The 132,483-nt window shown below is 41.3% G+C and overlaps 2 protein-coding genes across 6 annotated transcripts in view; one reads left to right on the top strand and one right to left on the bottom strand.

Annotated features, from left to right (window-relative positions):
* The window catches only part of LOC128685213 (NFX1-type zinc finger-containing protein 1-like), a 429,985-nt gene extending 423,994 nt beyond the window's left edge, over positions 1-5,991 (top strand). For both annotated transcript variants that reach the window (XM_070080633.1, XM_070080696.1), the window contains exon 13: positions 1-5,991. This exon is cut by the window's left edge and continues 2,531 nt beyond it. The gene's annotated coding sequence lies outside the window, so the exon portion shown is untranslated.
* Positions 5,992-53,088: 47,097 nt separating this feature from the next.
* LOC128687825 (zinc finger protein 271-like) lies at positions 53,089-117,940 on the bottom strand. 4 transcript variants are annotated; one of them, XM_070080930.1, is made up of 3 exons: positions 117,832-117,867; positions 84,497-84,773; positions 53,089-54,311 (listed from the first exon to the last, which is right to left on the bottom strand). In XM_070080930.1, the coding sequence occupies exon 3, from the start codon at positions 54,299-54,301 to the stop codon at positions 53,249-53,251; it is 1,053 nt and encodes a 350-aa protein (XP_069937031.1). In that variant the 5' UTR covers positions 54,302-54,311; positions 84,497-84,773; positions 117,832-117,867; the 3' UTR covers positions 53,089-53,248. The 4 variants fall into 4 exon arrangements, with proteins under 4 accessions (XP_069937031.1, XP_069936978.1, XP_069936876.1 ...); XM_070080877.1 differs by lacking the exons at positions 84,497-84,773; positions 117,832-117,867 and adding an exon at positions 117,869-117,940; XM_070080775.1 differs by lacking the exon at positions 84,497-84,773 and having other exon boundaries at positions 117,832-117,935.
* Positions 117,941-132,483: the final 14,543 nt, after the last annotated feature.

A 132,483-nucleotide genomic window follows, 5' to 3' on the forward strand; every position in this document is an offset into this window, starting at 1 on the left:
GAAGGTATCTAGTCTACTTTTTCCTGTCAATTTTTTTTTTTTTTTTTTCAACAAGTCGGCAGTCTCCCACCGAGGCAGGGTGACCCAAAAAAGAAAGAAAATTCCCAAAAAGAAAATGCTTTCATCATCATTCAACACTTTCACCACACTCACACATTATCACTGTTTTTGCGGAGGTGCTCAGAATACAACAGTTTAGAAGCATATACGTATAAAGATACACAACATATCCCTCCAAACTGCCAATATCCCAAACATGAAAGAGTGATAATAAAAGTTGTCGTGAAAGATGTGCACTACACCTCATTTTTCCATGTTTGTATTGATGATTAGACTTTTATTGTTATTTAAAATTAGTTAACAGCAAATTTAAAATCTGGGGCATGTGGTTGCAAGAAAATTTTATCCTTAGGGAAGGTTTTATTAAACAGAACTTGTGCATTGTCTGGTAAGAGGCAGCAACAGACTCACTGGCAGTGTTATTACTTTGCTTGCAGTATACATTGTCTACTGCACACACTTTATATGCCTTAAGTAAGTTTTCTTGAGTGATACAAGCAGATTAAGAAATAAATAAAATAGTAAACTTGTAGTATAGTATTGTAACAAGGTCTGTATTAAGTTCCCCAGCAAGTTACTTTGTCAGTGCTCTTTATCTTGGGAGCAAAGTATTTGCTTGATCTTCTTCTTGGGGGGAGCATCAGTGGAGAGAATATTAGCTGCTGCCAGCCAACTTAATCATATATTTATAGAACATTTTGGCTGCCACTGCCTGTCCAGTTCCTCAGCTATTTGGTGTCTTAGATTCATACTCTTACACTTAATTTAGCTATCTGCATTTTTGTATGATGTAGCATTCTTCTCCACTGTATGTCTACCCATGCATTAGGTCAGCAACTTGTTTAGGTCTTGCAAGGAATTGAAGCAATTTCATAGGACATTCAGAGCCTGTCAGTCTGCAGGCTGTTATCTGTTGTCTTCAATGATCTCACAAACTGCAGCCACTAATCATTTGTCAGACTGAGGGTTGAGAGTTTAGGACAGCATATCTGTGACACCCTAGTTCCTGAAAAAAATGCCATACTTCAGTGTTAGTGATGTTGCTGCTTCATTTTGTGGAAATCAGGCTTCTGCACTTGGTAAACTAGCCCCTTTGAGAGGAAAATGACAGATGATGTGCCATTAAGTAGGTATAATACCAGCCTATCAGCATAGTCCATACATACCTGGCCATTGAGCTGAAATTTCTCTGTCACCATCTGTTGGAATGAATAATTTGGAGTGGCAAGTAATAACTCCTGCTGAGAGTAGAATATTAAATATTAAACATTCATATTGCAGGCTGGCCTCCAGCCAAAGTCACATCTCCTCATGCTAGACTTACTGTAATATGGACTCTACCCTGTGTTGTAGTGTCAAGAGTATCAGCTGCACACAACCTTGTTGAAACATGTATACTGCCAGGGTGTCTGATTGTTAACCCCTCTCATGTTTCAGAGGGAATGGGATTAGGGTAATTCTTGAACCAATCTAGGTTGCTCTAGTTGTCGTCTGGCTTGCTCTTCAATTCATGTTCTTGATCTGGTGATCTTGATCAGGTGATAATCCTCAGCTGCTGCACCTGCTACCATATCCTAAAACCACTGTCCTCTACTTCTAAGAGTTTTGATTATAATCACCATCATGGTCACTAGTAACTCTTCATCTTTCATAAAGACCTTGCTGTTCCCTTTCCTGAGAAGATATTTGACATGAAAGTGGAATTGCAGCGTCTCCACTTTAACCCTTTGACTGTCGCAAGCCCCTTTCTGAAACTGTCATTCTATGTCGCAGAATTTTTGGAAAAAAAAAAAAAAATTCTTATGAAATGATAGAGAATCTTTTCCCGATGGTAATGACAGCAAAAGTATGAAATTGGGTCGAAAACTCGCAGAATTACGCTCCTGCAAAGTTAGTGGTCTCGGCGACATATACGCATCGGCACTTTTCCTGACTTTGAGCCCTATTTTTGGCTAATTATGTTGTTCCAGTTGACCAAACTCATGGCTATTTCTTTAGAACTCCATTTTTTCTATCAGTTGAGTACAAGAAACTGCCCATTTACCAATTTGAACTACCCAATAAAGTGGTCAAAAAATTGGCAATTTGGACAATTTCACGCAAATTAAAAAAATGCCAATTTCAAAATAGGGTCCAGAATAAACAATGTAGACATTCTTGGCACTAAAATAACATATCCTCTGTTCATTAGTCACATCTCTAGGCCCCTCTTGTATTACTATTGCTTTCTATTTTGATTTTTTATTAATACAAAAAAATAAAAAATTTACTGTTATGCAGACTACTGCATTATTGTAAAAATGGTGTAAATAATATCAGTGCACTAGTGAAAGAATATTAGACTCCCCAGTTGACGTGTATTGGATGTGTGGTGTGATTTGCTTACTCCTGAACATTGGTAAAAATCGAACATTTCCGCTACTTTGAGCTCAATTTCAAGGTTGTTTTCATCATGAAGCTAATCAAAATCATCTCTATTTCTGTAATATGTTTTCCATTTTATCACACAAGACCATGGCAATGAGAATACAACGATAAATACTATACGAAAATACACCTCAAAGTCGGCGTTTTAATCCAAAAAAATGGTCAGTTTTTATTTTCTCTCTCATTATGCACTGCGTGCTGCAGGATTTTTTTTATGTGGTGTACACTGACCACACAGACCCATTCTCTCACATGTGGGCCTACCAGCTTTCTCCTGCTTGATTTGAAGCCGCTAGAATTATTGAGTATATATACGTCCAAAGCACTGGCTCGTAAGACGTATATATACGACCAAAACAATCAAAGGGTTAAAATTAAAACAACCTGATGTTTATGGTGGTGATCCTTAGATCAGTTCCTGAGAAGTTCATAGTCAGCACGGCACCCTAGTAGGAACGTGTGGCTCTTCCTCAGAGTGGGACTCCATGGCCAAATTCCTCAGTCATTTTTGCTGTTTGATTTGGCACTGCTGATGTTGGGTGGCAGCTGCCACATAAGGCTAGCTGCCACATAGGGCCAGCTGCTACATAGGGTCAGGTGCCATATAGGGTCAACTCTCTGGGATGCATGATGTTGCAGTGAGCAGTGCTGGAGCAGCATTACTGCACCACTATAAATACAAACAAATGGGATTTTAGAGCATTAAAGACTGATACAGTTGCTGATCCCACTATATAATTTCTCTAAAGCAATGCATAACAGTTGCTTTGGCTATGAATGGGCACAAGCTGGTTGACTAATTGCTACAGTCAAGTTGGTATGAAGAAGCTCTTGATGACAGCCGGCTTGTTTCAACCTTTGGAGTGGTAAAACTCCCACCTCACATGAGCTCCCCAGACTTGTACTTCTCGCTGCCAAGTCTTCAGTCCCTCAGACCACCTCAAGTTCTACCTTCCCTTTTCAATTATTGTCAATATCAGTAGTGGATAATTGGCCTAGGATGTTGCATTAACTATTCTGACTATTTTACTTACACTGTAATTTTTGAGCTTGATTCTTTTTTGAGTTTTTGCATGAAAATGTTATAGATTTTTAAAAGGAGAATTAATATGTGAAGTCTTGAACTAGCTGACAGACAAGCACAATTTTTATTAGACATGTTATCACAATGCTTAAATTGCTACTAATGATAATGTCATTCTTTATATTGTTGATAGGCATCTTAGTCATTATAACTGAGTGAGTGGATTTAAGATGCTGTTGGAGCATGAAGAAGCTAACATTTTTGAAGATCCATAGTTCAAGGAAATCAGTTTTAGTTCTGGAGATGGTTATATATGGTGCATCACTCTGAATGGATGGACAGGTGATGTTGCAGAGTGGTGGGTTAACTTGAATTCGGATGTCTGTGCATTTATTGAAAGACAACTAGAGAATGAGTGCAGATCTCTTTTAAGAGGGCCACTCTGTTCTGATAAGAAGCAATTTATGTATTGAAAAATTTATTTTTTCTTTTCGTAAATATCTGTCCACACTTCAAGCCATTCTAAAACAACAGTTGAGATTAGAGTGTTATTTCCAAACAAAATAAACAAATCATAACATACCAGAGTGCCAGTAAACAGAGTACCACACAAAGGTGATAAAAATGTAAGCACCACCATCGTAAAATGGGGACCCACTCAGCACATGTTTAAATAGACCCTTAATCACATTTCCATGCCAGTATTAGTCAGACATCACACTAAACCACAATAATATATTGACCTTGATTATGTAGTTGTGCTGCTGCACACCTTCAATACTTCTCAACCTACTTTTTGTTCTTTCTACATTCCTTGTTAATGTTGTTTTTCATCCATAGACTTGTACCAGCACTTCAACAAATCTAGAAATTCTTTCAGTTTCTAACAACAAGTTTAAATATCTGCAAGATTGTCTTTACTATCAGTCTTGCTGTAGTGAGCAAAACCTCGAACATATTGATAAATTATTATTTGCAGAAGATATTTTTGGAGTTCACATTTTTTCCTCTTATAAGTGAGGTATCATGAAAAAAATGCTAGGATAAGCAAATGTCATATGTAGCATTCTTATATATATGAAATAGAATAATATTTTTTATTACTTCACACTACAGTGGAATTATTCTTGATTTTTTAGCAGATGATCACTAACTTTGCTGTACATTTGTGACTTGCTCTAAAAATTTGGCAATAATTCCTTTTCATTTGATAAAAGCAAAAACTTAACAGTAATTTTGTTATTCATAATTTTTGTAGTAAATTTTAATTTGCCATTGTTGGAACCATTAATTCACAAGTGCCAGCTAACTTCTTGATGGTAATCTTTGTCCAGGTTATTCAGCTGCACTAACCTCTCTTATAAAGCTATTTAATATAGTTTGGTTTTTGCATATGCATTTGAAAAGTATATTCAGAATTCAATAACACAGTATGAAGGCCTTTTCACTTACAATTTAATTTTTAATATATTTTGCAATTGTCTTTACAAGTATTGCACTATGTAGAGGAGCTTTATAAGAGAGCTTACTGCATATAAAACTTATAATTTGTTATATTTTCATAATTATCTAACATGTAAGCAACTCTTAAGTTGTGATTTCATTGATAAAAAATCCAAGAAAAAGTTATATTTGCGAGAGAAAAAAGTAAACTCTGGACATTGTTTTCTACATCCACATAATGATGATTGTAAAAGCTGTAGCAATCCCAGTAATTATTATCTGGCTAGGAATCGTCTCATATTTGTGGCAGTGAGGCTTATAGTAGGGACACTTGCACACTGTAGTGATATGGGGACAACTGGGAGTGTGCTCTGCTCTCTGCTCACATCTCTTGCAAAGGGAGTTCTTTTTTCAATGATGACAGTATTAATGAGTGGAAATAATATCTTCGGAATACTTTTCACAGAGTATTGTAATTAGAATTATCTGAATCCTACTTACATGGATTTAAGAAAATCTTGTGTTAATACCATATCATTTAAATTAACAGATTTCATCTTATGGGCAGACATTGATACTGCAAAATTTTTTTTTTACTTCATTTTTATGTAAACTTTTATTATTTAGCTCACAAATTTTTATGCATAGTAGTAATTGGCAGTGTAGGCATTAAGATTTTTGTATCATCTAATTTTAGACACATTGTGTCAGCACCATATTTAATGGCTCATATGTGGACAGTGTAGTACTAGTTAAGCTGCGCTGCCTAAGGGACTAGTTTATGCACTAAGACCCACTCTGTAAGGCCATTATCAAATATTTTATTTTATTACAATGTGTAGTACTTTAATTAACAACATGTATGTATGCAGTTTTTGTGAAGATAGGCTGAGAATGATGTTTACATTATGTTGTTAAGCCCAGTAGCTTTATATTATTGATTTATAAGTATTAACATCATGAAAGAGTAGTTCGTGGAAACACAAAGCTGCTCGTTGTATTTGCACCATGTCAAAATATATATCATGTAATCCAAAGTTTGTTTTAATGGTACCTGGATCAATAAAGAAAATATGTTGAGTGTCTAGATATCAAAATATGTAGTGATAAATTTAGAGCTCTTAATTGAGTATTTACTGAGACTGATAAACTTTGATTTTTATATAATAGAGAGCTTAAGTACAGTATATATGATTATAGTGTGTGTACAATATGCTAAATAACTGTTAAAGGGCCTTTTTTGTTTTTCAGCACAAAAGAATTTCTTTGATATTTGGCTGTTAAATTTGATGTAAAAATTGATGTGAATGCAAGTACTGTACATTTCATGATAATGAAGATAAACAGTTAAGTGGGAGTTTCTGTTTCAAGCTTTTTAGGTTCCTGAGATTATTGTCAAGACTCAATGAGAATCACAAGTACTTTTTGTTATTTATTTTAGGGCAAAATTGACCAAAATTTTTTCATATTTCCAAAGTGATTAAAAATCTGGAAGACAGTATGCACTTAAGCATAGTACTCAGATTCTCATGTGTGAGTTTTGGGGAATTATTATTACAGAACAACATTTTCATATTATTGTTATTATTATTATAATCAAGGGGAAGCGCTAAACCCGGAGGATTATACAGCGCCTGGGGGGGGGGGATGTGGAAGGCATTCAGGCTTAATTTGGGGAACTGGAGCACAGATCCAATTTCCTAAATCAAGAGCCCCTCACCAACATCAAGGAACCTTCCTTGAGGGGAACATTTTCATAGGGAAGTGCTAGACTCAAGGAAGTAACAGCGACTGACCTTAAAGGAAACAGTTTGTTTCTGTACTTCCTCATCTTGAAAATGACCAAGAATTAATGAATTGTGAAAAATCCAGTTGAATGTTAATTTGTTACCGTTAAGAAAGGTTGTACTGAATTTGCTATTAATATTCATGGGGTAGCATTAAGCCTTTAAAGGTCATTCAGTGCCTGGGGAATAAGAGGCATACAGGTTTGATCTGAGGAAGGGGAAAGCTGCTCCAATTCATTAGATCAAAATCTCTTGAACATTAAAGTACCCTATTTGAAGGGAAGGGCTTTTATAAATATTTAAGAGATGGTGCAAAAGCATGATCTGTTTTGAGTATCATTTCTTTTCTGACATTCTGTACCATATTATAAATGCCTTATTCAGCATGACCCATGTTGGTTCAGCATTTTTCTGTAAGTACCTGTTTAATAATAAAATGTGCATTATTGAATGTTAGGATATAAATAACCAAAAATAATAATAACTGGAATGGATGAGGATGTTACTCAGTATATCAACTGCTGAGTGAACACGGAGCAGCTTCATGACAGTTTATTCATAAGCTCAATCTTCATTGGTAAATGAGGAGTTAGTATAATATCTATGTTTTGCACCCCATACCTATCTTGTGGTTGGTGGTTGTTGCAACCCCTGAATGGGTTACAATATATATAATGTATATTACCTTTTCATACCCATCTCCAGGACTCAAGTCCAGCCTGCCGGTTTCCCTGAACCCCTTCATAAATGTTACTTTGCTCACACTCCAACAGCACGTCAAGTATTAAAAACCATTTGTCTCCATTCACTCCTATCAAACACGCTCACGCATGCCTGCTGGAAGTCCAAGCCCCTCGCACACAAAACCTCCTTTACCCCCTCTCTCTGTTCACAAAGTTCTTTGCCTCCACAGACTCCTAAGTGCACCACTCACTCTTTTTCCCTCATCAATTCTATGATTCACCTCATCTTTCATAGACCCATCCGCTGACACGTCCACTCCCAAATATCTGAATACGTTCACCTCCTCCATACTCTCTCCCTCCAATCTGATATTCAATCTTTCATCACCTAATCTTTTTGTTATCCTCATAACCTTACTCTTTCCTGTATTCACCTTTTTCTTCTTTTGCACACCCTACCAAATTCATCCACCAATCTCTGCAGCTTCTCTTCAGAATCTCCCAAGAGCACAGTGTCATCAGCAAAGAGCAGCTGTGACAACTCCCACTTTGTGTGTGATTCTTTATCTTTTAACTCCACGCCTCTTGCCAAGACCCTTGCATTTACTTCTCTTACAACCCCATCTATAAATATATTAAACAACCACGGTGACATCACACATCCTTGTCTAAGGCCTACTTTTACTGGGAAAAAATTTCCCTCTTTCCTACATACTCTAACTTGAGCCTCACTATCCTCGTAAAAACTCTTCACTGCTTTCAGTAACCTACCTCCTACACCATACACTTGCAACATCTGCCACATTACCCCCCTATCCACCCTGTCATACGCCTTTTCCAAATCCATAAATGCCACAAAGACCTCTTTAGCCTTATCTAAATACTGTTCACTTATATGTTTCACTGTAAACACCTGGTCCACACACCCCCTACCTTTCCTAAAGCCTCCTTGTTCATCTGCTATCCTATTCTCCGTCTTACTCTTAATTCTTTCAATTATAACTCTACCATACACTTTACCAGGTACACTCAACAGACTTATCCCCCTATAATTTTTGCACTCTCTTTTATCCCCTTTGCCTTTATACAAAGGAACTATGCATGCTCTCTGCCAATCCCTAGGTACCTTACCCTCTTCCATACATTTATTAAATAATTGCACCAACCACTCCAAAACTATATCCCCACCTGCTTTTAACATTTCTATCTTTATCCCATCAATCCCGGCTGCCTTACCCCCTTTCATTTTACCTACTGCCTCACGAACTTCCCCCACACTCACAACTGGCTCTTCCTCACTCCTACAAGATGTTATTCCTCCTTGCCCTATACACGAAATCACAGCTTCCCTATCTTCATCAACATTTAACAATTCCTCAAAATATTCCCTCCATCTTCCCAATACCTCTAACTCTCCATTTAATAACTCTCCTCTCCTATTTTTAACTGACAAATCCATTTGTTCTCTAGGCTTTCTTAACTTGTTAATCTCACTCCAAAACTTTTTCTTATTTTCAACAAAATTTGTTGATAACATCTCACCCACTCTCTCATTTGCTCTCTTTTTACATTGCTTCACCACTCTCTTAACCTCTCTCTTTTTCTCCATATACTCTTCCCTCCTTGCATCACTTCTACTTTGTAAAAACTTCTCATATGCTAACTTTTTCTCCCTTACTACTCCCTAGTACTAGGGGCATAACTTAGTGATAAAGACACAAAAAAATTATAGAAGTGCTTGGCACAAGAGTGACTCTAGATTTTTATATTAAATTGTTATTAAAGTGACACGAGTAATCAGTAATAATGTGAAAGACATTAACGCAACTCCAAGTGCGACCGCTTGTCGTGTTGTTGGGTGCTGCAACCCCTGAATGGGTTACAATATATATAATGTATATTACCTTTTCATATAATTTTATATTGCTTATATTTGCAATAATAGCTAAATCGTAAATATATTGCTTTATATTATTTGACTTATTTACTTTTGTTAGGTAGGATGCAACACATATATTATGATTGTCTAACTACTGTAATTATCGCTCTTTGCTCGTTACTCTACCGGCTTCTGTTGCTAGGCAGCAACTGTCCACAGAGCTATCACGTGATAGGGGGGGGGGGGGTGATCACACCTCGCCTAAAGTATTTAGTCTGGTCTAGACTCGCTTGGTGGTTGGACTTATTCTTGACAAGACGAGCTTAAATCTCCCTTATTGGCTCTTGTTGGAAGATCGTCTCTTGTCTCATTCTTGTTGGTTCTGTAGAACTCTGTTCACAGAACACTGTATAGACTTAGTGATTTTCGACGTTGTACTGAGGTTGTGTGTCGCATAGACACACAGGTGTTCAGTGGTAAGTCGTCACGTGAGGTCACAGACCCTGAGCTGCTTTGGGGATTAGCGTGGACGGTTACAAAGCATGGCTTGCTTCTGCAGTGTTTTAAAAATTGAGGTTGGAGAGTTGAAGGAGGAGGTCTTGCTTCTCCAGGAGGAGATTAGGAGGCTGAAGGTCCACCTCAATGGGTCTGGGAGAGTGTGAGGTGGCTGGAGTTGTGGGGAATGAGGCTTCTAGCAGTGAGGTGCAGTCTGTCTCTCGCTGTGAGGAGGCTGTAGGTGGGGAGGTAGCAACGGCTACCAGCAGTGAGGTGCAGTCCAGCACCTGCTACAAGTGGCGAGTGGTAACCAGTAATGGGAGGAGAATCAGAATAAGGAAAGTTAAGAGTGAAGATCTGAAGGTAGGAAATCGCTTCTCTGTTCTTCAGGATGAATGTACTTCAGTGGCCAGTGAAGGTAAGGGTACTACTGCCCCTGCTAACAGAGGTAAGCGCATTCTTGTGGTTGGTGACTCTCAGGTAAGATATATTGACCGTGCTTTTTGTAATAGGAATAAGATGAGAGATAGAGTGTGCTTCCCTGGAGCTGGTGTTGGGGACATAATTAACAGGCTGGATAATATCATGTCAGGTAATGGGAACAAGCCCATTATTTGTCTCAGTGCTGGTGGAAATGATATTGGGAAGGGTAGGAGAGAAGAGCTGCTAGATAAGTACAGGTCAGCTATAGATTTCATCAAGTCTAAGGGAGGGGTCCCAATCATATGTAGCATCTTGCCTAGAAGGGGAGTAGGAAATGAATGGTTGTCTAGGGCAATTGGTGTAAATTGCTGGCTAGACAGATATTGCAAGGAACTTGCAATCCCATTCATTGACAACTGGAACAACTTTTATGGCAAACATGATATGTATGCAAGGGATGGGGTACATCTCTCTGGGGCTGGGGTGGTAGCACTTGCAAACTCAATTGAGAAGGCCATTGGTGAAATGCCTATGATTTTAAACTGATAGAAGATAGAGGTATGGGTGTGTGTGGGAAACAAGCAGGTTGCAACACTAGGGTTGGAATCAGTAAATGTATAAAAGGCATTCAGCATGAAGTTATAAATAAAGACAATAGATCAGGTCAGCAAACAAAGGGGGACAGCAGAGGACAGCAAGGGACTAGCTCCCTTAAGGTTTACTATACTAATAGCAGGAGTGTAAGAAATAAGATAGATGAGCTAAGATTAATTGCAAGTGCAGGAAACATAGATATTATTGCTATAACAGAGACCTGGCTCAATCTGAAAGATAGAGAGATGCCCTCTGAATGTCACATAAAAGGCTATAAATTATTCCACACTGACAGGGTCAACAGGAAGGGTGGCGGAGTAGCGATGTATGTCAGAGACAATTTAAATTGTTGTGTTAGACAAGATATAGAAGCAGAAGCGTCAGCCACTGAATCTGTTTGGTTACAGCTTCTCGAGGGTCGAGAAAAACTAATTTTGGGTGTGATTTACAGGGCCCCAAATCTTGAAAGGGAGTGCAGTAAACTTCTATGGGACGAAATTCGTAAGGCATCTACATACGAAAATGTTGTGCTAATGGGAGATTTCAACTATAGACAGATTGACTGGAGCAATTTGACAGGAAATTTAGAGTCAGGTGACTTTCTTGATACGATCCAGGATTGTTTTTTAAAACAGTTTGTGACAGAGCCAACTAGAGGAAATAACCTCCTTGACTTGGTTCTTGCCAGTAGGGAAACACTAATTAATAATCTTGAGGTTAATGATGAGCTTGGGGAAAGTGATCACAAATCACTCAGTTTTAATATATCATGGAATTCCTCTAATAATGGCAATCAAGTCTCCGTCCCTGACTTTCGCTTGGCTGATTTCATAGGACTAAAAAATTACTTAGGTGGGCTGAACTGGAATGACCTGACTAAGGGTCAGGTAGGTGGTGATGGTTGCTGATATGATGCTTTCCAGGGCATAGTTCTAGCTGCTCAGTCAAATTATGTTCCAAATACGGAAATCAGATCAAACAAAAATGATCCTAAATGGATGAACAATAGATTAAAATATCTGATTGGTCAAAAGAGAGGCATATATAGGCAAACCAAAAGAGGAGAGGGGCAATTAAGAAATCGATATATTCAGTTAAAGAGAGAAATAAAAAAGGGAATTAGAAAAGCAAAAAGAGATTATGAGGTTAAAGTTGCAAGAGAATCGAAGACTAACCCAAAAGGATTTTTTCAGGTATACAGAAGTAAGATCAGGGACAAGATAGGCCCACTCAAAAGTTCCTCGGGTCAGCTCACTGACAGTGATAAGGAAATGTGTAGAATTTTTAACACATACTTCCTCTCAGTTTTTACACATGAGGATACCAGCGATATTCCAGTAATGATAAATTATGTAGAACAGGACGATAATAAACTGTGCACGATCAGGGTCACAAGTGACATGGTCCTTAGGCAAATAGATAATTAAAACCTAACAAATCCCCAGGCCCTGATGAACTGTATGCAAGGGTTCTAAAGGAATGTAAAGAGGAGCTTAGCACACCTTTGGCTAATCTTTTCAACATATCACTACAAACTGGCATGGTGCCAGATAAGTGGAAAAAGGCAAATGTGATACCTATTTTCAAAACAGGTGACAGGTCCTTAGCTTCGAACTATAGACCAATAAGCCTAACCTCCATAGTGGGAAAATTTATGGAATCAATAATTGCCGAGGCAGTTCGTAGCCACCTTGCAAAGCATAAATTAATCAACGAATCTCAGCATGGTTTTACAAAGGGGCGTTCCTGCCTTACGAATTTATTAACTTTTTTCACTAAGGTATTTGAGGAGGTAGATCATGGTAATGAATATGATATTGTGTATATGGACTTCAGTAAGGCTTTTGACAGGGTCCCACATCAGAGACTATTGAACATAAGAACATAAGAACGAAGGAACACTGCAGAAGGCCTACTGGCCCATGCGAGGCAGGTCCAAGTCCCTACCGGCTTAAGCCAATGCACCCAACCTAGTCAGGTCAGGTCACATTGACTTAAGGGAGGAACACGGCAACCGACCTGTTAGCACAAGCTATCAGGTCCAACTCACACCCACCCACATCTACTCATGTATTTATCCAACCTATTTTTAAAGCTACACAACGTTCTGGCCTCTATAACGGTACTTGGGAGTTTGTTCCACTCATCCACAACTCTATTACCAAACCAGTACTTTCCTATATCCCTCCTGAATCTGAATTTTTCCAACTTAAAACCATTGCTGCGAGTCCTGTCTAGGCTAGATATTTTCAGCACACTATTTACATCCCCTTTATTTATTCCTGTCTTCCACTTATAAACCTCAATCATATCCCCCCTAATTCTACGTCTTTCTAGAGAGTGCAGTTTCAGGGCCCTTAGTCTATCCTCATAGGGAAGGTTTCTGATACATGGGATCATCTTTGTCATCCTCCTTTGTACATTTTCCAGAGAATTTATATCCATTCTGTAATACGGTGACCAAAACTGTGCAGCATAATCTAAATGAGGCCTAACCAAGGATGTATAGAGTTGAAGAACAACCTGAGGACTCCTATTATTTATGCTTCTTGATATGAAGCCAAGGATTCTATTAGCTTTATTGCGAACACTTATGCACTGTTGTCTTGGTTTCAGATTACTGCTAACCAGAACTCCTAAATCTTTTTCGCAATCCGTAATATTAAGATCTACATTATTTAGTTTATATGTGGCATGGTTATTGTCCTGTCCAACATTTAGAACTTTGCATTTGTCTATATTAAACTGCATCTGCCACTTCTCCGACCACTGCATCAGTCTATTCAAATCTTCCTGGAGTGCTCGAATGTCCTCGTCAGAATGAATTCGACGGCCTATTTTGGTGTCATCGGCAAACTTGCCGATGTCGCTCTTTATGCCCTCATCTATGTCGTTTATGTAGATTGTGAACAGCAGGGGGCCCAACACTGACCCCTGTGGAACACCGCTCGTGACGCTTCCCCACTCTGATTTCTCCCCATTTATGCAAACTCTCTGCTGCCTATTTGTCAACCATGCCTCTATCCAGGAAAAAATTTCTCCTCCTATTCCATGTGCTTTAATTTTCCTCAATAGTCTCTGATGTGGGACCCTGTCAAAAGCCTTACTGAAGTCCATATACACAATATCATATTCATTACCATGATCTACCTCCTCAAATACCTTAGTGAAAAAAGTTAATAAATTCGTAAGGCAGGAACGCCCCTTTGTAAAACCATGCTGAGATTCGTTGATTAATTTATGCTTTTCAAGGTGGCTACGAACTGCCTCGGCAATTATTGATTCCATAAATTTTCCCACTATGGAGGTTAGGCTTATTGGTCTATAGTTCGAAGCTAAGGACCTGTCACCTGTTTTGAAAATAGGTATCACATTTGCCATTTTCCACTTATCTGGCACCATGCCAGTTTGTAGTGATATGTTGAAAAGATTAGCCAAAGGTGTGCTAAGCTCCTCTTTACATTCCTTTAGAACCCTTGCATACAGTTCATCAGGGCCTGGGGATTTGTTAGGTTTTAATTTATCTATTTGCCTAAGGACCATGTCACTTGTGACCCTAATAGTGCACAGTTTATTATCGTCCTGTTCTACATAATTTATCATTACTGGAATATCGCTGGTATCCTCCTGTGTAAAAACTGAGAGGAAGTATGTGTTAAAAATTCTACACATTTCCTTATCACTGTCAGTGAGCTGACCCGAGGAACTTTTGAGTGGGCCTATCTTGTCCCTGATCTTACTTCTGTATACCTGAAAGAATCCTTTTGGGTTAGTCTTCGATTCTCTTGCAACTTTAACCTCATAATCTCTATTTGCTTTTCTAATTCCCTTTTTTATTTCTCTCTTTAACTGAGAGGAAAATTAAGGCTCATGGAATAGGAGGAGAAATTTTTTCCTGGATAGAGGCATGGTTGACAAATAGGCAGCAGAGAGTTTGCATAAATGGGGAGAAATCAGAGTGGGGAAGCGTCACGAGCGGTGTTCCACAGGGGTCAGTGTTGGGCCCCCTGCTGTTCACAATCTACATAAACGACATAGATGAGGGCATAAAGAGCGACATCGGCAAGTTTGCCGATGACACCAAAATAGGCCGTCGAATTCATTCTGACGAGGACATTCGAGGACTCCAGGAAGATTTGAATAGACTGATGCAGTGGTCAGAGAAGTGGCAGATGCAGTTTAATATAGACAAATGCAAAGTTCTAAATGTTGGACAGGACAATAACCATGCCACTTATAAACTAAATAATGTAGATCTTAATATTACGGATTGCGAAAAAGATTTAGGAGTTCTGGTTAGCAGTAATCTGAAACCAAGACAACAGTGCATAAGTGTTCGCAATAAAGCTAATAGAATCCTTGGCTTCATATCAAGAAGCATAAATAATAGGAGTCCTCAGGTTGTTCTTCAACTCTATACATCCTTGGTTAGGCCTCATTTAGATTATGCTGCACAGTTTTGGTCACCGTATTACAGAATGGATATAAATTCTCTGGAAAATGTACAAAGGAGGATGACAAAGTTGATCCCATGTATCAGAAACCTTCCCTATGAGGATAGACTAAGGGCCCTGAATCTGCACTCTTTAGAAAGACGTAGAATTAGGGGGGATATGACTGAGGTGTATAAATGGAAGACAGGAATAAATAAAGGGGATGTAAATAGTGTGCTGAAAATATCTAGCCTAGACAGGACTCGCAGCAATGGTTTTAAGTTGGAAAAATTCAGATTCAGGAAGGATATAGGAAAGTACTGGTTTGGTAATAGAGTTGTGGATGAGTGGAACAAACTCCCCAGTACAGTTATAGAGGCCAGAACGTTGTGTAGCTTTAAAAATAGGTTGGATAAATACATGAGTGGATGTGGGTGGGTGTGAGTTGGACCTGATAGCTTGTGCTACCAGGTTGGTTGCCGTGTTCCTCCCTTAAGTCAATGTGACCTGACCTGACTAGGTTGGGTGCATTGGCTTAAGCCGGTAGGAGACTTGGACCTGCCTCGCATGGGCCAGAAGGCCTTCTGCAGTGTTCCTTCGTTCTTATGTTCTTATAGACACTCTGAGCAACTCAGGTCCTGAGCTGTAGCTTCTGACCTAATTTGTACTGGTATCTGTGTATTGTCACAGTCGGGGATTTTCTTATGCTGAACTTAGATTCAGTAGTATGGGAGTTTGGTGGCTTTTGTGGAGGATCTGCTGATGGTCCCTACTTAGTGTCGTTATATTATCTCCTTGTTCCTGATTCTGTGTCGCAGTCGCTTGTTATATTTCTATTGGGCTTAGCATTCTTTTTATTGTTCAAGCAGACTGTTCTGACTGCCAGTTGGTCAAGAAGTTAGTTTATGTGAGGACTTTGTCAGTCTCTTGTTTAAGTCTAGTTGAGTCGTGAGACATGGCGAACTACTTAGAGCACTTACACACAAACACACACTTATTTGTGTATTGTATTATTAAATGTTAATGTACCAGACGATACTTTAAGAATTATAAATGTGATATGTGCTTTCAGCACAATAATACTGTACACGAGAGAAGTGATTAATATTATTTTGATTATTGTGATTAATTTAATAAATTTATTAAATTTTAATTTCTCTAGTTAGTAGCCTACCACTTGTAATCCTGAAGCACTATTGAATCATACTGAATTCTAATGGATAATTGGACAAGGATACTGACTAATTGTTACGAAAACCCAGTAACAGGCTGGATTTTAGAAGGGCAGTCCTTTCTAGTATTCACTGGAGATCTCTAAACTTTTAGAATCGCGTTTTTTGTAACAGTGGTCAAAAGATTACAGAGGAACATAATGGATCCAGGGACCGGACATGAGTGTTTTGAAAGCTAAGCAAGTTAAAGTGGTAATAAACTATTTATGTGTTTATTCAGTAACTGGTTACATTAATCACGATCTATTTATGCAGACATGAATTATGCCATGAAAACATCAGTGTAGTTTATACGTATGTGGTTTTGAATTATTTGTATATTGCCTTATATTTTAACAAGGCAAACTGAATTTAAAATAGTTTGTGTTATTTACAATGGGCAGTCAAGATATTTTTCCAGAATGGTTTGTAATGTACTACTGTAGATAAAATACTTTGACATTTTTTGAACATTTCTGAATGAATTGTCTCTGAATTCATTAATTTTATCGCAGGGTGTGATAATTATCTATCTGGCAAAGTTTACATTTAGTTTGGTCTACATCTGGTGGTTGTGATTTAACCTGCCAAGATACTTGTAACCCAGTTGGAGCCAGGTGGTAGTGACATCCAAGTGTCTGCTTATTTTGTTGAAAGAACCATAGACATGTGGCTTCTTCTGCATGATAGAATGATGATAGATGGACTGACTGGTGTCAGTCTCCCCTCGGTCTTAAATCACTGAAGCTGGCTGGAGTTCTTGCCAAACATCTTTCCTGCCTTCTAGGGACCATCAGCCCCACTCATCTTAAGCATTCAGGCGACCTTCTCGATGGCATCAGAACCCTCTCCATCCGAAACAAGAAACTAAGTAGTTTGGATGTGACTTCCCTCTTCACTAAAGTGCCCACTACACAAGCCATTGACATTCTACGACGCAAAGTCAATCATGACCTTAATCTTCCTCTACCTCCTGGAGATTTTGTTGACCTGATTGAACTCTGCATTAATTTCAACTGTTTTTCTTTCAATAGCAGGCTCTACAAACAAACCTATGGCATGGGAATGGGGCCCCCCATCCGTGTCATCTTAGCCAACTTGTACATGGAACGTCTAGAGGCTGAACACTTCGCCAATATCATCCCCTCAAGCATCACTTGGTTATGTTATGTGGACCACGTCCTCATAATAACTCCCAAACGTTTTGATGTATGGAATCTTCACGCAAAGCTCAACGAAGTTGAACCGGCGATCCAGTTTACACTAGAAGAAGAGTCCAATGACAAGCTACCTTTTCTAGACATCCTCATTCACAAAGTACATACAGTGGTACCTTGAGTTACGAGCAGCTCCCAACTCGAACAGTTATATATATAAGTGTATTTTTGTAAGTGTATTTTTGGGGATCTGAAACAGACTAATTTACATTTTTCCTTGTGAGAACAAATTCGTTCAATATCAGCACTCAAACAGCCTTCTGGAGCAAATTAAGTTCGTAACTCGAGGTACCACTGTAGATAACAACCTAAGATTTCAAGTTTACCGGAAACCTACAAATAAAAATGATCTCCCACACTTCTATACTAAGACCAAAAGAAGCTCATCATCGGATTTTTCCTAGGAGCATACCTGAGTTTCTTGACGAGGAATGTACATACATTCACCAAACCTTCACTGATTTACATTTTCCTTCTTTTTAATCAACGACTGCAAGAAAAGAACTCTTCAGATCATTAATTCTCCAAGCACCAACACCACTCCTAACAAAGGTATAATTCTTCCAAACAGCCAGGTTGCATTGAACATTTCTAAAGTACTAGCGCAAGCTAGTACATATTAGTCGCCATCGCTTTCAGCACTTCAATAAAGGATCTAACCAGGACAGAATCCAAGTACATACCATGACCGTCAATGCAGGGGTTTACACTATAGCCTGTGACAGGATTTATGTAGGTGAAACAGCAAGAAACCTCAAAACATGCCTCAATGCATGTAGGAACGATAACTTGAACAACGCCTGCGTACAACACTGAAATTCCACCAATCATCTCATGAAATTCAGGGATGCCTGACTTATGATCAAAGAACTTAATTTCTGCAGACACAAGTGCCTTGAATCAGCATTAATTGCTGTTTCTAACACAATTAAACAAATCAAAGGCAGATTCATCATCTCTGAAGTCTTAGCTAGAATCCTCCTGAAAACAGCAAACCCTGCCATCACATAGTCTCTGCTGCTAATACTACAAAAGCACATTACAGAGGAGGAACACTGAAATAGACCTTCTCAAATCCAACCACCAACAGAAATATTTGTCTAACCAATTTTTATGTTACCCAAGTAATAGCTTTTATAACCTTTTACTCATGTGCAATTTGATTGTTCTACCATATTGTATTACCACTTGTATTACACCTCACTCTAAGCCTATACATACCCACTCTGTCCGTGTATTGTTTGTAATGGCTTGATAAAGCTCCTCGAGAGCGAAACATTGCCACAATAAAATGTCACATCAGTTGCATTTGTGTCCTTTTACCTCACATATTGTTGGCATTTCTACCAATATTAATACAGGGCCGGTGGCCTGGTGGCTAAAGCTCCCGCTTCACACACAGAGGGCCCGGGTTCAATTCCCGGCGGGTTGAAACATTTCGACACGTTTCCTTACAGCTGTTGTCTGTTCACCTAGCAGCAAATAGGTACCTGGGTGTTAGTCAACTGGTGTGGGTCGCATCCTGGGGGACAAGAGTGAGGACCCCAATGGAAATAAGTTAGACAGTCGTCGATGACGCACTGACTTTTTGGGTTATCCTGGGTGGCTAACCCTCCGGGGTTAAAAATCCAAACGAAATCTTATCTTGTCTTATCTTCACTTACTATCCAGTTTCATGTATCCACAGTAGGCCTTGGAATGTGTCATCCATAGATATGGAGGGACTACTGTATCTTTCTTACCTGTGTTCCAAGGAATGCCGGTCCAGGGACTTCAACCACTTACAGTAATTGAGGTTCTTTATTGTACTTATACATGCAGTGAAAGTTCTCTGTACAGCTTCTCCTCACTTACTGATGGACTTCCATTCCTTAGACCACATTGCTAATTGAGGAATCACCCCTTACTGATAATTCAAAAATGTCACAACCGAAAATTAAAACATTGTTTTATGTTTGCCATGAAAATCCTTTCTATCCGTTCATTATTAATGGTAATACTACATGAAATAGGTCAAAAACCTACTTCTGAGATATTCTAGGAAATGTGAGCATAGCTGATTACTTGGGAAATTTGTTTTTTTTTGAGAAAATTGCACTTTTTTCAGTCTTTGCATAGGATAAGAGTGATCTATAGTTACCCTTCAGGTACATAGCATGTAATGTGTTTACCTTTACTTAATTTAGTCCCTTATATATATTCTCCCTTATTTTAGCTTTAAATAACTACCTCAGTTCATATATTCACAATTGTTAAAATAATCAAAGTGCCATTCTCGGGCTAAAGTGTAATAAGTTCACCATTTTGCCATTAAAATACTCCAGGTGCTATAGACTACCTCAGGTGCTACTGATTTTGCTTTTAATACATTCTTTTATTATTATATCCATTAGCTCCTTTATTTTAACTGTAAATATCTACTGTAGTTCATAAACTCACTTGTTAAAATAATTAAGGTGCTATTAGATACTTAAGTGTATAACTGAATTATCAATTCTGTAATAATCCCTTTTTCTTTAAAATTTTTACAAGTTTTAGATTAATCACAGTGTCTTAGTCATAAGTCTAGTTGTAGATTCAATATAAATCTTATATCATTTTACTCAGAAAATCTAGTTTGTAAAATTACTCTCATCCTATGATTACAGGCATAGATCCTGATGTAAACTTTCTACAAAATGAATTACACGAATCAACCAGTAACTGTAATTACTACACAGCAGACCAAGCAAAGACATTACTCAGTGCAAACAATAACATAACCATCTTTAGCTACAATGTCTGATCCTTGAGCAAACATTATGATGACCTCACAGCATTACTCAGTTCCCTTCATTCCAATATATCAATCATCACACTCACAGAAACCTGGCTTAAGCCTGATATTACAGATTTCTATACCATTCCTGGCTATATGGCCATACACAACTGTAGAACAGACCAGCAAGGGGGAGGAACAGCTATATACTATTCAAGTCAACTGGAATGCATCAATAAATCTTGCACAAGGGATGAACATGGAGAATATATCATAGCCAAATTTAAATCAAAAGACCTGCAAAAACCCCTCACAGTTATAAACATCTACAGAGTGCCACAGTCAAACATTTATAACTTTAGTGAAAAACTAGGAAACATGATTACAGATGCACACATGAATAAAGACCACCTACTACTAACAGGTGATTTCAACATAACCATACTACACGACCAGGACCCACAAGTAACCGAATTCACAAACACAATGAGTAACTGCCTGTTGCTACCAGCAATATCTAAACCTACAAGAATCTCCGAGACAAGCATCTCCTTAATAGACCACATCTGGACAAACACCATATCCCCTTTAAAATCAGGCATAATCACAGACAACACTACAGACCACTACCCAACCTTTCTCATAACTAATCTGGGCAAACTACCACAAGACATTACTAAAGTAACCTTCAGACTACATAACGAGACAGCAGTTAACAACTTTATAGCAGCTATGAATAACATCGATTGGCAAAATGAGCTTGAAACATACACAGATATGAATGAATGTATAAATAATTTTCTAAAAAAAGCCCAATGCCTCTATAACAGACATTGCCCCAGAAAAACTAAACAGATCACAGCAAAGAGACTGAATAATCCCTGGCTGACACCAAGCATCCCCAAATCCATTAACACAAAGCACAAATATGAAAAACAGTATAGAATGGGTCAAATAACTAGAGAACAGTCAAAAAATTACTTGTCAGCACTTACTAGCCTGATAAGAAGGTCAAAAAAATTGTATTATGAAAATAGATTACATAACATCAAAGGTGATATGAAAAAAACCTGGAAAACTCTATCTGAAATTCTTGGAACTAAAAAGTTATCCAAAAACAAAGCAATCAAACTAACAAAATCAGATGAACCCTTACTCACTCCAACCGAAACAGCAAACAGACTTAATGTTTTCTTCTCCACCATAGGAAAAAATCCAGCAAACAAAATACCAAGCACAAACGTCCGTCCATCAGACTACCTCATGGGAACCTACCCAAATACGCTATTCCTAGCTCCAACCAACCCCACTGAAGTTATGCTCATCATAAACACCCTTAAAAACAAGGCAGGAGACATAAACAACTTGCCTGCTTTTATGTACAAAAAAGCTTCTCAAGTATTGTCACCAATTATTGCAACGCTCTTTAACAAATCCATTGAATCATCTACCTTCCCAACAATCCTCAAAATAGCGAGGGTCACTCTGATCCATAAAGGAGGTGACCAAGCTGACCTGAATAACTATAGACCAATATCTAACTTACCACTGCTCTCTAAAATCTTTGAAAAATTAATTCATAGACGGATCTATTCCTACCTCGTTTCACACAACATATTAAACCCTTGTCAGTTTGGATTCAGGAATAATAAAAGCACAAATGACGCTATCATACACATGCTAGAACTAATATACATACCGCACTTGAAAAGAAAGAAGTCCCGCTGGGCATTTTCATTGATTTACGTAAAGCTTTCGATACAGTCGACCATGAACTACTGTACTCCAAATTAATGCACTATGGTATCAGAGGCCACTCCCTCAACTACCTAAAGTCATACCTTAGTAACAGAACTCAATATGTGTGTATGCAAATGATGCAAACTCCTCCACCCAACCAATCACAGTAGGAGTCCCACAAGGAAGCGTCCTTGGACCACTCCTCTTTCTCATCTACATCAATGATCTACCGAATGCATCACAGCTACTCAAACCCATATTATTTGCAGATGACACTACATATGTATTTTCCCACCCAAACTCAGTCATACTAGCAAACACAGTCAATGCTGAATTACAGAAAATAGGTGATAAAACCTATTTCATTCAGTTTGGAAACAAAGCTGCAAATGATCCAATTAACATTACGCTAAATGGATCATCGGCCACAAGACTCACAGAGGGAAAATGCCTAGGTATCCATCTTGACAGTAGCCTTAAGTTCCGGACACACATACAACAAATCACCAAGAAAATCTCCAAGACTGTTCCACAATCAGCTCTCCTGGCACTGTACCATTCACTCATATACCCTTATCTTACATATGGAATTTGTGCATGGGGATTAACAACATCCAATCACCTAAAACTCCTAATAACCCAGCAAAAGGCAGCAGTAAGAATGTTAACAAATTCCCACTCCCGCCAGCATACTCCGCCAATTTTCAAAAGTCTGAATCTGCTTACCATTAAGAACATCCATACTTATTCATGTGCCTACTACATACACAGAACAATACACACAAATATAAACCCTCCACTCAAACTTTTCTTCACCAACCTAAACAGGACACATGACCACAACACAAGACACAGATCTCTTTTTGATATACCTCGTGTCCATATCACACTGTGTAAAAACTCTATGCACATAAAGGGCCCCAAAATATGGAATTCATTACCAGAAGATATTAAAGTAACCCAGTCTGAAAATCAATTTAAGACTCTTCTCAAAAGCCACTTAATCACCCTAGACTAAATGCTAAATACTCAGTACACATTTACTCACCTATGTACTCCCACATCATAACTGAAACAATCACATTGAACCTTTTATCCATTGTTGACAGGAATATAATTGAATCATTGTTTTTCACAAAAGCATTTTAGAATATAAATATATCTTTGTATTATACAAATTTTGATTCATTTATAATTAATAATCTACTGTACAACTATGAAATAATTACTATCCTATTGTACAACTATGATATATTACTAAGTGTTAAGTAGACTGTAAGCCAATAATGTTAAGTTGGCCCATAATGCCCAGGCATAATAGAGGCTCTCTTTGTATTGCAACCCACTATTGTATATACACAATCTCAATGTGCTGTTTGCAAAGACATTAAATAAATAAATAAATAAAAAATATCCCTCTCCACCACCCACCTTTCAATACCTTTTCATATGTCAGTTTTTATTAATTTGGGCATCTTTATCATGCTTCTACATTATTTACGTTATCCTAATGTTATTCTGGAATAAATATGATAGGTAGATAACCATTACTGATAGTAACAATATAATTATACAATACTATTTTATAGTGTCGAGAGGCACACCCTTCCATGCGTCATGGGAAATCATGAGTTACTGAGACACTGCTCGCTTCTCCCTCTGCTATAGCTCCACCCACTTTGTATCTGGAGTTTACCTGGAGAGAGTTTCGGGGGTCAACGCCCCCGCGGCCCGGTCTGTGACCAGGCCTCCTGGTGGATCAGCGCCTGATCAACCAGGCTGTTGCTGCTGGCTGCACGCAAACCAACGTACGAGCCACAGCCCGGCTGATCAGGAACTGTCTTTAGGTGCTTGTCCAGTGCCAGCTTGAAGACTGCCAGGGGTCTGTTGGTAATCCCCCTTATGTGTGCTGGGAGGCAGTTGAACAGTCTCGGGCCCCTGACACTTATTGTATGGTCTCTTAACGTGCTAGTGACACCCCTGCTTTTCATTGGGGGGATGGTGCATCGTCTGCCAAGTCTTTTGCTTTCGTAGTGAGTGATTTTCGTGTGCAAGTTTGGTACTAGTCCCTCTAGGATTTTCCAGGTGTATATAATCATGTATCTCTCCCTCCTGCGTTCCAGGGAATACAGGTTTAGAAACCTCAAGCGCTCCCAGTAATTGAGGTGTTTTATCTCCGTTATGCGCGCCGTGAAAGTTCTCTGTACATTTTCTAGGTCGGCAATTTCACCTGCCTTGAAAGGTGCTGTTAGAGTGCAGCAATATTCCAGCCTAGATAGAACAAGTGACCTGAAGAGTGTCATCATGGGCTTGGCCTCCCTAGTTTTGAAGGTTCTCATTATCCATCCTGTCATTTTTCTAGCAGATGCAATTGATACAATGTTATGGTCCTTGAAGGTGAGATCCTCCGACATAATCACTCCTAGGTCTTTGACGTTGGTGTTTCGCTCTATTTTGTGGCCAGAATTTGTTTTGTACTCTGATGAAGATTTAATTTCCTCATGTTTACCATATCTGAGTAATTGAAATTTCTCATCGTTGAACTTCATATTGTTTTCTGCAGCCCACTGAAAGATTTGGTTGATGTCCGCCTGGAGCCTTGCAGTGTCTGCAATGGAAGACACTGTCATGCAGATTCGGGTGTCATCTGCAAAGGAAGACACGGTGCTGTGGCTGACATCCTTGTCTATGTCGGATATGAGGATGAGGAACAAGATGGGAGCTAGTACTGTGCCTTGTGGGACAGAGCTTTTCACCGTAGCTGCCTCGGACTTTACTCTGTTGACGACTACTCTCTGTGTTCTGTTAGTGAGGAAATTATAGATCCATCGACCGACTTTTCCTGTTATTCCTTTAGCGCGCATTTTGTGCGCTATTACGCCATGGTCACACTTGTCGAAGGCTTTTGCAAAGTCTGTATATATTACATCTGCATTCTTTTTGTCTTCTAGTGCATTTAGGACCTTGTCGTAGTGATCCAGTAGTTGAGACAGACAGGAGCGACCTGTTCTAAACCCATGTTGCCCTGGGTTGTGTAACTGATGGGTTTCTAGATGGGTGGTGATCTTGCTTCTTAGGACCCTTTCAAAGATTTTTATGATATGGGATGTTAGTGCTATTGGTCTGTAGTTCTTTGCTGTTGCTTTACTGCCCCCTTTGTGGAGTGGGGCTATGTCTGTTGTTTTTAGTAACTGAGGGACGACCCCCGTGTCCATGCTCCCTCTCCATAGGATGGAAAAGGCTCGTGATAGGGGCTTCTTGCAGTTCTTGATGAACACAGAGTTCCATGAGTCTGGCCCTGGGGCAGAGTGCATGGGCATGTCATTTATCGCCTGTTCGAAGTCATTTGGCGTCAGGATAACATCGGATAGGCTTGTGTTAGTCAAATTTTGTGGCTCTCTCATAAAAAATTCATTTTGGTCTTCGACTCTCAGTCTGGTTAGCGGCTTGCTAAAAACTGAGTCATATTGGGACTTGAGTAGCTCACTCATTTCCTTGCTGTCATCTGTGTAGGACCCATCTTGTTTAAGTAGGGGCCCAATACTGGACGTTGTTCTCGATTTTGATTTGGCATAGGAGAAGAAATATCGAAGAAGTATCGATGCCAAATGGTGAATTAAATATGTATATTAGAAACAAAAAATAAAAATGAACCTCCAACTTGAAACTTTATTTTAATTTGCATAACTCTTATATATTACAGAAAACAATAAAAATGTAAAATACACATACAACGAGTTAAGCTTATAGAAAAGACGGCTTAAAGATCTGGCAACATTTTGGTATAAGTATCATCTTTGTACACCTACCATCTGACTTACAACCTGCTCGACGTAGGACACTCATACTTATGACCATACGTCTGGCAGCAGAGCTGGGCAGGCTGATGCATACTGCCATACAACAGTTGACTGCTACTCGTGGCAACATGAGTAGTGGTCAATGTATGAGTGGTGTTTATGCCCCCCAACAATACCCCACTCATACAACCCATGGATCAGAGGGTTATTTCAACATTTAAAGTGCACTATCTGTGCATATCTTTTGAACAAGCTATCGAGGCATTTGATTCAGACCCGGAACTAACTCTAAGAGATTTTTGGAAGGAGTATAACATTATGCCTTGCCCAGTATGTCGGCAATTTTCTAAGGTTTGACTTGCGTCAACTTTGACTTACTAATGGTTGGTCAGAACCAAGCTCAGTCATGAGTCAGATGGTACTTGTGCAATGTTTCTACAAAGAATTATAGTCATTTTACAAAAATTACTTTTATAAGGAGGTGAGTAACATGCATCTGAACATGTAGTGAATTTTCAAAATTTTTTCTAATTTCTTAAATTTTGTTTTAATTTTTGTAAAACAGTGGAACCTCAGTTTTTGTATGCCCTGGTTTTCATAGGATTCAGTTTTCGATGACTTTTTTCGTCAAAATTATGTAAGAAAACTGGGACAAAATTTTGACGAAAAAAGTCATCGAAAACTGAATCCTATGAAAACCAGGGCATACAAAAACTGAGGTTCCACTGTTTTCATAGAGTTGCCGTACCAAACGCATCCATCTGCCCACACCCACACAAAGCATCCCATGTGTTGTGATTCAGTCTGTCTTTGTTTCTCGTTGAGTGAGTATCACCCTGCGCATTCATCTGAAACATTTTGTAGTAATAATTTTTTTTTTTGTGCTTGTGTATTGAGTGTGACTGTTAACCCTTTGACTGTCGTGGCCACATATATACGTCTTACGAGGTACCGTGTTTGACGTATATGTATACAGGTCTCCCTCAACATTCATGTTTTCAACTTTCGCGGGCTTCACACATTCGCGAATTCCCAACCGCCAAATTCCCAGCCTCCAAATCATATTTAAGTTTACCGCCAGGAGTCCTTGCTACCCTCCCTCCGACCCCTGCAACTGACAGCCAGCCCTCCCACCACTGTGTGGTGAGTGTTTTGTTTGTTCATTATTTGCTATTAAACTACAGGATAAATAATGTAAACCCATCCATGACTGCATATTAGAATGGCTATTCAGACAGGTATTGGAAGGTGACATCATGTGTTTACTCTTGAACACAGCAAAGAATCAAACATTTGTGCTACTGCTAATAATAATAATAATAATAATAATAATAATAATAATAATAATAATATAATAAAAATAATATAATAAAAATAATAATAATAATAATAATAATAATAATAATAATAATAAATACGATAGAATTGAAGAAGGAAATTGTACAAAAATACGAGGGCTGAAGCAGTGGTGGAGGAAGTGGTTGATGCATCGTCAGTGTGGCTTTGTTTATGCTGGAGTGAGTATTAGTCTCCGTGCTCTTCCAAACATTTCACAATAATTCATTGTATTTGGTGCTTGTAGATTGAGTGTGACTGGAGTGGTTGAGGCAGTGGTAGAGGCAGTGATAGAGGCAGTGATAGAGGCAGTGACAGAGGCAGTGATAGAGGCAGTGGTAGAGGCAGTGGTAGAGGCAGTGATAGAGGCAGTGGTAGAGGCAGTTATAGAGGCAGTGGTAGAGGCAGTGATAGAGGCAGTGATAGAGGCAGTGATAGAGGCAGTGGTAGAGGCAGTGGTAGAGGCAGTGATAGAGGCAGTGGTAGAGGCAGTGGTAGAGGCAGTGATAGAGGCAGTGGTAGAGGCAGTTATAGAGGCAGTGGTAGAGGCAGTGATAGAGGCAGTGATAGAGGCAGTGATAGAGGCAGTGGTAGAGGCTGTGATAGAGGCAGTGGTAGAGGCAGTGATAGAGGCAGTGGTAGAGGCAGTTATAGAGGCAGTGCCTCTACCACTGCCTCTATAACTGCCTCTATCACTGCCTCTACCACTGCCTCAACCACTCCAGTCACACTCAATCTACAAGCAAGCACCAAATACAATGAATTATTGTGAAATGTTTGGAAGAGCACGGAGACTAATACTCACTCCAGCATAAACAAAGCCACACTGAGGCTGCATCAACCACTTCCTTCACCACTGCTTCAACCCTCGTATTTTTGTACAATTTCCTTCTTCAATTCTATCGTATTTATTATTATTATTATATTATTATTATTATTATTATTATTTTATATTTTTATTATCACACTGGCCGATTCCCACCAAGGCAGGGTGGCCTGAAAAAGAAAAACTTTCACCATCATTCACTCCATCACTGTCTTGCCAGAAGGGTGCTTTACACTACAGTTTTTAAACTGCAACATTAACACCCCTCCTTCAGAGTGCAGGCACTGTACTTCCCATCTTCAGGACTCAAGTCCGGCCTGCCGGTTTCCCTGAACCCCTTCATAAATGTTACTTTGCTCACACTCCAACAGCACGTCAAGTATTAAAAACCATTTGTCTCCATTCACTCCTATCAAACACGCTCACGCATGCCTGCTGGAAGTCCAAGCCCCTCGCACACAAAACCTCCTTTACCCCCTCCCTCCAACCTTTCCTAGGCCGACCCCTACCCCGCCTTCCTTCCACTACAGACTGATACACTCTTGAAGTTATTCTGTTTCGCTCCATTCTCTCCACATGTCCGAACCACCTTAACAACCCTTCCTCAGCCCTCTGGACAACAGTTTTGGTAATCCCGCACCTCCTCCTAACTTCCAAACTACGAATTCTCTGCATTATATTCACACCACACATTGCCCTCAGACATGACATCTCCACTGCCTCCAGCCTTCTCCTCGCTGCAACATTCATCACTCATGCTTCACACCCATATAAGAGCGTTGGTAAAACTATACTCTCATACGTTCCCCTCTTTGCCTCCAAGGACAAAGTTCTTTGTCTCCACAGACTCCTAAGTGCACCGCTCACCCTTTTCCCCTCATCAATTCAATGATTCACCTCATCTTTCATAGACCCATCCGCTGATACGTCCACTCCCAAATATCTGAATACATTCACCTCCTCCATACTCTCTCCCTCCAATCTGATATTCAATCTTTCATCACCTAATCTTTTTGTTATCCTCATAACCTTACTCTTTCCTGTATTCACCTTTAATTTTCTTCTTTTGCACACCCTACCAAATTCATCCACCAATTATTATTATTATTATTATAGTATTATTATTATTATTATTATTATTATATTATTATATTATTATTATATTATTATATTATTATTATTATTATATTATTATTATTATATTATTATATTATTATATTATTATTATATTATTATTATTATTATATTATTATTATTATTATTATTATTATTATTAGAAGTAGCAGAAATGTTTGATTCTTTGCTGTGTTCAAGAGTAAACACATGATGTCACCGTCCAATACCTGTCCGAATAGCCATTCTAATATGCAGTCATGGATCGGTTTACATTATTTATCCTGTAGTTTAATAGCAAATAATGAACAAACAAAACACTCACCACACAGTGGTGGGAGGGCTGGCTGCCAGTTGTGGGGGGTCGGAGGGAGGGTAGTAGGGACTCGCAGTGGTTGAGGCAGTGGTATTTAATAACATACATGTTATTAAGGCATAACGTATGTATTTAGTACAATTTACGACGTTTTCATGTACTTTATGATTGTTCATGGTTGGACAAGTTAAGGAAGCAGCATTGTATTATATTTCCCTACAATATATTGGGGCACCAAACATTCACGGTTTTTCAACATTCACAAGGCTCTTGATCCCCTAACCCTCGCGAATGTTGAGGGAGACCTGTATACTCATAAATTCTAGAGGCTTCAAATCAAGCAGGAGAAAGCTGGTAGGCCCACATGTGAAAGAATGGGTCTGTGTGGTCAGTGTGCACCATATAAAAAAAATCCTGGAGCACGCAGTGCATAATGAGAAAAAAAAACACCGACTGTGTTTTTGGATTAAAATGCCGACTTTGTGGTCTATTTCTGTATAGTATTTATGGCTGTATTCTCGTTTTCTTGGTCTCATTTGATAGAATGGAAAACATATTATAGAAACAGAGGTGATTTTGATTGATTTTACTATAAAAAGAACCTTGAAATGGAGCTCAAAGTAGGGGAAATGTTTGATTTTTGCCGATGTTCAAAAGTAAACAAATGATGTCATTGTCCAATTAGCCATTCTAATATGCAGTCATGAATGGGTTGATGTTATTTATACAATTATTACAGTATTGCAGTAGTCTGCCCCTCATGGAAGGTTCCTTATTGTTGGTGAGGGGCTCTTGATTTAGGGAATTGGATCTGTGCTCCAGTTCCCCGAATTAAGCCTGAATGCCTTCCACATCCCCCCCCAGGTGCTGTATAATCCTACGGGTTTAGCGCTTCCCCCTTGATTATAATAATAATAATGCAGTAGTCTGCATAATAGTAAATCTAATTTTTGTTTCTTTTGTTTGAATAAAAATTCAAAATAGAAAGCAAGAGTAATATCAGAGGGGCCTGGAGACATGACTGATGAACGAAGAAAATGTTATTTTAGAGCCAGGAATGTCTGCATTGTTCATTCTGGACCTTATTTTGAAATTGTCATATTTTTTAATTTTTGTGAAATTGGCCAAATTGCAAATTTCTGACCACGTTATTGGGTAGTTAAAATTGGTAAATGGGCAGTTTCTTGTACTCAATCGATAGAAAAAATGGAGTTCTAAAGAAATAGCTATGAGTTTGGTCGACTGGAACAATGGAATTAGCCGAAAATTGGGCTCAAAGTGGGCAAAATCGCCGATTTGTAAATATCCCCGAGGTCGCTAACTTCGCGAGACTGTAATAATGCCAGTTTTCCATCAAATTTCTTTTTTTTTTTTTTTGGTGTCATTACAATCGGTAAAAGATTCTCTTATTATTTCAGAAGAAATTTTTTTTTTTTTTTTTTTAAATTTTGCGACACCAGGAGACACCTCAGGATTGGGGGTTGCGACAGTCAAGGGGTTATATAAGCCACCAGGGGGCCAAAGATAGTTCCAAGTGCCAGCTCTTTGATAAAGAAGGTGAGAAACAATAAAATTCAAGAAAGAACTCATAGCAAAGTACGAAAGTGAAGTGAGTTGCAAAATTTTGTGGAGAAATATCACCCCAACAAAGCTGTTTAAGCTGTGTCTGGAGTTTACCTGGAGAGAGTTCTGGGGGTCAACGCCCCCGTGGCCCGGTCTGTGACCAGGCCTCTGCAACATGTTCAATGATAATGCCTGTCCTGTTTTAGGCAAATCTTAAAGAGATGCCAGAAACAGACCTCTCTGGACAGATTTTTTGTGCAACAGAGGTCCAGTGACTCTCAGCTGGTCTTAGTGCCAGTAAAAGACAAAGAAGGGAAGTAACCCTGGATAGGGCCTTGATACCTGAATTCCTTATGGACAGGGATTCCCCTTCCAAACAAAAACCTCTCCTCCTCCCTTTCCCCTCCTCGCCGTCTTATATATGCCAACAAGAGTCTTCAATAAAGGTAAAAGTGATGTTAAATGTTCATTTATCTATTTCATTAGTCATTTATATTTATTTCTCATTGTTTTCTGTATGTAAAACTATAGTTATTCTCTATAAAATATATTTTTTGGTTAATGTTTTTGGGTGTCTGGAACAGATTAATTGGATTTACATTATTTCTTATGGGAAATATTGCTTCAGTTTTCGTACAAATTGGTTTTCGCCAGACTTTATGTAATGAATTAATCACGAAAACTGAGTTTTCACTGTGCATTAAATTCACCATCTAACTTTGTTATGAAGTGGGAGGAGCTATAGGAGAGAGGGAGAGGCCAGCAGAAGGAGCATTCAGTATCTGGTAAGTCATCATGGGCAGCAGATACTAGTCGTGGCGCTAATAAAATGTTTTGTAATTACGCTAATACAGTGAACCCTCGACCAACGATATTAATCCGTTCCTGAGGGCTCATCGTTAGTCAAAATTATCGTTAGTCGAGTTAATTTTCCCCATAAGAAATAATGGAAATCAAATTAATCCATGCAAGACACTCAAAAGTATGAAAATAAAAAATTTTACCACATGAAATATTAAGTTTAATGCAATAGAATAATTACAATAACAACAATAACAATAGATTAATAACAAGAGAATAATTGACACTTACCTTTAATGAAGATCTGGTGATGATTGATGGGATGGGAGGAGGGGGCAGTGTGGATGGTGTTAGTGTTTAGAAGGGGAATCCCATTCCATTAGGACTTGAGGTGTCAAGTCCTTGAGGACATTGTTTTTCCTGAACACTCTGGGAGTTTCAGAGTGATACACCAATAAAGGCTTCACTTTGCAATCACCACTAGCATTAGCACACATCAACAGAGTAAGCCTGTCTTTCATAGGCTTATGTTCGGGGAGTGCCTTTTCCTCCTCAGTAATGTAGATCCTGCTTGGCATTTTCTTCCAAAACAGGCCTGTTTCGTCACAATTAAACACTTGTTCTGGTTTCAATCCTTCAGCCTCTATGTACTCCTTGAATTCATGCACATATTTTTCAGCTGCTTTTTGGTCCGAACTGGCAGCCTCACCATGCCTTATCACACTATATATGCCACTACGATTCTTAAATCTCTCAAACCAACCTTTGCTGGCCTTAAATTCACTCACATCGCCACTAGTTGCAGGCATTTTTCTAATTAAATTGTCATGCAACTTCCTAGCCTTTTCACATATGATCGCTATCTGTTTTTCGTTTATCTACACCAATAACAGTCTCTCAACATCTTCTATCACTTGCGATCTCAGTTTCGAAAACATAGTTGCAACCTTTGGCAAAAACAGCTTCCCTGATTGCCGTTTCCTTGGCCACAATAGTAGCGATGGTTGATTGGGGTTTTGTGTACAACCTGGCCAGCTCCGACACACGCACTCCACTTTCATACTTAGCAATGATCTCTTTCTTCATATCCATATTAATTCTCATCCTTTTTGCTGTAGGGTTGGCACTAGAAGCTTTCTTGTGGCCCATGGTGACTTATTTTGCAGGTGCAATCACTAAAAACGCTGTGATAATATGAAATGTTCCAATTGTATCTTTGGATGGGACCGCAGTGGCTGGCTGGCTTGTAAACAATGGCCACAAGTGGACGCGTCTCGGATGGAACGAATCTCGTTGGTCGAGTTTTTTAGCGCTAGTTGAGGCAAAATTTTTACGTTAAAATGTATCGCTAGTCGGATTTAACGTTAGACAATGCCAGCGTTGGTCGAGGGTCCACTGTATTAGTAATATAGGTTATTTATCACATTCCAAATTGATATCAGAAACAAGATGAATACCCTAGAACTTCAATAAACATGCCAAAATGAATAATATCTGCCATATTATTTGAGTGGGGTAAGCAGCGGAGGCTGCCGCTCTGTGATAAGATCATAAGATAGATACGTTCTCTCATCTGTACCTCTGGTCTATAATGAAAGAAAACGGTGTTTGCATCAGGGCAAACACTCCTAGATCACTCTTATCATAATAAAAAATGCAAAAATGGCGTGATTTTTCCCAATTTTTTTTTTCTGAGTCATATGTTGAGCTCTCTGTCTCCTGGCATCTTAAGTGACACTCGTTTTGCAGCATGCTTCAAGGAGTTTCATATATACAGCCTCTCCTCGCTTAGCGACGTACTCGTTTACCGACGCCTCAAACTTACAATGGGCTCTCTGACCAGTATTCATATCTAAATAATGTATATTAGAGCTGATTTCCTCTATTATTCTTATTTCAATATACAGTACAGTACTGTATAAGCATTTAAAAATATACCAGAAATGTTATAAATGGTGCAAAGGTGAAATTAAAACAATATCAATGATGGTTGAAGTAAACCCACTACTATTATAGTATGCTCCTCACTTAGTGGAGCATACTATAAAGTGGTCTTGGGAACGGAACTTCATCGTTAAGTGAGGAGAGGCTGTACTCCAACATGTTTAAAACATTACTAGGACCTATAAATACTTTGTACTATACAGGTCTCCCTCAACATTCACGTTTTCAACTTTCGCGGGCTTCACACATTCGCGAATTCTCAGCTGCTAAATTCCCAGCTGTCAAATTCCCAGCCGCCAAATTATATTTGAGTTTCCCGCCACTTGCCCATCCCTACTACCCTTCCTCCGACCCCCCGCAACCGGCAGCCAGCCCTCCCACCCGCCACTCACTCACTCAGTTAGTCAGTCTCCAGCCACTGTGCGAGTTGGTCTTTGCTGTTTGTGTGGTGGTGAAAGTATGGCCCTCAAGGGAGCAGTAACCGCTATTGATGAGCCAACCCCTAAGCGCTCAAAGAAAGTCATGAATCTTGAGCAGAAGGTAAAATTGCTAGACAAGTAATTTGAGCATTTCAACCATTGGAAAATTATTCAATGTAAACGAAAGCACAGTGCACTCCATCAAGAAAAATGAGGTGAAGATAAGGGCGGCACTAGCATCTACTGCTCCTCCCTCAGCCAAGCAAGTGTCACAAGTAAGAAACAGTGTAATGTCTAAGATGGAATCAGAATTATTTGTGTGGATTTCAGACCAAAATAGAAAAGGAAATCCCATAGACAGCAATTCAATTCGTGTAAAGGGAAAGACTTTGTATGATATGTTGGCTAGTCGTGAGCCTAGCACCAGTGCAGAACCTAGCTATCCTGACTTCCTAGCAAGTAAAGGATGGTTTCAAAAATTTAAGAGACGGTTCTCCCTGCACAACCTGAAGATGAGTGGAGAATCAAGATCAGCAGATCACGTTTTGGCAGCTGCATTCCCTGGTGCTTTGAAAAAAATCATAGATGAGAAGGGATACACACCTGAGCAGGTGTGGAATATGGATGAAACAGCCCTGTATTGGAAGAAGATGCCTGCCAGAACCTTCATTGCCAAGGAGGAAAAGATTGCACCAGGGTTCAAGGCTGCAAAAGACCGATGCACATTAATGCTATGTGCTAATGCTGCTGGGCACATGATAAAGCCAGGCTTTATTTATAAATGTCCCAACCCCAGAGCACTAAAGGGACACAATAAGAATCTCCTTCCAGTATTCTGGATGAACAATCCGAAAGCATGGACCACCAACATCATCTGTATGGACTGGTTTCACCACTGCTTCCTGACGGAGGTACGGGAGTATCTACAAGAGAAGGGCCTCCCAAACAAAATCCTTCTGCTTCTTGATAATGCTCCAGGTCACCCACCATCACTGGAGGGAATGTGTGATGATGCTGAGGTTGTGTTCATGCCGCCAAACACAACCTCCCTGATACAACCTCTTGATCAGGGTGTGATAGCTACATTTAAAGCCTACGACACACGAAGGTCAATGCAAAGGCTCCACACCGTGTTGGATGCAGATCCAGATATAAGTGTCACTCAATATTGGAAGGAATTCACCATCGCTGACTGCCTCTCAATAGTGCATGATAGCATGAAGGATTTGCAACCTCAGATGGTGAATGGTTGTTGGAGGGCTTTATGGCCAGAGTGTGTATGTGATTTTGTTGGATTTGCTCCTCAAGATGAGGTTAACAAAGCTGTGAGGAAGACTGTGGAGTTAGCAAGGCAAGTTGGTGGTGAAGGGTTTGAGGACATGCAGGAGGGTGAGGTGAGAGAACTGGTTGAAGAACATGCACTGGGCCTAAATGATGAAGAATTGTTGGAGATTGTGCAGGCAGAGAATGAGGATGAAGAAGAGGAGAGTGTTGCTGAAGCCAATAAACCTCAAGCCCTCACCCTTGAAAAACTTGGGAAGGTGATGAGAATGACAGCGCAGCTCAAACAATTTATATACGACATAGACCCATCGATGTTGAGGGCTTTGAAGGCGATGAATGACCTTGATAAGACCATAATTCCCTACCAAACTCTGTTTGTAGATATGAAGAGGAAATGGTCTCAGTTGCCCATCACAATGTTCTTCACAAGGAAGTCTGCCACTACTCCTACTGCCTCACCTGAGGCAGTGAAGACTTAGAATCCACACACTAGTCTCATGCCATGCAGTTACACTCCATATAATCATCTCCATTCAACTGGCATCAGTAACTGCATGTAATATCAATAGAGAAATAAAGAATTATAATTTAAATTTTTTTAATCATCACAAGTCATCAGAGTTCATCTGCCTTACGAGTGGTGAGTGTTTTGTTTGTTCATTATTTATTAAACTACAGTATAAATAATGTCAACTCATTCACGACTGCTAATAATAATAATAATTATAATAATTATAATAATAATAATAATAATAATAATAATATAATAATAAATACGAGGGTTGAAGCAGTGGGTGGTAGAGGCATCGTCAGTCAGTATGGCTTTGTTTATGCTGGAGTGAGCATTATCCTCTGCGCTCTTCCAAACATTTCACAATAATTCATTGTGTTTGGTGCTTGTTGATTGACTGTGACTGCTACATAATTAACCATGGGCCCAAATAAATTTTGGTAAAGAAACTGAGAAGCACGAAAGAATTGAAGAAAGAAATTATATAAAAATACGAGGCAGTGGTGGAGGCAGTACAATATTTTACGATGTTCTCAGGTACGTATTTTATGATTGTTCATGAGAACATAAGAAAGGAGGAACACTGCAGTAGACCTGTTGGCCCATACTATTCAGGTCCTTCACAAATCCAACCCACTAACAGAATAAATGCTACCCAAGCAATAAGCTTTGAACATTTACTCGCATGCAAGACCCATTCAAATCCATCCCCCTCTCACTTATGTATTTATCCAACCTAAATGTGAAGCTACCCAAGGTTTTAGCTTTGATAGGACCTTGGGTAGCTGTAAAAAGAGATTGGACAAATATATGAGTGGGAGGAGCATGTACGTATATACATGTATATACATAGATTATTTTATTTTATTATTTTATTATATTTCCCTGCAATATATTGGGGCACCAAACATTCGCGATTTTTCAACATTCGCGAGGCTCTTGATCCCCTAACCCTCGCGAATGTTGAGGGAGACCTGTATTTCTAGACAATAGTATGTGACCAAGACAGGTGAAAATGTTCACCTGTTAGTGTGTAACTATTTGAGTACCATTAACCCCTTGACTGTCGCAACCCCAAATACTGAGGTGTCTCCTGGTGTCACAAACAAAAAAAAAAAAAAAAAAAAAAATCTTATGAAATGATAGAGAATCTTTTCCCGATTGTAATGACACCAAAAGAACGAAATTTGATGGAAAACTGGCAGAATTACTCTCTCGTGAAGTTAGCAACCTCGGCGATATTTACGAATCGGCAATTTCGGCCATTTTGAGCTAATTCCATTGTTCCAGTCGACCAAACTCATAACTATTTCCTTAGAACTCCATTTTTCTATCAATTGAGTACAAGAAACTGCCCATTTACCGATTTCAGCTACCCAATAATGTGGTCAGAAATTTGCAATTTGGTCAATTTCACGAAAATTAAAAAATATGACAATTTCAAAATTGGGTCCAGAATGAACAATGCAGACATTCCTGGCTATAAAATAACATTTTCTTTGTTCATCAGTCATGTCTCCAGGCCCCTCTGATATTACTCTTGCTTTCTATTTTGAATTTTTATTCAAACAAAAAATAGAAGATTTAGTGTTATGCAGACTACTGCAACATTGTAATAATTGTATAAATAATGTCAGCCCATTCATGACTGCATATTAGAATGGCTAGTTGGACATTTATTGGAAAATGACATCATTTGTTTACTTTTGAACATCGGCAAAAATCAAACATTTCCCTTACTTTGAGCTCCATTTCAAGGTCCTTTTCATAGTAAAACCAATCAAAATCACGTCTATTTCTATAATATATTTTCCATTCTATCAAATGAGACCAAGAAAACGAGAATACAACCATAAATACTATACAAAAATAGACCACAAAGTCAGCATTTAATTAAAAAAAAACGGTCAGTTTTTTTTTTTCTCAATATGCACTGCGTGTTGCAGGATTTTTTTATATGGTGCACACTGACCACACAGACCCATTCTCTCACATGTGGGCCTACCAGCTTTCTCTTGCTTGATTTAAAACCACTAGAATTTGAGTATACACACGTCAAAAACGGTGGCTTGTAGGACATATATATACGACTGAAACAGTCAAAGGGTTAAAGTACCTAATATTAGTGTCAGAACAAACACTGGCTATGAAATCACAAAGAACTACTACAAATTGTAATTATCAGAAGATAAAGATTATATAAATAATAAAAAAGACGATCAGCAACATTTTTGCAAACAGCAGGATTCCATGTTGCCATCAGGTGAGTATCCAGTGCCAACTTCGAGGCTTTATATCTCGGTAAGTACTGACCCTAAAAATTTTTTTGGTCTTATTACACATAGAAAACTGCCCTCTTTAATTTAAAAAAAAATCAAAATCGGAGCACTGGCAGTGAAAACGTAGATCTACGTTTAGAATATGCCAACTTTGTAACTATAAAATATGCAGAGTATCTCCAATATACCAGGCAAATTTCCAGTAGCATAATTTTCAAGAGTCAACATAAGAAGTACCTGCAAAGATAAGTACCTGCAAAGTTAAGAAGTACCTGCAGAGTTTAGAAGTACAGTGGACCCCCGCATAACGATTACCTCCGAATGCGACCAATTATGCAAGTGTATTTATGTAAGTGCGTTTGTACGTGTATGTTTGGGGGTCTGAAATGGACTAATCTACTTCACAATATTTCTTATGGGAACAAATTCGGTCAGTACTGGCACCTGAACATACTTCTGGAGTGAAAAAATATCGTTAACCGGGGGTCCACTGTACAGTGGACCCTCACCTAACGCTATTAATCCATTCCAGAGAGCTCAACGTTAGGCGAAATTATCGTTATGCGAATGAATTTTCCCCATAAGAAATAATGGAAATCAAATTAATCCGTTCCTGACACCCCAAAGTATGAACAACAAAAAATTTTTACCACATGAAATATTAATTTTAATACACACAAACTGAAGAAGACATGCACAGTTACATGACACTTACCTTTATTGAAGATTTGGTGATGATTGATGGGATGGGAGGAGGGGAGAGTGTTGATGGTGTTAGTGTTTAGAAGGGGAATCCCCTTCCATTTGGACTTGAGGTGGCAAGTCTTTTTCCGGGGTTACTTCCCTTCTTCTTTTAATGCCACTAGGACCAGCTTGAGAGTCACTGGACCTCTGTCACACAACATATCTGTCCATAGAGACCTGTACCTCCCGTTCCTTTATGACATTCCTGAAGTGTTTCACAACATTGTCAGTGTAATAGTCACCAGCACGGCTTGCAATAGCTGTGTGAGGGTGATTTTCATCAAAAAAGGTTTGCACTTTAAGCCACATTGCACACATTTCCTTAATCTTTGAAGTAGGCAACTTCCTCAATTTCTCTATCCTCTCCTCCGAAGCAGTTTCCTCAGGTCTGGCCTCTTGCTGTTGAAGATGATCTAGCAGATCATCAGTGCTTAGTTCTTCATTGTCCTCCACCACCAACTCTTCCACATCCTCCCCACTAACCTCCAACCCCAAGGACTTCCCCAATGTCACAATGGATTCCTCAACTGGCATAGGATTCCCAGGGTTAGCCTCAAACTCTTCAAAACCCCTTTTGTCTACACATTCTGGCCACAGTTTCTTCCAAGCAGAGTTCAAGGTCCTCTTAGTCACTTCCTCCCAAGCCTTACCTATAATGTTTACACAATTGAGGATGCTAAAGTGATCTCTCCAAAACTCTCTTAGAGTCAATTGAGTTTCTGAGGTCACTACAAAGCACCTTTCAAACATAGCTTTTGTGTAGAGTTTTTTGAAGTTTGCAATGACCTGCTGGTCCATGGGCTGCAGGAGAGGAGTGGTATTAGGAGGCAAAAACTTGACCTTAATTAATGAAGCTCATTTCCGCAGAAAGTCGCTCTGCCAAGTCTGAAGGATGACCAGGAGCATTGTCTAATACCAGGAGGCACTTAAGGTCTAATTTCTTTTCAGTTAGGTAATTTTTCACAGTGGGGGCAAATGCATGGTGTAACCAGTCATAGAAAAAGTCCCTAGTGACCCATGTCTTACTGTTTGCCCTCCACAGCACACACAAATTAGCCTTGAGGACATTGTTTTTCCTGAACACTCTGGGAGTTTCAGAGTGATACACCAATAAAGACTTCACTTTGCAATCACCACTAGCATTGGCACACATCAACAGAGTAAGCCTGTCTTTCATAGGTTTATGTCCTGAGAGTGCCTTTTCCTCCTGAGCAATGTATGTCCTGTTTGGCATTTTCTTCCAAAACAGGCCTGTTTTGTCACAATTAAACACTTGTTCAGGTTTCAGTCCTTCACTGTCTATGTACTCCTTGAATTCCTGCACATATTTTTCAGCCGCTTTGTGGTGCGAACTGGCAGCCTCACCATGCCTTATCACACTATATATGCCACTACGATTCTTAAATCTCTCAAACCAACCTTTGCTGGCCTTAAATTCACTCACATCATCACTAGTTGCAGGCATTTTTCTAATTAAATCGTCATGCAACTTCCTAGCCGTTTCACATATGATCGCTTGAGAGATGCTGTCTCCTGCTATCTGTTTTTCGTTTATCCACACCAATAACAGTCTCTCAACATCTTCTATCACTTGCGATCTCTGTTTCAAAAACAAAGTTAAACCTTTGGCAAGAACAGCTTCCTTGATTGCCGTTTTCTTGGCCACAATGGTAGCGATGGTTGATTGGGGTTTTGTGTGCAACCTGGCCAGCTCGGAGACACGCACTCCACTTTCATACTTAGCAATGATCTCTTTCTTCATATCCACAGTAATTCTTACTCTTTTTGCTGTAGGGTTGGCACTAGAAGCTTTCTTGGGGCCCATGGTGACTTATTTTGCAGGTGCAATCACTAAAAAGGCTGTGATAATATGAAATGTTCCGATTGTATGCTTGGAAGCGACCGCGGTGACTGGCTTGTAAACACTGGCACCCACGGAACAAGTGAGGCGGGCTCAGGCCGCACGTGGACGCGTCTCAAACGAACTGCGTTGAGCGAGTTTTTTAGCGCTAGCCGAGGCAAAATTTTTGCGTTAAAATATATCGCTAGGCGGATTTAACGTTATGTGATGCGTTTGTTAGGCGAGGTTCCACTGTACTTGCAAAGTTAAGAAGTACTTGCAAAATTAAGAAGTACCTGCAAAGTTAAGAAGTACAGTGGACCCCTGCCTTACGATCAGCTCCCAACTCGACCAATTATGTAAGTGTATTTTTGTAAGTGCTTTTGTACGTGTATTTTTGGGGGTCTGAAACGAACTAATCTAATTCACAATATTCCTTATGGGAACAAATTCGGTCTCTAACGGCACCCAAACAGACTTCTGGAATGAAATAATATCGTAAGGCGGGGGTCCACTGTACCTGCAAAGTTAAGAAGTACATGTACAGTGGTACCTCGAGTTATGAACTTAATTCGTTCCAGAAAGCTGTTCAAGTGCCGATACTGAACGAATTTGTTCCCATAAGGAATAATGTAAATTAGATTAGTCCATTTCAGACTTCCAAAAATACAATTACATAATTGTTCGAATTGGGAGCTGCTTGAAACTCAAGGTACCACTGTACCTGCAAAGATAAGAAGTACCTGCAAAGTTAAGAAGTACCTGCAAAGTTAAAAAGTACCTGCAAAGATAAGAAGTACCTGCAAAGTTAAGAGGTACAGTGGACCCTTGACTTACGATATTAATCCGTTCCAGAGAGCTCATTGTTAGACGAAATTATTGTAAGTTGAATTAATTTTCCCCATAAGAAATAATGGAAATTCAATTAATCCATTCCAAACACCCAAAAGTATGAAAAAAAAAAAAATTTACCACATGAAATATACATTTTCCTACACACAAAAAGGATACATGCACAATATATATTGTGCATGTACTGTACTACTGTACTAAATTAAGAATAAATGACACTTACCTTTATTGAAGATGCAGTGATGAGTGATGAGACACTGTTTTTCTTGAACACTCTGGGATTTTCAGAGTGATATATGAGTAAAGGCTTCACTTTGCACTCCCCACCAGCATTACAACAAAACAAGAAAGTTAGCCTGTCTTTCATAGGCCTGTGTCCTGGGAGTACCTTTTCGTCCTGAGTAATGTAGGTCCTGTTTGGCATTTTCTTCCAGAACAGGCCTGTTTTGTCACAATTGAACACTTGTTGGGGGATGAATTTTTCAGCTTCGCCATGCCTTATCACACTGTGTATGCCACTACAATTCTTAAATCTCTCAAACCAACCTTTGCTGGCCTTAAATTCACCAATATGAGCACTAGTTCCAGGCATTTTTTCCTGTTCACCTGGGTGTTAGTCAACTGGTGTGGGCCACATCCTGTGGGACAAGATTAAGGACCCCAATGGAAATAAGTTAGATAGTCCTCAATGACACACTGACTTTCTTGGGTTATCCTAGGTGGCTAACCCTCTGGGGTTAATTTTTTCTCACCAACAACAGTCTCTCCATATCTTCGAGTAGTACAGCTGACCATGGTGCAGCAGCAGCAACATTGCCACAGCAGCAGCTGATGGTGGTACAGCAGCAGCAGCAGCAGCAGCAGCAGCTGACGGTGGTACAGCAGCAGCTGACGGTGGTATACAGCAGCAGCTGATGGTGGTACAGCAGCAGATGGTGGTACAGCAGCAGCTGACAGTGCTACAGCAGTAGTTGATGGTGGTACAGCAGCAGCTGACAGTGGTACAGCAGCAGCTGACAGTGGTACAGCAGCAGCTGACAGTGCTACAGCAGTAGTTGATGGTGCTACAGCAGCAGCTGATGGTGGTACAGCAGCAGCTGACAGTGGTACGATAGTATTTCTCACCCTTTTTACCACAGCATTGGCACTAGAAGCTTTCTTAGGGCCCATGGTGGCTTATTTAGCAGTTACAAGCACTAAAAACACTGGAATACAAAATTTATCGAGCGAATGCACACAACCATCCACCCTGGCTTGTAAACAGTGTCACACTAGCTCAGCTGAGGCGCTCAGGCCAGACGGACCAGACAGCCGCATTTGGGATGAATGATGTAAGTCAAGTTTTTCATCGTAGGTCAGGGTAAAAATTTTACACTGAAAAGCTTTGTAAATCGATTTTATTGTAAGATAAGGCCTTCGTAAGTTGAGGGTCCACTGCACCTGCAAAGTTAAGAAGTACAGTGAGACTCCGGGTTTCGGCCACTCTGAGAATCGGCCGCTTCGGGTTTCGACCACTTTTTTCAGCCAAATTTTGTCCTGCATTTCGGCCGCTGCCCCAGGTTTCAGCTGGCATAACAGACCTGTTGGCACAGGCGTCATCAGCCAGTCTAGTGTTGTTTATCCTTGAGTGAACATTATCCTCTGTGCCCAGCCAGCCTGATTGTTTGTTTGTTTGTTTGGTGCTTCTTCATTAATTGTTCAATAAGCCATCATGGGCCCAATTTCCATGTCCCACTTTAGGGAAATCTTAGAGATGCTAGAAACAGAGCACTCTTGACAGTTATTTTGTGTGACAGGGGTCCAGTGACTCTCAAGTTGGTCCTAGTGGCCTTAAAAGACAAAGAAGGGAAGTAACCCCAGATAAGGGCTTGTTACCCAAAGTCATTATGGAAGGGGATTCCCCTTCCAGACAATAAGTCCTCCCTATCTTCCAGATGCCAGCAAGTCTCTTCAATAAAGGTAAGTAAATGTTATTTTAAATGTTTATTTAAATTTTAATTTATCTATTGTATAATATATACAGTAGGGCCCCACTTATACGGCAGGTTAGGTTCCAGGCTATTGCCTGGAAGGGCGAGAGGTGAGTTTTATTTGTAGGAAGTCAAGTTTGGGAAGTATGGGTATCCAGCCAGGGAAGCCCTCCCCACCCTACCCACACGTAATGTAAACAAACCAGACGAACGCGTCTGGTTTTCGTCACTTTACATTGTGTACAAGTTGTCTCCATGTCGATACGGTAGAATAAACAAAGAGAAACACTCCCATTCTCCTGTAACACCATTTTTAGAAGAAGTGACGCCCTGAGTGAAGACATACTTAGGTACAGGTACACATACATACGTATAATTATCAGTTATAATAATAATAATGTAGGTATGTAGTCCACCTGAGCTACATACATACACCTACCTACATAGCTACACGATATTTAATGTGGCCCAGAGCCGCGTTCACTGAGTCTAATCATTTATAACAACTACCTTTAGATGCCATCATAAACAAAGGTTGAAGTAATGAATAATTCATGCCGAGAATTGTAAACAAAAAGCGTTACGTATTAAGGGGAGTGACGTAATGTTTTCCCTCTGCCCGGCTACCACACCTCCATAGTATATAACATAAAATGTTTATATGCTATGTAACGTGTTTCTTATACAATTTTGAAAAAAACATCAATGATGGATTAATGAAAATGTCTATATTGACATAAAATAAGACATTTAATGTGTCCAAGAGTGATTATTATTAGTATTACGTAATGTTTTCCCTCCACCCGGCAACCACACCTCCATAGCACATAAACAGCATGTTTATATGCTATGTAACATATTTCTTAACCGGGTGGCGCACGCCGTATTTGAAAGACCTCTTGCCGTAAAGAAAGTTTTGGTCATAATTTGAGATTGCCATATTAGTGGAGCGCTGTAAGGCGAAATGCCAAAAAGCGGGTTCCTACTGTATGTATTTATCTGTGTTGTGTATATGTAAAACTATAGTTATTCTTTAAAAAATGTATTTTTTGTGAATATTTTTGTGGGTCTGAAATGGATTAATTGTCTATACATTATTTCTTATGGGAAATATTGCTTCACCTTTCGGCCGTTTCGAGTTTAGGCCTAGCTCCTGGAACGGATTACGGCCGAAACTTGGGGTTCCACTGTACCTGCAAAGTTAAGAAGTACCTGCAAAGTTAAGAAGTAGAGTGGAACCTCGGTATACGACCAGCTCCCTACTTGAACAAAGCTCAGCACTCGACCAAACAAATACGACTTGCCAGAACTTTGCTGTTAACTATTTTATGTTTCTTCGCATTTTTTTTTTTTTGCATTAATTGTATAAATAAGTCACTATGGGGCCTACGAAGATTAGTGATAACAGCCAACCAAACAGAAAATTGGTTGGGAAGAACTTGTTCGATACTCAAACGGAACGGCACTCGAACAGCCTTCTGGAATGAATTAAGGTTGCATACCGAGGTTCCACTGTACCTACAAAGTTAAGAAGTACTTACAAGGTTAAGAAGCACCTGCAAGCTATCACTGATCAACTGAGATGTGGGTAAAATTTTACCTGCTGCTTGACAGCAATAACAACCTGCATGATCAATCTACCTATCAAGAAGACACCAAGACCTTATGTCACAGGACTGGTAATCCTCAGAAATATTATAGTATATATTATATTATATATATATATATATATATATATATATATATATATATATATATATATATATATATATATATATATATATATATATATATATATATATATATATATATATATAATATACAGTGGAACCTCTACTTGCTAGCGAGTCCACGTGCGAGTTTTTCCAAATACGAGCAGTCGACGGGTCAATTTTTTGCTTCCATACGCAAGCAAAATTTCCACAAGCGAGCAGACCTCAAGGCAGGTTCCTTGGCACTGGTGAGGGGTTCTTGCTCTTGATCTCAGGAATTGTACCTCATTTGTTTGTTGGACTATCTTATTGAAACTTGGGCAATGTATGATGGAAAGATGCTTCTTAACATACACCAAAAATGAAAGAAATCTAAGCATAAATAATGGAGTTCACTTCTCAGCAATTAGCCACCCCTCAGTGGTAATTTCGAATGGTTTTTATGATTGTATTCTTGTTTTTTTGGGTCTCATTTGATAGAATGGAAGATATATTACAGAAATAGATATGATTTTGATTGTTTTCATGACAAAAATACCTTGAAATAGAGCTCAACCTAGGAGAAATGGCCCATTGCTTGGCTGTTTCAGAGTAAACAAATGACGTCACTGTCCATTCCAATATGCAGTTGTGAATAGGTTGATATATATTTATACAATTATTGCAATAAGGAATAACAGTAAATTTTATATTTTTTGTGTGAATAAAAATTACAAATTATTTATATAATAATAATAATAATAATAATAATAATAATAATATGTATAATAACAACATGTATAATAATAATAATACTTTAATACAATAATCATAATAATAATAATATAATATGTACAATAATAATACATATATAATAATGTACTACATATAATAATTATAATAATAGATGGCTTCAAAAGGCCGTCACTAGATGGCAGTGTTTACCACAACAAAGAGGGAGCAGTTGTGGCCACCTCCACCTGTTACATAATGACATATTTTATTCATTCTAGAGTATATATCGTGTTTCTGTGTTATTTATATTGTCTGCTATGTCATATTAAATGAGCTGTGATATATAAATTAGACGTATAGTTGATATTAGCGAAATTATTCATGAAGTACAGTGGACCCTCGACCAACAATGGCATCGTATAATGTTAAATTCAACTAGCGATACATTTTAACGCTAACGTTTTGCCTCGACTAACGCTAAAAAACCTCGACTAACGATATTCATTCTCGGGTACCAATTAACCCTTTGACTGTCGAGGCTGTATATATACGTCTTACGAGGTACCGTGTTTGACGTATATACAGTGGACCCTTAACCAGCGATGGCATCGATTAATGATAAATCTGACTAGCGATACATTTTAACGCAAAAATTTTGCCTCAACTACCGCTTAAAAACCCGACCAGAGCTATTCGTTCCGTACCATACGCGTCCACTTTGGCCTGAGCGCGCCTCGCTTGTCCCTTGGGTGCCAGTGTTTACAAGCCAGCCAGCCACCGCGGTCGCTTCCAAACATACAACAACTGGAACATTTCATATTATCACAGCCTTTGTAGTGATTGCACCTGCAAAGTAAGTCACCATGGGCCCCAAGAAAGCTTCTAGTGCCAACCCTACAGCAAAAAGGGTGAGAATTACTATGGAGATGAAGAAAGAGATCATTGCTAAGTATGAAAGTGGAGTGCGTGTCTCTGAGGTGGTCAGGTTGTATAATAAACCCCAATCAACCATCGCTACTATTGTGGGTAAGAAAACGGCAATCAAGGAAACTGTTCTTGCCAAAGGTGCAGCTGCTGCTGCACCACAGTCAGCTGTTGTTGTTGCTGCACCACCATCAGCTGTATTACTCGAAGATGTGGAGAGAGTGTTGTTGGTGTGGCTTAACGTGAAACAATTACCGAGAAACGATTAACCCCGGAGGGTTAGCCACCCAGGATAACCCAAGAAAGTCAGTGCATCATCGAGGACTGTCTAGCTTATTTCCATTGGGGGTCCTTAATCTTGTCCCCCAGGATGCGACCCACAACAGTTGACTAACACCCAGGTGAACAGGAAAAAATGCCTGGAACTAGTGCTCATATTGGTCAGGTTAGTGGGGAGGATGTGGAAGAGTTGGTGGAGGAGGACAATGAAGAACAAAGCACTGATGAGCTGCTAGATCATCTTCAACAGTAAGAGGCCACACCTGAGGAAACTGCTTCGGAGGAGGGGAGAGAGAAATTGAAGAAGTTGCCTACTTCAAAGATTAAGGAAATGTGTGCAATGTGGCTTAAAGTGCAAACCTTTTTTGATAAAAATCACCCTCACACAGCTATTGCAAGCCGTGCTGGTGACTATTACACTGACAATGTTGTGAAACACTTTAGGATAAAGGAACGAGAGGTACAGGCCTCTATGGACAGATATGTTGTGCGACACATGTCCAGTGACTCTGAAGCTGGTCCTAGTGGCATTAAAAGAACAAGGGAAGTAACCCCAGAAAAAGACTTGCTACATCAAGTGCTAATGGAAGGGGATTCCCCTTCTAAACACTAACAAGATCAACGGTCTCCCCTCCTCCCATCCCATCAATCATCACCAGATCTTCAATAAAGGTAAGTGTCATGTAACTGTGCATGTCTTCTTCATTTTGTGTGTATTAAAATTAATATTTCATGTGGTAAAATTTTTTTTTTCAATACTTTGGGGTGTCTTGCACAGATTAATTTGATTTCCATTATTTCTTATGGGGAAAATTAACTTGACTAACGATTATTTCGATTAATGATGAGCTCTCAGGAACGGATTAATATCGCTGGTTGAGGGTCCACTGTATACTCATAAATTCTAGCGGCTTCAAATCAAGCAGGAGAAAGCTGGTAGGCCCACATGTGAGAGAATGGGTCTGTGTGGTCAGTGTGTACCATATAAAAAAAATCCTGGAGCACGCAGTGCATAATGAGAAAAAAAAAACTCCGACCGTTTTTTTTAATTAAAATGGCGACTTTGTGGTCTATTTTCGTATAGTATTTATGGTTATATTCTCGTCGTTTTCTTGGTCTCATTTGATAGAATGGAAAACATATTATAGAAATAGAGGTGATTTTGAATGATTTTACTATAAAAAGAACCTAGAAATGGAGCTCAAAGTAGGGGAAATGTTTGATTTTTGCCAATGTTCAAAAGTAAACATATGATGCCATTGTCCAATAAATATCCCTCTAGCCATTCTAATATGCAGTCATGAATGGGTTGATGTTATTTATACAATTATTACAGTATTGCAGTAGTCTGCATAATAGTAAGTCCTCTATTTTTTGTTTGAATAAAAATTCAAAATAGAAAGCAAGAGTAATATCAGAGGGGCCTGAGACATGACTGATGAGCAAAGAAAATGTTATTTTAAAGCCAGGAATGTCTGCATTGTTCATTCTGGACCTTATTTTGAAATTGTCATATTTTTTAGTTTTCATGAAATTGGCCAAATAGCAAATTTCTGACCACATTATTAGGTAGTTGAAATCGGTAAATGGGCAGTTTCTTGTACTCAATCGATAGAAAAAATGGAGTTCGAAGGAAATAGCTATGAGTTTGGGCGACTGGAACAATGGAATTAGCCGAAAATAGGGCTCAAAGTGGGCGAAATCGCCGATTTGTAAACAGCGCCGAGGTCGCTAACTTCGCGAGAGTATAATTCCGTCAGTTTTCCATCAAATTTCATTTTTTTGGTGTCATTACAATTGGGAAAAGATTCTCTATCATTTCATAAGAAAAAATAATTTTTTTTTTTAAATTTTGCAACACCAGGAGACACCTCAGGATTGGGGGTTGCGACAGTCAAAGGGTTAATATCGTTAGTCGAGGGTCCACTGTATTTTGCCCAGTCTCCAGACAAACTCTTGTCCACCGCCGACACCACCCATACCACTACATGAATGACATATTTTATTCATTCTAGAGTATATATCATATTTCTATGTTATTCATATTGTTTGTTATGTCATACTAGATGAACTGTGATAGATAAATAAGCCGTATAGATGATATTAGCGAAATTATTCATGAAGTATTTTGCCCGGTGTCTAGACAAACTCTCATCCACCGTCAACACCGCCCATACCACTACATGAATGACATATTTTATTTATTTCAGAGTATATATCAGGTTTCTATGTTATTTATATTGTTTATTATGTCATATTAGATGAAGTGAGATAGATAAATAAGCCGTAGAGTTGATATTAGCAAAATTATTGAAGTACAGAATTCCACTGGAATGGATTAATTACATTTCAATTAATTTAAATGAGGAAAATTGACTCTGCAAATGAGCAAATCCAGTTGCGAGCAAGGTCATGGAATGGATTAAACTCGCAAGTAGAGGTTCCACTGTATATTATATATATTATATTATACAGTGGACCCCCAACATTCGATATTAATCCGTTCTTGAGAGCTCATCAAATGTCAAAAATATCGAAAGCCGAATTAATTTTCCCCATAAGAAATAATGGAAATCAAATTAATCCATGCAAGACACCCAAAAGTATGAAAAAAAAATTTTGCCACATGAAATATCAAGTTTAATGCAATAGAATAATTACACTACCAACAATAACAATAGATTAATAACAATAGAATAATTGACACTTACCTTTAGCCCTTTGAGGGTTTTGGCTGTAGTAGTACGGCTTACGACCCAGGGTTTTTGACGTTCTAGTACGCCTAAATTCTAGCGCCCTCAAATCTAGTGGGAGAAAGCTGGTAGGCATACATATGAAAGAATGGGTCTATGTGGTCAGTGTGCGCAGTATAAAAAAAAATCTTGCAGCACACAGTGCATAATGAGAAAAAAAAAACTTTGTGTTTTTTGGAATAAAACAGCGACTTTGCACTGTATTTTCGTATGGTATTTATTGTTGTATTCTAGTTTTCTTGGTCTCATTTTATAGAATGGTAGACATATTACAGAAACTGAGATGATTATGACTGGTTTTACAGTGAAAAGTACCTTGAAATTGAGCTCAAAGTAGCAGAAATGTTCGATTTTTACCAAAGTTCAAAAGTAAACAAATCACGCCAAGCGTCCAATATACGTCAACTGGTGAGTCTAATATTCTTTCACAAGTGCGCTGATATTATTTATACCATTTCTACACTAATTCAGCAGTCTGCATAACAGTAAATCTTCTATTTTTTGTAAGAATAAAAATTGAAAGTGGAAAGCCAAAGAAATAAAAGAGGGGCCTGGGGATGTGACTAACGAACAGAGGAAATGTTATTTTAGTGTCAGGAATGTCTTTCTTGTTTATTCTGGACCCTATTTGGAAATTGACATCTTTTGAAATTTGTGTGAAATTGGCAAAATTGCTAAATTCTGACCACTGTATTGGATAGTTGAAATCAGTAAATTGGGGGTTTCTTGTACTCATTCAATAAAAAAAACGGAATTCTAGAGAAATAGTTATGATTTTTGTCATGTAGAACACTGGAATTGGCCGAAAATAGGGCTCAAATTGGGCAAAATCGCTGATGCGTAAACATCGTCGAGACCACTAACTTCGCAAGAGCATAATTCCGTAAGTTTTCCATCAAATTTCATACTTTTGGTGTCATTATGATCGGGAAAAGATCCTCTATCTTTTCATAAGATTTTTTTTTTTTTTAATTTGGCCGACCCTGAGAACAAGTCTCGGAGAGGGCCTGTCGACCCTCAAAGGGTTAATGAAGATCTGGTGATGACTGATGGGATGGGAGGAGGGGAGAGTGTGGATGGTGTTAGTGTTTAGAAGGGGAATCCCCTTCCATTAGGACTTGAACTGGCAGTCTCACCATGCCTTACCACACTGTGTATGCCACTACGATTCTTAAATCTTTCAAACCAACCTTTGCTGGCCTTAAATTCACTCACATCACCACTAGTTGCAAGCAATTTCTTTACCAAATCATCATGCACTCCGACACACGCACTCCACTTTCGTACTTTGCAATTATCTCTTTCTTCATTTCAATAGTCATTAGTGCCTTTTTTCTTGAAGGGGTGGCACTAGAAGCTTTCTTGGGGCCCATGGTTACTTATTTTGCAGAAACAAGCACCAAAAACAGTGATAATATGGATAATATGGAATGTACCGAATGTATCCTTAGATGCGCGCAAACTGGCTGGCTTGTAAACACTGGCACACACAGGGCAGTTCAGGCCACACGTGGACACGTCTTGTACAAATCGTATCGAATGTCGGGTTTTCCATCGAATGTTGAGGCTAAATTTTTGCGTTAAAATGCATCGAATGTCGGATTTATCGAATGTCGGATTTATCGAATGTCGATGCCATTGAATGTCGGGGGTCCACTGTATATGTATATATAATATAATATACATTATTATATACATGTATATATTATATATGTAAGGGATCAAAATCCCTTTACTAGCAGCAAAACATCTCAAACATAGAGAGTTACCCCCAGAAGTATTTCAAAGTATCCTATGTCAATACTCAAAAATGTTACTTAAGCTTCTATACACATAATTTATGTTTATCTATTCATGAGCAAGAGCTAATCTTGAAGAGTTTGCACAGCTCTGGACAAATAAGACTGGTGAGAAATCAAGTTTAAAGGTTGCACAGCTCTGGACAAATAAGAGGAGATGTGGGAAATCAAGTTTAAAGGTTGCACAGCTCTGGACAAATAAGAGGAGATGTGGGAAATCAAGTTCAAAGGTTGCACAACTCTGGACAAATAAGAGGAGATGTGGGAAATCAAGTTTAAAGGTTACACAGCTCTGGACAAATAAGAGGAGATGTGGGAAACCAAGTTCAAAGGTTGCACAGCTCTGGACAAATAAGAGATGTGGGAAATCAAGTTTAAAGGTTGCACAGCTCTGGACAAATAAGAGGAGATGCGGGAAATCAAGTTCAAAGGTTGCACAACTCTGGACAAATAAGAGGAGATGCGGGAAAGCAAGTTCAAAGGATGCACAGCTCTGGACAAATAAGAGATGTGGGAAATCAAGTTTAAAGGTTGCACAGCTCTGGACAAATAAGAGGAGATGTGGGAAATCAAGTTCAAAGGTTGCACAGCTCTGGACAAATAAGAGATGTGGGAAATCAAGTTTAAAGGTTGCACAGCTCTGGACAAATAAGAGGAGATGCGGGAAATCAAGTTCAAAGGTTGCACAACTCTGGACAAATAAGAGGAGATGTGGGAAATCAAGTTTAAAGGTTACACAGCTCTGGACAAATAAGAGGAGATGTGGGAAACCAAGTTCAAAGGTTGCACAGCTCTGGACAAATAAGAGATGTGGGAAATCAAGTTTAAAGGTTGCACAGCTCTGGACAAATAAGAGGAGATGCGGGAAATCAAGTTCAAAGGTTGCACAACTCTGGACAAATAAGAGGAGATGCGGGAAAGCAAGTTCAAAGGATGCACAGCTCTGGACAAATAAGAGATGTGGGAAATCAAGTTTAAAGGTTGCACAGCTCTGGACAAATAAGAGGAGATGTGGGAAATCAAGTTCAAAGGTTGCACAGCTCTGGACAAATAAGAGGAGATGTGGGAAATCAAGTTCAAAGGTTGCACAGCTCTGGACAAATAAGAGGAGATGTGCAAAATCAAGTTCAAAGGTTGCACAGCTCTGGACAAATAAGAGGAGATGTGGGAAATCAAGTTCAAAGGTTGCACAGCTCTGGACAAATAAGAGGGGAGGTGGGAAATCAATTATAATTCAAGGTAAAATTAGCTTTTATTCCTTGGATTAAAAATCATTCATCAGCATCAAAGTAACTTTTATTTAGGCGCATTCTCTACTAGATGAAGTCTGGTGTGTCGTACTAGGTTTGATTTCTGTGTAAAGCCTTTCAGACACTCTGAACACTGATATGGCTTTTTTTGTGAATGAACTCTCATATGTTGTATAAGTGAAGAATTTTGTGAAAAGTCTTTTAGACACTCTGAACAATGATATGGTTTTTCCTTCGTATGGACTCTCATGTGTTGTATTAGATGTGATTTTCGTGAAAAGTCTTTTAGACACTCTGAACAATAATATGGCTTTTCCTGGGTATGGACTCTCATATGTTGCATTAAATGTGACTTTCGTGAGAAGTCTTTGAGACAGTGTGAACACCAAAATGGTTTTTCCTGTGTATGAACTCTCATGTGTTGTATTAGATGTGGTTTTTGTGAGAAGTCTTTCAAACATGCTGAACACTGATAGGGTTTTTCCTGTGTATGAATTCTCATGTGTCGTACTACACTTGATTTAAGAGAAAAGTCTTTTAGACACTCGCAACACTGATATGGTTTTTCCTGTGTATGAGATCTCATGTGTTGTATTAGATTCGATTTATTTGAAAATTTTTTTTGACACTCTAAACACTGGTATGGTTTTTCCTGTGTATGAACTCTCATGTGTTGTGTTAGAGATGACTTGTTTTTAAAGTCTTTTAAACACTCTGAACAACTATATGGCTTTTCTTTTGTATGACTTCTCATGTGTTGTATCAGAGTTGCATTTTGTGAAAAGCCTTTCAGACACTCTGAACAATGGTACTGCTTTTGTCTATGAATTATCATGTGTCGTAATAGGTGCGGTTTTTGTGAAAAATTTTTTGGACATACAGAACATTGGTAAGGCTTCTCTTGTGTATGAACTCTAATGTGTTGTATAAGATGTGATTTTTTTGAAAATTCTTTTTGACACTCTGAGCACAAATATTTTTTTTGTCCTGAATGAACACTCTGGTGTCGAGTTAGTTTAGATTTTGTTGGACAAACTTTTATACACTCTTGATACTGATCAAGATTTTCTCCTGAAGAAATTCTCATGTGTTGCATCATGTTCTTCCTTCTGCAAAATTAATTAGGTACTTGAATAATGATACTGTCTTTCTACTGAATGAACTTTCATACATTACATGTACAGGTAATCCAAAATATCTGCCAAAAAAAAAAAAAATCTGAGAAAGATCATTTAAACACTGACAACACATATGATCACTTTTTATGTTTAATTTATTGCAGAAAGTATCTTGTGTGTAGAAAAATTTAATTTAAATCTTAAAAAGCATAAAATTTTATTTCCTAAATGAAATTTTATTTGATGATTTACCTAAGAGATAAGAGCACAGAGGGTGATATTTTTGCAATAAGTGCACACACTTGATACAAGCTGAAATTATACTTGGTAATAGGCAATTTAGCAGAAAGTGTCTATTAACCTTTTGAGGGTCTGTCATGTTGTTCTATGGCTTTAAAGCCAGGGTCCAAGCAGTAGTACTACATCATGAGAGAATGCATCTATGTAGTAAGTGTGTGTTGCAACCCCTGAATGGTTGCAATGATTATTATGTATATATATAATTATTACCTTTTCATTTAATTTTATATTGCTTATATTTGCGATAATAGCTAAATCGTAAATGTATTGCTTTATATTGTTATTTGACGTAGTTTCCTTTGTTAGGTAGGATGTAACATATTATGTGCTCAGTTCAAGTCTTGATTGTCTAACTACTGTAATTATCGCTTGTTGCTTGTTATACTGCCGGCTTCTTGCTGGGCAATTGCTGTCCACGGAGCTATCACGTGATCGAGGGGGGTTGTCCTCACCTCGCCTGAAGTATTCAGTCTGCTCTAGACTCGCTTGGTGGTTGGACAGATTGTCTGTCTCATTATTCTTGTTAGTTCTGTAGAACTCTGTTCACAGAACCTTGTATAGACTTAGTGATTTTCGACGTTGTACTGAGGTTGTGTGTCGCATAGACACTCTGAGTATCTCAGGTCCTGAGCTGTAGCTTCTGACCTAACATTGTACTGGTTTCTGTGTATTGTCACAGTTGGGTATTTTCTTATGCTGAACTTAGATTCAGTATTATGGGAGTTTTGTGACTTTTGTGGAGGATCTGCTGATGGTCCCTACTTAGTGTCGTTATATTATCTCCTTGTTCCTGATTGTGTGTCGCAGTTGCTTGTTGTATTGCTATTGGGCTTAGCATTCTTTTTATTGTTCAAGCAGACTGTTCTGGTTGCCAGTCGGTCAAGAAGTTAGTTTATTAGAGGACTTTGTCAGTCACTTGTTTAAGTCTAGTCGAGTTGTGAGACATAGCGAACTACTTAGAGCACTTACACGCATACACAAACTTGTACATATTTGTAATATCTTATTAAATGTTAATGTACCAGACGGTACTTAAGAATTATAAATGTGATATGTGCTTTCAGCACAATAATATTGTAAACGAGAGAAGTGATATTATTTTGATTACTGTGATTAATTTAATTTAATTTGATAATATACCTCTAGACTTAATAAATTTATTAAATTTTAATTTCTCTAGTTAGTAGCCTACCAGTTGTAATCCTGAAGCACTATTGAATTATACTGAATTCTTATGGATAATTGGACAAGGATACTGACTACTTGTTACGAAAACCCAGTAACAGGCTGGATGCTAGAAGGGCAGTCCTTTCTAGTATTCACTGGAGATCTCTAAGCTTTTAGAATCGCGTTTTTTGTAACAGTGTGCACCATATAAAACAAATCCTGCAGCACAAAGTGCATGAGGAAAAAAAAACTGTGACAGTGTTTTTGGATTAAATCAGCAACTTTGCAGTGTACAGTAGGGCCCCGCTTTACGGTGTTTCACCTTATGGCATTCCGCTAATACGGCGATGTCAAATTATTACCAAAATTTGCTATACGGCAAGCGGTCTTTCAAATACGGAGTGCCCCACCCGGTTTGTTTACATTCTCCATGACCACATCTATTATGTCAGGAAATTTTCCAAAATTTCAAGTGTTTTAAAGTTACTGCGCATTTTATATGTACTCTGATAATTATACTTATGTGTACCTGTGCCTAAATACAGTGGACCCCCGGTTAACGATTTTAATCCGTGCAAGAGGGCTCATCGTTATGCGAAATAATCGTTATGCGAATGAATTTTCCCCATAAGAAATAATGGAAATAAAATTAATCCGTGCAAGACGCCCAAAAGTATGAAAAAAAAATTTTTTTACCACATGAAATGTTAATTTTAATACACACAAACTGAAAAAGGCATGCACAATTACATGACACTTACTTTTATTGAAGATCTGGTGATGATTGATGGGATGGGAGGAGGGGAGAGCATTATCTTCTTACTGTTTAGAAGGGGAATCCCCTTCCATTAGGACTTGAGGTAGCAAGTCCTTTTCTGGGGTTACTTCCCTTCTTCTTTTAATGCCACTAGGACCAGCTTGAGAGTCACTGGACCTCTGTCGCACAACAAATCTGTCCATAGAGCTCTGTACCTCCCGTTCCTTCAAGACTTTCCTAAAATGGGCCATAACATTGTCATTGAAATAGTCACCAGCACGGCTTGCAACAGCTGTGTCAGGGTGATTTTCATCTATAAAGGTTTGCAGTTCAACCCACTGTGCACACATTTCCTTAATCTTTGAAGTAGGCACAATGGATTCCACAACTGGCATAGGCTTCTCAGGGTTAGCCCCAAACCCTTCAAAATCTTTCTTAATTTCCATACTAATTCTCACCCTTTTTACCACAGGGTTGGCACTAGAAGCTTTCTTGGGGCCCATGGTCACTTATTTTCCAGAAACAGCACCGAAAACACTGTAATAATACGAAATATTCCGAGTGTATGCTTGGATGTTACCGCGGAGGCTGGCTGGTAAACAATGGGACGGCCGGCACATGTGAGGGCACATTGGACGCGTCTCGGACGAAAATCGGTATGCGGGTTTTTAATCGGTATGCGCGGCAAAAATTTTGCGATAAAAGTAATCGTTATGCGGAAAAATCGCTATGCGATGCCATCGTTATGCGGGGGTCCACTGTATACTTACACACTGTCCTGGTGTGCAGGTACACATTAAAATCACTAAGAGTCTCTCTACTCAAATCACTCTTGGGCACAGTAAACGTCTTATTTTACATTAATGTAGATATTTTCATTAATCCATTTATGATATTTTCCTCAAAATTATATATGAAACCCATTACATAGCATATAAACATGATATATATACTCATAGAATAAAAATTGACGTAAATATGAGATTTGTTTACAAAGCGGCTGTGTAGTTAGTGTTGGAAGAATTTCGTATGTCTTCACTCTATATATAGCAATTCACGACCCTTGTGGGTTTAGTGCTTTTTATTATGATAATAATAATAATAATAATTATATCTTCATTCACTCTAAAAATGAAGTGTTGCTGTTTCCATGATGTTGCAGTGCCTGACAAGTTGTGCAAGACAGGTATACAATACCGACAAGATGAAAGTTAAGACACTTGTGCAACATCTGGTCATCTTTATTGTAGACGTTTCGCCATCCAGTGGCTTTATCAATACAGATTCTTGGACATAACAAGAAAACAAAAGAACTATATACAAAAGATGAGGTAATCAGTCCCTCAGCCTTAGAGGTGGTGTTTAGAGCACCGTGGTTGTAGAGATTCTGAAGCAGAGGCGAACGAACAAGTTCAGGTAAGATCCCAATGGGATGAGCGGGGAAGATGGGACAGACGAAGAATAGCGAAGTAGAGGAGTGTTCCTGGTTGTAGAAATAGAGCCAGGGCTTAACCCAGCAGCTGAGACGATCGTGGGATAGAGCTGGAGAGAACAGGACTTGTCTGAGAATGTGGACGACGTGGGCAAGCTTCTTCATGACTACAACAACTAACCCTTCAATTTGGGTAGGACCTACTTCCACTGGGGAATCCCACCTACCAGTGACTATGCCCTCATCTGCTACACGTCCCTATTCACTGATGCCTATATAAGCGCCAGTCTCCTTGCCTCTGCTTCAGAATCTCTACAACCACGGTGCTCTAAACACCACCTCCAAGGCTGAGTGACTGATTACCTCATCTTTTGTATATAGTTCTTCTGTTTTCTTGTTATGTCCAAGAATCTGTATTGATAAAGCCACTGGATGGCGAAACGTCTACAATAAAGATAACCAGATGTTGCACAAGTGTCTGAACTTTCATCTTGTCGGTATTGTATACCTGTCTTGCACAACTTGTCAGACACTGCAACATCATGGAATCTTGGTTCAGAGGACATCTACTTGACCTTCTTCATGGCTACAACAACTAACCTATCAATTTGGGTAGGACCTACTTCCACTGGGGAATCCTGCCTACCAGTGACTGTGTTGCTGTTTGTTTATTCTGTACTAAGTTGTATAACTTGTACACAATGTAAGAGTATTTGTATTGTGAGCTAATTATTATTATAATAAAAAAGTATTGAGGTAAATGTTTTACAAACTCTTACAAACGTACGTGAATTAACTAAAAGTAGACACAAATTAACCCTTTGACTGTCGCAGGCCCCTTTCTGAAACTGTCATTCTATATCGCAAAATATTCGAAAAAAAAAAATTCTTATGAAAATGTTAAGATTATTTTTCAGTGTGTTTTAGTCCAAAAAAAAAATTTTTTTGCCATCAGTACTTACCGAGATATAAAGGCGTGAAGTTTGCAGAAAATGAGCCTCATATGGCAACAGTGGTGACTGCCACTCATCCGGTAAACTTTGGTTTACTTGTATTTGAAGGTTTGTTGTTTTTTTCACTATTTTATTTTTTCACATAACTTATGTGGCCTGTGAGACCAAAGTAAGGTGCAATGTACATATATACACTTGTTGTATACAACACAATAAGCACACAAACATAATTATCAATATATTGTTTACAAAACTTGTTTACAAAAACAAACAATACAAAAATTTTTTTATTACTATTGTTCTATAATATATATACCAATGTACAGTCACCGAACATATTCCTAGAAGTTCTGCAGCTTGTGTAACTCTTTGAAACATGTTTTCATACACAATGGTGTTTCACACTCTCACACATAAAACCAGTGTGTGTGCATTTTTGTGGACTTTTTTTTTTATGTGCAAAGACAAAACACCTTGTCTGAGCAGTTTTCTTCAAAGTATTAGCAGGCAGTTGAGTTATGTAGTTATTTATTTTTATTATCACACTGGCCGATTCCCACCAAGGCAGGGTGGCCCGAAAAAGAAAAACTTTCACTATCATTCACTCCATCACTGTCTTGCCAGAAGGGTGCTTTACACTACAGTTTTTATCCTAGGTAAATGGTCGTGTCATCATTCCTTCCTACCTGCATTCCTTTCCTACCCTCCTTCCTACATTCTTTCGTCTTTCCTTACTTTTTTCCTTCCTTTCATCTCGTCCTTCTTTCATTCCTGCCTTCCATTCTTCCTTCCTTCTGGTTTCTATAATATATATACACATATATAGTCACTGGATACTTTCATATAGCTGCTATTATCTTCATTCATCAAGCTTGTCTTGTGTGTGTGTGTGGGGCTTATAATTGTTTTGAGTCAGGAGTCGGCAGCTGTCAAAATGACATATCTCATTACTTACTCCCACTACTGCCTGTCAAAACAATGGGGTCGAATGCTGCTTCCCCTCCATTCTATCTAATTATCTTTCTCCCTCATTCTATCTCTTTCAATCTGTCTCTCTCTTTCTATCCGTCTGTCTATCTCTGTCTCACAGGTACACATAAATAAAAGTATACATAGTGTAAATTACCTAGGATAACCCAAAAAATCCAGACAAAGTGCTATACTCTGCTTGAAGATGTGAGTAAACACGATGATGACACAGTCTTGTGGCTCTCTCTGAGACAGAGCTAGAAGGATAGACAGGGAGGTTGGCAGACAGACAAATAGACAGAAATGTTTGTGTACCAGCAAAAACAAAGGAAGGGCGATGGTCATCTAATCTTTTCTTATCAGCTGCACCCTCCCCCACCCTCATTTACACTTGTCAAATGTCAGCCCTTATCAGATGTTATCTTCCCTTATCTCCTCACTGTCATGGGGTGGACTTTTTTTTTTCTTGCTTCAAGGGAACAATATTATTACATCTTCCTCCTCCTCCTCCTCTTCTTCCTCCTCCTCCTCCTCCTCTTCTTCCTCCTCCTCCTCTTCTTCCTCCTCCTCTTCTTCCTCCTCCTCCTCTTCTTCCTCCTCCTCCTCCTCCTCTTCTTCCTCCTCCTCCTCCTCTTCTTCCTCCTCCTCCTCTTCTTCTTCCTCCTCCTCCTCCCCCTCTTCTTCCTCCTCCTCTTCTTCTTCCTCCTCTTCTTCTTCTTCCTCCTCCTCTTCTTCCTCTTCTTCCTCCTCCTCCTCCTCTTCTTCTTCCTCCTCTTCTTCCTCCTCCTCTTCTTCCTCCTCCTCCTCCCCCTCTTCTTCCTCCTCCTCCTCTTCTTCCTCCTCCTCCTCCTCCTCCTCTTCTTCTTCCTCCTCCTCCTCTTCTTCTTCCTCCTCCTCCTCTTCTTCCTCCTCCTCCTCCTCTTCTTCCTCCTCCTCCTCCTCCTCCTCCTCCATTGCTTTTGGTCTCAAACTCCTGGAAATCATGAAATTGATCTTCACTGACACTTCCATCTGTGTTAGAGCATCACTTGGGAAGAGAAGAGTCCCAGATTTGCTGGGGAGTCACACATTTCTTACCGCTAAGCATGCTGAAAAAGGATGACTGAAATGGCATTCCCACAATGCACCACTGGCTCCCCGATTTTTTTTATATGGTGCACACTGACCATGAAGACCCATTCTCTCACATGTGGGCCTACCAGCTTTCTCCTGCTTGATTTGAAGCTGCTAGAATTTATGCATATAAATACGTCAGAAACAGTGGCGCGTAAGATGTATATATCCCGCGTAAACAGTCAAAGGGTTAATACGCATTTATTTCGCCTGACCAAGTGATCGCCCACTACCTGTTCAGTTTGTATTCTTACATTGTCTCAACTCTGTATCTCGTTCTCTCTCTCGTTTACTCTTTCGTTAACTAGTTGGTTTTCATTGACGATGGCGTCTAAGGTTAGCTGTGATAAAAAGAGGAGTCGTAAGACTCTTGCTTTAAGTGCCAAGTTAGAGGATGATGGTGTGCCATTCTGATTTTATTCAATAAACACCCTGCCATTCACCTCTCACACAGTAATATTAATATTTTAGGGTAAGTAATAAGTGTACTGTGTGTATCTTACCTTTTATTGTGTTTTTAATGCCTATTTCTATTGTTAACTTAATGTAAGTTAGTGTAAACTTGTTGTCTGGCATTTATTGCATATTTTATATGTGCTCAGGAAGGAAAAAAAACTGGCAGGAAATGGCAGAAATCATACACCAAATCCAGTCATTCCTGGAGTGGAACCACAGTCGATGGCCTCCACTCCAAACCAACAGATACAGATACTAATGCCGGAAAAAAAATCCCCCCCCAGTACCAACAATACCACCAGTCCGATAACATTCTTCTTTGCAAATATGCAGGGTCTAAAGCCAGCAACAAACAACAAAATACCTTTCATCCGTGGACTGCTTGCAGAGGCAAAGGCAATGTTCGCGGCTTTCACTGAGACCCACATAAAGGATCACTTGGACAATGAAATATGGATCCCAGGTTACAACCTATACAGATGTGACAGAGTGAACAGGCAAAAGGGGGGGGTTGGCCTGTACATTGCAGAGTCACTTGTTTGCACAGAACTGCTTAATGCCTCAAATGACGTAGTGGAAGTTTTAGCAGTAAAGGTCGAGAACCAAAACCTAGTCATTGTGGTAGTCTACAAGCCTCCGGATGCAACATCCCAGCAATTCCAGGAACAGCTGTTAAAAATTGACCACTGTCTGGAAAATCTTCCAGCTCCTGCACCCAACATCTTGCTCCTGGGGGATTTCAACTTAAGGCACCTAAAATGGAGGAATATAGCAAATAATATTGTTGAAGTAATAACACCAGGAGGCAGCTCTGATGAAAACTCACACTCACACGAGCTTTTAAATCTCTGCACAAAATTCAATTTAAACCAGCAAATAATAGAGCCTACTAGACTGGAGAATACACTAGACCTCATATTCACTAACAATGATGATCTGATAAGAAATGTCACCATATCAAAAACAATATACTCAGATCACAACATAATTGAGGTTCAGACATGTATGCGAGGAGCCCCAGACCGACAAAATGAGACTAGTCACGAGGGAGCATTCACCAAATTCAACTTCAATAACAAAAACATAAAGTGGGACCAAGTAAACCAAGTCCTAACCGATATAAGCTGGGAAGATATACTAAGCAACACAGACCCAAACTTATGCCTAGAACAGATTAACTCGGTGGCACTCAATGTATGCACAAGGCTTATTCCTCTAAGAAAAAGGAGGAGTAGATGTAAAATAGAAAGAGACAGGCGCTCCCTTTACAGGCGACGGAAAAGAATAACAGAGCGGCTAAAAGAGGTCAATATATCTGAAATGCGCAGGGAGACACTGGTCAGAGAAATTGCAAGCATCGAACTTAAGCTAAAAGAATCCTTTAGGAGTCAGGAATCGCGGGAAGAACTAAAAGCTATAAATGAAATCGAAAGAAACCCAAAGTATTTCTTCTCCTATGCCAAATCAAAATCGAGAACAACGCCCAGTATTGGGCCCCTACTTAAACAAGATGGGTCCTACACAGATGACAGCAAGGAAATGAGTGAGCTACTCAAGTCCCAATATGACTCAGTTTTTAGCAAGCCGCTAACCAGACTGAGAGTCGAAGATCAAAATGAATTTTTTATGAGAGAGCCACAAAATTTGATTAACACAAGCCTATCCGATGTTATCCTGACGCCAAATGACTTCGAACAGGCGATAAATGACATGCCCATGCACTCTGCCCCAGGGCCAGACTCATGGAACTCTGTGTTCATCAAGAACTGCAAGAAGCCCCTATCACGAGCCTTTTCCATCCTATGGAGAGGGAGCATGGACACGGGGGTCGTCCCTCAGTTACTAAAAACAACAGACATAGCCCCACTCCACAAAGGGGGCAGTAAAGCAACAGCAAAGAACTACAGACCAATAGCACTAACATCCCATATCATAAAAATCTTTGAAAGGGTCCTAAGAAGCAAGATCACCACCCATCTAGAAACCCATCAGTTACACAACCCAGGGCAACATGGGTTTAGAACAGGTCGCTCCTGTCTGTCTCAACTACTGGATCACTACGACAAGGTCCTAAATGCACTAGAAGACAAAAAGAATGCAGATGTAATATATACAGACTTTGCAAAAGCCTTCGACAAGTGTGACCATGGCGTAATAGCGCACAAAATGCGCGCTAAAGGAATAACAGGAAAAGTCGGTCGATGGATCTATAATTTCCTCACTAACAGAACACAGAGAGTAGTCGTCAACAGAGTAAAGTCCGAGGCAGCTACGGTGAAAAGCTCTGTTCCACAAGGCACAGTACTAGCTCCCATCTTGTTCCTCATCCTCATATCCGACATAGACAAGGATGTCAGCCACAGCACCGTGTCTTCCTTTGCAGATGACACCCGAATCTGCATGACAGTGTCTTCCATTGCAGACACTGCAAGGCTCCAGGCGGACATCAACCAAATCTTTCAGTGGGCTGCAGAAAACAATATGAAGTTCAACGATGAGAAATTTCAATTACTCAGATATGGTAAACATGAGGAAATTAAATCTTCATCAGAGTACAAAACAAATTCTGGCCACAAAATAGAGCGAAACACCAACGTCAAAGACCTGGGAGTGATTATGTCGGAGGATCTCACCTTCAAGGACCATAACATTGTATCAATCGCATCTGCTAGAAAAATGACAGGATGGATAATGAGAACCTTCAAAACTAGGGAGGCCAAGCCCATGATGACACTCTTCAGGTCACTTGTTCTATCTAGGCTGGAATATTGCTGCACTCTAACAGCACCTTTCAAGGCAGGTGAAATTGCCGACCTAGAAAATGTACAGAGAACTTTCACGGCCCGCATAACGGAGATAAAACACCTCAATTACTGGGAGCGCTTGAGGTTTCTAAACCTATATTCCCTGGAACGCAGGAGGGAGAGATACATGATTATATACACCTGGAAAATCCTAGAGGGACTAGTACCGAACTTGCACACGAAAATCACTCACTACGAAAGCAAAAGACTTGGCAGACGATGCACCATCCCCCCAATGAAAAGCAGGGGTGTCACTAGCACGTTAAGAGACCATACAATAAGTGTCAGGGGCCCGAGACTGTTCAACTGCCTCCCAGCACACATAAGGGGGATTACCAACAGACCCCTATCAGTCTTCAAGCTGGCACTGGACAAGCACCTAAAGTCAGTTCCTGATCAGCCGGGCTGTGGCTCGTACGTTGGTTTGCGTGCAGCCAGCAGCAACAGCCTGGTTGATCAGGCGCTGATCCACCAGGAGGCCTGGTCACAGACCGGGCCGCGGGGGCATTGACCCCCGAAACTCTCTCCAGGTAAACTCCAGCTCTGATAATAATACTTGTGGAGCTGTGTGGTAGCCAGGTGGAGGGATAACATTACGTTTTCTCTGCTCAGCCATCAGAGAAAACTTGTATAAATCTGCGTTTGGCCCAGCCAATCCCCCGCTCTGCTTTTGTTTACAATTTTCGGCATGAATTATTCATTACTTCTCCCTTCGTTTATGATGGCATCTAAAGGTAGTTGTTAGAAATGATTCAATTCAGTGAAAAAGGTATGTCAATGCTAATAATATGGCTCTGGGCCACAGTGTAGGTAGCCGGTAGGTGTAGCCCGCCTGGGCTACACCTACCGGCTACCTACACTGACTTCCTACAAATAAATACTACTCACCTCTCTTCCCATATTAAGACTACACATATTTGAAGGTAAATAGTGAGTGTACTGTATGTGTATTTTAACTCTCTGGGATGTTTTAAATATCGTATATTAAGTATGAGACGGGGAGCCAGGGCTACCTATACCTGACTTCCCACAAATAAGTACTACTCACCTCTCTCCCTACATTAAGATTACAAATACTTCAAGATAAGTAATGAATGTACTGTGAATGTATTTTACTTTGTGTGTTTTTAATGCCTAATTCTATTACTAACTTATTATAATTTAGTGTAAACTTGTTGTCTGGCATTTACAGTGGACCCTCGCATACTGTTGGCATCACATAACGTTAAATCCGCATACCAATACACTTTATCACTAAAATTTTGCCTCGCATACCGCTAAAAATCTCGCTCAATGCTATTCGTCCGAGACGCGTCTAATGTGCGGCCTGAGCCAGCCTCACATGTTCCACCGGTGGCATTGTTTACAAGCCAGCCTCCGCGGTAACATCCAAGCATACAATTGGAACATTTCGTATTATTACAGCGTTTTTTATTTCATCTGCAAAATAAGTGACCATGGGCCCCAAGAAAGCTTCTAGTGCTAACCCTGTGGTAAAAAGGGTGAGAAAAACTATTATACCACAGTCAGCTGCTGCTGCACCACAGTCAGCTGTTGCTGGACCAGTCAGCTGTTGCTGGATCAGTCAGCTGCTGCTGCACCACAATCAGCTGTTGCTGGACCAGTCAGCTGTTGCTGGATCAGTCAGCTGCTGCTGCACCATGATCAGCTGTTGCTGGACCAGTCAGCTGTTGCTGGATCAGTCAGCTGCTGCTGCACCATGATCAGCTGTTGCTGGACCAGTCAGCTGTTGCTGGATCAGTCAGCTGCTGCTGCACCATGATCAGCTGTTGCTGGATCAGTCAGCTGTTGCTGGATCAGTCAGCTGCTGCTGCACCACGATCAGCTGTTGCTGGACCAGTCAGCTGTTGCTGGATCAGTCAGCTGCTGCTGCACCATGATCAGCTGTTGCTGGATCAGTCAGCTGTTGCTGGATCAGTCAGCTACTGCTGCACCACGATCAGCTGTTGCTGGACCAGTCAGCTGTTGCTGGATCAGTCAACTGCTGCTGCACCATGATCAGCTGTTGCTGGACCAGTCAGCTGTTCAATTCAATTCAATTCAAAGCTTATTCTCTATAAGGATTACAATGCTGAGTTTACAGAATTTGGTTATTGTGTAGTTTACATGTAGTAAAATAATGATTACAGAGTGTACCACTAGAACACCTAGCATGGCTAGGTATTTCGGACAGACTTAGTTTAATTCTTAATTTTAAAATATTACAAATTTTGAGGTAAGTTGGTATTATGGCTAAGTGACTAAATACTAGTTTGTGAGTTTAGCAATGTGAATGCTTTTGTTTTGGCACAGTACATAGTTTCAGTATTGGAGTATCACAGGATTCATTATTTTAAGATTTCTGTTTATGGTCAAATGGGCGAGTGTAAGTGTGAACCACCAGGTGGTATTCGTGTAGTTAGTTGACAGGGTGTATCAGGGAGATAAGATGTTTTCTAATGGTAGTTTTGAAGGTGATGAATGTGTCTGCAGTTCTAGAGTTCTCAGGTAGGGTGTTCCAGATTTTAGGGCCTTTGACATACATTGAATTTTTGTAAAGGTTTAGTCGGACACGGGGAATGTCGTAGAGATGTTTGTGTCTGGTGTTATGCCTGTGGGTTCTGTCACAACTATCAAGAAAGCGTTTTAGGTCAAGGTTGATATTAGAGTTTAAGGCCCTGTAGATGTAGATTGCACAGTAATAAGTGTGGATGTACTGAACAGGAAGTAAGTTTAGATCTATGAAGAGTGGGGGGGTGTGTTGCCAGGGATGGGATTTAGTGATTATTCTTGCTGCAGCTTTTTGTTGGGTTATTATTGGCTTTAGGTGTGTTGCTGCAGGTGAGGTATGGATAAATAAGTGAGTGGTATAGTGTGAGAAGGGCATTTTGCGGCACGTAGTATCGTATCTTGGAGAGGATCCCAACCATTTTGGATACTTTTTTGGTTATATGTTGGATATGGGTGCTTAAATTCAGGTTGTTGTCAAGGTATAGGCCTAGGAATTTGCCCTCATTATGTCTGGTAATTAGAGTGTTGTCGATCTTAATGTTAATTTGTGCATCTCCTGCTCTGCTACCAAACATAATATAGTAGTAGGTTTTGTCAGTGTTAAGCGTAAGTTTATTGGCTGTCATCCAAGTCGATATTTTGATCAGCTCCTCGTTAACAATGGTGTTGAGGGTGGCAAGATTAGGGTGAGAGATGACATAAGTCATGTCATCAGCAAAGAGAATGGGTTTCAGGTGTTGGGATACGTTTGGAAGATCGTTGATGTATATGAGGAAGAGCAGGGGACCAAGGACACTTCCCTGCGGAACTCCAGTATCAAGTGGCCGTGTTGTTGATGCTGTGTCTTTAATGGTGACATACTGATACCTATTAGTAAGGTAAGATTTGAAATAAGCAAGCGCATGGCCTCTTATACCATAATGGTCAAGTTTGTGGAGTAGGATGTCGTGGTCTACTGTGTCAAAAGCTTTTCTTAGGTTAATAAAAATTCCTAGTGGATATTCCTTATTTTCCAATGCTGTGTAAAGCAGATCTAGCATTTTTATGATTGCATCATTATTGCTTTTATTTTTCCTGAATCCAAATTGGCAGGGCTTGAGTATGTTTTGTGCCGTTATAAATGAATACAGTCTCCTGTGCACGAGTTTCTCAAGGATTTTGGATAGCAATGGTAAGTTAGATATTGGCCTATAGTTGTTTAAGTCTGTAGGGTCACCACCTTTATGTATTGGTGTAACCCTTGCCATCTTGAGTAGTTTTGGGAAGGTGCTAGTTTCTAGTGACTTGTTAAAAAGTAATGAAATAGCATGCGAAAGGACATGGGCCGCTCGCTTGTACAGTAATGGTGGGACATGAGACAGATTCCCTGAGTTATTTTTAAGTGACTTTATAATCTCGGTGACTTCCGTGGGCTCAGTTGGTGCAAGATAGAAGGAATTTGGGAAATTCCCATCTAGGTAGTCCCCGGCATGGGCATTGGTATGTGGGATTTTACTGGCGAGATTAGATCCTATGGTTGAGAAGAAGTCGTTTATCTTGTTAGCTGTGTCAGTGGGATGTAGTGGTGTTTCATTAGGTTTAGTTAGGACAATATTCTTGGTTTTTTTCAGTTTGTGGGTCCCTAGAATCTGAGAGAGTGTTTTCCAGGTCTTCTTTATATCTCTAGTGTCTGTGAATCTACTGGAGTAGTATAGTTGTTTGGCTTTCTTTATTACTTTGGTGAGAACTGATGAATAGTGTTTAAGAATATCTTTGTGTATTAAGCCCTGTCTATATTGCTTTTCATATTGGTGTTTCTTGTCAATGGATTTCAGAATGGTGCTGGTTAGCCATGGGCAACCAAGCCGTTTGTTTGTGATCTGTTTCGTTTTTATAGGACAATGTTTGTTGTATAGTCTAAGTAATTTGTTAAGAAAAATGTCTGTCCAGTCATCAATACCATTGGCCTTGGAGAATTCTGTAGGCCAGTCAACAGTCTCTAGGTCAGCTGTGAACTTCCTTATTGAGGCCTCGTCATGGGGTCTAAATGAGACTTTGTTGTATTCAAGTGGTGGTTTATTAATGTTTGTCAGGAGGAAGGTAGGGTAGTGGTCTGTAGTGCTATCTGTGATTATCCCTGATTTAAGGGGGGCTAGTATATTGGTCCATATGTGGTCTATTATGGTTGCACTTGTCTCAGTGAGCCTGGTTGGTTTAGTTATTGTTGGTATGAGAAGTGTGTTGTTCATATTGTTGATGAAATCAGTTACAGGCTGATCATCTAGTAAGCCAAGGTTGATGTTGAAGTCTCCAGCTAAAAGAAGGTGGTGCTTATTCATTTGTCTGTTTGTTATTAGTGACTTTAATTTCTCACTGAAATTTGGGATGTTTGTGTGAGATATCCGGTAAATGGCACCGATTGTTATAGGTGTCTTAAGGTTTTTTACAGTAAAATTAGCAAAAATGTATTCCCCATATTCATCACTAAAGCAAGTGGTGCTAATACAAGATAATTGGTTAGAGTAATAGATTGCAATACCACCCCCAACTTGGTTTGGTCTGCAGTTGTGAATTGCTGTGTATCCTGGTAGAGGGTAGATATCTATTGTGTCCTGCTTAAGCCAGGTCTCAGTAAGAATAATGCAGGAGAAGGGTGTCTTTAGTGATTCAAGGAGTGCTAGGAGGTCATCATAGTGTTTGCTTAAGGACTTGATGTTGTAGTTAAGTACTGATAGACTTTTAGCATTGTTTAGGATAGTGCTGGCTTGTGATGCTGTGTAATAAAGGCAGTTACTTTCCAATAGGTTTTGATTGGGTGTCAGATTATGGAGGTTTAGATCAGGGTCAACATGATCAATCATCTTCTAGGTTTAAATTATGGTTATTTATATCCTGAGTTGTGTGTTGAGTTCTAGTACTGATATCTGTAGTGGTAGGAAGTTTGGACAAGTATATAGCTAGAGTATTTTGGTCATATAGAGTATAGTCACTACTACACATAATGAAGTTGATGTTGTCTATGTGTTGTGCTGGAATGAACTAAAGTACAACTAGGTATAAACTAGTAATATAAAAATACAAATTAAAAATAGAACAAGACTCTCACTTGTAATTGCACTAAGGTCTAATATAATGACTTTTGTGGAGTCTATGTTTTGAGCTAGAATGAGCTATAGTACAACTAAGTTTAATCTAATAATATAAAAATACAAATTAAAAATAGCACCAGTCTCTCACTAGTAATTGCACTATGGTCTAATATAGTGAATTTGGTATTGACTATGTAATGAGCTAGAATGAGCTATAGTACAACTGAGTTTAATCTAATAATATAAAAATACAAATTAAAAATAGCACCAGTCTCTCACTAGTAATTGCACTATGGTCTAATATAGTGAATTTGGTATTGACTATGTATTGAGCTAGAATGAGCTATAGTACAACTGAGTTTAATCTAATAATATAAAAATACAAATTAAAAATAGCACCAGTCTCTCACTAGTAATTGCACTATGGTCTAATATAGTGAATTTGGTATTGACTATGTATTGAGCTAGAATGAGCTATAGTACAACTGAGTTTAATCTAATAATATAAAAAAGGCACAAGACTCTTAATTGTAATTGCACTAAGGTCTTATGTAAGTTGTTTACAAGAATTAGAGTATAACTAGATTTAAATTGACAGGATAAAATACACAAGTTAAGGTAGCAAAAGAATAATAAAAAAAAAATGATAAAAATAAAAATGGCTGAATCAGTCAGCTGCTGCTGCACCACGATCAGCTATTGCTGGACCAGTCAGATGTTGCTGGACCAGTCAGCTGTTGCTGGATCAGTCAGCTGTTGCTGGATCAGTCAGCTGCTGCTGGATCAGTCAGCTGCTGCTGCACCACATTCAGCTGTTGCTGGACCAGTCAGCTGTTGCTGGATCAGTCAGCTGTTGCTGGATCAGTCAGCTGTTGCTGGATCAGTCAGCTGTTGCTGGATCAGTCAGCTGTTGCTGGACCAGTCAGCTGTTGCTGGATCAGTCAGCTGCTGCTGCTGCATCACGGTCAGCTGCTGTTGCACCACCATCAGCTGTTTCTGAACATGACTCGTCCCGAACCTGTCCATCCAGCCTGAGCGCCTGCCTTGCTGTCATTGTTTACAAGCCAGGGTGGCCGGTTGCATGCATACACTAGATACATTTTGTATTATTCCATTATTTAGTGCTCGTAACTGCTAAATAAGCCACCGTGGGCCCAAAGAAAGCTTCTAGTGCCAACCCTGTGGCAAAAAGGGTGATAAATACTATCGTACCACAGTCAGCTGCTGCTGCACCTCGGTCAGCTGTTATTGGACCAGTCAGCTGTTGCTGCACCAGAGCTGCTGCTGCACCATGGATGGTCAGCTGCTGCTGCACCATGGTCAGCTGTTGCTGCACCACAGCTGCTGCTGCACCATGGTCAGCTGTTGCTGCACCAAAGCTGCTGCTACACCATGGTCAGCTGTTGCTGCACCACAGCTGCTGCTGTACCACAGTCAGCTGTTGTTGTTGCTGCACCACCATCAGCTGTATTACTCGAAGATGTGGAGAGAGTGTTGTTGGTGTGGCTTAACGTGAAACAATTACCGAGAAACAATTAACCCCGGAGGGTTAGCCACCCAGGATAACCCAAGAAAGTCAGTGCATCATCGAGGACTGTAACTTATTTCCATTGGGGTCCATAATCTTTTCCCCCAGGATGCAACCCACAACAGTCACCTAACACCCAGGTGAACAGGAAAAAATGCCTGGAACTAGTGCTCATATTGGTGAGGTTAGTGTGGAGGATGTGGAAGAGTTGGTGGAGGAGGACAATGAAGAACTAACCACTGATGAGCTGCTAGATCATCTTCAACAGCAAGAGGCCACACCTGAGGAAACTGCTCCAGAGGAGGGGATAGAGAAATTGAAGAAGTTGCCTACTTCAAAGATTAAGGAAATGTGTGCAATGTGGCTTAAAGTGCAAACCTTTTTTGATGAAAATCATCCTCACACAGCTATTGCAAGCCGTGCTGGTGACTATTACACTGACAATGTTGTGAAACACTTTAGGAAAGTCATAAAAGAACGAGAGGTACAGACCTCTATGGACAGATATGCTGTGCGACAGAGGTCCAGTTACTCTCAAGCTGGTCCTAGTGGCATTAAAAGAAGGGAAGTAACCCCGGAAAAGGACTTGACACCTCAAGTCCTAATGGAAGGGGATTCCCCTTCTAAACACTAAGACCATCAACACTTTCCCCTCCTCCCATCCCATCAATCATCACCAGATCTTCAATAAAGGTAAGTGTCATGTAACTGTGCATGTCTTCTTCAGTTTGTGTGTATTAAAATTAATATTTCATGTGGTAAAAATTTTTTTTTTTTCATACTTTTGGTTGTCTTGCACAGATTAATTTGATTTCCATTACGTATTTCTTATGGGGAAAATTATTTCGCATAACGATAATTTGGCATAACATTGAGCTCTCAGGAACGGATTAATCGCGCTATGCAAGGGTCCACTGTATATGCATTTATAAATGGAAAAAATGGTGTTCTGCCTTCCGGCGATGTCTGCTTTCCGGCGACAGCCTGGAACCTAACCCGCCGTATAAGTGGGGTCCTACTGTATTTATTTTTGTATGGTTTTTACTGTTGTATTCACGGTTTCTTGGTCTCATTTGATAGAATGGAAGATATATTACAGAAATAGAGATGATTTTGATTGGTTTTAGTAATGAGAGCAGCTTGAAATTGAGCTCAATGTAGTGGAAATGTTCAATTTTTGCCGATGTTCAAAAGTAAATAAATCAGATCACACGTCCAATACGCATCAGCGGGGGGGTCTAATGTGCGTTCACAAATGTGCTGATATTACTGAGACAATTATTAAAATATTGCATAACAGTAAATCTTTTATTTTTTGGTGTGAATAAAAATTCTTTATCTGAATAAACAATCAAAATGAAATTCATGTGTAAAGCCTGGAAATGTAACTAACACAGGAAATATTATTTTAGTGCCAGGAATGCCTGCATTGTTTATTCTGGACCCTATTTTGAAACTGGAATATTTTGAATTTTGTGTGAAATTTGCCAAATTACCAATTTTCGATCACTTTATTGGGTGGTTGAAATAGTTGACTGGGCGATTTCTTATGCTCAACAGATAAAATGGAACACATACTAGTGAAATAGTTAAGAATTTGGTCTAATGGAACAATGTAATTGTCCAAAAATAGGACTCAAAGTGGGCAAAATCACCTATGTGTAAATATTACTGGTACAGAAAAATTAGTGAGTGTAATTTTGTCAATTTTTTATCAAATTTCATACTTTTTGTTTTATTACCTTCGGGATAAGAATCTCTACCATTTCATAAGAAAAAATAATGTATTTTTTGTTTTTAATTCTTGGACCCTGCGGGGAATTTTCAGATTGGGGTCTGCACCCTCAAAGGGTTAATATTACATTAAGGTTTCTGCCATGTGCTAATACATTCTGGCAGTCAATGGTCACTAGCATGCACAATTCATAACACTCTCATATTTGCTGTGAGCAGCAAATTTTGACTTTGACATGAGAGAATGGGTCTGTGTAGTGCGAGTGCACACCATATAAAATACTGATAAACATATGTGTAACACTTAGCTATCTGTATTGTGGAAATGTTTCCCTCACACAGAGGCTTCATCAGTTCAATATAAAGAAGAATGGTGAAGACCAGATGGAGTTTGTGGCAATCAGTCCCTCAGCCTGGCTGAAGGACTTACTATCTCAAACTTCTGATCTTTTATTTATCTATATATAAAATAATCCTGCCTCAGGCACTGCAGGATGGGAACATGTCTGACATAAAAGAACAACTTTGGGACACTTTCTAGGGAGGCTTTCACGGTTTTATAGACAAGACTTACTAATGTAATGGACAGGATTTTAAACTTAAAGCAGTCTGAAACAGGTGTCAAAATGGCAGAAAATATTCAACTCTTGTGTGATTTTCTTTAGAAGGGCAAGTCATATACCATTCCCATCTCTTTCCTAAGTTCATTACAAAGTCTGCTGCAATTATTGATGCAGATTAAACCATAACAAAGCATACTCATTTATGGTTTATTTAGCCGATAAAAAGGGAAAAACATATCGGTTATTTATGTAAGACTGCGGATTCAAATGGAGGAGACGTTCACACAAGCGATGGAGAGGTGATTAATGAGCACAGGAAATGTTGTTTTAAGATTTACACTTCCTACAGCTTTTATATTAGACTTTTCAAAATGAGATTTGTTAAAAATACCAAAAAATTCTTGTGGTTAAATGGACAGCTTCTATCAATCAATGATTAGTAGAGAAGATATACTACAAATAAACTTCAACCTTCATGCCTGAATAATAATAATAATAATAATAATAATAATAATAATAATAATAATAATAATAATAATAATAATAATAATATAATACGAAATGTATGGAAGAGGGTAAGGTACCTAGGGATTGGCAGAGAGCATGCATAGTTCCTTTGTATATCTGGAGTTTCTGGAGAGAGTTCCGGGGGTCAACGCCCCCGCGGCCCGGTCTGTGACCAGGCCTCCTTAGGTCAGTGTCCCAGGATGCGACCCACACCAGTCGACTAACACCCAGGTACCCATTTTACTGATGGGGAACATAGACAACAGGTGGAAAGAAACACGTCCAATGTTTCTACTCTGGCTGGGAATCGAACCCAGGCCCTCACCGTGTGAAGCGAGAGCGTTAACCACCAGGCCAAGGGGACAAAAAAAAGAGTGCAAAAATTATAGGGGGATAAGTCTGTTGAGTATACCTGGTAAATTGCATGGTAGAGTTATTATTGAAAGAATTAAGAGTAAGACAGAGAATAGGATAGCAGATGAACAAGGAAGCTTTAGGAAAGGTAGGGGGTGTGTGGACCAGGTGTTTACAGTGAAACATATGCATGCTCTCTGCCAATCCCTAGGTACCTTAGGTAGTAGGTTGGTAGACAGCAACCACCCAGGGAAGTACTACCGTCCTGCCAGATGACTGTGAAACAAAAACCTGTAACTGTTTTGCATGATGGTAGGATTGCTGGTTTCTTTTTCTGTCTCATAAACACGCTAAGATAACAGGGATATCTTGCTACTCCTACTTACACTTTGGTCACACTTCACAGACACGCACATGCATATATATATATATACATACATCTAGGTTTTTCTCCTTTTTCTAAATAGCTCTTGTTCTTTTTTATTTCTTCTATTGTCCATGGGGAAGTGGAAAAGAATCTTTCCTCCGTAAGCCATGCGTGTCGTATGAGGCGACTAAAATGCCGGGAGCAATGGGCTAGTAACCCCTTCTCCTGTATACAATTACTAAAAAAGAGAAGAAGAAAAACTTTATAAAACTGGGTTGCTTAACCCTTTGAGGGTCGACAGGCCCTCTCCGAAACTCGTTCTCAGGGTCGGCCAAATTTAAAAAAAAAAAAAAATTATTTTCTCTTATGAAAAGATAGAGAATCTTTTCCCGATCATAACGACACCAAAAGTTTGAAATTTGATAGAAAACTTACGGAATTATGCTCTCGCAAAGTTAGCGGTCTCGGCGATGTTTACGGATCGGCGATTTTGCCCACTTTGAGCCCCATTTTCGGCCAATTTCACTGTACTAGTCGACAAAAAACATGAATATTTCGCTAGAACTCCATTTTTTCTATCGAATGGGTGCAAGAAACCACCCATTTATAAATTCAACTATCCAGTACAGTGGTCAGAATTTAGCAATTTTGCCAATTTCACACAAATTTCAAAAGATGCCAATTTCGGAATAGGGTCCAGAATAAACAAGAAAGACACTCCTGGCACTAAAATGACATTTCCTCTAGTCATTAGTCACGTCTCAAGGCCCCTCTTATATTCTTTTGCTTTCCACTTTGAATTTTTATTCTCACAAAAAATATAAGATTTACTGTTATGCAGACTACTGCATTAGTGTAAAAAATGGTATAAATATTATTGGTGCACTTGTGAAAGAATATTAGACTCACCAGTTGACGTGTATTGCACGCTTGGCACGATTTGTTTACTTTTGAAGTTTGGTAAAAATCGAACATTTCTGCTACTTTGAGCTCAATTTCAAGGCACCTTTCATTGTAAAACCAGTCAAAATCATCTCAATTTCAGTAATATGTCTTCCATTCTATAAAATGAGACCAAGAAAACTAGAATACAACAATAAATACCATACGAAAATACACTGCAAAGTCGCTGATTTATTAAAAAAAAATGGAAAAAGTTTTTTTTTTCTCATTATGCACTGTGTGCTGCAGGATTTTTTTTAGACTGTGCACACTGACCACATAGACCCATTCTTTCATATGAAGGCCTACCAGCTTTCTCCCACTAGATTTGAGGTCGCTAGAATTTATGAGTACTAGTACGTCAAAAACCCCTACGCGTAAGACGTACTAGTACGACGAAAACCCTCAAAGGGTTAAATGTGCGTGGATGTAGTGCGGATGACAAGAAACAGATGATTGCTGATGTTATGAATGAAAAGAAGTTGGATGTCCTGGCCCTAAGCGAAACAAAGCTGAAGGGGGTAGGAGAGTTTCAGTGGGGGGAAATAAATGGGATTAAATCTGGAGTATCTGAGAGTTAGAGCAAAGGAAGGGGTAGCAGTAATGTTAAATGATCAGTTATGGAAGGAGAAAAGAGAATATGAATGTGTAAATTCAAGAATTATGTGGATTAAAGTAAAGGTTGGATGCGAGAAGTGGGTCATAATAAGCGTGTATGCACCTGGAGAAGAGAGGAATGCAGAGGAGAGAAAGAGATTTTGGGAGATGTTAAGTGAATGTATAGGAGCCTTTGAACCAAGTGAGAGAGTAATTGTGGTAGGGGACTTGAATGCTAAAGTAGGAGAAACTTTTAGAGAGGGTGTGGTAGGTAAGTTTGGGGTGCCAGGTGTAAATGATAATGGGAGCCCTTTGATTGAACTTTGTATAGAAAGGGGTTTAGTTATAGGTAATACATATTTTAAGAAAAAGAGGATAAATAAGTATACACGATATGATGTAGGGCAAAATGACAGTAGTTTGTTGGATTATGTATTGGTAGATAAAAGACTGTTGAGTAGACTTCAGGATGTACATGTTTATAGAGGGGCCACAGATATATCAGATCACTTTCTAGTTGTAGCTACACTGAGAGTAAAAGGTAGATGGGATACAAGGAGAATAGAAGCATCAGGGAAGAGAGAGGTGAAGGTTTATAAACTAAAAGAGGAGGCAGTTAGGGTAAGATATAAACAGCTATTGGAGGATAGATGGGCTAATGAGAGCATAGGCAATGGGGTCGAAGAGGTATGGGGTAGGTTTAAAAATGTAGTGTTAGAGTGTTCAGCAGAAGTTTGTGGTTACAGGAAAGTGGGTGCAGGAGGGAAGAGGAGCAATTGGTGGAATGATGATGTAAAGAGAGTAGTAAGGGAGAAAAAGTTAGCATATGAGAAGTTTTTACAAAGTAGAAGTGATGCAAGGAGGGAAGAGTATATGGAGAAAAAGAGAGAAGTTAAGAGAGTGGTGAAGCAATGTAAAAAGAGAGCAAATGAGAGAGTGGGTGAGATGTTATCAACAAATTTTGTTGAAAATAAGAAAAAGTTTTGGAGTGAGAGTAACAAGTTAAGAAAGCCTAGAGAACAAATGGATTTGTCAGTTAAAAATAGGAGAGGAGAGTTATTAAATGGAGAGTTAGAGGTATTGGGAAGATGGAAGGAATATTTTGAGGAATTGTTAAATGTTGATGAAGATAGGGAAGCTGTGATTTCGTGTATAGGGCAAGGAGGAATAACATCTTGTAGGAGTGAGGAAGAGCCAGTTGTGAGTGTGGGGGAAGTTCGTGAGGCAGTAGGTAAAATGAAAGGGGGTAAGGCAGCCGGGATTGATGGGATAAAGATAGAAATGTTAAAAGCAGGTGGGGATATAGTTTTGGAGTGGTTGGTGCAATTATTTAATAAATGTATGGAAGAGGGTAAGGTACCTAGGGATTGGCAGAGAGCATGCATAGTTCCTTTGTATAAAGGCAAAGGGGATAAAAGAGAGTGCAAAAATTATAGGGGGATAAGTCTGTTGAGTGTACCTGGTAAAGTGTATGGTAGAGTTATAATTGAAAGAATTAAGAGTAAGACGGAGAATAGGATAGCAGATGAACAAGGAGGCTTTAGGAAAGGTAGGGGGTGTGTGGACCAGGTGTTTACAGTGAAACATATAAGTGAACAGTATTTAGATAAGGCTAAAGAGGTCTTTGTGGCATTTATGGATTTGGAAAAGGCGTATGACAGGGTGGATAGGGGGGCAATGTGGCAGATGTTGCAAGTGTATGGTGTAGGAGGTAGGTTACTGAAAGCAGTGAAGAGTTTTTACGAGGATAGTGAGGCTCAAGTTAGAGTATGTAGGAAAGAGGGAAATTTTTTCCCAGTAAAAGTAGGCCTTAGACAAGGATGTGTGATGTCACCGTGGTTGTTTAATATATTTATAGATGGGGTTGTAAGAGAAGTAAATGCGAGGGTCTTGGCAAGAGGGGTGGAGTTGGAAGATAAAGAATCACACACAAAGTGGGAGTTGTCACAGCTGCTCTTTGCTGATGACACTGTGCTCTTGGGAGATTCTGAAGAGAAGTTGCAGAGATTGGTGGATGAATTTGGTAGGGTGTGCAAAAGAAGAAAATTAAAGGTGAATACAGGAAAGAGTAAGGTTATGAGGATAACAAAAAGATTAGGTGATGAAAGATTGAATATCAGATTGGAGGGAGAGAGTATGGAGGAGGTGAACGTATTCAGATATTTGGGAGTGGACGTGTCAGCGGATGGGTCTATGAAAGATGAGGTGAATCATAGAATTGATGAGGGAAAAAGAGTGAGTGGTGCACTTAGGAGTCTGTGGAGACAAAGAACTTTGTCCTTGGAGGCAAAGAGGGGAATGTATGAGAGTATAGTTTTACCAACGCTCTTATATGGGAGTGAAGCGTGGGTGATGAATGTTGCAGCGAGGAGAGGGCTGGAGGCAGTGGAGATGTCGTGTCTGAGGGCAATGTGTGGTGTGAATATAATGCAGAGAATTCGTAGTTTGGAAGTTAGGAGGAGGTGCGGGATTACCAAAACTGTTGTCCAGAGGGCTGAGGAAGGGTTGTTGAGGTGGTTCGGACATGTAGAGAGAATGGAGCGAAACAGAATGACTTCAAGAGTGTATCAGTCTGTAGTGGAAGGAAGGCGGGGTAGGGGTCGGCCTAGGAAGGGTTGGAGGGAGGGGGTAAAGGAGGTTTTGTGTGCGAGGGGCTTGGACTTCCAGCAGGCATGCGTGAGCGTGTTTGATAGGAGTGAATGGAGACAAATGGTTTTTAATACTTGACGTGCTGTTGAAGTGTGAGCAAAGTAACATTTATGAAGGGATTCAGGGAAACCGGCAGACCGGACTTGAGTCCTGGAGATGGGAAGTACAGTGCCTGCACTCTGAAGGAGGGGTGTTAATGTTGCAATTTAAAAACTGTAGTGTAAAGCACCCTTCTGGCAAGACAGTGATGGAGTGAATGATGGTGAAAGTTTTTCTTTTTCGGGCCACCCTGCCTTGGTGGGAATCGGCCGGTGTGATAATAAAAAAAAAAAAAATATAAGTGAACAGTATTTAGATAAGGCTAAAGAGGTTTTTGTGGCATTTATGGATTTGGAAAAGGCATATGACAGGGTAGATAGGGGGGCACTGTGGCAGATGTTGCAGGTGTATGGTGTAGGAGGTAGGTTACTGAAAGCAGTGAAGAGTTTTTACAAGGATAGTGAGGCTCAAGTTTGAGTATGTAGGAAAGAGGGAGATTATTTCCCAGTAAAAGTAGGCCTTAGACATGGATGTGTGATGTCACCATGGTTGTTTAATATATTTATAGATGGGGTTGTAAGAGAAGTAAATGCGAGGGTCTTGGCAAGAGGCGTGGAGTTAACAGATAATGAATCACACATAAAGTGGGAGTTGTCACAGTTGCTCTTTGCTGATGACACTGTGCTCTTGGGAGATTCTGAAGAGAAGTTGCAGAGGTTGGTGGATGAATTTGGTAGGGTATGCAAAGGAAGAAAATTAAAAGTGAATACAGGAAAGAGTAAGGTTATGAGGATAACAAAAAGATTAGGTGATGAAAGATTGGATATCAGATTGGAGGGAGAGAGTATGGAGGAGGTGAATGTATTCAGATATCTGGGAGTGGACGTGTCAGCGGATGGGTCTATGAAAGATGAGGTGAATCATAGAATTGATGAGGGGAAAAGGGTTAGCGGTGCACTTAGGAGTCTGTGGAGACAAAGAACTTTGCCCTTGGAGGCAAAGAGGGGAATGTATGAGAGTATAGTTTTACCAACACTCTATGGGTGTGAAGCATGGGTGATGAATGTTGCAGCGAGGAGAAGGCTGGAGGCAGTGGAGATGTCATGTCTGAGGACAATGTGCGGTGTGAATATAAAGCAGAGAATTCGTAGTTTGGAAGTTAGGAGGACGTGTGGGATTACCAAAACTGTTGTCCAGAGGGCTGAGGAAGGGTTGTTGACGTGGTCCGGACATGTAGAGAGAATGGAGTGAAACAGAATGACTTCAAGAGTGTATCAGTCTGAAGTGGAAGGAAGGCAGGGTAGGGGTTGGCCTAGGAAAGGTTGGAGGGAGGGGGTAAAGGAGGTTTTGTGTGCAAGGGGCTTTGGACTTCCAGCGGGCATGCGTGAGCGTGTTTGATAGGAGTGAATGGAGACAAATGGTTTTTAATACTTGACGTGCTGTTGGAGTGTGAGCAAAGTAACATTTATGAAGGGATTCAGGGAAACCGGCAGGCTGGACTTGAGTCCTGGAGATGGGAAGTACAGTGCCTGCACTCTGAAGGAGGGGTGTTAATGTTGCAGTTTAAAAACTGTAGTGTATAGCACCCTTCTGGCAAGACAGTGATGGAGTGAATGATGGTGAAAGTTTTTCTTTTTCGGGCCACCCTGCCTTGGTGGGAATCGGCCAGTGTGTTAATAAAATAAATAAATAATAATAATACAGTCAAATTATGAACTAAACCGAAGTCATACAATACTGCTGACAAAGATGCACTAAGTATCAATGAACAAAGGTAAGGATGAATGAAGAGCAGGGTGAGTGAAGTGTAGGGTGAGTGAAGTGTAGGGAGAGCAAAGAGAAGGGTGAATGAAGAGTAGGCAGAGTGAAGAGTAGGGTAAGTGTAAAGAAGGGTGAGTGAAGTGTAGGGTGAGTGAAGAGTAGGGTGAGTGAAGAGCTGGGTGAATGAAGAGTAGGGTGAGTGAAGAGTAGGGTGAATGAAGAGTAGTGTGAGTGAAGAGTAGGGTGAGTGAAGAGTAGGGTGAGTGAAGAGTAGGGTGAGTGAAGAGTAGGGTGAGTGAAGTGTAGAGTCAGTGAAAAGTAGGGTAAGTGAAGAGTATGGTGAATGAAGAGCAGGGTGAGTGAAGAGTAGGGTGAACGAAGAGTAAGGTGAGTGAAGTGTAGGGTGAGTAAAGTGTAGGGTGAGTGAAGAGTAGGGGGAGTGAAGATTAGGGTGATCGAAGTGTAGGGTGAACGAAGAGTAGGATGATTGAAGTGTAGGGTGAGTGAAGTGCATGGTGAGTGAAGTGTAGGGTGAGTGAATTGTAGGGTGAGAAGTGTAGGGTAAGTGAAGAGTAAGGTGAGTGAAGAGTAGGGTGAGTGAAAAGTAGGGTGAGTGAAGAGTAGGGTGAATGCAGAGTAGGCAGAGAAGAGTAGGGTGAATGCAGTGTAGAAAGATTGAAGAGAATGGTGAGTGAAGTGTAGGGTGATTGAAGAGTAGGGTGAGTGAAGTGTATGGTGAGCCAAGTGTATGGTGAGTCAAGTGTAGGGTGAGTGAAGAGTAGGGTAAGTGAAGAGTAGGGTGAGTGAAGTGTAAAGTGAGTGAAGTGTAGGGTGAGTGAAGAGTAGGGTGAGTGAAGAGTAGGGTGAGTGAAGTGTAGGGTGAGTGAAGTGTAGGGTGAGTGAAGTGTAGGGAGAGTGAAGAGTAGGGTGAGTGAAGAGTAGGGTGAGTGAAGTGTAGAGTGAAGTGTAGGGTGAGTGAAGAGTAGGGAGAGTGAATTGTAGGGTGAAAAGTGTAGGGTGAGTGAAGAGTAGGGAGAGTGAAGAGTAGGGTGAGTGAAGTGTAGGGTGAGTGAAGTGCAGGGAGAGCGAAGATTAGGGTGAGGAGTAGGGTGAGTGAAGTGTAGTGTGAGAGGAGTAGGGTGAGTGAAGTGAATGGTGAGTGAATAGTAGGGCGAGTAAAGTGCGGGGAGAGTGAAGAGTAGGGCGAGTGAGGAGTAGGGCGAGTGAGGAGTAGGGCGAGTGAGGAGTAGGGCGAGTGAGGAGTAGGGCGAGTGAGGAGTAGGGCGAGTGAGGAGTAGGGCGAGTGAGGAGTAGGGCGAGTGAAGTGAATGGTGAGAGAATAGTAGGGTGAGTGAAGTGAATGGTGAGTGAATAGTAGGGCGAGTAAAGTGCGGGGAGAGTGAAGAGTAGGGCGAGTGAGGAGTAGGGCGAGTGAGGAGTAGGGCGAGTGAGGAGTAGGGCGAGTGAGGAGTAGGGCGAGTGAGGAGTAGGGCGAGTGAAGTGAATGGTGAGAGAATAGTAGGGTGAGTGAAGTGAATGGTGAGTGAATAGTAGGGTGAGTGAAGTGTAGGGTGAGTGAAGTGCAGGGTGAGTGAAGAGTAATGAGAGTGATAAGTCTGGTGAGTGAAGAGTAGGGTGAATGACTAGTAAGGAGAGTGAAGTGTAGGGTGAGTGAAGAGTAGGGTGAGTGAAGAGTAGGGTGAGTGAAGAGTAGGGTGAGACAAGAGTAGGTTGAGTAAAGAGTAGGGTGAGTGAAGAGTAGGGTGAATGAAGAGTAAGGAGAGTGAAGTGTAGGGTGAGTGAAGAGTAGGGCGAGAGAAGAGTAGGTTGAGTGAAGAGTAGGGTGAGTGAAGAGAAGGGTAAGTGTAGAGTAGGGTAAGTGTGGAGTAGGGCGAGAGAGGAGTAGGGCGAGTGAAGTGAATGGTGAGTGAATAGTAGGGTGAGTGAAGTGAATGGTGAGTGAATAGTAGGGTGAGTGAAGAGTAGGGTGAGTGAAGAGTAGGGTGAGAGAAGAGTAGGTTGAGTGAAGAGTAGGGTGAGTGAAGAGCAGGGTGAATGAAGAGTAAGGAGAGTGAAGTGTAGGGTGAGTGAAGAGTAGGGTGAGAGAAGAGTAGGTTGAGTGAAGAGTAGGGTGAGTGAAGAGAAGAGTGAGTGAAGAGTAGGCTGAGTGAAGATAAGGCTGAGTGAAGATAAGGGTGAGTGAAGAGTAGGGTGAGTGAAGAGTAGGGTGAGTGAAGAGTAGGGTGAGTGAAGAGTAGGGTGAGTGAAGTGTAGGGTTAGTGAAGAGTAGGGTGAGTGAAGAGCAGAGTTAAAAGTAGGGTGAGTGAAGTGTAGGGTGAGTGAAGAGTAGGGTGAGTGTTAAGCTTGATGAGTGAAAAGAAGGGTGAGTGAAGAGTAGGGTGAGGTAAGGGTAGGGTGAGGTAAGAGTAGGGCGAGTGAAGTGTAGCATGAGTGAAGAGTATGGTGAGTGAAGATGAAGGTGAGTGAAGTGTAGGGTGAGAAAACAGTAAGTTGAGTGAATTGTAGGGTGAGTGAAGTTTAGAGTGAGTGAACTGTAGGTTGAGTGAAGTGTAGGGTGAGTGAAGTGTAGGGTGAGTGAAGTGTACAGTGGTTGAGGAGAAGGTTGAGTGAAGTGAATAGTGAGTGAAGTGTAGGGTGAATGAAAAGCAGGGCGAGTGAAGTGCAGGGTGAGTGAAGTGTAGTGTGAGTGATGTGTAGGGTGAGTGAAGTGTAGTGTGAGTGTAGTGTAGGGTGAGTGAAGTGCAGGGTGAGTGAAGAATAGGGCAAGTGAAATGTGTGAGTGAAGAGAAGGGTGTGTGAATTGTAGGGTGAGTGAAGTGTAGGGTAAGTGAGGTGTAGGGTGAGTGAAGAATAGGGTGAGTGAAATGTAGTGTGAGTGAAGAGTAGGGTGAGTGAAGTGTAGGATGAGTGAATTGTAGGGCGAGAAGTGTAGGGTGAGTGAATTGTAGGGTGAGTGAATTGTAGGGTGAGTGAAGAGTAGGGTGAGAAGTGTAGGGTGAGAAGTGTAGGGTGAGTGAAGTTCAGGGTGAGATAAGAGTAACGAGAGCGTTAAGTTTGGTGAGTGAAGAGTGAGTGAAGAGTAGGGTGAGTGAAGAGTAGGGTGAGTGAAGTGTAGGGTGAGGAATGAGTAGGGTGAGTGATGTGTAGGGTGAGTGATGTGTAGGGTGAGTGAAGTGTAGTGTGAGTGTAGTGTAGGGTGAGTGAAGTGTAGGGAAAGTGAAGTGTAGGGAGAGTGAAGTGCATAGTGAGTGATGTGTAGGGAGAGTAAAGAGTAGGGAGAGTAAAGAGTAGGGAGAGTGAAGAGTAGGGTGAGTGAAGAGTAGGGTGAGTGAAGTGTAGGGAAAGTGAAGCATAGGGTGAGTGAAGAGTAGGGTGAGTGAAGAATAGGGTGAGTGAAGTGTAAGGTGAGTGAAGAGTAGGGTGAGTGAAGAGTAGGGTGAGTGAAGAGTAGGGAGAGTGAAAAATAGAGTGTACAAGAGTTGGGTGTACAAGACTAGTGTGTGCCAGCGTAGTGTATGCCAAGCAGTCAGGCACTGGTGATCCTGTCACTCCTGTCTGTGTTCCACCTACAACTTACGGCTTACAAGATAGTGTCCAGTTGCCTCAAATGTCCGAGGATGCTCTGACTACCTAGAGTGCTGAGCCTATCCCTGCAATGTCTGCTAGTTCAAGTAGTAGTTTCTCCACAGGGGACGCCTTGTCGGAAAACGATTACTTGCAACTAGTAATGCCATCTCTTGTTGATGTCACATGCTGTCTGCAGGAAGACGTTTCTGTCGCAGTTAGTGCCCTCACTAAAGTGTCTGTTGTTGTTGTTCCTAGTGTTCCAGATGGTGATAACGTCTTAGTTGACAGTGATTCCTGCAAAGTAAAGGATTTATTTGTTGAGCCATCCTTACACGTTGTAAGAGATAGTAAAATCCATTTCTTCCTTGCTAACACTTCTGGTCACAGTGTTCGTCTCAGAGCAAATACTAGTCTTGTTGACCTTGTTCACTATCCTTACCTTGTTCAGGTATAGGATGAGTTGTCACCTGACCAGTGGGTCGATGCTATTTCTACTGGGGAGACCTCATCCACTCAACTGGATCAATCCATTCCAACAGTTGAGGAGAAAGACTTAGCTCCCACTGACTTCCCAGATGAGGTCAAGCGTTTGTTGACTCTGTTGAACAAACGCCGTAAAGCAATTGCCTTACCAGGTGAGAAGATGGATATAACTAACTTACTGTCCCATCGTATCCCACTTGAACCTTGCACCAGACCTATCTGTATACCTCCATACAGAATGCCTCATTCACAAGTTGCTGTCGCAGAAGAATTGATCAATCAGATGCTTGATGATGGAGTTATTGCACCTAACAATTTACCCTGGAATGCGCTCTTGATTCTAGTACCTAAAAAGGATGGTACTTGGTGCCCAGTGATTGACCTTAGGAAGTTAAATGCGAAAACTATTCCAGATCGATTCCTACTTCCTGTACTTGGTGATTTTTTACGTAACATTGGAGATAACGAAGTCTTTTTGACCCTGGACTTGTTACAAGGGTTTTGGCAAGTCCCTCTTCACAAGGACAGCCAAGAGCTAACCCCATTCTCCACTTTTATAGGTCATTATCGCTCCCTCCGTATGGCCTTCAGGTTACAATCTTTCCCTATCACATTCTCGAGGCTCATGATTAATATCTTTAGAGGCCTCATAGGTGTACTTAGATGACGTCTGAAGACGTGGATATGCACTTGAAAAGGCTTGATGTAGTACTTGGTAAGCTTGAAGAAGCAAATTTAAAGATCAAACTGTCTAAATGTCAATTTTTCATATTAGAAATCAAGTTTCTTGGTTACGTAGTCACTCCTAGAGGGGTTATGACTGACCAAAGTAAAGTAACTGCAGTATTAACCCTTTCAGGGTCGAAAGGCCCTCTCCTAAACTTGTTCTCAGGGTCAAAAACCTTTCAGAAAAAAAAAATTATTTTTCTTATGAAAGATAGAGAATCTTTTCCCAATCATAATGACACCAAAAGTATGAAATCTGATGGAAAACTTACGGAATTATGCTCTTGCGAAGTTAGCTGTCTCAACGATGTTCACGCATCGGCGATTTCGCCCACATTGAGCCCTATTTTCGGCCAATTCCAGTGTACTAGTCGACAAAAATCATAACTATTTCACTACAACTTCATTTTTTCCTATCGAATGAGTACAAGAAACCCCCCATTTATCGATTTAAACTATCCAATTAAGTGGTCAGAAATTAGCAATTTTGCCAATTTCACACAAATTTCAAAAGATGCCAATTTCCAAATAGAGTCCAGAATAAACAAGACAGACATTTCTGGCACTAAAATAACATTTCCTCTGTTCATTAGTCATGTCCCCAGGCCCCTCTTACATTTCTTTTGCTTTCCACTTTGAATTTTTATTCTCACAAAAAATAGAAGATTTACTGTTATGCAGACTACTGCATTAGTGTAGAAATGGTATAAATAATATTAGCGGACTTGTGAAAGAATATTAAACTCACCAGTTGACGTGTATTGGACACATGGCATAATTTGTTTACTTTTGAACTTTGGTAAAACTCGAACATTTATGCTAGTTTGAGCTCAATTTCAAGGTACTTTTCATTGTGAAACCAAACAAAATCATCTCAATTTCTGTAATATGTCTTCCATTCTATAAAATGAAACCAAGAAAACTAGAATACAGCCATAAATACCATACGAAAATACAGTGCAAAGTCGCTGTTTTAAACTCAAAACATGGTGAAAGCTTTTTTTTTTTCTCATTATGCACTGTGTGCTGCAGGATTTTTTATACTGTGCACACTGACCACATAGGCCCATTCTTTCATATGTAGGCCTACCAGCTTTCTCTCGCTAGATGTGAAGGCGCTAGAATTTAGGTGTACTAGTACGTCAATAACCCTGGTGCATAAGCCGTACTAGTACGTCGGAAACCCTGAAAGGGTTAAATTTTCCATCTCCCAAAACTGCTGATGCCATAAGATCCTTTGTGGGCTTAGCAGGTTTTTACAGATCTTTCATTGCCATTTTTTCTTCCATAGCAGCTCCTCTGGGTTGCTTAAGAAAGATGGTCCTTTTGTTTGGACATTCCGTGAAGAAAGAGCATTCCAAACTCTCTAAGAAAAGCTAACATCTGCTCCAATTTTGAAATTTCCAGTTTTCTAATAGAAGATCCGACAACTGCTGCTAGATCAATTGGCATAGGTGCCGTACTAGCTCAGAAGACTGATGGCAAGTACAACACAGTTGCATTTGCTAGCCGAGTCCTTACAAAGGATGAACGTAATTATAGAGTAACTGAACAAGAAGCTTTAGCAATAGTATGGTCTTTAAAGCACTTCCGAGACATTATTTATCAGTACATACTCTGTTCATGTCTTGACAGATCATGCTCAACTGATACCTTTATTCCAGAACAAACAACCCACTGGGAGGTTAGCCAGATGGACCTTGACTATCCAACAGTTCAATCCTACCTTTGAACACTTACATGGCAAGTCAAATGTAGTTGCAGATGCTTTATCGCGACATGTTAGCATAGTAACTGCAGACCCTCCATTTACTGCCAAGGACATAAAGAATGCTCAAAGAACAGATCCCACGTGGCCTGGTGTGATTCGATTCCTGCTCCAGATCTTATCCTGACTGTGAAGCCACCAGCACCCATCAGCGACTTTGTCATGAACCAAGAATTACTGTATCGAACAGCTGAGTTGGGTACTCCTAGCAGATGGGTATACCAGTTAGTAATTCCACAGTTACTAGTGAATGTGAAGCAAGCCAGATTGAAATACTTTTGGCCTTGTATAGCAACTGATATTTCTGAGTACGTTAAGAAATGTAGTGTCTGCATGCAACATAAAGGCAATGTTAATGGTCCTAATCCAATCCAGGTGTATCCAACTACTAGCAAACCTTGGGAAAGAGTTGCACTAGATCTGTTAACTAATTTCCAATGTTCCCTCCAGGGCAACAAACATCTGTGTGTTATGGTAGATCATTTCACCAAATATTGTGAGTTAGTTCCTATTGCAGATAAGACTGCTGAGACAGTAGCTAAAGCATTTAAAGAATGCATTATCTGCAGGCTTACCACCCCTAAGTCCCTAGTAACAGATAATGGAGGCGAATTCTCTAATGAGATTCTTGAAAATTTGTGTACCTTGTACAATATCTCTAAGTCTACCATTGTTCCTCACCATCCTGCCAGCAATGGGTTAGCGGAATGAACCAACAAGAAAGTACTTGATGTCTTGCGAGCCACTATCAATCCCAACAGTGAAACTTGGGATGAAGTTATTCCTGATGTGCAGTGTGCCATAAATTCTGCTTACAATGTTTCTATAGGTGACACTCTACATTATGCATTGTACGGTGTAGATAAGCATTTTCCTTATGAGTTGTTATATTCTAGCCTGAAACCAAATTACAACCCTGATGATTTCATAGCAACCCATACCAGCTTAGCTCAAAGTGATTTTAGAAGAATCCGTGAAACACTTCATAAATCAACAGCAGAATTTACAAGAGTCACTAAAACTAGAGCAAAGTCAACTAAAATTAAAGTAGGTTCGAGAGTTATGCTGACTAACTTTAACAAAACATCTGCAATGCCTAAGCTTGATCAGAAGTTTGTTGGTCCTTATCGAGTAGCTGAGCATATCAATGGTAATAAGTATATATAAGGTTAGAGAAATTAGTACTGGTCAGTATAAAGAATCGCATTAAGATCATATGAAATAAGTATGCGATGATAATGATATTCCTACCCAGACTAATGTGACAGACTATGGCAATCCTGACTCTACTCTCTACCTCTGATACTCAGTCAAATGATCAACCTGAATGTCATTATTCCCTATGTGCATGACAGGTATTGAGAAATCCTCAAGTATCATTTGTAAATACCAATTCAGATCTGCCTCAACCACAGCATGAGTTAGTCAGTACAACAGAATTTGATCCTCCCAGAGATGATACCCATTCTGCATATGTAAGTCTCACCCTAGCAGAGTTGGGGTTAAATGTAAATAACCTGTATAGATGAATAATATAGTTTACAATATATTTCTATTGTCTGCTACAATATCAACTTATTAACATTCAAGAATTTCTTTTTTTGTTCACTTTCTCTCCAAATTCTGAGATTTAACAGTCTAGATTTGAGTGCACCAAGTCTGCCTTTTCTGTTAAACACTTCTTTCTTTGTACATATTCCTTCCTCAATATCCGTAGATCACATTAATACAGATCGATCGATCAAATTTTTTTTATTATCACTTCTATTGTGTTCTCCCAATGTTAAGCCTCATTTTTTGAATTGCAATATATCATACATTGTAATGCATTACAACAAGTTCAATTACAACACGTTCCATTGCAATAAGTTCCATTACTGTAAGTTACGCTAGATTCCGTTCCAATTTTCTCCTTATGTATGTTATAATGTTCATTTGTTGTGTACTTTGACATTGTATAGAATCAGCCCCTAGCTCTACGCCTGTCGCCTCCAGTTTGTATTAGCTGTATGCCGGGATGCCACATGTCAGCATTGCCAAGCTCTCGGTAGTATCACTTACAAGTAACCAGTTACCAGTGTCAATAGTAATGACTCGTAATAACAGTCTGTGTGAATCAATGATTGTTATTCACTGTTACAGCTGACCTAGCATGATTTAAATGCTGGTCATCCCCTAGGCACCATTGTGAGTTAGTTCGAGCGAGACGTTAGATAGATTAGATTTTGCCACCAAAGTGGCTAGTTTATTGTGCACCCCATATCCATCCTGTGGACGGTAGCGCGAGAGCATATGTATACACAAAAGGCCTAGGAACTAGGCCCCAAAGGGTTAACAGGAATACATATGGATTTATATCTACATATCTATAGTTCACTTATCTGTTACAAGCAAATTTAGGAAATTTGCTTAGTATATCTGGTATCTTATTTTCATTAATAAGATATCTTGACATGTCACATAGGTTATTATACTGTCTGTCTCTGTATTCCTCAATAAGTGGACAATTAAGCACATAGTGTTCAAGAGAGTGACCATATGCCTGATCACTTAATTTACATTTAGTTTGATCATCATCTGTGTGTCTCCCAAACTGCCAGAAGTACTTGTAACCAAGCCTAAGCCTGGCCACTACAACATCAGTCAGTCTGTTCACATTGCAAGTTGCTCCATAAACATACTTATCTACGTTCATGTTATCATAGTGGGTTATAGATCTACTCAGACTTCTAACTGCATTCCTATAACAATCATTTTCATTATTTACTTCTCTCCTAATATTATTCCTAATGCTAGACACAGTTATACCAAAGTTATATTCTACATTCTCCTTCTCGATACTCTTCTTGGCTAACATATCAACTTTATCATGAAGGAGTAATCCAATGTGTGATGGGATCCATAGCAATTGTACATTAATTCCTTTGTCCCTAATTTTTGAGTATCTATACCTGGCTTCCCCAATGAGCATGTTGTTGGAGTCATTATATGAGCCAAGAGCCTTCAATGATGACATAGAATCAGTAATGATGATAGAGTCAAGCTCAGTGTCATAGGTTAGCTTTAGCGCCATTAGGATTGCAAACAATTCAGTTTGCAGTGTAGATGCCCAGTTGTTAATTCTTATGCCTAACTCAACAAATTTATTATCGTTCTTAACTAGGGAGGTGGCAACAAGAGCAGATGCAGCCCTGCCAGAAGACTCCTGTTTAGATCCATCAGTGTATATAACTTGTGATAACTTGTTACTACCAGCTAGGTGAGAAATTTCTTCTTGAGCAGTTGCTCTAACAAGAGATTTAAGGAAGGGATTACTAGCAATGAGCTTCTTGGGAGGGACTTGTAGGTATGTGATATTAAATGAACACATCTTCCATGGAGGGGTGAAATGCTCTTGTTGCCTACAGTGATACAGTTCATGCAGGTTATAAAACTTAATGCAATTGCACGTTTTCACAATCCATTTAGATCTGTGTGTATTTACCTCTAGACACTTGGTAAGATTCACTGTGACAGTGTCTGGTTCGTTTCTCAACATTCTAATACCGAGTACAGTGTTAATTTCAACAATCCTATCACTGATACTAGAAATACCAAGCTCCTTCCTCATGTTAAGAACTTTTGTAGATCTGGGACAGCCAAGAATAATCCTGAGAGCTTCATTTTGCATTAACTCCAAGGGTCGGAGAGAACTTTCTCTAGCTAATATCAACATGGGAGCAGCATAATCAATTAAGGACCTAACATAGGCTATGTACATCATTCTCACGATTCTCACATTAGCACCATAGTTGGGATTGTAGCCAGCAACAGCTTTGAGAGCATTTAGCCTAGCTTTACATGGCATAAGAAGATGAATACCATTCTTAACGAAGTTCAAGCAATTTGTAATCGACTAGGCCTCATAATATCTTCCTCTAAAACTAAGATATTAACAAGCAAACGACATCCCCCACCCATCTATTTGCAGGGTGAAATCATTAGCTACGTTAAAACTTACAGATATCTTGGTGTAGATGTACCCTTTAACAAATCCACTATACCACAACTAAGCGAGACGTTAGGAGAGTCGGCAGGTCAGGTTTTGGTGCTTCCCATGTATTCCGTGTAATGTATATACTTACATCCTACATTACAACCCCCCACGTGACAGGGTGAGTGAAGAATAGGGTGAATGAAGAGTAGGGAGAGTGAAGAGTGGGATGAGTGAAGAGTAGGGTGAGTGAAGAGTAGGATGAGTGAAGAGTAGGGTGAGCAAAGAGTAGAGCGAATAAAGAGTAGGGAGAGTGAAGAGTAGGGAGAGTGAAGAGTAGGGAGAGTGAAGAGTAGGGTGAGTGAAGAGTACAGAGAGTGAAGAGTAGGGTGAGTGAAGAGTAAGGAGAGTGAAGAGTAGGGTGAGTGAGGAGTAGAGTGAGTGAAGAGCACAGAGAGTGAAGAGTAGGGAGAGTGAAGAGTAGGGTGAGTGAAGAGTAGGGAGAGTGAAGAGTAGGGAGAGTGAAGAGTAGGGAGAGTGAAGAGTAGGGTGAGTGAAGAGTAGGGTGAGTGAAGAGTAGGGTGAGTGAAGAGTAGGGTGAGTGAAGAGTAGGGAGAGTGAAGAGTAGGGAGAGTGAAGAGTTAGGGAGAGTGAAGAGTAGGGTGAGTGAAGAGTAGGGTGAGTGAAGAGTAGGGTGAGTGAAGAGTAGGGTGAGTGAAGAGTAGGGAGAGTGAAGAGTAGGGTGAGTGAAGAGTAGGGAGAGTGAAGAGTAGGGAGAGTGAAGAGTAGGGAGAGTGAAAAGTAGGGAGAGTGAAAAGTAGGGAGAGTGAAGAGTACAGAGAGTGAAGAGTAGGGTGAGTGAAGAGTAGGGAGAATGAAGAGTAGGGAGAGTGAGAGTACAGAGAGTGAAGAGTAGAGTGAGTGAAGAGTAAGGAGAGTGAAGAGTAAGGAGAGTGAAGAGTAGGGTGAGTGAAGAGTAGGGTGAGTGAAGAGTAAGGAGAGTGAAGAGTGAGGAGTGAAGAGTAGGGTGTGTGAAGAGTAGAGTGAGTGAAGAGCAGGGAGAGTGAAGAGTAGGGTGAGTGAAGAGTAGGGTGAGTGAAGAGTAGGGTGAGTAAAGAGTAGGGTGAGTGAAGAGTAGGGAGAATGAAGAGTAGGGAGAGTGAAGAGTACAGAGAGTGAAGAGTAGAGTGAGTGAAGAGCAGGGAGAGTGAAGAGTAGGGTGAGTGAAGAGTAGGGTGAGTGAAGAACAGGGAGAGTGAAGAGTAGGGTGAGTGAAGAGTTGGGAGAGTGAAGAGTAGGGAGAGTGAAGAGTAGGGAGAGTGAAGAGTAGGGTGAGTGAAGAGTAGGGAGAGTGAAGAGTAGGGAGAGTGAAGAGTAGGGTGAGTGAAGAGTAGGGAGAGTGAAGAGTAGGGAGAGTGAAGAGTAGGGAGAGTGAAGAGTAGGGTGAGTGAAGAGTAGGGAGAGTGAAGAGTAGGGAGAGTGAAGAGTAGGGAGAGTGAAGAGTAGGGAGAGTGAAGAGTAGGGTGAGTGAAGAGTAGGGTGAGTGAAGAGTAGGGTGAGTGAAGAGTAGGGTGAGTGAAGAGTAGGGTGAGTGAAGAGTAGGGAGAGTGAAGAGTAGGGAGAGTGAAGAGTAGGGTGAGTGAAGAGTAGGGAGAGTGAAGAGTAGGGAGAGTGAAGAGTAGGGAGAGTGAAGAGTAGAGTGAGTGATGAGCAGGGAGAGTGAAGAGTAGGGTGAGTGAAGAGTAGGGTGAGTGAAGAGTAGGGAGAGTGAAGAGTAGAGTGAGTGAAGAGCAGGGAGAGTGAAGAGTAGGGAGAGTGAAGAGTAGGGTGAGTGAAGAGTAGGGTGAGTGAAGAGTAGGGAGAGTGAAGAGTAGGGAGAGTGAAGAGTAGGGAGAGTGAAGAGTGGGATGAGTGAAGAGTAGGGTGAGTGAAGAGTAGGATGAGTGAAGAGTAGGGTGAGCAAAGAGTAGAGCGAATAAAGAGTAGGGAGAGTGAAGAGTAGGGAGAGTGAAGAGTAGGGAGAGTGAAGAGTAGGGTGAGTGAAGAGTACAGAGAGTGAAGAGTAGGGTGAGTGAAGAGTAAGGAGAGTGAAGAGTAGGGTGAGTGAGGAGTAGAGTGAGTGAAGAGCACGGAGAGTGAAGAGTAGGGAGAGTGAAGAGTAGGGTGAGTGAAGAGTAGGGAGAGTGAAGAGTAGGGAGAGTGAAGAGTAGGGAGAGTGAAGAGTAGGGTGAGTGAAGAGTAGGGTGAGTGAAGAGTAGGGTGAGTGAAGAGTAGGGTGAGTGAAGAGTAGGGAGAGTGAAGAGTAGGGAGAGTGAAGAGTTAGGGAGAGTGAAGAGTAGGGTGAGTGAAGAGTAGGGTGAGTGAAGAGTAGGGTGAGTGAAGAGTAGGGTGAGTGAAGAGTAGGGAGAGTGAAGAGTAGGGTGAGTGAAGAGTAGGGAGAGTGAAGAGTAGGGAGAGTGAAGAGTAGGGAGAGTGAAAAGTAGGGAGAGTGAAAAGTAGGGAGAGTGAAGAGTACAGAGAGTGAAGAGTAGGGTGAGTGAAGAGTAGGGAGAATGAAGAGTAGGGAGAGTGAGAGTACAGAGAGTGAAGAGTAGAGTGAGTGAAGAGTAAGGAGAGTGAAGAGTAAGGAGAGTGAAGAGTAGGGTGAGTGAAGAGTAGGGTGAGTGAAGAGTAAGGAGAGTGAAGAGTGAGGAGAGTGAAGAGTAGGGTGTGTGAAGAGTAGAGTGAGTGAAGAGCAGGGAGAGTGAAGAGTAGGGTGAGTGAAGAGTAGGGTGAGTGAAGAGTAGGGTGAGTAAAGAGTAGGGTGAGTGAAGAGTAGGGAGAATGAAGAGTAGGGAGAGTGAAGAGTACAGAGAGTGAAGAGTAGAGTGAGTGAAGAGCAGGGAGAGTGAAGAGTAGGGTGAGTGAAGAGTAGGGTGAGTGAAGAACAGGGAGAGTGAAGAGTAGGGTGAGTGAAGAGTTGGGAGAGTGAAGAGTAGGGAGAGTGAAGAGTAGGGAGAGTGAAGAGTAGGGTGAGTGAAGAGTAGGGAGAGTGAAGAGTAGGGAGAGTGAAGAGTAGGGTGAGTGAAGAGTAGGGAGAGTGAAGAGTAGGGAGAGTGAAGAGTAGGGAGAGTGAAGAGTAGGGTGAGTGAAGAGTAGGGAGAGTGAAGAGTAGGGAGAGTGAAGAGTAGGGAGAGTGAAGAGTAGGGAGAGTGAAGAGTAGGGTGAGTGAAGAGTAGGGAGAGTGAAGAGTAGGGAGAGTGAAGAGTAGGGTGAGTGAAGAGTAGGGTGAGTGAAGAGTAGGGTGAGTGAAGAGTAGGGTGAGTGAAGAGTAGGCTGAGTGAAGAGTAGGGAGAGTGAAGAGTAGGGAGAGTGAAGAGTAGGGTGAGTGAAGAGTAGGGAGAGTGAAGAGTAGGGAGAGTGAAGAGTAGGGAGAGTGAAGAGTAGAGTGAGTGAAGAGCAGGGAGAGTGAAGAGTAGGGTGAGTGAAGAGTAGGGTGAGTGAAGAGTAGGGAGAGTGAAGAGTAGAGTGAGTGAAGAGCAGGGAGAGTGAAGAGTAGGGAGAGTGAAGAGTAGGGTGAGTGAAGAGCAGGGAGAGTGAAGAGTAGGGTGAGTGAAGAGTAGGGAGAGTGAAGAGTAGGGAGAGTGAGAGTAGAGTGAGTGAAGAGCAGGGAGAGTGAAGAGTAGGGTGAGTGAAGAGTAGAGTGTACAAGAGTTGGGTGTACAAGACTAGTGTGTGCCAGCGTAGTTTATGCCAGAGTAATGTGTACCAGGGTAGTGTGCACCAGGGTAGTGTGTACCAGGGTAGTGTGTACCAGGGTACTGTGCACCTGGGTAGTGTGCACCAGGGTAGTGTGTACCAGGGTAGTGTGTACCAGGACAGTGTGTACCAGGACAGTGTGTACCAGGGTAGTGTGCACCAGGGTAGTGTGCACCAGGGTAGTGTGTACCAGGCTAGGGTGTACCAGGGTAGTGTGCACCAGGGTAGTGTGCACCAGGATAGTGTGTACTAGGACAGTGTGTACCAGGACAGTGTGTTCCAGGGTAATGTGTACCAGGGTACTGTGCACCTGGGTAGTGCACACCAGGGTAGTGTGTACCAGGGTAGTGTGCACCAGGGTAGTGTGCACCAGGGTAGTGTGCACCAGGGTAGTGTGCACCAGGATAGTGTGTACTAGGACAGTGTGTACCAGGGTAGTGTGTACCAGGAGTGTGTACCAGGGTAGTGTGTACCAGGAGTGTGTACCTGGCAGTGTGTGCCAGATTAGTGTACCAGAGTAGTGTACTACTGTACGGTGTACCAAGGAAGGTTGTGCCAGAATAGTGTGTACCAGAGTAGTGTGTACCAGGGTAGTGTGTACCAGTGCAGTGTGTACCAAGGTAGTGTGTACCAGGGTAGTATGTACAAGGGTAGTGTGTACCAGGGTAGTATGTATAAGTGTAGTGTGTACCAGGGTAGTGTGTACCAGGGTAGTGTGTACCAGGGTAATATGTACAAGGGTAGTGTGTACCAGAGTAGTATGTACAAAGGTAGTGTGTACCAGAGTAGTATGTACAGAGGTAGTGTGTACCAGGGTAGTATGTACAAGGGTAGTATGTGTATGTACCAGGGTAGTGTGGGGCAGGGTAGTATGTACCAGGGTAGTGTGTTCTGCGGCAGGGTGTACTAGGGTAGTGTGTACCACGGCAGGGTGTACTAGGGTAGTGTGTACCATGGCAGGGTGTACTAGGGTAGTGTGTACCACGGCAGGGTGTACTAGGGTAGTGTGCACCACGGCAGGGTGTACTAGGGTAGTGTGTACCACGGCAGGGTGTACCAGGGCAGTGTGTACCAGGGTAGTTTGTGCCAGGATAGTGGGTACCAGGGTACTGTGTACGAAGACAGTGTGTACCAGGGTAGTGTGTACAAGGGTAGTGTACCAGGGTAGTGTGCCAGGGTAGTGTGTATTTATTTATTTATTTAATGTCTTTGCACAGTACATTGAGATTGTGTATATACAATAGTGGGTTGCAATGCAAAGAGAGCCTCTATTATTCCTAGGCATTATGGGCCAACTTAATATTATTGGCTTACATTCTACTTAATACTAAGAAGTAGTATATCATAGTTGTACAGTAGGAAAGTAATTATTTCATAGTTGTACAGTAGGATATTAATTATAAATCAATCAAATTTGTATAATACAAAGATATACGTACAGTGGTCCCCTGCTTTTCGTAGTTCCCGGCAATCGTAAAATTCGCCAATCATAGGGGTATTTTCGTATAAACATGGACTCGCTTTTCATAGGTTGACTCGCGAGTCGTAGTTCGTCCGGGACGCGTACGCACGGCGTAAGCCAGGGCGGCAGCCAGTCTGGCATTGTTTACCAGTGAGCAAAGGTCCCCTCACATGCTCCAGTGAAATATTTCATAATATTCCATTTATTTTAGTGCTTGCAAGTACTAAATAAGCTACCATGGCTCCAAAGAAAGCTCCTAGTGCCAAGCCTGTGGTAAAGAAGGTGAGAAATACGACTGAATTTAAGAAAACCATCATTGAACAATATGAAAGTGGTACAAGTGTGGCCGAACTGTCCAGGATGTATAAGAAACCCTACACAACCTTATGTTCCATAGTGGCCAAGAAAAATGAAATAAAGGATCCTGTTGTTGCAAAGGGAGTAACTATGCTGACAAAAATGAGATCACCAGTACTGGAAGAGGTTGAGAAGTTATTATTGGTGTGGATAAATGAGAAACAATTAGCAGGAGATACTCTTATGACTTCGTTTATTTGTGAAAAGGCTAGGCAGTTGCATGAAGATTTGGTAAAGAAATTGCCTGCAAATAGTGGTGAAGTGAGTGAATTTAAGGCCAGCAAAGGCTGGTTTGAGAGATTTAAGAACCGTACTGGCATACACAGTGTGGTAAGGCATGGAGAGGCTGCCAGTTCGGACCACAAGGCGGCTGAAAAATATGTGCATGAATTCAAGGAGTACACAAACAGTGAAGGACTGAAACCTGAACAAGTGTTCAATTGTGACGAAACAGGCCTCTTTTGGAAGAAAATGCCAAAGAAGACCTTCATTACACAAGAGGAAAAGGCAATGCCAGGACACAAGCCTATGAAAGACAGGCTGACGCTAATGTTCTGTGCTAATGCAAGTGGGGATTTCAAAGTGAAGCCATTACTAGTGTACCATTCTGAAAATCCCAGAGTGTTCAGGAAAAACAATGTTATGAAGAGTAAATTGTGTGTTTTGGAAATCTAATAGTAAGGCATGGGTCACGAGGGAAATTTTCGTCGAGTGGTTCAATGAAGTGTTTGGCCCTAGTGTGAAGGAGTATCTCCTGGAAAAGAAATTGGATCTCAAGTGCGTGCTAGTAATGGACAATGCACCTGCTCATCCTCCAAACTTGGATGACCTAATTTTCGAGGAGTTTGGGTTCATCACAGTAAAGTTCTTGCCCCCGAATACCACTCCTCTCCTCCAACCCATGGACCAGCAGGTTATTGCAAACTTTAAAAAACTCAACACAAAAGCAATGTTTCACAGGTGCTTGACTGTGACCACAGACACTCACTTGACCCTAAGGGAATTTTGGAGAGAACACTTCAGCATCCTCCACTGCATAACCCTTATAGGTATGGCTTGGGAGGGAGTGACTACCAGGACTTTGAACTCTGCCTGGAGAAAATTGTGGCCAGATTGTGTTGACAAGAGGGATTTTGAAGGATTTGGGACTGACCCTAATGAGCCTATGTCTGTTGTAAAATCAAGTGTGGCACTGGGGAGTTCCATGGGGTTGGATGTGAGTTTGGAGGATGTGGAAGAATTGGTGGAAGACCACAATGAAGAGCTCACCACTGAGGAGCTGCAAGAGCTTCAGCAGGAAGAGCAACACATTGCAGCTCAGAATCTTGCTGCAGAGGAGGAGGAAGAGAGATGGAAGAAGGTGCCTTCTTCAGAAATTAAAGAGTTTTTACTATGTGGGGTAAGATGGAAAGCTTTATGGAGAAACATCACCCTAACAAGGTTGTTGCAAGCCAGGTTGGCAACATGTACAGTGACAAAGTCTTGGGCCATTTTAGGGAAGTGTTAAAGAGATGCCAGAAACAGAGCTCTCTCCACAGTTATTTTGTGAGACAGGACTCCAGTGACTCTCAAGGTGGTCCTAGTGGCATTAAGAAACAGAGAAGAGAAGCAACCCCAGAAAAGCAAATGGTACCTGAGGTGTTGATGGAAGGGGATTCCCCTTCCAAACTATAAACAATCCACTCTCTCTCCTCCTCCAGTCTCCCATACACTAAGAAGAATCTCCAATAAAGGTAAGTGTTACGCTGTTAATGTTTCATTCATCATTTCCCATTGTATTGTTTGTGTACTACATGTATATTTCATGTTAAAAATTTTTTTGTTTTAATACTTCTGGGTGTCAGGAACGGATTAATTGTATTTACATTATTTCTTATGGGGAAAATTGATACGTAAATCGTAAATTTCGTTTATAGTAACGGCTCCAGGAACGGATTAATTACGAACAACGAGGGACCACTGCATTTATATTCTAAAATGCTTTTGTGAAAAACAATGATTCAATTATATTCCTGTCAACAATGGATAAAAGGTTCAATGTGATTGTTTCAGTTATGATGTGGGAGTACATAGGTGAGTAAATGTGTACTGAGTATTTAGCATTTAGTCTAGGGTGATTAAGTGGCTTTTGAGAAGAGTCTTAAATTGATTTTCAGACTGGGTTACTTTAATATCTTCTGGTAATGAATTCCATATTTTGGGGCCCTTTATGTGCATAGAGTTTTTACACAGTGTGATATGGACACAGGGTATATCAAAAAGAGATCTGTGTCTTGTGTTGTGGTCATGTGTCCTGTTTAGGTTGGTGAGGAAAAGTTTGAGTGGGGGGTTTATGTTTGTGTGTATTGTTCTGTGTATGTATTAGGCACATTAATAAGTATGGATGTTCTTAATGGTAAGCAGATTCGGACTTTTGAAAATTGGTGGAGTATATTGGCGGGAGTGGGAATTTGTCATTCTTACTGCTGTCTTTTGCTGGGTTATTAGGGGTCCTGGGTGATTGGATGTTGTTAATCCCCATGCACAAATTCCATATGTAAGATAAGGGTATATGAGTGAATGGTACAGTGCCAGGAGAGCTGATTGTGGAACGTAGTACCTTATCTTTGATAGTATGCCAACAGTCTTGGAGATTTTCTTGGTGATTTGTTGTATGTGTGTCCGGAACTTAAGGCTACTGTCAAGGTGGATACCTAGGAATTTTCCCTCTGTGAGTCTTGTGACTGATGATCCATTTAGCGTAATGTTAATTGGATCATTTGCAGCTTTGTTTCCAAACTGAATGAAATAAGTTTTATCAGTGTTCCAGGTAAGTTTGTTAGTCATCATCCAGGCAGATATTTTCTGTAATTCAGCATTGACTGTATCAGGGTAGTGTGTATCAGGGTAGTGTATCAGGGTAATGTGTATAAGGGTAGTGTGTACCAGGGTAGTGTGTACCAGGGTAGTGTGTATCAGGGTAGTGTATATCAGGGTAGTGTGTATCAGGGTAGTGTGTATCAGGGTAGTGTGTATCAGTGTAATGTGTACCAGGGTAGTGTGTACCCGGGTAGTGTGTATCAGGGTAGTGTGTATCAGGGTAGTGTGTATTAGGGTAGTGTGTATCAGGGTAGCATGTATCAGGGTAGTGTATCATGGTAGTGTGTATCATGGTAGTGTGTATCAGGGTAGTGTGTACCAGGGTAGTGTGTACCAGGGTAGTGTGTACCAGGGTAGTGTGTACCAGGGTAGTGTGTATCAGGGTAGTGTGTATCAGGGTAGTGTGTATCAGGGTAGTGTGTATCATTGTAGTGTGTAGTGTGTATCAGGGTAGTGTGTATCAGGGTAGTGTGTATCAGGGTAGTGTGTATCAGGGTAGTGTGTATCAGGGTAGTGTGTATCAGGGTAGTGTGTATCAGGGTAGTGTGTATCAGGGTAGCGTGTACCAGGGTAGTGTGTATTAGGGTAGTGTGTTCCAGGGTAGTGTGTATCAGGGTAGTGTGTATCAGGGTAGTGTATCAGGGAAGTGTGTATCAGGGTAGTGTGTACCAGGACAGTGTGTACCAGGACAGTGTGTACCAGGACAGTGTGTACCAGGACAGTGTGTACCAGGACAGTGTGTACCAGGGTAGTGTGCACCAGGGTAGTGTGCACCAGGGTAGTGTGCACCAGGGTAGTGTGCACCAGGGTAGTGTGCACCAGGGTAGTGTGCACCAGGGTAGTGTGTACTAGGACAGTGTGTACCAGGACAGTGTGTACCAGGGTGGTATGTGCTAGGGTAGAGTGTACCAGGGTAGTGTGTACCAGGAGTGTGTACCTGGCAGTGTATGCCAGATTAGTGTACCAGAGTAGTTTACTATTGTATGGTGTACCAAGGAAGGTTGTGCCAGAATAGTGTGTACCAGGGTAGTGTGTACCAGAGTAGTGTGTTCCAGGGTAGTGTGTACCAGGGTAGTGTGTACCAGGGTAGTATGTACATGGGTAGTGTGTACCAGAGTAGTATGTACATGGGTAGTGTGTACCAGGGTAGTACGTACAAGGGTAGTGTGTACCAGGGTAGTGTACCAGGGTAGTGTGTACCAAGGTAGTGAGTACCAGGTTAGTGTGTACCAGGGCAGTGTGTACCAGGGTAGTATGTACAAGGGTAGTGTGTATCAGGGTAGTATGTACAAGGGTAGTGTGTACCAGGGTAGTATGTACAAGGATAGTATGTACCAGGGTAGTATGTACAAGGGTAGTATGTACCAGGGTAGTATGTACCAGGGTGGTATGTACCAGGGTAGTGTGGGGCAGGGTAGTGTGTACCAGGGTAGTGTTCTACAGCAGGGTGTACTAGGGTAGTGTGTACCATGGCAAGGTGTACCAGGGTAGTGTGTACAAGGGTAGTTTGTACCAGGGTAGTGGGTACCAGGGTACTGTGTACGAAGACAGTGTGTACCAGGGTAGTGTGTACAAGGGTAGTGTGTGTATCAGGGTAGTGTGTGTATCAGGGTAGTGTGTACAAGGGCAGTGTGTACCAAGGTAGTGTGTACCAGGGTAGTGTGTACCAGGTTAGTGTGTACCAGGGCAGTGTGTACCAGGGTAGTATGTACAAGGGTAGTGTGTACCAGGGTAGTATGCACAAGGGTAGCGTGTACCAGGGTAGTATGTACAAGGGTAGTATGTACCAAGGTAGTATGTACCAGGGTAGTGTGGGGCAGGGTAGTGTGTACCAGGGTAGTGTGTTCTACAGCAGGGTGTACTAGGGTAGTGTGTACCATGGCAGGGTGTACAAGGGTAGTGTGTACAAGGGTAGTTTGTACCAGGGTAGTGTACCAGGGTAGTGTGTACAAGGGTAGTGTGTACCAGGGTAGTGTGTGTATCAGGGTAGTGTGTACAAGGGCAGTGTGTACCAAGGTAGTGTGTCTTAGGGTAGTGTGTACCAGGTTAGTGTGTACCAGGGCAGTGTGTACCAGGGTAGTATGTACAAGGGTAGTGTGTACCAGGGTAGTATGTACAAGGGTAGTATGTACCAAGGTAGTATGTACCAGAGTAGTGTGGGGCAGGGTAGTGTGTACCAGGGTAGTGTGTTCTACAGCAGAGTATACTAGGGTAGTGTGTACCATGGCAGGGTGTACCAGGGTAGTGTGTACAAGGGTAGTTTGTACCAGGGTAGTGTGTACAAGGGCAGTGTGTACCAAGGTAGTGTGTACCAGGGTAGTGTGTACCAGGGTAGTGTGTACCAGGGTAGTGTGTACCAGGGTAGTGTGTACCAGGGTAGTGTGTATCAGGGTAGTGTGTATCAGGGTAGTGTGTATCAGGGTAGTGTGTATCAGGGTAGTGTGTATCATTGTAGTGTGTAGTGTGTATCAGGGTAGTGTGTATCAGGGTAGTGTGTATCAGGGTAGTGTGTATCAGGGTAGTGTGTATCAGGGTAGTGTGTATCAGGGTAGTGTGTATCAGGGTAGTGTGTATCAGGGTAGCGTGTACCAGGGTAGTGTGTATTAGGGTAGTGTGTTCCAGGGTAGTGTGTATCAGGGTAGTGTGTATCAGGGTAGTGTATCAGGGAAGTGTGTATCAGGGTAGTGTGTACCAGGACAGTGTGTACCAGGACAGTGTGTACCAGGACAGTGTGTACCAGGACAGTGTGTACCAGGACAGTGTGTACCAGGGTAGTGTGCACCAGGGTAGTGTGCACCAGGGTAGTGTGCACCAGGGTAGTGTGCACCAGGGTAGTGTGCACCAGGGTAGTGTGTACTAGGACAGTGTGTACCAGGACAGTGTGTACCAGGGTAGTATGTGCTAGGGTAGAGTGTACCAGGGTAGCGTGTACCAGGAGTGTGTACCTGGCAGTGTATGCCAGATTAGTGTACCAGAGTAGTTTACTATTGTATGGTGTACCAAGGAAGGTTGTGCCAGAATAGTGTGTACCAGGGTAGTGTGTACCAGAGTAGTGTGTTCCAGGGTAGTGTGTACCAGGGTAGTGTGTACCAGGGTAGTATGTACATGGGTAGTGTGTACCAGAGTAGTATGTACATGGGTAGTGTGTACCAGGGTAGTACGTACAAGGGTAGTGTGTACCAGGGTAGTGTACCAGGGTAGTGTGTACCAAGGTAGTGAGTACCAGGTTAGTGTGTACCAGGGCAGTGTGTACCAGGGTAGTATGTACAAGGGTAGTGTGTATCAGGGTAGTATGTACAAGGGTAGTGTGTACCAGGGTAGTATGTACAAGGATAGTATGTACCAGGGTAGTATGTACAAGGGTAGTATGTACCAGGGTAGTATGTACCAGGGTGGTATGTACCAGGGTAGTGTGGGGCAGGGTAGTGTGTACCAGGGAAGTGTTCTACAGCAGGGTGTACTAGGGTAGTGTGTACCATGGCAAGGTGTACCAGGGTAGTGTGTACAAGGGTAGTTTGTACCAGGGTAGTGGGTACCAGGGTACTGTGTACGAAGACAGTGTGTACCAGGGTAGTGTGTACAAGGGTAGTGTGTGTATCAGGGTAGTGTGTGTATCAGGGTAGTGTGTACAAGGGCAGTGTGTACCAAGGTAGTGTGTACCAGGGTAGTGTGTACCAGGTTAGTGTGTACCAGGGCAGTGTGTACCAGGGTAGTATGTACAAGGGTAGTGTGTACCAGGGTAGTATGCACAAGGGTAGCATGTACCAGGGTAGTATGTACAAGGGTAGTATGTACCAAGGTAGTATGTACCAGGGTAGTGTGGGGCAGGGTAGTGTGTACCAGGGTAGTGTGTTCTACAGCAGGGTGTACTAGGGTAGTGTGTACCATGGCAGGGTGTACAAGGGTAGTGTGTACAAGGGTAGTTTGTACCAGGGTAGTGTACCAGGGTAGTGTGTACAAGGGTAGTGTGTACCAGGGTAGTGTGTGTATCAGGGTAGTGTGTACAAGGGCAGTGTGTACCAAGGTAGTGTGTCTTAGGGTAGTGTGTACCAGGTTAGTGTGTACCAGGGCAGTGTGTACCAGGGTAGTATGTACAAGGGTAGTGTGTACCAGGGTAGTATGTACAAGGGTAGTATGTACCAAGGTAGTATGTACCAGAGTAGTGTGGGGCAGGGTAGTGTGTACCAGGGTAGTGTGTTCTACAGCAGAGTATACTAGGGTAGTGTGTACCATGGCAGGGTGTACCAGGGTAGTGTGTACAAGGGTAGTTTGTACCAGGGTAGTGTGTACAAGGGCAGTGTGTACCAAGGTAGTGTGTACCAGGGTAGTGTGTACCAGGGTAGTGTGTACCAGGGTAGTGTGTACCAGGATAGTGTGTACCAGGGTAGTGTGTACCAGGGTAGTGCAAATCAGGGTAGTGTATCAGGCTAGTGTGTATCAGGGTAGTGTGTATCAGTTGAAGAGACAGGATGGAGCCTTATATAGCGCCAGGAGGTGAGACGTAGGCCACTAGTAGAAGTAAGAACGGCTGGATTTGAGAGGGACCTGACCTCCCAACATCTGCGTTCTTACTTCTACTAGTGACCTACGTCTCACCTCCTGGCGCTATATAAGGCTCCATCCTGTCTCTTCAACTCCATATTGTTTCAGACTATGGAACAATGCTCTTCTCCAGACTGAGGGACTGACCACCTCAAAACTTTAAGGGTGATGGACTGATTACATCATCTTCAAGTCTCTTCCGCTTCTATCAACTTTTCTGTACTCGACTGAAGAATCCTACTGTGTAGGCGAAACATTTCGAAATAAAGATACCTAACTGTTGCATATGTGTCTTACCTAACAACCTGTCGGTATTTTATACCATTTTAATGTTCAATCTGTCAGACACTGCAACACAAGGGTATCTTGGTACAGACCTGCAATCAACTTCGACAACCTCTACTAGTGAGAACGGCTGGATTTGAGAGGGACCTGACCTCCCAACATCTGCATTCTTACTTCTACTAGTGACCTACGTCTCACCTCCTGGCGCTATATAAGGCTCCATCCTGTCTCTTCAACTCCATATTGTTTCAGACTATGGAACAATGCTCTTCTCCAGACTGAGGGACTGACCACCTCAAAACTTTAAGGGTGATGGACTGATTACATCGTCTTCAAGTCTCTTCTGCTTCTATCAACTTTCCTGTACTCGACTGAAGAAGCCTACTGTGTAGGCGAAACATTTCAAAATAAAGATACCTAACTGTTGCATATGTGTCTTACCTAACATCACAACTTACTCCTGTTGTCTTTGCTGACAACACAACTCTTGTCATCTCCCACCCTAAGCTTGCCTCACTCAACACTGTCGTTAACGAAGAGCTAGCAAAAATAGCAACCTGGATGACGGTCAATAAACTTACATTTAATATAGACAAAACCTTTTACATTATGTTTGGGAGTAGAGCAAGTGACATCCAACTAAACATTATGCTTAAAAACACCCTTATTGCTAAACATAATAAGGAGAAAGTTCCTGGGTCTGCACCTTGACAGCAACCTGAAATTCAACACCCATATCCAACACACACACACACGTGCACACACACATAAGAACATAAGAAAGGACGAACACTGCAGGAGGCCTGTTGGCCCATACTTGACAGGTCCTTTACAATTCATCCCACTAACAAAACATTTGCCCAACCCAATTTTCAATGCTACCCAAGAAATAAGCTCTGATGTGCAAGTCCCACTCAAATCCAACCCCTACCACTCATGTACTTATCCAACCTAAATTTGAAACTACCCAAGGTCCTAGCCTCAATAACCCAACCAGGTAGACTGTTCCACTCATCAACTACCCTATTTCCAAACCAATACTTTCCTATGTCCTTTCTAAATCTAAACTTACCTAATTTAAATCCATTACTGCGGGTTCTCTCTTGGAGAGATATCCTCAAGACCTTATTAATATCCCCTTTATTAATACCTATCTTCCACTTATACACTTCGATCAGGTCTCCCCTCATTCTTCGTCTAACAAGTGAATGTAACTCAAGAGTCTTCAATCTTTCTTCAAAAGGAAGATTTCTAATGCTATGTATTAATTTAGTCATCCTACGCTGAATGTTTTCTAACGAATTTATGTCCATTCTGTAATATGGAGACCAGAATTGAGCTGCATAATCTAGGTGAGGCCTTACTAATGATGTATAAAGCTGCAGTATGACCTCTGGACTTCTGTTGCTTACACTTCTTGATATAAATCCCAGTAATCTATTTGCCTTATTACATACGCTTAGGCATTGCTGTCTTGGTTTAAGGTTGCTGCTCACCATAACCCCCAAGTCCTTTTCGCAATCTGTATGGCTAAGTTCTACATCATTTAACTTATAAGTGCTAGGGTTATGTACACCCCCGAGCTTCAGAGCTTTGCATTTATCTACATTGAACTGCATCTGCCACTTTTCTGACCAAGAATAGAGTTTGTTTAAATCCTCCTGAAGTTCCCTAACATCTACGTTTGAATCAATTATCCTACCTATCTTTGTGTCATTGGCGAATTTGCTCATATCACTAGTAATTCCCTCATCAAAATCATTGATATATATTATGAACAACAACGGGCCCAAGACTGATCCCTGTGGAACACCACTTGTTACAGATCCCCACTCAGATTTAACCCCATTTATGGACACTCTCTGCTTCTTGTCTGTGAGCCATGACTCGATCCACGAGAGCACTTTTCCCCCAATGCCATGAGCTGCCACTTTCTTTAACAGTCTTTGGTGCGGAACTCTATCAAAAGCCTTACTAAAATCTAAGTAAATAATATCAAATTCTTTATCGTGGTCAACAGCCTCAAAAGCTTTACTTAAGAAAGTTAATAAATTAGTTAGACAAGACCGGCCTCTTGTGAATCCATGCTGAGTATCATTAATCAAGCTATGCTTATCAAGATGGCTTCTTATAATCTCAGCTATAATTGACTAGTAGTTTGCCTACAATTGAGGTCAGGCTTATTGGGCAGTAATTTGACGGTAACGACTTGTTCCCTGTTTTAAAAATAGGAATTACATTAGCCATCTTCCACATATCAGACACTACACCTGTTTGAAGAGATAAATTAAAAATATTAGTTAATGGTTCACAGAGTTCCATTTTGCATTCCTTAAGAACCCTTGAAAAAACCTCATCAGGACCCGGTGACTTATTTTGCTTCAGTCGCTCTATCTGCTTCACAATCATTTCACTAGTGACTGTGATGTTACATAATTTATCTTCTTCTAGCCCACTATAAAAATTAATTACTGGAATATTGTTAGTGTCTTCCTGTGTAAAAACCGAGAGAAAATAATTATTTAAAATCGAGCACATTTCATTCTCTTTGTCAGTAAGATGCCCATAGTTATTTTTAAGGGGACCTATCTTATCTCTAACTTTTGTTCTATAGACCTGGAAAAAACTTTTTGGGTTAGTTTTAGACTCCCTAGCAACTTTAATTTCATAGTCCCTTTTAGCTTTTCTTATCCCCTTTTTAATGTCCCTCTTAATGTCAATATACTGATTCATAAGATGACCCTCACCTCTTTTGATATGCCTATAAATTCCTTTCTTATGCCCTAGTAGATATTTCAGCCTATTATTCATCCATTTTGGGTCATTTCTATTTGATCTAATTTCTTTATACGGGATAAACGTTCTTTGAGCCTCATGTATAGTGTTCAGAAAACTGTCATATTGATAGCTCTCTTCGTTACCCCAGTCAACAGATGATAAGTGTTCTCTAAGCCCATCGTAATCTGCTAAGCGAAAATCTGGGACTGTTACTGAGTTATCCCTACTATCATACTTCCATTCAATGCTAAATGTAATTGGTTTGTGGTCGCTAGCACCCAGTTCCTCTGAAACTTCTAAATTATCAAGGGATTCATTGTTTGCCAGAACTAAGTCAAGCAGGTTATTACCCCTTGTAGGTTCTGTCACAAACTGCTTCAAAAAACAATCCTGAACTACTTCTAAGAAGTCGTATGATTCTAAATTCCCAGTCAAGAAATTCCAATCAATATGACTAAAGTTAAAGTCTCCTAGAATTACTACATTATCGTGCCTTGTGGCCCTAACAATTTCCTCCCATAGTAGTCTCCCCTGGTCCCTATCTAAGTTTGGGGGACGGTATATCACACCTAAAATTAATTTTACATGCCACTCTGTATGTGTTACTTCAGACTTAATACCCATTTTCATGCAACAGTTCAAGCGATCTCGGACATACAATGCCACCCCACCTCCCTTCCCAACACTTCTATCTACTTGGAACAATTTAAAACCCTGAATGTGACATTCTGCAGGCATGTCCCGACTTTTTGAATTAAACCACGTCTCAGTTATGGCAAATACATCAATGTTACCTGCACTAGCAACTAGTCTCAACTCGTCCATCTTATTCCTAGCACTGCGACTATTTGTGTAATATATATTTAAAGACCCTCCTCTCTCTTTACCCTTCCTGCTCCTTTCTGTTATTCCACTAAACCTATTACTGTCCTTGTCAATTAGTGCCACTGGCTTTCCAATATCCACCTCATTTTGCCTATTACTAGTTCTCCTAGTACTCATATTACTACACTGCAACTTCACTGTTTTCCCGCCAAAACCCATACCACTAACTATTCCTAGTTTAAAGACCTAACAGCTCCCTCCACTGCGTTGGCCAGTGCTCCCACCCCAGACCTAGATAAGTGAACCCCATCCCTGGCATACATGTCATTTCTGCCATAGAAGAGGTCCCAGTTGTCAATGAATGTTACCGCATTTTCCTTACAGTATTTGTCCAGCCAGCAATTGACACCAATTGCTCTGGACAACCATTCATTTCCAACTCCTCTCCTTGGCAAAATGCCACATATGACAGGTTTCCCACCCTTCCTCCTAATTATCTCTATAGCTGACCTATACCTGCTAATCAGGTCATCACTCCTATGTCTGCCAACATCGTTGCCTCCAGCACTGAGACAGATAATAGGATTGCTCCCATTACCTCTCATGATGTCATCCAGATGGCTAACAATATCCTTCATCCCAGCCCCAGGAAAACACACTCTCTGCCTCCTACTCCTATCCTTCAAGCAGAATGCCCTATCCATGTACCTAATCTGGCTATCCCCAACAACAACAATGCTTTTACCTTCCTTGGCATCATCTTTCGTGATGCTCCCAGTAGTCGACTCACATTTGTCAGGTAGCATTACACCACTTGTGGGATTCGTCAAGACATTGTCGATGGTCTTCGTTGGGGTTTCTAGGGATGTCTCACTCACATCTGCCAATGCTTCCTTGGTGCTCGTTGTGGCATTCCCAGTAGAACACTCATATTCGTCAGGTAGCACCGAGAATGGGTTGGAAGTTTCCACGGTAGTCTTCTGGTTTCTCGTTGTTTCTGCCTCTCCAACCGTTTTCTTGATCCTCAGTTTGGTTCCACGTTGCCCGGCCACTGACCAAGCTCTCCTCTTAACCTGGGGACTCACAACAGGAGGATTACTACGAATCCTCTTGTTCTCCTCCGTTAATCGCCGTATCTCCAGCTTAGCAACTCTGAGCTCTTCTCTCAGCTGCTGGTAAAGTTGCTCAAGAGAGGGCATCCTGGTTCAGATTTCAGAGAGAGCACACAAACAGGTCTTCACAGAGCTAAGTACACGTCACCACTGAGCTAAGTATACGTCACCACTAATGATGTATAAAGCTGCAGTATGACCTCTGAGCTGCAGTATGACATCCAACTAAACATTATGCTTAAAAACACCCTTATTGCTAAACATAATAAGGAGAAAGTTCCTGGGTCTGCACCTTGACAGCAACCTGAAATTCAACACCCATATCCAACACAGACACACACACACACACACACACACACACACACACACACACACACACACACACACACACACACACACACACACACACACACACAAAAAAAAAAAAAAAAAAAAAAAAAAAAATAACTATAAAACAGTTGGCATCCTCTCAAAGATGCATTACTATGTACCACAAACAACATTACTTACACTATACCATTCACTGATCTACCCCTGCATCAACTATGCTATTTGTGCCTGAGGATCCACAACTACAAATCACCTAAGACTAGTAATAATCCAGCAAACAGCTGCAGTGCGAATGATCACACAATCCACTGCTAGACAAACCCCCCCCCCCCAACTCTTCAAAAACCTAAACCTACTCACTATACAAAACATTCACTCGTACAACTGTGCCACCCACATTTACAGTACAATCAATTCTCATAAATCCTGACCTGCAGTGCTTTCCTGAGTTGCAATATGACCCATGGACACAACACTAGGCACAAAAATCTCTGACATTCCCTGTGTCAGGCTAAATCTTTTCAAAAACTTATTGTAAATAAAAGGACCCAAAATCTGCAACTCTCTGCCAGAAATCTATAGAACCACTGGCTCAGCTAGCATTTTTAAAACTAGCTAAAAGACACCTTATCTCCTTTACCTATCTCAGCCCATCATAAATACATATGTAAAAACTAAAGATGCATTTGCTCAATATCACGAACATAGGTAAAACAATCAATATATACTTACTCTCAATATCTGTAATCCTCACAAATGTTAATTATTCCATTGCGTTCACCTTAGGTTAATAATCAAAACTAATTCTTCTCTAACAAACCTACTAAAGCCATATAGCATAAAGTAAGAGAATATTCAATTATCTTGAATTCATTGTAACTCACCTAATGGCTATATGTACAAATTTACTGCACTGTTATTGGTCTTATTAATCTTAAGTTAGTCTTAAGTTTGCCTGAAACGTTCTGCATATAAAGGATTTTGTCAGCATGTACACCCAGTTGTTATAGTCCTTTGTTCAAATTTATATCATGCTAAAATAAAGTTTTTATTATTACCTATCTTACTGATGCCAGCATCACTCACACTGATCTATCTTACTGATGCCAGCATCACTCACACTGATCTATCTTACTGATGCCAGCATCACTCACACTGATCTATCTTACTGATACCAGCATCACTCACACTGATCTATCCTATTGATGTCAGCATCACTCACCCTGATCTATCTTACTGATGCCAGCATCACTCACAATGATCTATCTTACTGATGCCAGCATCACTCACAATGATCTATCTTACTGATGCTAGCATCACTCACAATGATCTATCTTACTGATGCCAGCATCACTCACTCTGATCTATCTTACTGATGCCAGCATCACTCACACTGATCTATCTTACTGATGCCAGCATCACTCACACTGATCTATCTTACTGATGCCAGCATCACTCACACTGATCTATCTTACTGATGCCAGCATCACTCACACTGATCTATCTTACTAATGCCAGCATCACTCACAATGATTTATCTTATTGATGCCAGCATCACTCACATTGATCTATCTTACTGATGCCAGCATCACTCACAATGATCTATCTTACTGATGCCAGCATCACTCACAATGATCTATCTTACTGATGCCAGCATCACTCACATTGATCTATCTTACTGATGCCAGCATCACTCGCAATGATCTATCTTACTGATGCCAGCATCACTCAAAATCTTACTGATGCCAGCATCACTCACATTCATCTAACTAATGCCAGCATCACTCACAATGATCTATCTTACTGATGCCAGCATCACTCACACTGATCTATCTTACTGATGCCAGCATCACTCACAATGATCTATCTTACTGATGCCAGCATCACTCACAATGATCTATCTTACTGATGCCAGCATCACTCATATTGATCTATCTTACTGATGCCAGCATCACTCGCAATGATCTATCTTACTGATGCCAGCATCACTCACAATGATCTTACTGATGTCAGCATCACTCACATTGATCTAACTAATGCCAGCATCACTCACAATGATCTATCTTACTGATGCCAGCATCACTCACACTGATCTATCTTACTGATGCCAGCATCACTCACAATGATCTATCTTACTGATGCCAGCATCACTCACACTGATCTATCTTACTGATGCCAGCATCACTCACTCTGATCAATCTTACTGATGCCAGCAACACTCACAATGATCTATCTTACTGATGCCAGCATCACTCACATTGATCTATCTTACTGATGCCAGCATCACTCACAATGATCTATCTTACTGATGCCAGCATCACTCACACTGATCTATCTTACTGATGCCAGCATCACTCACACTGATCTATCTTACTGATGCCAGCATCACTCACACTGATCTATCTTACTGATGCCAGCATCACTCACAATGATCTATCTTACTGATGCCAACATCACTCACAATGATCTATCTTACTGATGCCAGAATCACTCACGCTGATCTATCTTACTGATGCCAGCATCACTCACAATGATCTATCTTACTGATGCCAGCATCACTCACACTGATCTATCTTACTGATACCAGCATCACTCACACTCATCTATCTTACTGATGCCAGCATCACTCACACTCATCTATCTTACTGATGCCAGCATCACTCACACAATCTTACTGATGCCAGCACCACCCACACTGATCTATCTTACTGATGCCAGCATCACTCACTCTGATCTATCTTACTGATGCCAACATCACTCACACTGATCTATCTTACTGATGCCAGCATCACTCACACTGATCTTACTGATGCCAGCATCACTCACACTGATCTATCTTACTGATGCCAGCATCACTCACACTGATCTTACTGATGCCAGCATCACTCTGATCTATTTTACTGATGCCAGCATCACTCACACTGATCTTACTGATGCCAGCATCACTCTGATCTATCTTACTGATGCCAGCATCTCTCACACTGACCTATCTTACTGATGCCAGCATCACTCACACTGAATTATCTTACTGATGCCAGCATCACTCACACTGATCTATCTTACTGATGCCAGCATCACTCACACTGATCTATCTTACTGATGCTCGCATCACTCACACTGATCTATCTTACTGATGCCAGCATCACTCACATTGATCTATCTTACTGATGCCAGCATCACTCACAATGATCTTACTGATGCCAGCATCACTCACATTGATCTTACTGATGCCAGCATCACTCACAATGATCTATCTTACTGATGCCAGCATCACTCACAATGATCTATCTTACTGATGCCAGCATCACTCACACTGATCTATCTTACTGATGCCAGCATCACTCACTCTGATCTATCTTACTGATGCCAGCATCACTCACTCTGATCTATCTTACTGATGCCAGCATCACTCACACTGATCTTACTGATGCCAGCATCACTCACACTGATCTTACTGATGCCAGCATCACTCACACTGATCTATCTTACTGATGCCAGCATCACTCACACTGATCTATCTTACTGATGCCAGCATCACTCACACTGATCTATCTTACTGATGCCAGCATCACTCACACTGATATATCTTACTGATGCCAGCATCACTCACACTGATCTATGTTATTGACGCCAGTGTCATTCACACTGATCTATGTTACTGATGCCAGCATCACTCACACTGATCTGTGTTACTGACGCCAGCGTCACTCACACTGATCTATGTTACTGACGCCAGAGTTACTCACACTGATCTATGTTACTGGCGCCAGTGTTACACTGATCTATGCTACTGATGCCGGTGTCAATCACACTGATTTGTTTCTGACGCCAGTGTCACTCACACTGGAGTTCACCTGGAGAGTTTTCTGGGGGTCAATGCCCCTGCGGCCCAGTCTGATCTTGGTGGATCAGAGCCTGATCAACCAGGCTGTTACTGCTGGCTGCACGCAATCCAACGTACGAGCCACAGCCCGGCTGGTCAGGTACCGACTTTAGGTGCTTGTCCAGTGCCTGCTTGAAGACAGCCAGGGGTCTATTGGTAATCCCCCGTATGTATGCTGGGAGGCAGTTGAACAGTCTCGGGCCCCTGACACTTATTGTATTGTCTCTTAACGTGCTAGTGACACCCCTGCTTTTCATTGGGGGGATGTTGCATTGTCTGCCGAGTCTTTTGCTTTCGTTGCGAGTGATTTTCGTGTGCAAGTTCGGTACTAGTACCTCTAGGATTTTCCAGGTGTATATAATCATGTATCTCTCCCGCCTGCATTCTAGGGAGTACAGATTCAGGAACTTCAAGTGCTCCCAGTAATTGAGGTGTTTTATCTCCGTTATACGCGCTGTGAAGGTTCTCTGTACATTTTCTAGGTCAGCAATTTCACCTGCCTTGAAAGGTGCTGTTAGTGTGCAGCAACATTCCAGCCTAGATAGAACAAGCGACCTGAATAGTGTCATCAAGGACTTGGCATCCCTAGTTTTGAAGGTTCTCATTATCCATCCTGTCATTTTTCTAGCAGATGTGACTGATACAATGTTATGGTCCTTGAAGGTGAGATCCTCCAACATGATCACTTCCAGGTTTTTGATGTTGGTTTTTTGCTCTATTTTGTGGCCAGAATTTGTTTTGTACTCTGATGAAGTTTTAATTTCCTCGTGTTTACCATATCAGAGTAATTGAAATTTCTCATCGTTGAACTTCATATTGTTTTCTGCAGCCCACTGAAAGATTTGGTTGATGTCCACCAGGAGCCTTGCAGTGTCTGCAATGGAAGACACTGTCATGCAGATTCGGGTGTCATCTGCAAAGGAAGACACGGTGCTGTGGCTGACATCCTTGTCTATGTCAGATATGAGGATGAGAAACAAGATGGGAGCGAGTACTGTGCCTTGTGGAACAGAGCTTTTCACCATAGCTGCCTCAAACTTTACTCTGTTGACTACTACTCTGTGTTCTGTTTGTGAGGAAATTATAGATCCATCTACCAACTTTTCCTGTTATTCCTTTAGCACGCATTTTGCGCGCTATTACACCATGGTCACACTTGTCGAAGGCTTTTGCAAAGTCTGTATATATTACAACTGCATTCTTTTTGTCTTCTAGTGCATCTAGGACCTTGTAGTGATCCAGTAGCTGAGACAGACAGGAGCGACCTGCTCTAAATCCATGTTGCCCTGGGTTGTGTAATTGATGGGTATCTAGATGGGTGGCAATCTTGCTTCTTAGGACCCTTTCAAAGATTTTTACGATATGGGATGTTAGTGCTATCGGTCTGTAGTTCTTTGCTATTGCTTTACTGCTCCCTTCGTGGAGTGAGGCTATGTTGTTTTTAGTAACTGTGGGACGACCCCTGTGTCCATGCTCCCTCTCCATAGGATGGTAAAAGCTTGTGATAGGGGCTTCTTGCAGTTCTTGATGAACACGGAGTTCCATGAGTCTGGCCCTGCGGGAGAGTGCATGGGCATGTCATTTATCGCCTGTTTGAAGTCATTTGGCGTCAGGATAATATCAGATAGGCTTGTGTTAACCAAATTCTGTGGCTCTCTCATAAAAAATTCATTTTGATCTTCGGCTCTCAGTCTGGCTAGCGGCTTGCTAAAAACTGAGTCATATTGGGACTTGAGTAGCTCACCCATTTCCTTGCTGTCATCTGTGTAGGACCCATCTTGTTTAAGTAGGGGCCCAATACTGGATGTTGTTCTCGACTTTGATTTGTCATAAGAAAAGAAATACTTTGGGTTTATTTCGATTTCATTTATGGCTTTTAGTTCTTCCCGCGATTCGTGACTCCTATAAGATTCCTTTAGCTTAAGTTCGATGTTTGCTATTTCTCTGACCAGTGACTCCCTACGCCTGTAAAGGGAGCGCCTGTCTCTTTCTATTTTACATCTACTCCTCCTTTTTCTTAAAGGAATAAGCCTTGAGCATACATCGAGTGCCACCGAGTTAATCTGTTCTAGGCATAAGTTGGGGTCTGTGTTGCTTAGTCTATCTTCCCAGCTTATATCGGTTAGGACTTGATTTATTTGGTGCCCACTTTATGTTCTTGTTATTGAAGTTGAATTTGGTGAAGGCTCCCTTGTTACTAATCTCATTTTGTCGGTCTGGGGCTATGTTACTGATCTATGTTACTGACGCCAGTGTCACTCACACTGATCTATGTTACTGACGCCAGTGTCACTCACATTGATCTATGTTACTGACGCCAGTGTCACTCACACTGATCTATGTTACTGACGCCAGTGTCACTCACACTGATCTATGTTACTGATGCCAGTGTCACTCACACTGATCTATGTTACTGATGCCAGTGTCACTCACACTGATCTATGTTACTGATGCCAGTGTCACTCACACTGATCTATGGTACTGATGCCAGTGTCACTCACACTGATCTACGTTACTGATGCCAGTGTCACTCGCACTGATCTATGTTACTGACACCAGTGTCACTCACACAGATCTATGTTACTGATGCCAGTGTTACACTGATCTGTTACTGACACCAGTGTTACACTGATCTGTTACTGATGCCAGTGTCACTCACACTGATCTGTGTTACTGATGCCAGTGTCACTCACACAGACCTATGTTACTGATGCCAGTGTTACACTGATCTGTTACTGATGCCAGTGTTACACTGATCTGTTACTGATGCCAGTGTTACACTGATCTGTTACTGATGCCAGTGTTACACTGATCTGTTACTGATGCCAGTGTTACACTGATCTGTTACTGATGCCAGTGTTACACTGATCTGTTACTGATGCCAGTGTTACACTGATCTGTTACTGATGCCAGTGTTACACTGATCTGTTACTGATGCCAGTGTTACACTGATCTGTTACTGATGCCAGTGTTACACTGATCTGTTACTGATGCCAGTGTTACACTGATCTGTTACTGATGCCAGTGTTACACTGATCTGTTACTGATGCCAGTGTCACTCACACAGACCTATGTTACTGATGCAGTGTCACTCACATTGATGTTACTGATGCCAGTGTCACTGACACTGATCTATGTTACTGACGCCAGTGTCACTCACACAGATCTGTGGTGTAGGGTAACTAACACCTAGGTACCTACTTACTGCTGGGTGAAGTGACAGCATGTGTAAGGTAACTAACACTCAGGTATCTACTTACTGCTAGGTAATGTGCCAGCAGGTGTAAGGTAACTAACACCCAGGTGCCTACTTGCTGTTAGGTGACATGACAGCAGGTGTAAGGTAACACCCAGGTACCTACTTACTGCTAGGTGACATGATAGCGGGCGTAAGGTAACATCCAGGTGCCTACTTACTGCTAGGTGACGTGACAGCAGGTGTAAGGTAACTAACACCCAGGTACCTACTTTCTGCTACGTAATGTGACAGCATGTGTAAGGTAACTAACACCCAGGTACCTACTTTCTGCTAGGTGACGTGACAGCAGGTGTAAGGTAACATGCACAATGTTTCACCCGTGCCGTGGATTGATCCCGGTCGCCTAGTGTGAGCTGAGGACACTACCAACCCAGCCATACCACGTACAACATACCCACGTACCATGAACCAGCACAAGAACAATAAAGGTGAAATCACATACAACATACCTACGTACCGTGAACCAGCACAATAACAATAAGTGATACCACGTACAACGTACCTACGTACAGTGAACCAGCACAATAACAATAAGTGATACCACGTACAACATACCTACGTACAGTGAACCAGCACAATAACAATAAGTGATACCACGTACAACATACCTACGTACAGTGAACCAGCACAATAAGTGATACCATGTACAACATACCTATGTACCGTGAACCAGCAAAATAATAAATGACACCACGTACAACATACCTACGTACCGTGAACCAGCACAATAACAAAAAGTGATACCACGTACAACATACCTACGTACCGTGAACCAGCACAATAACAAAAAGTGATACCACGTACAACATACCTACGTACCGTGAACCAGCACAATAACAAAAAGTGATACCACGTACAACATACCTACGTACAGTGAACCAGCACAATAACAATAAGTGATACCACGTACAACATACCCACGTACGGTGAACCAGCACAAGAACAATAAAAGTGATACCACGTACAACATACCTACGTACAGCAACAATAAGAGAGGGAGAACACGTACAAGGTTGAGACCAGCTGATAATGTTGTTGTAATATAAGGGCAGCAGCGTCATGAGCTGTAACCACCACTATAGCCACCATATGTATATATTTTGTATATATTGAATTTTCATGTAATTTATATTGTATATGTCTTCGTTCATAGTTAAAATTAAAATATCTTGCTTTATATTATTAGTCTATATAAGAAGGTACGATGCACTTATTTGTGCTCGGTGATGGAATTATGATAAGCTGGCAGCACTTGTTAACTCCCTGCCCACTAGTTAACCCCCTATCCACTTGTTAACTCCCTGCCCATTAGTTAACTCTCTGCCCACTTGTTAACTCCCTGCCCACTTGTTAGCTCCCTGCCCACTAGTTAACCCCCTGTCCACTTGTTAACTCCCTGCCCACTTGTTAACTCTCTGCTCACTTGTTAACTCCCTGCCCACTAGTTAACCCCCTATCCACTTGTTAACTCCCTGCCCACTTGTTAACTCTCTGCCCACTTGTTAACTCCCTGCCCACTTGTTAACTCCCTGCCCACTAGTTAACCCCCAGTCCACTTGTTAACTCCCTGCCCACTAGTTAACCCCCTGTCCACTTGTTAACCCTCTGCCCACTTGTTAATCCCCCTACCCACTTGTTAACCCCCTGCCCACTTGTTAACTCCCTACCCATTAGTTAACCCCCTGTCCACTTGTTAACTCCCTGCCCACTTGTTAACTCTGCCCACTTGTTAACTCCCTGCCCACTTGTTAACCCCCTGCCCACTAGTTAACCCTCGGTCCACTTGTTAACTCCCTGCCCATTTGTTAACTCCCTGCTCATTTGTTAACTCCCTGCCCACTTGTTAATCCCCTGCCCAGTTGTTAACCCCCGGTATGGAAATTAAATCACCTGTTTGTACCTCAACATTACATTCATACAAGTAATCTCATTGGGAGGTGACAACCATATGTTGTTTACAGTAGTTACCCTGTGTAGACGTGTGGTCGCTCCAAGTGGCCCCTTCGACCTCACAAATCTTATCCACATCTATCCTAGACCAGTACTATAACTTAGAAATAAATAGCACCCACAAGCACGGCGCTACTAATTAATTGTGGACTGTATGGATTATATTAGACTGACAGAAAGAAAAGTGCGGGGGGGGGGGGGTTACACACACAAACTATAATGTAGTCACTTAGCCTTAATACCAACTTACTCCATAATCCATATTAATTTAGAGTTAAGAATTAATCTAAGTCTGCCCGAAATGCCTAGTCATGCTAGGTCTCCTAGTGGCCCCCTCTGTAATTAGTATTTTATAACATGTAAACCACACAATATCCAAAACATGTAAACCCCACATTGTAATCTTTATAGAGAATAAACTTGATTGATTGATTGATTGATATATATCCATCAGGGAAAAATACTTATATATAATACCACCACTTACCAGATTTTCTCTGGTCACTTGAAGCAGCTGGATCACCCACAACACCATACAATAAGTGTCAGGGGCCCGAGACTGTTCAACTGCCTCCCAGCACACATAAGGGGGATTACCAACAGACCCCTGGCAGTCTTCAAGCTGGCACTGGACAAGCACCTAAAGTCAGTTCCTGATCAGCCGGGCTGTGGCTCGTACGTTGGTTTGCGTGCAGCCAGCAGCAACAGCCTGGTTGATCAGGGGCTGATCCACCAAAAGGCCTGGTCACAGACCGGGCCGCGGGGGCGTTGACCCCCGAAACTCTCTCCAGGTAAACTCCAGTTATCATATTATAACATACCTAACTGGCCTGGAGTTTACCTGGAGAGAGTTTCGGGGGTCAACGCCCCCGCGGCCCGGTCTGTGACCAGGCCTCCTGGTGGATCAGCCCCTGATCAACCAGGCTGTTGCTGCTGGCTGCATGCAAACCAACGTACGAGCCACAGCCCGGCTTATCAGGAACTGACTTTAGGTGCTTGTCCAGTGCCAGCTTGAAGACTGCCAGGGGTCTGTTGGTAATCCCCCTTATGTGTGCTGGGAGGCAGTTGAACAGTCTCGGGCCCCTGACACTTATTGTATGGTCTCTTAACATGCTAGTGACACCCCTGCTTTTCATTGGGGGGATGGTGCATCGTCTGCCAAGTCTTTTGCTTTCGTAGTGAGTGATTTTCGTGTGCAAGTTCGGTACTAGTCCCTCTAGGATTTTCCAGGTGTATATAATCATGTATCTCTCCCTCCTGCGTTCCAGGGAATACAGGTTTACAAACCTCAAGCGCTCCCAGTAATTGAGGTGTTTTATCTCCGTTATGCGTGCCGTGAAAGTTCTCTGTACATTTTCTAGGTCGGCAATTTCACCTGCCTTGAAAGGTGCTGTTAGAGTGCAGCAATACTCCAGCCTAGATAGAACAAGTGACCTGAAGAGTGTCATCATGGGCTTGGCCTCCCTAGTTTTGAAGGTTCTCATTATCCATCCTGTCATTTTTCTAGCAGATGCGATTGATACAATGTTATGGTCCTTGAAGGTGAGATCCTCCGACATAATCACTCCCAGGTCTTTGACGTTGGTGTTTCGCTCTATTTTGTGGCCAGAATTTGTTTTGTACTCTGATGAAGATTTAATTTCCTCATGTTTACCATATCTGAGTAATTGAAATTTCTCATCGTTGAACTTCATATTGTTTTCCGCAGCCCACTGAAAGATTTGGTTGATGTCCGCCTGGAGCCTTGCAGTGTCTGCAATGGAAGACACTGTCATGCAGATTCGGGTGTCATCTGCAAAGGAAGACACGGTGCTGTGGCTGACATCCTTGTCTATGTCGGATATGAGGATGAGGAACAGGATGGGAGCTAGTACTGTGCCTTGTGGAACAGAGCTTTTCACCGTAGCTGCCTCGGACTTTACTCTGTTGACGACTACTCTCTGTGTTCTGTTAGTGAGGAAATTATAGATCCATCGACCGACTTTTCCTGTTATTTCTTTAGCACGCATTTTGTGCGCTATTATGCCATGGTCACACTTGTCGAAGGCTTTTGCAAAGTCTGTATATATTACATCTGCATTCTTTTTGTCTTCTAGTGCATTTAGGACCTTGTCGTAGTGATCCAATAGTTGAGACAGACAGGAGCGACCTGTTCTAAACCCATGTTGCCCTGGGTTGTGTAACTGATGGGTTTCTAGATGGGTGGTGATCTTGCTTCTTAGGACCCTTTCAAAGATTTTTATGATATGGGATGTTAGTGCTATTGGTCTGTAGTTCTTTGCTATTGCTTTACTGCCCCCTTTGTGGAGTGAGGCTATGTCTGTTGTTTTTAGTAACTGAGGGACGACCCCCGTGTCCATGCTCCCTCTCCATAGGATGGAAAAGGCTCGTGATAGGGGCTTCTTGCAGTTCTTGATGAACACAGAGTTCCATGAGTCTGGCCCTGGGGCAGAGTGCATGGGCATGTCATTTATCGCCTGTTCGAAGTCATTTGGCGTCAGGATAACATCGGATAGGCTTGTGTTAATCAAATTTTGTGGCTTTCTCATAAAAAATTCATTTTGATCTTCGACTCTCAGTCTGGTTAGCGGCTTGCTAAAAACTGAGTCATATTGGGACTTGAGTAGCTCACTCATTTCCTTGCTGTCATCTGTGTAGGACCCATCTTGTTTAAGTAGGGGCCCAATACTGGACGTTGTTCTCGATTTTGATTTGGCATAGGAGAAGAAATACTTTGGGTTTCTTTCGATTTCATTTATGGCTTTTAGTTCTTCCCGCGATTCCTGACTCCTAAAGGATTCTTTTAGCTTAAGTTCGATGCTTGCTATTTCTCTGACCAGTGTCTCCCTACGCATTTCAGATATATTGACCTCTTTTAGCCGCTCTGTTATTCTTTTCCGTCGCCTGTAAAGGGAGCGCCTGTCTCTTTCTATTTTACATCTACTCCTCCTTTTTCTTAGAGGAATAAGCCTTGTGCATACATCGAGTGCCACCGAGTTAATCTGTTCTAGGCATAAGTTGGGGTCTGTGTTGCTTAGTGTATCTTCCCAGCTTATATCGGTTAGGACTTGGTTTACTTGGTCCCACTTTATGTTTTTGTTATTGAAGTTGAATTTGGTGAATGCTCCCTCGTGACTAGTCTCATTTTGTCGGTCTGGGGCTCCACGCATATATGTCTGAACCTCAATTATGTTGTGATCTGAGTATATTGTTTTTGATATGGTGACATTTCTTATCAGATCATCATTGTTAGTGAAGATGAGGTCTAGTGTATTCTCCAGTCTAGTAGGCTCTATTATTTGCTGGTTTAAATTGAATTTTGTGCGAGTGTGAGTTTTCATCAGAGCTGCCTCCTGGTGTTATTACTGCAACAATATTATTTGCTATATTCCTCCATTTTAGGTGCCTTAAGTTGAAATCCCCCAGGAGCAAGATGTTGGGTGCAGGGGCTGGAAGATTTTCCAGACAGTGGTCAATTTTTAACAGCTGTTCCTGGAATTGCTGGGATGTTGCATCCGGAGGCTTGTAGACTACCACAATGACTAGGTTTTGGTTCTCGACCTTTACTGCTAAAACTTCCACTACATCATTTGAGGCATTAAGCAGTTCTGTGCAAACAAGTGACTCAACCGTGGGTGAGGAGATCGCATTCCTTGTGTGAAAATTTGTGTGGACTGCCTCCAAGTGAGTCGCCTACCCTGGCAAACTCTGTTGACACCGAGCTCTGAGGTGGGTACCTCAGCCTCACAAGTGGCTTATAGGACAGATTTTCACAAATGATTGGTGTTGCAAGAAACTCGCCTGCATGCACGTATAAAGGACTAACTTACTTGGTGTTGCAGCCTATATCCTGATCTTCAACTTCCCTAAGCTTAGCCTTAGCCCCTTTGGACTTCCCCTCAGAAACCACGTGCAACCGGGAGCCTTAATTCCTGCAATATTCAATGGTTATTAGTGTCCTGCCTGCACCTCAGAAATTCCTATATCCAAGAGGGTGTGTATCCCCTAGTATAACTATGCAGACACGGACACTAGCTTCCAGACTGCCAAGAGACACTGGTACTTACTGGGCATGCACTGCCTGTTGCACACCTGGCCCACAGATCAAACTCGCTCACAATTCTCCCCAGACACTGGCCAGAAATCTACGAGATAAAGTGGAGGTCTTGTCTTACTGTATGGGCCTGACGGAGGAGGTCATCTACGGTACATCGAGGTGCCTCTACCAGATTTCCCCAGGTCTCAAATGTGAAGACACGTGGGGGGTGTTGTGATAGAAACACAGGCCTTATCTCTAGGCTTTATTGAACATAGAATCTTCATAGTACTTCTGCAACAACAAAATATAATGACTAGTACATCTAATAATGGCTTCTACAGGGATGGTGATGTCTTGCATATGTCAAGAGAAAAGTTATAACTACAGGCCACATATTTAAACTCACCATGTAATCTGCATTGCTGATAAATGGATAAAGTAGGAGAGAATCACACACCATGTGTTAGTGCCCATGACACACACCAAACTGTTGTTGTTGTTAAGGGCCCCTAGAGGTGGTGCAGTATTATCCTGCTGCTGCTCCCCACAGGACCAGTATCACTACAATCTCCCCCTTCTAAAATATCAGAGACAGTAATCTCCCAAACTGTTAGGTGGGCGACGTACACGTCCCAACCTTCGTAGCCCTTGAGCCTCTTCACCAGGTTCGATATTTTCCAGCGGGGTTTGATTAACTGCTGGAGCAGAATCCTCTATTTCCATAGGGGTAGTCTCAAGGGGCTTTCCAGGAGAAAACGAAGCATCTTTCACATCTATTGGTGTATCTTGAGATTCCACACTAATAGGGATTTCAACTGGGGCTAAATGTCTTGTAGATACTGTAGTCTCTTCACCATTTTGGTAGCGAATGTGGGCGTAATGTGGATTAGCTTGCAGGAGCTCTACCTCTTCCACTAAAGGATCCGTCTTGTTCATCCTACGGTGACTCTTCAGGAGAACGGGTCCAGGATGACATAACCAAGTGGGCACGGAGGCTCCCGTAGAGGAACGACGTGAATAGTTGAGGAGTCTTTCATGAGGGGTTGCATTAGTAGCTGTGCACAGCAGTGATCTAATAGAGTGAAGAGCATCAGGTAGGACAGTTTGCCAGTGTTGAACAGGTAGATTGCGCGACTTTAATGTCATTGTAACTGCCTTCCATATAGTACCATTGAACCGCTCCACTTGACCATTGCCTTGAGGGTTGTAGCTTGTTGTTCTGCTGCAGGCAATACCTTTGCTAGCCAAAAACTCCTGAAGTTCGTTACTCATGAACGAGGATCCCCTGTCTGAATGGATATAAGCTGGCATACCAAAAATAGAGAACAACTGTGAAAGACAACTAATAACAGTTGAAGCAGCCATATTTGCACAGGGGAATACAAAGGGAAACCTTGAATATTCATCTACTATGTTAAGGAAATACCTATTCTGATTTGTGCTTGGTAGAGGTCCTTTGAAATCTATATTCAATCTTTCGAAAGGCTGGGTGGATTTTATGAGATGAGTCTTCTCTGGCTGATGAAAGTTTGGCTTGCACTCTGCACATACTCTGCATGCTCTGATCACTTGTCGCACATCTTCCACTGAGTAGGGCATGTTCTTTGATTTGACAAAATGGTACAGGCGTGTAACTCCTGGGTGACACAAAGCCTTGTGGAGAGCTGAGAGTGATTGCAAATCATGACATGCTGCTCCACAGTGGGACCTAGAGAATGCATCAGGTGAGATGTTCTCTTGACCCGGTCGGTACAGAATATCAAAGTCATAACACGATAGTTCCATCCTCCAGCGTAATATCTTGTCATTCTTTATCCTACTTTTGTGCCTCTTGTCGAACATATACATCACGGACCGTTGGTCAGTCCTTATGGTGAAATGTCTACCAGTTAAATAATGCCTCCAGTGGCGAACTGCTTCTATGATGGCCTGGGCTTCCTTTTCTACAGCAGCATAACATTTCTCTGATCCTTGAAAAGTTCTCGAAAAGAAGGCTACTGGTCGTCCTGCCTGAGATAAGACTGCAGCAATGGCAATGTCAGATGCATCCGTTTCCACTTCGAATGGTAGGGACTCATCAATGGCTTGAACTACTGAGTTTTCAATGTCCTGTTTGAGAGTATGGAAAGCGGCTTCTGCTTCCTTTGTCACAGGAAATGTGGTAGCACTCAATGGGCGGACTTTACTTGAATAGTTGTAGATCCATTGTGAGTAATAAGCAAAGAGACCAAGAGTTCTTCGGAGTGACTTTTTGTCTTGAAGCATTGGAAGTTCCCGTAGAGGTCGTAGTCGTTCAGGGTCTGGGAATATTGAACCTCCTTCCACTACATAACCAAGGATGCTAAGCCTTTTAGTTGAAAAAGTGCACTTTTTCTCATTGTAACTGATATTTTTCTTCTTGGCGGCTTCCAAAAACTTATCAAGGTTTGCATCATGTTCCTCCTGGGTCTTGCCACAAATGGTAACATTATCTAAATACGCGTAGGTTCCCATGAGTTGCTCTTCCTGAATGAGTGAATCCATAATTCGTTGGAAGCAGGCTACCCCATTGGTGACTCCAAAAGGGACTCTGGTAAACTGATACAGGCCATCACTAGCCTGAAACGCTGTGTATGGTTTATCTTCATTCCTTATAGGGACTTGATGATAGGCACTCTGCAGATCAATTGTGCTAAACACGTAGTACTGAGCAATTTTGTTCACTGTATCGTCAATTCGAGGTAGAGGGTACCCATCAAGAAGTGTAAATTTGTTGATTGTCTCAGAGTAATCGATAGCCAGTCTCCGTTTCCTAAAACCATCTTTAACAACAACAACCTGTGCACGCCAAGGGGAATCACTCGGTTCTATAATACCCTCCTTCAGCAGCCTCTGAGTTTCTTTCTCAATGAACATCCGATCCTCATAAGAATAGCGGCGTGACTTAGCTGATATAGGATGGCAATCCGCGGTAAGATTTGCAAACAGCTTTGGTGGGTCTACCCTTAAAGTGCTAAGTCCACAGACAACAAGAGGAGGCAGTTCACCTCCATATGTTAAGGTGACACTACCATGCAGCTTCTGAAAGTCCTGACCAAGGATAACATCAGAGCACAGTTGTGGCAGAATAGCTAAATGTACATCTTGATAATCCTTTCCATTAACTCTGAGATTTACCTTACAAAACCCTAAGGTCTGAATAGAGAGAGATGTTGATGCCATGGAAACGGTACCTGATGAGTGATGTAGAGTCAAGGAGAGCCGTTTAACTAAGTCAAGGTTGATGAAACTCTCTGAGCTGCCACTATCAATAAGACCATCTACTTCTGTTCCTTTGATGAATACTTTCACAACTGCCTTTGACAGTGAATTTGGAGTAGCCGCAGAAGTCACTGTTGCTAGAGTCGCATGATCACTGGAATGTGTGGAGGCACTAGCTCTTGTTGATGCATTAGCACGACATACTTTAGCAAAGTGACCTTTCTTGTGGCATTTATGGCACATTGCTTCACGAGCAGGACACTTTGGACGTGGATGTCTTGAAAAACCACAAAAGAAACACACCGTACCTGCTGCTGCTGTCACTGAGGCAGGTTCCCCAGTAACTTCATTGCAAAAGTCTTGGTCAGGAATTGCAGCACTTACCACTCGAGAAGGCTGAGTGGTACTGTATACTTCAGAATTCTTCTGGGCTGAATCTAGAGCTCTTGCCTGGTCAAAGGCAGTGGCTAAGTCGAGAGTTTTATTCTCCAATAAACGCTGCCTTATTATTGGTGATTGCAGGCCACTGATAAAAGCATCCCTGATGGACTCTTCACAATACTGAGCAGCTGTCACTGCTTGGAAGTGACAGTCCTTACCTAAAATTTTCAGTGCTTGAAAGTATTCCTCTAAGGACTCATCAATCTGCTGGCGGCGAGTTGCAAGGCGATAGCGTGCAAAGATTTCATTTGTAGGTTTAATATACTGAGACTTGAGGGTTTTGATAGCATCTTCGTAGGTATTACACTCAGAAATAGCCTCATATATCTTAGGTGACACAAAATTGATGAGCAGACTTAGTTTATCTAGATCTTCTTTAGGAAGGGCTCCCAAGAAGTTTTCGAAAGTCTTAAACCAGTGCTTCCATTCCTGAGCAGCCGTTGATAAGCTGGGGTCACAGTCTAGCCTCTCAGGTTTCAGTAAACGCTCCATGTTGTGATGTAGTCTAGCGCAGGATCACCACCAGGTAGCCCAGGATTCTATGTTCAATAAATTGTTGTGATAGAAACACAGGCCTTATCTCTAGGCTTTATTGAACATAGAATCTTCATAGTACTTCTGCAACAACAAAATATAATGACTAGTACATCTAATAATGGCTTCTACAGGGATGGTGATGTCTTGCATATGTCAAGAGAAAAGTTATAACTACAGGCCACATATTTAAACTCACCATGTAATCTGCATCGCTGATAAATGGATAAAGTAGGAGAGAATCACACACCATGTGTTAGTGCCCATGACACACACCAAACTGTTGTTGTTGTTAAGGGCCCCTAGAGGTGGTGCAGTATTATCCTGCTGCTGCTCCCCACAGGACCAGTATCACTACAGGGGGCGCCGTCTGCTGATCACGGCACGTCTTGTCCAGTTGGTGTCTGTCTTAAGAAGAACGAGCTGGTCTCTCTTCCAGACCCTCATCTCTTCGTTCAAACTAGGGCTGGCAATTCTCCCTAGCTAACTTATCCTAGTGTTTGCCTACATTATCGGCCTATTACTACCTATGTTAAGGTCTTAGGTCTACATTATTATTATCTACAGTTGCCTTAGTGATCCTAATATTAGTGTACTACTAGTAAAACTACCTACTCCTTCCCTGAAGGGTAAATCTATAAATTAAATAAGCTTACCAACAATCCATGCCAACTAGAGAATGCTTTGTTTTGGGTGGGGTATAAGGGCCACCCAGCTCAGCCGTCCCATTACGGCTATGCTGGGACCCCTTCATATGTCGTATCTGTCCTGTGGAACTTTAGGGACCAAATAAATTTCCACACCTTGTCTGTCTTTTTTCCTCCTCCGATACTAATGTCTGGCTAAACCGATACAGCTCGTCTTCCAGTAGGATTACAATATCACTTGGGTTGGTCCTACTTAGAAGACGAGACTCCGAAAAAACTAAGTATTCTTCGCAAACTTACATGTGTTCACTCGGAGAACGGCAACTCATTTCACTTCACACATTTTCTTAACTTAGTGTTATTATCACTGATTTCACTACAGTTCACAAGACCACTTAGTATCTTATTAGATTACGCTTATCGGAAGTTGATCCATTAAGATCTGAGCATGATGAGTGATGATTGAATCACTGGTATTTTACCCAATGAACTCATTGTCACGGCGTCGCGCCATTTCTGCTTCAGCATCCCTCACTATTTCTCACTCTCACTTCCCATATTCTAAACCGGGAACAGTTGCAACACTTCTTATTATGAAGTGAGGCCTATATTAATCCTTAGGCCGCCGTGGATGCCAATTTCCTGGTCCCATTTTTGACCAGCCTGTTAACCACATTCAGAAACACTCCCGCGTCTCCTCTCCGGTGTATGCACACAGCTTCTCTCTTGGTTCTCCTTCACTTTCAAATACTTTCAAATTCAAATTCAAATTCAAAGTTTATTCTCTATAAGGATTACAGTGCTGAGTTTACAGAAATTTGCTTATTGTGTGGTTTACATGTAGTAAAATTGTGATTACAGAGTGTACCACTAGAATGCTTAGCATGGCTAGGCATTTCGGGCAGACTTAGTTTTATTCTTAATTGTAAAATATTACAAATTATGAGGTAAGTTGGTATTATGGCTAAGTGACTAAATACTAGTTTGTGAGTTTAGCAATGTGAATGCTTTTGTTTTGGCACAGTACATAGTTTCAGTATTGGAGTATCACAGGATTCATTATTTTAAGATTGAGATTAATATTTCTGTTTATGGTCAAATGAGTGAGTGAGTGTAAGTGTGAACCACCAGGTGGTATTCGTGTAGTTAGTTGACGGGGTGTATCAGGGAGATAAGATGTTTTCTAATGGTAGTTTTGAAGGTGATGAATGTGTCTGCAGTTCTAGAGTTCTCAGGTAGGGTATTCCAGATTTTAGGGCCTTTGACATACATTGAATTTTTGTAAAGGTTTAGTCGAACACGGGGAATGTCGTAGAGATGTTTGTGTCTGGTGTTATGCCTGTGAGTTCTGTCACAACTATCAAGAAAACGTTTTAGGTCAAGGTTGATATTAGAGTTTAAGGCCCTGAAGATATAGATTGCACAGTAGTAAGTGTGGATGTACTGAACTGGGAGTAAGTTTAGGTCTATGAAGAGTGGGGGGTGTGTTGCCAGGGATGGGATTTAGTGATTATTCTTACTGCAGCTTTTTGTTGGGTTATTATTGGCTTTAGGTGTGTTGCTGCAGTTGATCCCCAAGCACAAATAGCATAGGTGAGGTATGGATAAATAAGATAAGATAAGATAAGATTTCGTTCGGATTTTTAACCCCGGAGGGTTAGCCACCCAGGATAACCCAAGAAAGTCAGTTCGTCATCGAGGACTGTCTAACTTATTTCCATTGGGGTCCTTAATCTTGTCCCCCAGGATGCGACCCACACTAGTCGACTAACACCCAGGTACCTATTTGGTGCTAGGTGAACAGGACAATAGGTGTAAGGAAACGTGTCGGAATTTCCACCCGCTGGGAATCGAACCCGGGCCCTCCGTGTGAGAAGGGCATTTTGCGGCACGTAGTATCGTATCTTGGAGAGGATCCCAACCGTTTTGGATACTTTTTTGGTTATATGCTGGATATGGGTGCTGAAATTCAGGTTGTTGTCAAGGTATAAGCCTAGGAATTTGCCCCCATTATTTCTGGTAATTAGAGTGTTGTCAATCTTAATGTTAATTTGTGCATCTCCTGCTCTGCTACCAAACATAATATAGTAGGTTTTGTCAGTGTTAAGCATAAAGTCAGTTCCTGATCAGCCGGGCTGTGGCTCGTACGTTGGTTTGCGTGCAGCCAGCAGCAAAATAAGGAACACATTAATTACATATTAGGCACTAACTTTGGAAAATTTATTTTCCACACCTTGCCCACTTGTAACCCCTCTGCCCACTTGTTAACCCCTGTCCACTTGTTAACCCCCTGCCCACTTGTTAACTCCCTGTCCACTTGTTAACCCCCTGCCTACTTGTTAACCCCTCTGCCCACTTGTTAACCCCCCTGCCCACTTCTTAACCCCTCTGCCCACTTGTTAACCCCTCTGCCCACTTGTTAACCCCTGTCCACTTGTTAACTCCTCTGCCCACTTGTTAGCTTCTCTGCCCACTTGTTAACCCCCTGCCCATTTGTTAACCCCCTGCCCACTTGTTAACCCCCTACCCACTTGTTAACCCCCTGCCCACTTGTTAACCCCTGTCCACTTGTTAACCCCCCTGACCACTTGTTAACCCCTCTGCCCACTTGTTAACCCCCCTGCCCACTTGTTAACCCCTCTGCCCACTTGTTAACCCCTCTGCCCACTTGTTAACCCCTCTGCCCACTTGTTAACTCTGCCCACTTGTTAGCTCTTCTGCCCACTTGTTAACCCCCTGCCCACTTGTTAACCCCCCTGCCCACTTGTTCACCCCCTGCCCACTTGTTAACCCCTCTGCCCACTTGTTAACCCCTCTGGCCACTTTTTATCCCCTCTGCCCACTTGTTAACTCCTCTGCCCACTTGTTAGCTCTTCTGCCCACTTGTTAACCCCCTGCCCACTTGTTAACCCCCCTGCCCTCTTGTTCACCACCTGCCCACTTGTTAACCCCCCTGCCCACTTGTTAACCCCTCTGCCCACTTGTTAACCCCTCTGCCCACTTGTTAACCCCCCTGGTCACTTATTAACCCCCCTGATCACTTGTTAACCCCCCTGCCCACTTATTAACCCCTCTGCACACTTCTTAACCTGCCTGCCCACTTGTTAACCCTCTCTGCCCACTTGTTAACCCCTGTCCACTTAACCCCCCTGCCCCCTTGTTAACCCTTCTGCCCACTTGTTAACCCCCCTGCCCACTTGCTAACCCCTCTGCCCACATGTTAACCCCTGTCCACTTGTTAACCCCCTGCCCACTTATTAAACCCCTGTCCACTTGTTAACCCCCTGCCCACATATTAACCCCTCTGCCCACTTGTTAACCTCTCTGTCCACTTGTTAACCCTGTCCACCTCTTAACTCCCCTGCCCGCTTGTTAACCCCCTGTCCACTTGTTAACTCCCCTGACCGCTTGTTAACCCCTGTCCACTTGTTAGCCCCTTGCCCATTTGTTAACCCCCTGCCCACTTGTTAACTCCCTACCCACTTGTTAACCCCCTGTCCACGTGTTAATCTCCTGTCCACTTGTTTCAGTCCCTGGTGTAGCTGTTAAGTCAGGTGATCACACTTTACACTGGGGTTGCTGGGATGGCCTCAAGCAGTTACCTCGCTGCCTCACTTATAAGTTACATCAAGTACTCTCTTTCTCTGACTGTTGATCCGTGGTGAACACAAGCTTCTGACTGTTGATCCGTGGTAAACACAAGCTTCTGACTGTTGATCCGTGGTGAACACAAGCTTCTGACTGTTGATCTGTGGTGAACACAAGCTTCTGACTGTTGATCCGTGGTGAACACAAGCTTCTGACTGTTGATCCGTGGTGAACACAAGCTTCTGACTGTTGATCCGTGGTGAACACAAGCTTCTGACTGTTGATCCGTGGTGAACACAAGCTTCTGACTGTTAATCCGTGGTGAACACAAGCTCAGTCTGCTCCGCTGCTATCTTTTGTGTTGGTCTCTCGTATGTGTGGAGGTCTCCGTGGGTCAGACAGAACCTATTACCCGTCACTCCGTGGATCAGACAGAACCTACTACCCGTCACTCCGTGGGTCAGACAGAACCTACTACCCGTCACTCCATGGGTCAGACGGAACCTACTACCCATCACTCCGTGGGTCAGACAGAACCTACTATCCGTCACTCCGTGGGTCAGACGGACCCTACTGCCCGTCACTCCATGGGTCAGACGGACCCTACTACCCGTCACTCCGTGGGTCAGACGGAACCTACTACCCGTCACTCCGTGAGTCAAACGGACCCTACTACCCGTCACTCCGTGGGTTAGGCGAAACCTAGTACCCGTCACTCAGGCAAACTCCATTTTTGTAGAGATTTGTCAGCAGAATAATAATAATAATAATAATAATAATAATAATAATAATAATAATAATAATAATAATAATATCTTCATTGCCACAAGTACATGTACAAAGTGTACAAGTACATGTACAAGGTATACAGACCATAGCTGACATCATTGACATACTACTATATAGAAAGCCGCTTGTTATGTAGAGCATTTCCCGCAAATTAGGTCAATTTTGTCCCAGGATGCAACGCACATCAGTCTACCAACACCCAGATAATTGTTATACTGATGGGTGAACATAGACAAATGGTGTAAGGAAAAACACCCAATGTTTACACCCTGGAGTTCGCCTCGCCGGGAATCGAATCCAGAGAATCACCGTGTGAAGCGAGACCTTTTGCCAACAGGCCACGAGCCAGTATGAACTCGATTTAAGTCGTAATAAAGTAAATGAATAAACAAAGAT

Source organism: Cherax quadricarinatus, chromosome 1 (assembly GCF_038502225.1).
Source record: "Cherax quadricarinatus isolate ZL_2023a chromosome 1, ASM3850222v1, whole genome shotgun sequence".
In the NCBI taxonomy this organism is placed as follows: domain Eukaryota; kingdom Metazoa; phylum Arthropoda; class Malacostraca; order Decapoda; family Parastacidae; genus Cherax; species Cherax quadricarinatus.

Coding starts and splice junctions, on each gene's coding strand:
- LOC128687825 (XM_070080775.1), bottom strand. CDS start 117,920: ATGACGCTGCTGCCCTTATATTACAACAACATTATCAGCTGGTCTCAA. Junction 54,312..117,831: donor CTTATTGTTGCTGTACGTAG/GTATGTTGTACG, acceptor TTAATTTTGCAG/AAGGAAGAACATGATGCAAC.